Below are 144179 nucleotides of genomic sequence, written 5' to 3' on the forward strand. Positions count from 1 at the left end.
GATAATAGATGGCAACAAAACTCAACATCAAATTTCAAGGCCATTCAAATAGTGCAAGATGGCTTCATTTGGATGAAACATGGCCGAAACAACGATAATAGATGGAAACAAAACTCAACATCAAATTTCAAGGCCATTCAAATAGTGCAAGATGGCTTCATTTGGATGAAACATGGCCATAACAACGAAAATAGATGGCAACAAAATTCAACATCAAATTTCAAGGTCATTGAATTAGTGCAAAATGGCTTCATTTGGATGAAACATGGCCGTAACAACGATAATAGATGGCAACAAAACTCAACATCAAATTTCAAGGCCATTCAAATAGTGCAAGATGGCTTCATTTGGATGAAACATGGCCGTAACAACGATAATAGATGGCAAAAAAACTCAACATCAAATTTGAAGGCCATTCAAATAGTGCAAGATGGCTTCATTTGGATGAAACATGGCTGTAACAACGATAATAGATGGCAACAAAACTCAACATCAAATTTCAAGGTCATTGAAATAGTGCAATATGGCTTCATTCGGATGAAACATGGCTGTAACAACGATAATAGATGGCAACAAAACTCAACATCAAATTTCAAGGCCATTGAAATAGTGCAAGATGGCTTCATTTGGATGAAACATGGCCGTAACAACGATAATAGATGGCAACAGAACTCAACATCAAATTTCAAGGCCATTCAAATAGTGCAAGATGGCTTCATTTGGATGAAACATGGCCGTAACAACGATAATAGATGGCAACAAAACTCAACATCAAATTTCAAGGCCATTGAAATAGTGCAAGATGGCTTCATTTGGATGAAACATGGCCAAAACAACGATAATAGATGGCAACAAAACTCAACATCAAATTTCAAGGCCATTCAAATAGTGCAAGATGGCTTCATTTGGATGAAACATGGCCGTAACAACGATAATAGATGGCAACAAAATTCAACATCAAATTTCAAGGTCATTGAATTAGTGCAAAATGGCTTCATTTGGATGAAACATGGCCGTAACAACGATAATAGATGGCAACAGAACTCAACATCAAATTTCAAGGCCATTCAAATAGTGCAAGATGGCTTCATTTGGATAAAAATGGCCGTAACAACGATAATAGATGGCAAAAAAACTCAACATCAAATTTGAAGGCCATTCCAATAGTGCAAGATGGCTTCATTTGGATGAAACATGGCTGTAACAACGATAATAGATGGCAACAAAACTCAACATCAAATTTCAAGGCCATTGAAATAGTGCAAGATGGCTTCATTTGGATGAAACATGGCCATAACAACGATAATAGATGGCAACAAAACTCAACATCAAATTTCAAGGTCATTCAACTAGTGCAAGATGGCTTCATTTGGATGAAACATGGCCGTAACAACGATAATAGATGGCAACAAAACTCAACATCAAATTTCAAGGCCATTCCAATAGTGCAAGATGGCTTCATTTGGATGAAACATGGCCGTAACAACGATAATAGATGGCAACAAAACTCAACATCAAATTTCAAGGCCATTCAAATAGTGCAAGATGGCTTCATTTGGATGAAACATGGCCGTAACAACGATAATAGATGGCAACAAAACTCAACATCAAATTTCAAGGTCATTCAACTAGTGCAAGATGGCTTCATTTGGATGAAACATGGCCGTAACAACGATAATAGATGGCAACAAAACTCAACATCAAATTTCAAGGTCATTCAACTAGTGCAAGATGGCTTCATTTGGATGAAACATGGCCGTAACAACGATAATAGATGGCAACAAAACTCAACATCAACTTTCAAGGTCATTCAAATAGTGCAAGATGGCTTCATTTGGATGAAACATGGCCGTAACAACGATAATAGATGGCAACAAAACTCAACATCAAATTTCAAGGTCATTGAAATAGTGCAATATGGCTTCATTCGGATGAAACATGGCCGTAACAACGATAATAGATGGCAACAAAACTCAACATCAAATTTCAAGGCCATTGAAATAGTGCAAGATGGCTTCATTTGGATGAAACATGGCCGTAACAACGATAATAGATGGCAACAAAACTCAACATCAAATTTCAAGGCCATTCAAATAGTGCAAGATGGCTTCATTTGGATGAAACATGGCCGTAACAACGATAATAGATGGCAACAAAACTCAACATCAAATTTCAAGGCCATTCAAATAGTGCAAGATGGCTTCATTTGGATGAAACATGGCCATAACAACGATAATAGATGGCAACAAAACTCAACATCAAATTTCAAGGTCATTCAACTAGTGCAAGATGGCTTCATTTGGATGAAACATGGCCGTAACAACGATAATAGATGGCAACAAAACTCAACATCAAATTTCAAGGCCATTCCAATAGTGCAAGATGGCTTCATTTGGATGAAACATGGCCGTAACAACGATAATAGATGGCAACAAAACTCAACATCAAATTTCAAGGCCATTCAAATAGTGCAATATGGCTTCATTTGGATGAAACATGGCCGAAACAACGATAATAGATGGCAACAAAACTCAACATCAAATTTCAAGGCCATTCAAATAGTGCAAGATGGCTTCATTTGGATGAAATATGGCCATAACAACGATAATAGATGGCAACAAAACTCAACATCAAATTTCAAGGCCATTCAAATAGTGCAAGATGGCTTCATTTGGATGAAACATGGCCGAAACAACGATAATAGATGGCAACAAAACTCAACATCAAATTTCAAGGCCATTGAAATAGTGCAAGATGGCTTCATTTGGATGAAACATGGCCGTAACAACGATAATAGATGGCAACAAAATTCAACATCAAATTTCAAGGTCATTGAATTAGTGTAAAATGGCTTCATTTGGATGAAACATGGCCGTAACAACGATAATAGATGGCAACAGAACTCAACATCAAATTTCAAGGCCATTTAAATAGTGCAAGATGGCTTCATTTGGATGAAAATGGCCGTAACAACGATAATAGATGGCAACAAAATTCAACATCAAATTTGAAGGCCATTCCAATAGTGCAAGATGGCTTCATTTGGATGAAACATGGCTGTAACAACGATAATAGATGTCAACAAAACTCAACATCAAATTTCAAGGTCATTGAAATAGTGCAATATGGCTTCATTCGGATGAAACATGGCCGTAACAACGATAATAGATGGCAACAAAACTCAACATCAAATTTCAAGGCCATTCAAATAGTGCAAGATGGCTTCATTTGGATGAAACATGGCCGTAACAACGATAATAGATGGCAACAAAACTCAACATCAAATTTCAAGGCCATTCAAATAGTGCAAGATGGCTTCATTTGGATGAAACATGGCCGTAACAACGATAATAGATGGCAACAAAACTCAACATCAAATTTCAAGGCCATTCAAATAGTGCAAGATGGCTTCATTTGGATGAAACATGGCCATAACAACGATAATAGATGGCAACAAAACTCAACATCAAATTTCAAGGTCATTCAAATAGTGCAAGATGGCTTCATTTGGATGAAACATGGCCGTAACAACGATAATAGATGGCAACAAAACTCAACATCAAATTTCAAGGCCATTCCAATAGTGCAAGATGGCTTCATTTGGATGAAACATGGCCGTAACAACGATAATAGATGGCAACAAAACTCAACATCAAATTTCAAGGCCATTCAAATAGTGCAATATGGCTTCATTTGGATGAAACATGGCCGAAACAACGATAATAGATGGAAACAAAACTCAACATCAAATTTCAAGGCCATTCAAATAGTGCAAGATGGCTTCATTTGGATGAAACATGGCCATAACAACGATAATAGATGGCAACAAAATTCAACATCAAATTTCAAGGTCATTGAATTAGTGCAAAATGGCTTCATTTGGATGAAACATGGCCGTAACAACGATAATAGATGGCAACAAAATTCAACATCAAATTTCAAGGCCATTCAAATAGTGCAAGATGGCTTCATTTGGATGAAACATGGCCGAAACAACGATAATAGATGGCAACAAAACTCAAAATCAAATTTCAAGGCCATTCAAATAGTGCAAGATGGCTTCATTTGGATGAAACATGGCCGAAACAACGATAATAGATGGCAACAAAATTCAACATCAAATTTCAAGGCCATTCAAATAGTGCAAGATGGCTTCATTTGGATGAAAAATGTCTGTAAAAACGATAATCGATGGCAACAAAATTTAACATCAAATTTCAAGGCCATTCAAATAGTGCAAGATGGCTTCATTTGGATGAAACATGGCCGTAACAACGATAATAGATGGCAACAAAATTCAACATCAAATTTCAAGGTCATTGAATTAGTGCAAAATGGCTTCATTTGGATGACACATGGCCGTAACAACGATAATAGATGTTAACAAGAGTAAACATCAAATTTCAAGGCCATTCAAATAGTGCAAGATGGCTTCATTTGGATGAAACATGGCCGAAACAACGATAATAGATGGCAACAAAACTCAACATCAAATTTCAAGGCCATTCAAATAGTGCAAGATGGCTTCATTTGGATGAAACATGGCCGTAACAACGATAATAGATGGCAACAAAATTCAACATCAAATTTCAAGGCCATTCAAATAGTGCAAGATGGCTTCATTTGGATGAAACATGGCCGTAACAACGATAATAGATGGCAACAAAACTCAACATCAAATTTCAAGGCCATTCCAATAGTGCAAGATGGCTTCATTTGGATGAAACATGGCCGTAACAACGATAATAGATGGCAACAAAATTCAACATCAAATTTCAAGGTCATTGAATTAGTGCAATATGGCTTCATTTGGATGAAACATGGCCGAAACAACGATAATAGATGGCAACAAAATTCAACATCAAATTTCAAGGCCATTCAAATAGTGCAAGATGGCTTCATTTGGTTGAAACATGGCCGTAACAACGATAATAGATGGCAACAAAATTCAACATCAAATTTCAAGGCCATTGAAATAGTGCAAGATGGCTTCATTTGGATGAAACATGGCCGTAACAACGATAATAGATGGCAACAAAATTCAACATCGAATTTCAAGGCCATTCAAATAGTGCAATATGGCTTCATTTGGATGAAACATGGCCGTAACAACGATAATAGATGGCAAAAAAACTCAAAATCAAATTTCAAGGCCATTCAAATAGTGCAAGATGGCTTCATTTGGATGAAACATGGCCGTAACAACGATAATAGATGGCAACAAAATTCAACATCAAATTTCAAGGCCATTCAAATAGTGCAAGATGGCTTCATTTGGATGAAACATGGCCGTAACAACGATAATAGATGGCAACAAAATTCAACATCAAATTTCAAGGCCATTCAAATAGTGCAAGATGGCTTCATTTGGATGAAACATGGCCGTAACAACGATAATAGATGGCAACAAAACTCAACATCAAATTTCAAGGCCATTCAAATAGAGCAAGATGGCTTCATTTGGATGAAACATGGCCGTAACAACGATAATAGATGGCAACAAAATTCAACATCAAATTTCAAGGTCATTGAATTAGTGCAAAATGGCTTCATTTGGATGAAACATGGCCGTAACAACGATAATAGATGGCAACAGAACTCAACATCAAATTTCAAGGCCATTCAAATAGTGCAAGATGGCTTCATTTGGATGAAAATGGCCGTAACAACGATAATAGATGGCAAAAAAACTCAACATCAAATTTGAAGGCCATTCCAATAGTGCAAGATGGCTTCATTTGGATGAAACATGGCTGTAACAACGATAATAGATGTCAACAAAACTCAACATCAAATTTCAAGGTCATTGAAATAGTGCAATATGGCTTCATTCGGATGAAACATGGCCGTAACAACGATAATAGATGGCAACAAAACTCAACATCAAATTTCAAGGCCATTGAAATAGTGCAAGATGGCTTCATTTGGATGAAACATGGCCGTAACAACGATAATAGATGGCAACAAAACTCAACATCAAATTTCAAGGCCATTCAAATAGTGCAAGATGGCTTCATTTGGATGAAACATGGCCGTAACAACGATAATAGATGGCAACAAAACTCAACATCAAATTTCAAGGCCATTCAAATAGTGCAAGATGGCTTCATTTGGATGAAACATGGCCATAACAACGATAATAGATGGCAACAAAACTCAACATCAAATTTCAAGGTCATTCAAATAGTGCAAGATGGCTTCATTTGGATGAAACATGGCCGTAACAACGATAATAGATGGCAACAAAATTCAACATCAAATTTCAAGGCCATTCCAATAGTGCAAGATGGCTTCATTTGGATGAAACATGGCCGTAACAACGATAATAGATGGCAACAAAACTCAACATCAAATTTCAAGGCCATTCAAATAGTGCAATATGGCTTCATTTGGATGAAACATGGCCGAAACAACGATAATAGATGGAAACAAAACTCAACATCAAATTTCAAGGCCATTCAAATAGTGCAAGATGGCTTCATTTGGATGAAACATGGCCATAACAACGATAATAGATGGCAACAAAATTCAACATCAAATTTCAAGGTCATTGAATTAGTGCAAAATGGCTTCATTTGGATGAAACATGGCCGTAACAACGATAATAGATGGCAACAAAATTCAACATCAAATTTCAAGGCCATTCAAATAGTGCAAGATGGCTTCATTTGGATGAAACATGGCCGAAACAACGATAATAGATGGCAACAAAACTCAACATCAAATTTCAAGGCCATTCAAATAGTGCAAGATGGCTTCATTTGGATGAAACATGGCCGAAACAACGATAATAGATGGCAACAAAATTCAACATCAAATTTCAAGGCCATTCAAATAGTGCAAGATGGCTTCATTTGGATGAAAAATGGCTGTAAAAACGATAATCGATGGCAACAAAATTTAACATCAAATTTCAAGGCCATTCAAATAGTGCAATATGGCTTCATTTGGATGAAACATGGCCGTAACAACGATAATAGATGGCAACAGAACTCAACATCAAATTTCAAGGCCATTGAAATAGTGCAAGATGGCTTCATTTGGATGAAAATGGCCGTAACATCGATAATAGATGGCAACAAAACTCAACATCAAATTTCAAGGCCATTCAAATAGTGCAAGATGGCTTCATTTGGATGAAACATGGCCATAACAACGATAATAGATGGCAACAAAACTCAACATCAAATTTCAAGGTCATTCAAATAGTGCAAGATGGCTTCATTTGGATGAAACATGGCCGTAACAACGATAATAGATGGCAACAAAATTCAACATCAAATTTCAAGGCCATTCCAATAGTGCAAGATGGCTTCATTTGGATGAAACATGGCCGTAACAACGATAATAGATGGCAACAAAACTCAACATCAAATTTCAAGGCCATTCAAATAGTGCAATATGGCTTCATTTGGATGAAACATGGCCGAAACAACGATAATAGATGGAAACAAAACTCAACATCAAATTTCAAGGCCATTCAAATAGTGCAAGATGGCTTCATTTGGATGAAACATGGCCATAACAACGATAATAGATGGCAACAAAATTCAACATCAAATTTCAAGGTCATTGAATTAGTGCAAAATGGCTTCATTTGGATGAAACATGGCCGTAACAACGATAATAGATGGCAACAAAATTCAACATCAAATTTCAAGGCCATTCAAATAGTGCAAGATGGCTTCATTTGGATGAAACATGGCCGTAACAACGATAATAGATGGCAACAAAACTCAACATCAAATTTCAAGGCCATTCAAATAGTGCAAGATGGCTTCATTTGGATGAAACATGGCCGAAACAACGATAATAGATGGCAACAAAATTCAACATCAAATTTCAAGGCCATTCAAATAGTGCAAGATGGCTTCATTTGGATGAAAAATGGCTGTAAAAACGATAATCGATGGCAACAAAATTTAACATCAAATTTCAAGGCCATTCAAATAGTGCAATATGGCTTCATTTGGATGAAACATGGCCGTAACAACGATAATAGATGGCAACAGAACTCAACATCAAATTTCAAGGCCATTGAAATAGTGCAAGATGGCTTCATTTGGATGAAAATGGCCGTAACATCGATAATAGATGGCAACAAAACTCAACATCAAATTTCAAGGCCATTCAAATAGTGCAAGATGGCTTCATTTGGATGAAACATGGCCATAACAACGATAATAGATGGCAACAAAATTCAACATCAAATTTCAAGGCCATTCAAATAGTGCAAGATGGCTTCATTTGGATGAAACATGGCCGTAACAACGATAATAGATGGCAACAAAATTCAACATCAAATTTCAAGGTCATTGAATTAGTGCAAAATGGCTTCATTTGGATGAAACATGGCCGTAACAACGATAATAGATGTTAACAAGAGTAAACATCAAATTTCAAGGCCATTCAAATAGTGCAAGATGGCTTCATTTGGATGAAACATGGCCGAAACAACGATAATAGATGGCAACAAAACTCAACATCAAATTTCAAGGCCATTCAAATAGTGCAAGATGGCTTCATTTGGATGAAACATGGCCGTAACAACGATAATAGATGGCAACAAAACTCAACATCAAATTTCAAGGCCATTCAAATAGTGCAAGATGGCTTCATTTGGATGAAACATGGCCGTAACAACGATAATAGATGGCAACAAAATTCAACATCAAATTTCAAGGCCATTCAAATAGTGCAAGATGGCTTCATTTGGATGAAACATGGCCGTAACAACGATAATAGATGGCAACAAAATTCAACATCAAATTTCAAGGCCATTCAAATAGTGCAAGATGGCTTCATTTGGATGAAACATGGCCGTAACAACGATAATAGATGGCAACAAAATTCAACATCAAATTTCAAGGTCATTGAATTAGTGCAATATGGCTTCATTTGGATGAAACATGGCCGAAACAACGATAATAGATGGCAACAAAATTCAACATCAAATTTCAAGGCCATTCAAATAGTGCAAGATGGCTTCATTTGGTTGAAACATGGCCGTAACAACGATAATAGATGGCAACAAAATTCAACATCAAATTTCAAGGCCATTGAAATAGTGCAAGATGGCTTCATTTGGATGAAACATGGCCGTAACAACGATAATAGATGGCAACAAAATTCAACATCGAATTTCAAGACCATTCAAATAGTGCAATATGGCTTCATTTGGATGAAACATGGCCGTAACAACGATAATAGATGGCAAAAAAACTCAAAATCAAATTTCAAGGCCATTCAAATAGTGCAAGATGGCTTCATTTGGATGAAACATGGCCGTAACAACGATAATAGATGGCAACAAAATTCAACATCAAATTTCAAGGCCATTCAAATAGTGCAAGATGGCTTCATTTGGATGAAACATGGCCGTAACAACGATAATAGATGGCAACAAAATTCAACATCAAATTTCAAGGCCATTCAAATAGTGCAAGATGGCTTCATTTGGATGAAACATGGCCAAAACAACGATAATAGATGGCAACAAAACTCAACATCAAATTTCAAGGCCATTCAAATAGTGCAAGATGGCTTCATTTGGATGAAACATGGCCGTAACAACGATAATAGATGGCAACAAAATTCAACATCAAATTTCAAGGTCATTGAATTAGTGCAAAATGGCTTCATTTGGATGAAACATGGCCGTAACAACGATAATAGATGGCAACAGAACTCAACATCAAATTTCAAGGCCATTCAAATAGTGCAAGATGGCTTCATTTGGATGAAAATGGCCGTAACAACGATAATAGATGGCAAAAAAACTCAACATCAAATTTGAAGGCCATTCCAATAGTGCAAGATGGCTTCATTTGGATGAAACATGGCTGTAACAACGATAATAGATGTCAACAAAACTCAACATCAAATTTCAAGGTCATTGAAATAGTGCAATATGGCTTCATTCGGATGAAACATGGCCGTAACAACGATAATAGATGGCAACAAAACTCAACATCAAATTTCAAGGCCATTGAAATAGTGCAAGATGGCTTCATTTGGATGAAACATGGCCGTAACAACGATAATAGATGGCAACAAAACTCAACATCAAATTTCAAGGCCTTTCAAATAGTGCAAGATGGCTTCATTTGGATGAAACATGGCCGTAACAACGATAATAGATGGCAACAAAACTCAACATCAAATTTCAAGGCCATTCAAATAGTGCAAGATGGCTTCATTTGGATGAAATATGGCCGTAACAACGATAATAGATGGCAACAAAACTCAACATCAAATTTCAAGGTCATTCAACTAGTGCAAGATGGCTTCATTTGGATGAAACATGGCCGTAACAACGATAATAGATGGCAACAAAACTCAACATCAAATTTCAAGGCCATTCCAATAGTGCAAGATGGCTTCATTTGGATGAAACATGGCCGTAACAACGATAATAGATGGCAACAAAACTCAACATCAAATTTCAAGGCCATTCAAATAGTGCAATATGGCTTCATTTGGATGAAACATGGCCGAAACAACGATAATAGATGGAAACAAAACTCAACATCAAATTTCAAGGCCATTCAAATAGTGCAAGATGGCTTCATTTGGATGAAACATGGCCATAACAACGATAATAGATGGCAACAAAATTCAACATCAAATTTCAAGGTCATTGAATTAGTGCAAAATGGCTTCATTTGGATGAAACATGGCCGTAACAACGATAATAGATGGCAACAAAATTCAACATCAAATTTCAAGGCCATTCAAATAGTGCAAGATGGCTTCATTTGGATGAAACATGGCCGAAACAACGATAATAGATGGCAACAAAACTCAACATCAAATTTCAAGGCCATTCAAATAGTGCAAGATGGCTTCATTTGGATGAAACATGGCCGAAACAACGATAATAGATGGCAACAAAATTCAACATCAAATTTCAAGGCCATTCAAATAGTGCAAGATGGCTTCATTTGGATGAAAAATGGCTGTAAAAACGATAATAGATGGCAACAAAATTTAACATCAAATTTCAAGGCAATTCAAATAGTGCAATATGGCTTCATTTGGATGAAACATGGCCGTAACAACGATAATAGATGGCAACAGAACTCAACATCAAATTTCAAGGCCATTGAAATAGTGCAAGATGGCTTCATTTGGATGAAAATGGCCGTAACATCGATAATAGATGGCAACAAAACTCAACATCAAATTTCAAGGCCATTCAAATAGTGCAAGATGGCTTCATTTGGATGAAACATGGCCGTAACAACGATAATAGATGGCAACAAAATTCAACATCAAATTTCAAGGCCATTCAAATAGTGCAAGATGGCTTCATTTGGATGAAACATGGCCGTAACAACGATAATAGATGGCAACAAAATTCAACATCAAATTTCAAGGTCTTTGAATTAGTGCAAAATGGCTTCATTTGGATGAAACATGGCCGTAACAACGATAATAGATGTTAACAAGAGTAAACATCAAATTTCAAGGCCATTCAAATAGTGCAAGATGGCTTCATTTGGATGAAACATGGCCGAAACAACGATAATAGATGGCAACAAAACTCAACATCAAATTTCAAGGCCATTCAAATAGTGCAAGATGGCTTCATTTGGATGAAACATGGCCGTAACAACGATAATAGATGGCAACAAAACTCAACATCAAATTTCAAGGCCATTCCAATAGTGCAAGATGGCTTCATTTGGATGAAACATGGCCGTAACAACGATAATAGATGGCAACAAAATTCAACATCAAATTTCAAGGCCATTCAAATAGTGCAAGATGGCTTCATTTGGATGAAACATGGCCGTAACAACGATAATAGATGGCAACAAAATTCAACATCAAATTTCAAGGCCATTCCAATAGTGCAAGATGGCTTCATTTGGATGAAACATGGCCGTAACAACGATAATAGATGGCAACAAAATTCAACATCAAATTTCAAGGTCATTGAATTAGTGCAATATGGCTTCATTTGGATGAAACATGGCCGAAACAACGATAATAGATGGCAACAAAATTCAACATCAAATTTCAAGGCCATTCAAATAGTGCAAGATGGCTTCATTTGGTTGAAACATGGCCGTAACAACGATAATAGATGGCAACAAAATTCAACATCAAATTTCAAGGCCATTCAAATAGTGCAAGATGGCTTCATTTGGATGAAACATGGCCAAAACAACGATAATAGATGGCAACAAAATTCAACATCAAATTTCAAGGCCATTCAAATAGTGCAAGATGGCTTCATTTGGATGAAACATGGCCAAAACAACGATAATAGATGGCAACAAAACTCAACATCAAATTTCAAGGCCATTCAAATAGTGCAAGATGGCTTCATTTGGTTGAAACATGGCCGTAACAACGATAATAGATGGCAACAAAATTCAACATCAAATTTCAAGGCCATTCAAATAGTGCAAGATGGCTTCATTTGGATGAAACATGGCCGTAACAACGATAATAGATCGCAACAAAATTCAACATCAAATTTCAAGGCCATTCAAATAGTGCAAGATGGCTTCATTTGGATGAAACATGGCCGTAACAACGATAATAGATGGCAACAAAATTCAACATCAAATTTCAAGGCCATTCAAATAGTGCAAGATGGCTTCATTTGGTTGAAACATGGCCGTAACAACGATAATAGATGGCAACAAAATTCAACATCAAATTTCAAGGCCATTCAAATAGTGCAAGATGGCTTCATTTGGATGAAACATGGCCGTAACAACGATAATAGATCGCGACAAAATTCAACATCAAATTTCAAGGCCATTCAAATAGTGCAAGATGGCTTCATTTGGATGAAACATGGCCGTAACAACGATAATAGATGGCAACAAAATTCAACATCAAATTTCAAGGTCATTCAAATAGTGCAAGATGGCTTCATTTGGATGAAACATGGCCGTAACAACGATAATAGATGGCAACAAAATTCAACATCGAATTTCAAGGCCATTCAAATAGTGCAAGATGGCTTCATTTGGATGAAACATGGCCGTAACAACGATAATAGATGGCAACAAAATTCAACATCAAATTTCAAGGCCATTGAATTAGTGCAAAATGGCTTCATTTGGATGAAACATGGCCGTAACAACGATAATAGATGGCAACAAAATTCATCATCAAATTTCAAGGCCATTCAAATAGTGCAATATGGCTTCATTTGGATGAAACATGGCCGTAACAACGATAATAGATGGCAACACAATTCAACATCGAATTTCAAGGCCATTAAAATAGTGCAATATGGCTTCATTTGGATGAAACATGGCTGTAACAACGATAATAGATGGCAACAAAATTCAACATCAAATTTCAAGGCCATTCAAATAGTGCAAAATGGCTTCATTTGGATGAAACATGGCCGTAACAACGATAATAGATGGCAACAAAATTCAACATCAAATTTCAAGGCCATTCAAATAGTGCAAGGTGGCTTCATTTCGATGAAACATGGCCGTAACAACGATAATAGATGGCAACAAAACTCAACATCAAATTTCAAGGCCATTCAAATAGTGCAAGATGGCTTCATTTGGATGAAACATGGCCGTAACAACGATAATAGATGGCAACAAAATTCAACATCAAATTTCAAGGCCATTCAAATAGTGCAATATGGCTTCATTTGGATGAAACATGGCCGTAACAACGATAATAGATGGCAACAAAACTCAACATCAAATTTCAAGGCCATTCAAATAGTGCAAGATGGCTTCATTTGGATGAAACATGGCCGTAACAACGATAATAGATGGCAACAAAATTCAACATCAAATTTCAAGGCCATTCAAATAGTGCAAGATGGCTTCATTTGGATGAAAATGGCCGTAACATCGATAATAGATGGCAACAAAACTCAACATCGAATTTCAAGGCCATTCAAATAGTGCAAGATGGCTTCATTTGGATGAAATATGGCCGTAACAACGATAATAGATGGCAACAAAACTCAACATCAAATTTCAAGGCCATTCAAATAGTGCAAGATGGCTTCATTTGGATGAAACATGGCTGTAACAACGATAATAGATGGCAACAAAATTCAACATCAAATTTCAAGGCCATTGAAATAGTGCAAGATGGCTTCATTTGGATGAAAATGGCCGTAACATCGATAATAGATGGCAACAAAACTCAACATCGAATTTCAAGGCCATTCAAATAGTGCAAGATGGCTTCATTTGGATGAAAATGGCCGTAACAACGATAATAGATGGCAACAAAACTCAACATCAAATTTCAAGGCCATTCAAATAGTGCAAGATGGCTTCATTTGGATGAAACATGGCCGTAACAACGATAATAGATGGCAACAAAACTCAACATCAAATTTCAAGGTCATTCAAATAGTGCAAGATGGCTTCATTTGGATGAAACATGGCCGTAACAACGATAATAGATGGCAACAAAACTCAACATCAAATTTCAAGGCCATTCAAATAGTGCAAGATGGCTTCATTTGGATGAAACATGGCCGTAACAACGATAATAGATGGCAAAAAAACTCAACATCAAATTTGAAGGCCATTCAAATAGTGCAATATGGCTTCATTTGGATGAAACATGGCCGTAACAACGATAATAGATGGCAAAAAAACTCAACATCAAATTTGAAGGCCATTCCAATAGTGCAAGATGGCTTCATTTGGATGAAACATGGCTGTAACAACGATAATAGATGTCAACAAAACTCAACATCAAATTTCTAGGTCATTGAAATAGTGCAAGATGGCTTCATTCGGATGAAACATGGCCGTAACAACGATAATAGATGGCAACAAAACTCAACATCAAATTTCAAGGCCATTCAAATAGTGCAAGATGGCTTCATTTGGATGAAACATGGCCGTAACAACGATAATAGATGGCAACAAAACTCAACATCAAATTTCAAGGTCATTCAAATAGTGCAAGATGGCTTCATTTGGATGAAACATGGCCGTAACAACGATAATAGATGGCAACAAAATTCAACATCAAATTTCAAGGCCATTCAAATAGTGCAAGATGGCTTCATTTGGATGAAACATGACTGTAAAAACGATAATAGATGGCAACAAAATTTAACATCAAATTTCAAGGCCATTCAAATAGTGCAATATGGCTTCATTTGGATGAAACATGGCCGTAACAACGATAATAGATGGCAACAAAACTCAACATCAAATTTCAAGGCCATTGAAATAGTGCAAGATGGCTTCATTTGGATGAAAATGGCCGTAACATCGATTATAGATGGCAACAAAACTCAACATCAAATTTCAAGGCCATTCAAATAGTGCAAGATGGCTTCATTTGGATGAAACATGTCCGTAACAACGATAATAGATGGCAACAAAACTCAACATCAAATTTCAAGGCCATTCAAATAGTGCAAGATGGCTTCATTTGGATGAAACATGGCCGTAACAACGATAATAGATGGCAACAAAACTCAACATCAAATTTCAAGGTCATTCAACTAGTGCAAGATGGCTTCATTTGGATGAAACATGGCTGTAAAAACGATAATCGATGGCAACAAAATTTAACATCAAATTTCAAGGCCATTCAAATAGTGCAATATGGCTTCATTTGGATGAAACATGGCCGTAACAACGATAATAGATGGCAACAGAACTCAACATCAAATTTCAAGGCCATTGAAATAGTGCAAGATGGCTTCATTTGGATGAAAATGGCCGTAACATCGATAATAGATGGCAACAAAACTCAACATCAAATTTCAAGGCCATTCAAATAGTGCAAGATGGCTTCATTTGGATGAAACATGGCCATAACAACGATAATAGATGGCAACAAAATTCAACATCAAATTTCAAGGCCATTCAAATAGTGCAAGATGGCTTCATTTGGATGAAACATGGCCGTAACAACGATAATAGATGGCAACAAAATTCAACATCAAATTTCAAGGTCATTGAATTAGTGCAAAATGGCTTCATTTGGATGAAACATGGCCGTAACAACGATAATAGATGGCAACAAAATTCAACATCAAATTTCAAGGCCATTCAAATAGTGCAAGATGGCTTCATTTGGATGAAACATGGCCGAAACAACGATAATAGATGGCAACAAAACTCAACATCAAATTTCAAGGCCATTCAAATAGTGCAAGATGGCTTCATTTGGATGAAACATGGCCGTAACAACGATAATAGATGGCAACAAAACTCAACATCAAATTTCAAGGCCATTCAAATAGTGCAAGATGGCTTCATTTGGATGAAACATGGCCGTAACAACGATAATAGATGGCAACAAAATTCAACATCAAATTTCAAGGTCATTGAATTAGTGCAAGATGGCTTCATTTGGATGAAACATGGCCGTAACAACGATAATAGATGGCAACAAAATTCAACATCAAATTTCAAGGCCATTCAAATAGTGCAAGATGGCTTCATTTGGATGAAACATGGCCGTAACAACGATAATAGATGGCAACAAAATTCAACATCAAATTTCAAGGTCATTGAATTAGTGCAAGATGGCTTCATTTGGATGAAACATGGCCGAAACAACGATAATAGATGGCAAAAAAATTCAACATCAAATTTCAAGGCCATTCAAATAGTGCAAGATGGCTTCATTTGGTTGAAACATGGCCGTAACAACGATAATAGATGGCAACAAAATTCAACATCAAATTTCAAGGCCATTCAAATAGTGCAATATGGCTTCATTTGGATGAAACATGGCCGTAACAAAGATAATAGATGGCAACAAAATTCAACATCGAATTTCAAGGCCATTCAAATAGTGCAATATGGCTTCATTTGGATGAAACATGGCCGTAACAACGATAATAGATGGCAAAAAAACTCAAAATCAAATTTCAAGGCCATCCAAATAGTGCAAGATGGCTTCATTTGGATGAAACATGGCCGTAACAACGATAATAGATGGCAACAAAATTCAACATCAAATTTCAAGGCCATTCAAATAGTGCAAGATGGCTTCATTTGGATGAAACATGGCCGTAACAACGATAATAGATGGCAACAAAATTCAACATCAAATTTCAAGGCCATTCAAATAGTGCAAGATGGCTTCATTTGGATGAAACATGGCCAAAACAACGATAATAGATGGCAACAAAACTCAACATCAAATTTCAAGGCCATTCAAATAGTGCAAGATGGCTTCATTTGGATGAAACATGGCCGTAACAACGATAATAGATGGCAACAAAATTCAACATCAAATTTCAAGGCCATTCAAATAGTTCAAGATGGCTTCATTTGGATGAAACATGGCCGTAACAACGATAATAGATGGCAACAAAACTCAACATCAAATTTCAAGGCCATTCAAATAGTGCAAGATGGCTTCATTTGGATGAAACATGGCCGTAACAACGATAATAGATGGCAACAAAACTCAACATCAAATTTCAAGGTCATTCAAATAGTGCAAGATGGCTTCATTTGGATGAAACATGGCCGTAACAACGATAATAGATGGCAACAAAATTCAACATCGAATTTCAAGGCCATTCAAATAGTGCAATATGGCTTCATTTGGATGAAACATGGCCGTAACAACGATAATAGATGGCAACAAAATTCAACATCAAATTTCAAGGTCATTGAATTAGCGCAAAATGGCTTCATTTGGATGAAACATGGCCGTAACAACGATAATAGATGGCAACAAAATTCATCATCAAATTTCAAGGCCATTCAAATAGTGCAATATGGCTTCATTTGGATGAAACATGGCCGTAACAACGATAATAGATGTCAACAAAACTCAACATCGAATTTCAAGGCCATTCAAATAGTGCAATATGGCTTCATTTGGATGAAACATGGCTGTAACAACGATAATAGATGGCAACAAAATTCAACATCAAATTTCAAGGCCATTCAAATAGTGCAAAATGGCTTCATTTGGATAAAACATGGCCGTAACAACGATAATAGATGGCAACAAAATTCAACATCAAATTTCAAGGCCATTCAAATAGTGCAAGGTGGCTTCATTTCGATGAAACATGGCCGTAACAACGATAATAGATGGCAACAAAACTCAACATCAAATTTCAAGGCCATTCAAATAGTGCAAGATGGCTTCATTTGGATGAAACATGGCCGTAACAACGATAATAGATGGCAACAAAATTCAACATCAAATTTCAAGGCCATTCAAATAGTGCAATATGGCTTCATTTGGATGAAACATGGCCGTAACAACGATAATAGATGGCAACAAAACTCAACATCAAATTTCAAGGCCATTCAAATAGTGCAATATGGCTTCATTTGGATGAAACATGGCCGTAACAACGATAATAGATGGCAACAAAATTTAACATCAAATTTCAAGGCCATTCAAATAGTGCAAGATGGCTTCATTTGGATGAAACATGGCCGTAACAACGATAATAGATGGCAACAAAACTCAACATCAAATTTCAAGGCCATTCAAATAGTGCAAGATGGCTTCATTTGGATGAAACATGGCCGTAACAACGATAATAGATGGCAACAAAATTCAACATCAAATTTCAAGGCCATTCAAATAGTGCAAGATGGCTTCATTTCGATGAAACATGGCCGTAACAACGATAATAGATGGCAACAAAACTCAACATCAAATTTCAAGGCCATTCAAATAGTGCAAGATGGCTTCATTTGGATGAAACATGGCCGTAACAACGGTAATAGATGGCAACAAAATTCAACATCAAATTTCAAGGTCATTGAATTAGTGCAAAATGGCTTCATTTGGATGAAACATGGCCGTAACAACGATAATAGATGGCAACAAAATTCAACATCAAATTTCAAGGCCATTCAAATAGTGCAAGATGGCTTCATTTGGATGAAACATGGCCGTAACAACGATAATAGATGGCAACAAAACTCAACATCAAATTTCAAGGTCTTTGAATTAGTGCAAAATGGCTTCATTTGGATGAAACATGGCCGTAACAACGATAATAGATGGCAACAAAATTCAACATCAAATTTCAAGGCCATTCAAATAGTGCAAGATGGCTTCATTTGGATGAAACATGGCCGAAACAACGATAATAGATGGCAACAAAACTCAACATCAATTTCAAGGCCATTCCAATAGTGCAAGATGGCTTCATTTGGATGAAACATGGCTGTAACAACGATAATAGATGGCAACAAAATTCAACATCAAATTTCAAGGCCATTCAAATAGTGCAAGATGGCTTCATTTGGATGAAACATGGCCGTAACAACGATAATAGATGGCAACAAAATTCAACATCAAATTTCAAGGCCATTCAAATAGTGCAAGACGGCTTCATTTGGATGAAACATGGCCGTAACAACGATAATAGATGGCAACAAAATTCAACATCAAATTTCAAAGCCATTCAAATAGTGCAAGATGGCTTCATTTGGATGAAACATGGCCGTAACAACGATAATAGATGGCAACAAAATTCAACATCAAATTTCAAGGTCTTTGAATTGGTACAAAATGGCTTCATTTGGATGAAACATGGCCGTAACAACGATAATAGATGGCAACAAAATTCAACATCAAATTTCAAGGCCATTCAAATAGTGCAAGATGGCTTTATTTGGATGAAACATGGCCGTAACAACGATAATAGATGGCAACAAAACTCAACATCAATTTCAAGGCCATTCCAATAGTGCAAGATGGCTTCATTTGGATGAAACATGGCAGTAACAACGATAATAGATGGCAACAAAATTCAACATCAAATTTCAAGGCCATTCAAATAGTGCAAGATGGCTTCATTTGGATGAAACATGGCCGTAACAACGATAATAGATGGCAACAAAATTCAACATCAAATTTCAAGGCCATTCAAATAGTGCAAGATGGCTTCATTTGGATGAAACATGGCCGTAACAACGATAATAGATGGCAACAAAATTCAACATCAAATTTCAAGGTCATTGAATTAGTGCAAAATGGCTTCATTTGGATGAAACATGGCCGTAACAACGATAATAGATGGCAACAAAACTCAACATCAAATTTCAAGGCCATTCAAATAGTGCAAGATGGCTTCATTTGGATGAAACATGGCCGTAACAACGATAATAGATGGCAACAAAATTCAACATCAAATTTCAAGGCCATTCAAATAGTGCAAGATGGCTTCATTTGGATGAAACATGGCCGAAACAACGATAATAGATGGCAACAAAACTCAACATCAAATTTCAAGGCCATTGAAATAGTGCAAGATGGCTTCATTTGGATGAAACATGGCCGTAACATCGATAATAGATGGCAACAAAACTCAACATCAAATTTCAAGGCCATTCAAATAGTGCAAGATGGCTTCATTTGGATGAAACATGGCCGTAACAACGATAATAGATGGCAACAAAATTCAACATCAAATTTCAAGGCCATTCAAATAGTGCAAGATGGCTTCATTTGGATGAAACATGGCCGTAACAACGATAATAGATGGCAACAAAATTCAACATCAAATTTCAAGGCCATTCAAATAGTGCAAGATGGCTTCATTTGGATGAAACATGGCCGTAACAACGATAATAGATGGCAACAAAATTCAACATCAAATTTCAAGGTCTTTAAATTAGTGCAAAATGGCTTCATTTGGATGAAACATGGCCGTAACAACGATAATAGATGGCAACAAAATTCAACATCAAATTTCAAGGCCATTCAAATAGTGCAAGATGGCTTCATTTGGATGAAACATGGCCGTAACAACGATAATAGATGGCAACAAAACTCAACATCAAATTTCAAGGCCATTCCAATAGTGCAAGATGGCTTCATTTGGATGAAACATGGCTGTAACAACGATAATAGATGGCAACAAAATTCAACATCAAATTTCAAGGCCATTCAAATAGTGCAAGATGGCTTCATTTAGATGAAACATGGCCGTAACAACGATAATAGATGGCAACAAAATTCAACATCAAATTTCAAGGCCATTCAAATAGTGCAAGATGGCTTCATTTGGATGAAACATGGCCGTAACAACGATAATAGATGGCAACAAAATTCAACATCAAATTTCAAGGTCATTGAATTAGTGCAAAATGGCTTCATTTGGATGAAACATGGCCGTAACAACGATAATAGATGGCAACAAAACTCAACATCAAATTTCAAGGCCATTCAAATAGTGCAAGATGGCTTCATTTGGATGAAACATGGCCGTAACAACGATAATAGATGGCAACAAAACTCAACATCAAATTTCAAGGCCATTCAAATAGTGCAAGATGGCTTCATTTGGATGAAACATGGCCGTAACAACGATAATAGATGGCAACAAAATTCAACATCAAATTTCAAGGCCATTCAAATAGTGCAAGATGGCTTCATTTCGATGAAACATGGCCGTAACAACGATAATAGATGGCAACAACACTCAACATCAAATTTCAAGGCCATTCAAATAGTGCAAGATGGCTTCATTTGGATGAAACATGGCCGTAACAACGGTAATAGATGGCAACAAAATTCAACATCAAATTTCAAGGTTATTGAATTAGTGCAAAATGGCTTCATTTGGATGAAACATGGCCGTAACAACGATAATAGATGGCAACAAAATTCAACATCAAATTTCAAGGCCATTCAAATAGTGCAAGATGGCTTCATTTGGATGAAACATGGCCGTAACAACGATAATAGATGGCAACAAAACTCAACATCAAATTTCAAGGCCATTCAAATAGTGCAAGATGGCTTCATTTCGATGAAACATGGCCGTAACAACGATAATAGATGGCAACAAAACTCAACATCAAATTTCAAGGCCATTCAAATAGTGCAAGATGGCTTCATTTGGATGAAACATGGCCGTAACAACGGTAATAGATGGCAACAAAATTCAACATCAAATTTCAAGGTCATTGAATTAGTGCAAAATGGCTTCATTTGGATGAAACATGGCCGTAACAACGATAATAGATGGCAACAAAATTCAACATCAAATTTCAAGGCCATTCAAATAGTGCAAGATGGCTTCATTTGGATGAAACATGGCCGTAACAACGATAATAGATGGCAACAAAATTCAACATCAAATTTCAAGGTCTTTGAATTAGTGCAAAATGGCTTCATTTGGATGAAACATGGCCGTAACAACGATAATAGATGGCAACAAAATTCAACATCAAATTTCAAGGCCATTCAAATAGTGCAAGATAGCTTCATTTGGATGAAACATGGCCGTAACAACGATAATAGATGGCAACAAAATTTAACATCAAATTTCAAGGCCATTCAAATAGTGCAAGATGGCTTCATTTGGATGAAACATGGCCGTAACAACGATAATAGATGGCAACAAAACTCAACATCAAATTTCAAGGCCATTGAAATAGTGCAAGATGGCTTCATTTGGATGAAAATGGCCGTAACATCGATAATAGATGGCAACAAAACTCAACATCAAATTTCAAGGCCATTCAAATAGTGCAAGATGGCTTCATTTGGATGAAACATGGCCGTAACAACGATAATAGATGGCAACAAAACTCAACATCAAATTTCAAGGCCATTCAAATAGTGCAAGATGGCTTCATTTGGATGAAACATGGCCGTAACAACGGTAATAGATGGCAACAAAATTCAACATCAAATTTCAAGGTCATTGAATTAGTGCAAAATGGCTTCATTTGGATGAAACATGGCCGTAACAACGATAATAGATGGCAACAAAATTCAACATCAAATTTCAAGGCCATTCAAATAGTGCAAGATGGCTTCATTTGGATGAAACATGGCCGTAACAACGATAATAGATGGCAACAAAATTCAACATCAAATTTCAAGGTCTTTGAATTAGTGCAAAATGGCTTCATTTGGATGAAACATGGCCGTAACAACGATAATAGATGGCAACAAAATTCAACATCAAATTTCAAGGCCATTCAAATAGTGCAAGATGGCTTCATTTGGATGAAACATGGCCGTAACAACGATAATAGATGGCAACAAAACTCAACATCAATTTCAAGGCCATTCCAATAGTGCAAGATGGCTTCATTCGGATGAAACATGGCTGTAACAACGATAATAGATGGCAACAAAATTCAACATCAAATTTCAAGGCCATTCAAATAGTGCAAGATGGCTTCATTTGGATGAAACATGGCCGTAACAACGATAATAGATGGCAACAAAATTCAACATCAAATTTCAAGGCCATTCAAATAGTGCAAGATGGCTTCATTTGGATGAAACATGGCCGTAACAACGATAATAGATGGCAACAAAATTCAACATCAAATTTCAAGGTCATTGAATTAGTGCAAAATGGCTTCATTTGGATGAAACATGGCTGTAACAACGATAATAGATGGCAACAAAATTCAACATCAAATTTCAAGGCCATTCAAATAGTGCAAGATGGCTTCATTTGGATGAAACATGGCCGTAACAACGATAATAGATGGCAACAAAACTCAACATCAAATTTCAAGGCCATTCAAATAGTGCAATATGGCTTCATTTGGATGAAACATGGCCGTAACAACGATAATAGATGGCAACAAAATTCAACATCAAATTTCAAGGCCATTCAAATAGTGCAAGATGGCTTCATTTGGATGAAACATGGCCGTAACAACGATAATAGATGGCAACAAAATTCAACATCAAATTTCAAGGTCATTGAAATAGTGCAAAATGGCTTCATTTGGATGAAACATGGCCGTAACATCGATAATAGATGGCAACAAAACTCAACATCAAATTTCAAGGCCATTCAAATAGTGCAAGATGGCTTCATTTGGATGAAACATGGCCGTAACAACGATAATAGATGGCAACAAAATTCAACATCAAATTTCAAGGCCATTCAAATAGTGCAAGATGGCTTCATTTGGATGAAACATGGCCGTAACAACGATAATAGATGTCAACAAAACTCAACATCAAATTTCAAGGTCATTGAAATAATGCAAGATGGCTTCATTCGGATGAAACATGGCCGTAACAACGATAATAGATGGCAAGAAAATTCAACATCAAATTTCAAGGCCATTCAAATAGTGCAAGATGGCTTCATTTGGATGAAACATGGCCGTAACAACGATAATAGATGGCAACAAAACTCAACATCAAATTTCAAGGCCATTCAAATAGTGCAAGATGGCTTCATTTGGATGAAACATGGCCGTAACAACGATAATAGATGGCAACAAAATTCAACATCAAATTTCAAGGCCATTCAAATAGTGCAAGATGGCTTTATTTGGATGAAACATGGCCGTAACAACGATAATAGATGGCAACAAAACTCAACATCAAATTTCAAGGCCATTCCAATAGTGCAAGATGGCTTCATTTGGATGAAACATGGCTGTAACAACGATAATAGATGGCAACAAAATTCAACATCAAATTTCAAGGCCATTCAAATAGTGCAAGATGGCTTCATTTGGATGAAACATGGCCGTAACAACGATAATAGATGGCAACAAAATTCAACATCAAATTTCAAGGCCATTCAAATAGTGCAAGATGGCTTCATTTGGATGAAACATGGCCGAAACAACGATAATAGATGGCAACAAAACTCAACATCAAATTTCAAGGCCATTGAAATAGTGCAAGATGGCTTCATTTGGATGAAACATGGCTGTAACAACGATAATAGATGGTGAAAAAACTCAACATCAAATTTCAAGGCCATTCAAATAGTGCAAGATGGCTTCATTTGGATGAAACATGGCCAAAACAACGATAATAGATGGCAACAAAACTCAGCATCAAATTTCAAGGCAATTGAAATAGTGAAAGATGGCTTCATTTGGATGAAACATGGCCGTAACAACGATAATAGATGGCAACAAAATTCAACATCAAATTTCAAGGCCATTCAAATAGTTCAAGATGGCTTCATTTGGATGAAACATGGCCGTAACAACGATAATAGATGGCAACAAAATTCAACATCAAATTTCAAGGCCATTGAAATAGTGCAAGATGGCTTCATTTGGATGAAACATGGCCGAAACAACGATAATAGATGGCAACAAAACTCAACATCAAATTTCAAGGCCATTCCAATAGTGCAAGATGGCTTCATTTGGATGAAACATGGCCGTAACAACGATAATAGATGGCAACAAAATTCAACATCAAATTTCAAGGCCATTCAAATAGTGCAATATGGCTTCATTTGGATGAAACATGGCCGAAACAACGATAATAGATGGCAACAAAACTCAACATCAAATTTCAAGGCCATTCAAATAGTGCAAGATGGCTTCATTTGGATGAAACATGGCTGTAACAACGATAATAGATGGCAACAAAATTCAACATCAAATTTCAAGGCCATTCAAATAGTGCAATATGGCTTCATTTGGATGAAACATGGCCGTAACAACGATAATAGATGGCAACAAAACTCAACATCAAATTTCAAGGCCATTCAAATAGTGCAAGATGGCTTCATTTGGATGAAACATGGCCGTAACAACGATAATAGATGGCAACAAAATTCAACATCAAATTTCAAGGCCATTCAAATAGTGCAATATGGCTTCATTTGGATGAAACATGGCCGTAACAACGATAATAGATGGCAACAAAACTCAACATCAAATTTCAAGGCCATTCAAATAGTGCAATATGGCTTCATTTGGATGAAACATGGCCGTAACAACGATAATAGATGGCAACAACACTCAACATCAAATTTCAAGGCCATTGAAATAGTGCAAGATGGCTTCATTTGGATGAAACATGGCCGTAACAACGATAATAGATGGCAAAAAAATTCAACATCAAATTTCAAGCCCATTGAAATAGTGCAAGATGGCTTCATTTGGATGAAACATGGCCGAAACAACGATTATAGATGGCAAAAAAACTCAACATCAAATTTCAAGGCCATTCCAATAGTGCAAGATGGCTTCATTTGGATGAAACATGGCTGTAACAACGATAAAAGATGGCAAAAAAACTCAACATCAAATTTCAAGGCCATTCAAATAGTGCAATATGGCTTCATTTGGATGAAACATGGCCGTAACAACGATAATAGATGGCAACAAAACTCAACATCAAATTTCAAGGCCATTCAAATAGTGCAAGATGGCTTCATTTGGATGAAACATGGCCGTAACAACGATAATAGATGGCAACAAAATTTAACATCAAATTTCAAGGCCATTCAAATAGTGCAATATGGCTTCATTTGGATGAAACATGGCCGTAACAACGATAATAGATGGCAACAAAACTCAACATCAAATTTCAAGGCCATTCAAATAGTGCAAGATGGCTTCATTTGGATGAAACATGGCCGTAACAACGATAATAGATGGCAACAAAATTCAACATCAAATTTCAAGGCCATTCAAATAGTGCAAGATGGCTTCATTTGGATGAAACATGGCTGAAACAACGATAATAGATGGCAACAAAACTCAACATCAAATTTCAAGGCCATTCCAATAGTGCAAGATGGCTTCATTTGGATGAAACATGGCTGTAACAACGATAATAGATGGCAACAAAACTCAACATCAAATTTCAAGGCCATTCAAATAGTGCAAGATGGCTTCATTTGGATGAAACATGGCCGTAACAACGATAATAGATGGCAACAAAACTCAACATCAAATTTCAAGGCCATTCAAATAGTGCAAGATGGCTTCATTTGGATGAAACATGGCCGTAACAACGATAATAGATGGCAACAAAATTCAACATCAAATTTCAAGGCCATTCAAATAGTGCAAGATGGCTTCATTTGGATGAAACATGGCCGTAACAACGATAATAGATGGCAACAAAACTCAACATCAAATTTCAAGGCCATTCAAATAGTGCAATATGGCTTCATTTGGATGAAACATGGCCGTAACAACGATAATAGATGGCAACAAAACTCAACATAAAATTTCAAGGGCATTGAAATAGTGCAAGATGGCTTCATTTGGATGAAACATGGCCGTAACAACGATAATAGATGGCAACAAAACTCAACATCAAATTTCAAGGCCATTCAAATAGTGCAAGATGGCTTCATTTGGATGAAACATGGCCGTAACAACGATAATAGATGGCAACAAAACTCAACATCAAATTTCAAGGCCATTCAAATAGTGCAAGATGGCTTCATTTGGATGAAACATGGCCGTAACAACGATAATAGATGGCAACAAAATTCAACATGAAATTTCAAGGCCATTCGAATAGTGCAAGATGGCTTCATTTGGATGAAACATGGCCGTAACAACGATAATAGATGGCAACAAAACTCAACATCAAATTTCAAGGCCATTCAAATAGTGCAAGATGGCTTCATTTGGATGAAACATGGCCGTAACAACGATAATAGATGGCAACAAAATTCAACATCAAATTTCAAGGCCATTCAAATAGTGCAAGATGGCTTCATTTGGATGAAACATGGCCGTAACAACGATAAAAGATAGCAACAAAACTCAACATCAAATTTCAAGGCCATTCAAATAGTGCAAGATGGATTCATTTGGATGAAACATGGCCGTAACAACGATAATAGATGACAACAAAATTCAACATCAAATTTCAAGGCCATTCAAATAGTGCAAGATGGCTTCATTTGGATGAAACATGGCCGTAACAACGATAAAAGATAGCAACAAAACTCAACATCAAATTTCAAGGCCATTCAAATAGTGCAAGATGGATTCATTTGGATGAAACATGGCCGTAACAACGATAATAGATGACAACAAAATTCAACATGAAATTTCAAGGCCATTCGAATAGTGCAAGATGGCTTCATTTGGATGAAACATGGCCGTAACAACGATAATAGATGGCAACAAAACTCAACATCAAATTTCAAGGCCATTCAAATAGTGCAAGATGGCTTCATTTGGATGAAACATGGTCGTAACAACGATAATAGATGGCAACAAAACTCAACATCAAATTTCAAGGCCATTCAAATAGTGCAAGATGGCTTCATTTGGATGAAACATGGCCGTAACAACGATAATAGATGGCAACAAAATTCAACATCAAATTTCAAGGCCATTCAAATAGTGCAAGATGGCTTCATTTGGATGAAACATGGCCGTAACAACGATAAAAGATAGCAACAAAACTCAACATCAAATTTCAAGGCCATTCAAATAGTGCAAGATGGATTCATTTGGATGAAACATGGCCGTAACAACGATAATAGATGACAACAAAATTCAACATCAAATTTCAAGGCCATTCAAATAGTGCAAGATGGCTTCATTTGGATGAAACATGGCCGTAACAACGATAATAGATGGCAACAAAACTCAACATCAAATTTCAAGGCCATTCAAATAGTGCAAGATGGCTTCATTTGGATGAAACATGGCCGTAACAACGATAATAGATGGCAACAAAATTCAACATGAAATTTCAAGGCCATTCGAATAGTGCAAGATGGCTTCATTTGGATGAAACATGGCTGTAAAAACGATAATAGATGGCAACAAAATTCAACATCAAATTTCAAGGCCATTCAAATAGTGCAAGATGGCTTCATTTGGATGAAACATGGCCGTAACAACGATAATAGATGGCAACAAAACTCAACATCAAATTTCAAGGCCATTCAAATAGTACAAGATGGCTTCATTTGGATGAAAAATGGCCGTAACAACGATAATAGATGGCAACAAAATTCAACATCAAATTTCAAGGCCATTCGAATAGTGCAAGATGGCTTTATTTGGATGAAAAATGGCCATAACAACGATAATAGATGGCAACAAAATTCAACATCAAATTTCAAGGCCGTTCAAATAGTGCAAGATGGCTTCATTTGGATGAAACATGGCCAAAACAACGATAATAGATGGCAACAAAACTCAACATCAAATTTCAAGGCCATTCAAATAGTGCAAGATGGCTTCATTTGGATGAAACATGGCCGTAACAACGATAATAGATGGCAACAAAACTCAACATCAAATTTCAAGGCCATTCAAATAGTGCAAGATGGCTTCATTTGGATGAAACATGGCCGTAACAACGATAATAGATGGCAACAAAACTCAACATCAAATTTCAAGGCCATTCAAATAGTGCAAGATGGCTTCATTTGGATGAAACATGGCCGTAACAACGATAATAGATGACAACAAAACTCAACATCAAATTTCAAGGCCATTCAAATAGTGCAAGATGGCTTCATTTGGATGAAACATGGCCGTAACAACGATAATAGATGGCAACAAAACTCAACATCAAATTTCAAGGCCATTCAAATAGTGCAAGATGGCTTCATTTGGATGAAACATGGCCGTAACAACGATAATAGATGGCAACAAAATTCAACATCAAATTTCAAGGCCATTCGAATAGTGCAAGATGGCTTCATTTGGATGAAACATGGCTGTAAAAACGATAATAGATGGCAACAAAATTCAACATCAAATTTCAAGGCCATTCAAATAGTGCAAGATGGCTTCATTTGGATGAAACATGGCCGTAACAACGATAATAGATGGCAACAAAACTCAACATCAAATTTCAAGGCCATTCAAATAGTGCAAGATGGCTTCATTTGGATGAAACATGGCCGTAACAACGATAATAGATGGCAACAAAACTCAACATCAAATTTCAAGGCCATTCAAATAGTACAAGATGGCTTCATTTGGATGAAAAATGGCCGTAACAACGATAATAGATGGCAACAAAATTCAACATCAAATTTCAAGGCCATTCAAATAGTGCAAGATGGCTTCATTTGGATGAAAAATGGCCATAACAACGATAATAGATGGCAACAAAATTCAACATCAAATTTCAAGGCCGTTCAAATAGTGCAAGATGGCTTCATTTGGATGAAACATGGCCAAAACAACGATAATAGATGGCAACAAAACTCAACATCAAATTTCAAGGCCATTCAAATAGTGCAAGATGGCTTCATTTGGATGAAACATGGCCGTAACAACGATAATAGATGGCAACAAAACTCAACATCAAATTTCAAGGCCATTCAAATAGTGCAAGATGGCTTCATTTGGATGAAACATGGCCGAAACAACGATAATAGATGGCAACAAAATTCAACATCAAATTTCAAGGCCATTCAAATAGTGCAAGATGGCTTCATTTGGATGAAACATGGCCAAAACAACGATAATAGATGGCAACAAAACTCAACATCAAATTTCAAGGCCATTGAAATAGTGCAAGATGGCTTCATTTGGATGAAACATGGCCGAAACAACGATAATAGATGGCAACAAAATTCAACATCAAATTTCAAGGCCATTCAAATAGTGCAAGATGGCTTCATTTGGATGAAACATGGCCAAAACAACGATAATAGATGGCAACAAAACTCAACATCAAATTTCAAGGCCATTGAAATAGTGCAAGATGGCTTCATTTGGATGAAACATGGCCGTAACAACGATAATAGATGGCAAAAAAATTCAACATCAAATTTCAAGCCCATTGAAATAGTGCAAGATGGCTTCATTTGGATGAAACATGGCCGAAACAACGATTATAGATGGCAAAAAAACTCAACATCAAATTTCAAGGCCATTCCAATAGTGCAAGATGGCTTCATTTGGATGAAACATGGCTGTAACAACGATAAAAGATGGCAAAAAAACTCAACATCAAATTTCAAGGCCATTCAAATAGTGCAATATGGCTTCATTTGGATGAAACATGGCCGTAACAACGATAATAGATGGCAACAAAACTCAACATCAAATTTCAAGGCCATTCAAATAGTGCAAGATGGCTTCATTTGGATGAAACATGGCCGTAACAACGACAATAGATGGCAACAAAATTTAACATCAAATTTCAAGGCCATTCAAATAGTGCAATATGGCTTCATTTGGATGAAACATGGCCGTAACAACGATAATAGATGGCAACAAAACTCAACATCAAATTTCAAGGCCATTCAAATAGTGCAAGATGGCTTCATTTGGATGAAACATGGCCGTAACAACGATAATAGATGGCAACAAAATTCAACATCAAATTTCAAGGCCATTCAAATAGTGCAAGATGGCTTCATTTGGATGAAACATGGCTGAAACAACGATAATAGATGGCAACAAAACTCAACATCAAATTTCAAGGCCATTCCAATAGTGCAAGATGGCTTCATTTGGATGAAACATGGCCAAAACAACGATAATAGATGGCAACAAAACTCAACATCAAATTTCAAGGCCATTCAAATAGTGCAAGATGGCTTCATTTGGATGAAACATGGCCGTAACAACGATAATAGATGGCAACAAAACTCAACATCAAATTTCAAGGCCATTCAAATAGTGCAAGATGGCTTCATTTGGATGAAACATGGCCGTAACAACGATAATAGATGGCAACAAAATTCAACATCAAATTTCAAGGCCATTCAAATAGTGCAAGATGGCTTCATTTGGATGAAACATGGCCGTAACAACGATAATAGATGGCAACAAAACTCAACATCAAATTTCAAGGCCATTCAAATAGTGCAATATGGCTTCATTTGGATGAAACATGGCCGTAACAACGATAATAGATGGCAACAAAACTCAACATAAAATTTCAAGGGCATTCAAATAGTGCAAGATGGCTTCATTTGGATGAAACATGGCCGTAACAACGATAATAGATGGCAAAAAAACTCAACATCAAATTTCAAGGCCATTCAAATAGTGCAATATGGCTTCATTTGGATGAAACATGGCCGTAACAACGATAATAGATGGCAACAAAACTCAACATCAAATTTCAAGGCCATTCAAATAGTGCAAGATGGCTTCATTTGGATGAAACATGGCCGAAACAACGATAATAGATGGCAACAAAATTCAACATCAAATTTCAAGGCCATTCAAATAGTGCAAGATGGCTTCATTTGGATGAAACATGGTCGTAACAACGATAATAGATGGCAACAAAACTCAACATCAAATTTCAAGGCCATTCAAATAGTGCAAGATGGCTTCATTTGGATGAAACATGGCCGTAACAACGATAATAGATGGCAACAAAATTCAACATCAAATTTCAAGGCCATTCAAATAGTGCAAGATGGCTTCATTTGGATGAAACATGGCCGTAACAACGATAAAAGATAGCAACAAAACTCAACATCAAATTTCAAGGCCATTCAAATAGTGCAAGATGGATTCATTTGGATGAAACATGGCCGTAACAACGATAATAGATGACAACAAAATTCAACATCAAATTTCAAGGCCATTCAAATAGTGCAAGATGGCTTCATTTGGATGAAACATGGCCGTAACAACGATAATAGATGGCAACAAAACTCAACATCAAATTTCAAGGCCATTCAAATAGTGCAAGATGGCTTCATTTGGATGAAACATGGCCGTAACAACGATAATAGATGGCAACAAAATTCAACATGAAATTTCAAGGCCATTCGAATAGTGCAAGATGGCTTCATTTGGATGAAACATGGCTGTAAAAACGATAATAGATGGCAACAAAATTCAACATCAAATTTCAAGGCCATTCAAATAGTGCAATATGGCTTCATTTGGATGAAACATGGCCGTAACAACGATAATAGATGGCAACAAAACTCAACATCAAATTTCAAGGCCATTCAAATAGTGCAAGATGGCTTCATTTGGATGAAACATGGCCGTAACAACGATAATAGATGGCAACAAAACTCAACATCAAATTTCAAGGCCATTCAAATAGTTCAAGATGGCTTTATTTGGATGAAAAATGGCCATAACAACGATAATAGATGGCAACAAAATTCAACATCAAATTTCAAGGCCGTTCAAATAGTGCAAGATGGCTTCATTTGGATGAAACATGGCCAAAACAACGATAATAGATGGCAACAAAACTCAACATCAAATTTCAAGGCCATTCAAATAGTGCAAGATGGCTTCATTTGGATGAAACATGGCCGTAACAACGATAATAGATGGCAACAAAACTCAACATCAAATTTCAAGGCCATTCAAATAGTGCAAGATGGCTTCATTTGGATGAAACATGGCCGTAACAACGATAATAGATGGCAACAAAACTCAACATCAAATTTCAAGGCCATTCAAATAGTGCAAGATGGCTTCATTTGGATGAAACATGGCCGTAACAACGATAATAGATGACAACAAAATTCAACATCAAATTTCAAGGCCATTCAAATAGTGCAAGATGGCTTCATTTGGATGAAACATGGCCGTAACAACGATAATAGATGGCAACAAAACTCAACATCAAATTTCAAGGCCATTCAAATAGTGCAAGATGGCTTCATTTGGATGAAACATGGCCGTAACAACGATAATAGATGGCAACAAAATTCAACATGAAATTTCAAGGCCATTCGAATAGTGCAAGATGGCTTCATTTGGATGAAACATGGCTGTAAAAACGATAATAGATGGCAACAAAATTCAACATCAAATTTCAAGGCCATTCAAATAGTGCAAGATGGCTTCATTTGGATGAAACATGGCCGTAACAACGATAATAGATGGCAACAAAACTCAACATCAAATTTCAAGGCCATTCAAATAGTGCAAGATGGCTTCATTTGGATGAAACATGGCCGTAACAACGATAATAGATGGCAACAAAACTCAACATCAAATTTCAAGGCCATTCAAATAGTACAAGATGGCTTCATTTGGATGAAAAATGGCCGTAACAACGATAATAGATGGCAACAAAATTCAACATCAAATTTCAAGGCCATTCAAATAGTGCAAGATGGCTTCATTTGGATGAAAAATGGCCATAACAACGATAATAGATGGCAACAAAATTCAACATCAAATTTCAAGGCCGTTCAAATAGTGCAAGATGGCTTCATTTGGATGAAACATGGCCAAAACAACGATAATAGATGGCAACAAAACTCAACATCAAATTTCAAGGCCATTCAAATAGTGCAAGATGGCTTCATTTGGATGAAACATGGCCGTAACAACGATAATAGATGGCAACAAAACTCAACATCAAATTTCAAGGCCATTCAAATAGTGCAAGATGGCTTCATTTGGATGAAACATGGCCGAAACAACGATAATAGATGGCAACAAAATTCAACATCAAATTTCAAGGCCATTCAAATAGTGCAAGATGGCTTCATTTGGATGAAACATGGCCAAAACAACGATAATAGATGGCAACAAAACTCAACATCAAATTTCAAGGCCATTGAAATAGTGCAAGATGGCTTCATTTGGATGAAACATGGCCGAAACAACGATAATAGATGGCAACAAAATTCAACATCAAATTTCAAGGCCATTCAAATAGTGCAAGATGGCTTCATTTGGATGAAACATGGCCAAAACAACGATAATAGATGGCAACAAAACTCAACATCAAATTTCAAGGCCATTGAAATAGTGCAAGATGGCTTCATTTGGATGAAACATGGCCGTAACAACGATAATAGATGGCAAAAAAATTCAACATCAAATTTCAAGCCCATTGAAATAGTGCAAGATGGCTTCATTTGGATGAAACATGGCCGAAACAACGATTATAGATGGCAAAAAAACTCAACATCAAATTTCAAGGCCATTCCAATAGTGCAAGATGGCTTCATTTGGATGAAACATGGCTGTAACAACGATAAAAGATGGCAAAAAAACTCAACATCAAATTTCAAGGCCATTCAAATAGTGCAATATGGCTTCATTTGGATGAAACATGGCCGTAACAACGATAATAGATGGCAACAAAACTCAACATCAAATTTCAAGGCCATTCAAATAGTGCAAGATGGCTTCATTTGGATGAAACATGGCCGTAACAACGACAATAGATGGCAACAAAATTTAACATCAAATTTCAAGGCCATTCAAATAGTGCAATATGGCTTCATTTGGATGAAACATGGCCGTAACAACGATAATAGATGGCAACAAAACTCAACATCAAATTTCAAGGCCATTCAAATAGTGCAAGATGGCTTCATTTGGATGAAACATGGCCGTAACAACGATAATAGATGGCAACAAAATTCAACATCAAATTTCAAGGCCATTCAAATAGTGCAAGATGGCTTCATTTGGATGAAACATGGCTGAAACAACGATAATAGATGGCAACAAAACTCAACATCAAATTTCAAGGCCATTCCAATAGTGCAAGATGGCTTCATTTGGATGAAACATGGCCAAAACAACGATAATAGATGGCAACAAAACTCAACATCAAATTTCAAGGCCATTCAAATAGTGCAAGATGGCTTCATTTGGATGAAACATGGCCGTAACAACGATAATAGATGGCAACAAAACTCAACATCAAATTTCAAGGCCATTCAAATAGTGCAAGATGGCTTCATTTGGATGAAACATGGCCGTAACAACGATAATAGATGGCAACAAAATTCAACATCAAATTTCAAGGCCATTCAAATAGTGCAAGATGGCTTCATTTGGATGAAACATGGCCGTAACAACGATAATAGATGGCAACAAAACTCAACATCAAATTTCAAGGCCATTCAAATAGTGCAATATGGCTTCATTTGGATGAAACATGGCCGTAACAACGATAATAGATGGCAACAAAACTCAACATAAAATTTCAAGGGCATTCAAATAGTGCAAGATGGCTTCATTTGGATGAAACATGGCCGTAACAACGATAATAGATGGCAAAAAAACTCAACATCAAATTTCAAGGCCATTCAAATAGTGCAATATGGCTTCATTTGGATGAAACATGGCCGTAACAACGATAATAGATGGCAACAAAACTCAACATCAAATTTCAAGGCCATTCAAATAGTGCAAGATGGCTTCATTTGGATGAAACATGGCCGAAACAACGATAATAGATGGCAACAAAATTCAACATCAAATTTCAAGGCCATTCAAATAGTGCAAGATGGCTTCATTTGGATGAAACATGGTCGTAACAACGATAATAGATGGCAACAAAACTCAACATCAAATTTCAAGGCCATTCAAATAGTGCAAGATGGCTTCATTTGGATGAAACATGGCCGTAACAACGATAATAGATGGCAACAAAATTCAACATCAAATTTCAAGGCCATTCAAATAGTGCAAGATGGCTTCATTTGGATGAAACATGGCCGTAACAACGATAAAAGATAGCAACAAAACTCAACATCAAATTTCAAGGCCATTCAAATAGTGCAAGATGGATTCATTTGGATGAAACATGGCCGTAACAACGATAATAGATGACAACAAAATTCAACATCAAATTTCAAGGCCATTCAAATAGTGCAAGATGGCTTCATTTGGATGAAACATGGCCGTAACAACGATAATAGATGGCAACAAAACTCAACATCAAATTTCAAGGCCATTCAAATAGTGCAAGATGGCTTCATTTGGATGAAACATGGCCGTAACAACGATAATAGATGGCAACAAAATTCAACATGAAATTTCAAGGCCATTCGAATAGTGCAAGATGGCTTCATTTGGATGAAACATGGCTGTAAAAACGATAATAGATGGCAACAAAATTCAACATCAAATTTCAAGGCCATTCAAATAGTGCAATATGGCTTCATTTGGATGAAACATGGCCGTAACAACGATAATAGATGGCAACAAAACTCAACATCAAATTTCAAGGCCATTCAAATAGTGCAAGATGGCTTCATTTGGATGAAACATGGCCGTAACAACGATAATAGATGGCAACAAAACTCAACATCAAATTTCAAGGCCATTCAAATAGTTCAAGATGGCTTTATTTGGATGAAAAATGGCCATAACAACGATAATAGATGGCAACAAAATTCAACATCAAATTTCAAGGCCGTTCAAATAGTGCAAGATGGCTTCATTTGGATGAAACATGGCCAAAACAACGATAATAGATGGCAACAAAACTCAACATCAAATTTCAAGGCCATTCAAATAGTGCAAGATGGCTTCATTTGGATGAAACATGGCCGTAACAACGATAATAGATGGCAACAAAACTCAACATCAAATTTCAAGGCCATTCAAATAGTGCAAGATGGCTTCATTTGGATGAAACATGGCCGTAACAACGATAATAGATGGCAACAAAACTCAACATCAAATTTCAAGGCCATTCAAATAGTGCAAGATGGCTTCATTTGGATGAAACATGGCCGTAACAACGATAATAGATGACAACAAAATTCAACATCAAATTTCAAGGCCATTCAAATAGTGCAAGATGGCTTCATTTGGATGAAACATGGCCGTAACAACGATAATAGATGGCAACAAAACTCAACATCAAATTTCAAGGCCATTCAAATAGTGCAAGATGGCTTCATTTGGATGAAACATGGCCGTAACAACGATAATAGATGGCAACAAAATTCAACATGAAATTTCAAGGCCATTCGAATAGTGCAAGATGGCTTCATTTGGATGAAACATGGCTGTAAAAACGATAATAGATGGCAACAAAATTCAACATCAAATTTCAAGGCCATTCAAATAGTGCAAGATGGCTTCATTTGGATGAAACATGGCCGTAACAACGATAATAGATGGCAACAAAACTCAACATCAAATTTCAAGGCCATTCAAATAGTGCAAGATGGCTTCATTTGGATGAAACATGGCCGTAACAACGATAATAGATGGCAACAAAATTCAACATCAAATTTCAAGGCCATTCAAATAGTACAAGATGGCTTCATTTGGATGAAAAATGGCCGTAACAACGATAATAGATGGCAACAAAATTCAACATCAAATTTCAAGGCCATTCAAATAGTGCAAGATGGCTTCATTTGGATGAAAAATGGCCATAACAACGATAATAGATGGCAACAAAATTCAACATCAAATTTCAAGGCCGTTCAAATAGTGCAAGATGGCTTCATTTGGATGAAACATGGCCAAAACAACGATAATAGATGGCAACAAAACTCAACATCAAATTTCAAGGCCATTCAAATAGTGCAAGACGGCTTCATTTGGATGAAACATGGCCGTAACAACGATAATAGATGGCAACAAAACTCAACATCAAATTTCAAGGCCATTCAAATAGTGCAAGATGGCTTCATTTGGATGAAACATGGCCGAAACAACGATAATAGATGGCAACAAAATTCAACATCAAATTTCAAGGCCATTCAAATAGTGCAAGATGGCTTCATTTGGATGAAACATGGCCAAAACAACGATAATAGATGGCAACAAAATTCAACATCAAATTTCAAGGCCATTCAAATAGTGCAAGATGGCTTCATTTGGATGAAACATGGCCGAAACAACGATAATAGATGGCAACAAAACTCAACATCAAATTTCAAGGCCATTCAAATAGTGCAAGATGGCTTCATTTGGATGAAACATGGCCGTAACAACGATAATAGATGGCAACAAAATTCAACATCAAATTTCAAGGCCATTGAAATAGTGCAAGATGGCTTCATTTGGATGAAACATGGCCGTAACAACGATAATAGATGGCAACAAAATTTAACATCAAATTTCAAGGCCATTGAAATAATGCAAGATGGCTTCATTTGGATGAAACATGGCCGTAACAACGATAATAGATGGCAACAAAATTCAACATCAAATTTCAAGGCCGTTCAAATAGTGCAAGATGGCTTCATTTGGATGAAACATGGCCGTAACAACGATAATAGATGGCAACAAAATTCAACATCAAATTTCAAGGCCATTCAAATAGTGCAAGATGGCTTCATTTGGATGAAACATGGCCGTAACAACGATAATAGATGGCAACAAAATTCAACATCAAATTTCAAGGTCTTTGAATTAAGGCAAAATGGCTTCATTTGGATGAAACATGGCCGAAACAACGATAATAGATGGCAACAAAACTCAACATCAATTTCAAGGCCTTTCCAATAGTGCAAGATTGCTTCATTTGGATGAAACATGGCTGTAACAATGATAATAGATGGCAACAAAACTCAACATCAAATTTCAAGGCCATTCAAATAGTGCAAGATGGCTTCATTTGGATGAAACATGGCCGAAACAACGATAATAGATGGCAACAAAATTCAACATCAAATTTCAAGGCCATTGAAATAGTGCAAGATGGCTTCATTTGGATGAAACATGGCCAAAACAACGATAATAGATGGCAACAAAACTCAACATCAAATTTCAAGGCCATTCAAATAGTGCAAGATGGCTTCATTTGGATGAAACATGGCCGTAACAACGATAATAGATGGCAAAAAAATTCAACATCAAATTTCAAGCCCATTGAAATAGTGCAAGATGGCTTCATTTGGATGAAACATGGCCGAAACAACGATTATAGATGGCAAAAAAACTCAACATCAAATTTCAAGGCCATTCCAATAGTGCAAGATGGCTTCATTTGGATGAAACATGGCTGTAACAACGATAAAAGATGGCAAAAAAACTCAACATCAAATTTCAAGGCCATTCAAATAGTGCAATATGGCTTCATTTGGATGAAACATGGCCGTAACAACGATAATAGATGGCAACAAAACTCAACATCAAATTTCAAGGCCATTCAAATAGTGCAATATGGCTTCATTTGGATGAAACATGGCCGTAACAACGATAATAGATGGCAACAAAACTCAACATCAAATTTCAAGGCCATTCAAATAGTGCAAGATGGCTTCATTTGGATGAAACATGGCCGTAACAACGATAATAGATGGCAACAAAATTCAACATCAAATTTCAAGGCCATTCAAATAGTGCAAGATGGCTTCATTTGGATGAAACATGGCTGAAACAACGATAATAGATGGCAACAAAACTCAACATCAAATTTCAAGGCCATTCCAATAGTGCAAGATGGCTTCATTTGGATGAAACATGGCCAAAACAACGATAATAGATGGCAACAAAACTCAACATCAAATTTCAAGGCCATTCAAATAGTGCAAGATGGCTTCATTTGGATGAAACATGGCCGTAACAACGATAATAGATGGCAACAAAACTCAACATCAAATTTCAAGGCCATTCAAATAGTGCAAGATGGCTTCATTTGGATGAAACATGGCCGTAACAACGATAATAGATGGCAACAAAATTCAACATCAAATTTCAAGGCCATTCAAATAGTGCAAGATGGCTTCATTTGGATGAAACATGGCCGTAACAACGATAATAGATGGCAACAAAACTCAACATCAAATTTCAAGGCCATTCAAATAGTGCAATATGGCTTCATTTGGATGAAACATGGCCGTAACAACGATAATAGATGGCAACAAAACTCAACATAAAATTTCAAGGGCATTCAAATAGTGCAAGATGGCTTCATTTGGATGAAACATGGCCGTAACAACGATAATAGATGGCAAAAAAACTCAACATCAAATTTCAAGGCCATTCAAATAGTGCAATATGGCTTCATTTGGATGAAACATGGCCGTAACAACGATAATAGATGGCAACAAAACTCAACATCAAATTTCAAGGCCATTCAAATAGTGCAAGATGGCTTCATTTGGATGAAACATGGCCGTAACAACGATAATAGATGGCAACAAAACTCAACATCAAATTTCAAGGCCATTCAAATAGTGCAAGATGGCTTCATTTGGATGAAACATGGTCGTAACAACGATAATAGATGGCAACAAAACTCAACATCAAATTTCAAGGCCATTCAAATAGTGCAAGATGGCTTCATTTGGATGAAACATGGCCGTAACAACGATAATAGATGGCAACAAAATTCAACATCAAATTTCAAGGCCATTCAAATAGTGCAAGATGGCTTCATTTGGATGAAACATGGCCGTAACAACGATAAAAGATAGCAACAAAACTCAACATCAAATTTCAAGGCCATTCAAATAGTGCAAGATGGATTCATTTGGATGAAACATGGCCGTAACAACGATAATAGATGACAACAAAATTCAACATCAAATTTCAAGGCCATTCAAATAGTGCAAGATGGCTTCATTTGGATGAAACATGGCCGTAACAACGATAATAGATGGCAACAAAACTCAACATCAAATTTCAAGGCCATTCAAATAGTGCAAGATGGCTTCATTTGGATGAAACATGGCCGTAACAACGATAATAGATGGCAACAAAATTCAACATGAAATTTCAAGGCCATTCGAATAGTGCAAGATGGCTTCATTTGGATGAAACATGGCTGTAAAAACGATAATAGATGGCAACAAAATTCAACATCAAATTTCAAGGCCATTCAAATAGTGCAAGATGGCTTCATTTGGATGAAACATGGCCGTAACAACGATAATAGATGGCAACAAAACTCAACATCAAATTTCAAGGCCATTCAAATAGTGCAAGATGGCTTCATTTGGATGAAACATGGCCGTAACAACGATAATAGATGGCAACAAAACTCAACATCAAATTTCAAGGCCATTCAAATAGTTCAAGATGGCTTTATTTGGATGAAAAATGGCCATAACAACGATAATAGATGGCAACAAAATTCAACATCAAATTTCAAGGCCGTTCAAATAGTGCAAGATGGCTTCATTTGGATGAAACATGGCCAAAACAACGATAATAGATGGCAACAAAACTCAACATCAAATTTCAAGGCCATTCAAATAGTGCAAGATGGCTTCATTTGGATGAAACATGGCCGTAACAACGATAATAGATGGCAACAAAACTCAACATCAAATTTCAAGGCCATTCAAATAGTGCAAGATGGCTTCATTTGGATGAAACATGGCCGTAACAACGATAATAGATGACAACAAAATTCAACATCAAATTTCAAGGCCATTCAAATAGTGCAAGATGGCTTCATTTGGATGAAACATGGCCGTAACAACGATAATAGATGGCAACAAAATTCAACATCAAATTTCAAGGCCATTCAAATAGTGCAAGATGGCTTCATTTGGATGAAACATGGCCGTAACAACGATAATAGATGGCAACAAAATTCAACATGAAATTTCAAGGCCATTCGAATAGTGCAAGATGGCTTCATTTGGATGAAACATGGCTGTAAAAACGATAATAGATGGCAACAAAATTCAACATCAAATTTCAAGGCCATTCAAATAGTGCAAGATGGCTTCATTTGGATGAAACATGGCCGTAACAACGATAATAGATGGCAACAAAACTCAACATCAAATTTCAAGGCCATTCAAATAGTGCAAGATGGCTTCATTTGGATGAAACATGGCCGTAACAACGATAATAGATGGCAACAAAACTCAACATCAAATTTCAAGGCCATTCAAATAGTACAAGATGGCTTCATTTGGATGAAAAATGGCCGTAACAACGATAATAGATGGCAACAAAATTCAACATCAAATTTCAAGGCCATTCAAATAGTGCAAGATGGCTTCATTTGGATGAAAAATGGCCATAACAACGATAATAGATGGCAACAAAATTCAACATCAAATTTCAAGGCCGTTCAAATAGTGCAAGATGGCTTCATTTGGATGAAACATGGCCAAAACAACGATAATAGATGGCAACAAAACTCAACATCAAATTTCAAGGCCATTCAAATAGTGCAAGATGGCTTCATTTGGATGAAACATGGCCGTAACAACGATAATAGATGGCAACAAAACTCAACATCAAATTTCAAGGCCATTCAAATAGTGCAAGATGGCTTCATTTGGATGAAACATGGCCGAAACAACGATAATAGATGGCAACAAAATTCAACATCAAATTTCAAGGCCATTCAAATAGTGCAAGATGGCTTCATTTGGATGAAACATGGCCAAAACAACGATAATAGATGGCAACAAAATTCAACATCAAATTTCAAGGCCATTCAAATAGTGCAAGATGGCTTCATTTGGATGAAACATGGCCGAAACAACGATAATAGATGGCAACAAAACTCAACATCAAATTTCAAGGCCATTCAAATAGTGCAAGATGGCTTCATTTGGATGAAACATGGCCGTAACAACGATAATAGATGGCAACAAAATTCAACATCAAATTTCAAGGCCATTGAAATAGTGCAAGATGGCTTCATTTGGATGAAACATGGCCGTAACAACGATAATAGATGGCAACAAAATTTAACATCAAATTTCAAGGCCATTGAAATAATGCAAGATGGCTTCATTTGGATGAAACATGGCCGTAACAACGATAATAGATGGCAACAAAATTCAACATCAAATTTCAAGGCCGTTCAAATAGTGCAAGATGGCTTCATTTGGATGAAACATGGCCGTAACAACGATAATAGATGGCAACAAAATTCAACATCAAATTTCAAGGCCATTCAAATAGTGCAAGATGGCTTCATTTGGATGAAACATGGCCGTAACAACGATAATAGATGGCAACAAAATTCAACATCAAATTTCAAGGTCTTTGAATTAAGGCAAAATGGCTTCATTTGGATGAAACATGGCCGAAACAACGATAATAGATGGCAACAAAACTCAACATCAATTTCAAGGCCTTTCCAATAGTGCAAGATTGCTTCATTTGGATGAAACATGGCTGTAACAATGATAATAGATGGCAAAAAAATTCAACATCAAATTTCAAGGCCATTCAAATAGTGCAAGATGGCTTCATTTGGATGAAACATGGCCGTAACAACGATAATAGATGGCAACAAAATTCAACATCAAATTTCAAGGCCATTCAAATAGTGCAAGATGGCTTCATTTGGATGAAACATGGCCGTAACAACGATAATAGATGGCAACAAAATTCAACATCAAATTTCAAGGTCATTGAATTAGTGCAAAATGGCTTCATTTGGATGAAACATGGCCGTAACAACGATAATAGATGGCAACAAAATTCAACATCAAATTTCAAGGCCATTCAAATAGTGCAAGATGGCTTCATTTGGATGAAACATGGCCGTAACAACGATAATAGATGGCAACAAAACTCAACATCAAATTTCAAGGCCATTCAAATAGTGCAAGATGGCTTTATTTGGATGAAACATGGCCGTAACAACGATAATAGATGGCAACAAAATTTAACATCAAATTTCAAGGCCATTCAAATAGTGCAAGATGGCTTCATTTGGATGAAACATGGCCATAACAACGATAATAGATGGCAACAAAATTCAACATCAAATTTCAAGGCCGTTCAAATAGTGCAAGATGGCTTCATTTGGATGAATCATGGCCGTAACAACGATAATAGATGGCAACAAAATTCAACATCAAATTTCAAGGCCATTCAAATAGTGCAAGATGGCTTCATTTGGATGAAACATGGCCGTAACAACGATAATAGATGGCAACAAAATTCAACATCAAATTTCAAGGTCTTTGAATTAATGCAAAATGGCTTCATTTGGATGAAACATGGCCGTAACAACGATAATAGATGGCAACAAACTCAACATCAAATTTCAAGGCCATTCAAATAGTGCAAGATGCTTCATTTGGATGAAACATGGCCGTAACAACGATAATAGATGGCAAAAAATTCAACATCAAATTTCAAGGTCATTGAATTAGTGCAAAATGGCTTCATTTGGATGAAACATGGCCGTAACAACGATAATAGATGGCAACAAAATTCAACATCAAATTTCAAGGCCATTCAAATAGTGCAAGATGGCTTCATTTGGATGAAACATGGCCGTAACAACGATAATAGATGGCAACAAAATTCAACATCAAATTTCAAGGTCTTTGAATTAGTGCAAAATGGCTTCATTTGGATGAAACATGGCCGTAACAACGATAATAGATGGCAACAAAATTCAACATCAAATTTCAAGGCCATTCAAATAGTGCAAGATGGCTTCATTTGGATGAAACATGGCCGAAAAAACGATAATAGATGGCAACAAAACTCAACATCAAATTTTAGGCCATTCAAATAGTGCAAGATGGCTTCATTTGGATGAAACATGGCCGTAACAACGATAATAGATGGCAACAAGATTCAACATCAAATTTCAAGGCCATTCAAATAGTGCAAGATGGCTTCATTTGGATGAAACATGGCCAAAACAACGATAATAGATGGCAACAAAACTCAACATCAAATTTCAAGGCCATTGAAATAGTGCAAGATGGCTTCATTTGGATGAAACATGGCTGTAACAACGATAATAGATGGTGAAAAAACTCAACATCAAATTTCAAGGCCATTCAAATAGTGCAAGATGGCTTCATTTGGATGAAACATGGCCAAAACAACGATAATAGATGGCAACAAAACTCAACATCAAATTTCAAGGCAATTGAAATAGTGAAAGATGGCTTCATTTGGATGAAACATGGCCGTAACAACGATAATAGATGGCAACAAAATTCAACATCAAATTTCAAGGCCATTCAAATAGTGCAAGATGGCTTCATTTGGATGAAACATGGCCGTAACAACGATAATAGATGGCAACAAAATTCAACATCAAATTTCAAGGCCATTCAAATAGTGCAAGATGGCTTCATTTGGATGAAACATGGCCGAAACAACGATAATAGATGGCAACAAAACTCAACATCAAATTTCAAGGCCATTCCAATAGTGCAAGATGGCTTCATTTGGATGAAACATGGCCGTAACAACGATAATAGATGGCAACAAAATTCAACATCAAATTTCAAGGCCATTGAAATAGTGCAATATGGCTTCATTTGGATGAAACATGGCCGAAACAACGATAATAGATGGCCACAAAACTCAACATCAAATTTCAAGGCCATTGAAATAGTGCAATATGGCTTCATTTGGATGAATCATGGCCGTAACAACGATAATAGATGGCAAAAAAACTCAACATCAAATTTCAAGGCCATTCAAATAGTGCAATATGGCTTCATTTGGATGAAACATGGCCGTAACAACGATAATAGATGGCAAAAAAACTCAACATCAAATTTCAAGGCCATTCAAATAGTGCAAGATGGCTTCATTTGGATGAAACATGGCCGTAACAACGATAATAGATGGCAACAAAACTCAACATCAAATTTCAAGGCCATTCAAATAGTGCAAGATGGCTTCATTTGGATGAAACATGGCCGTAACAACGATAATAGATGGCAACAAAACTCAACATCAAATTTCAAGGCCATTCAAATAGTGCAAGATGGCTTCATTTGGATGAAACATGGCCGTAACAACGATAATAGATGGCAACAAAATTCAACATCAAATTTCAAGGCCATTCAAATAGTGCAAGATGGCTTCATTTGGATGAAACATGGCCGAAACAACGATAATAGATGGCAACAAAGCTCAACATCAAATTTCAAGGCCATTGAAATAGTGCAAGATGGCTTCATTTGGATGAAACATGGCCGTAACAACGATAATAGATGGCAACAAAATTCAACATCAAATTTCAAGGCCATTCAAATAGTGCAATATGGCTTCATTTGGATGAAACATGGCCGAAACAACGATAATAGATGGCAACAAAACTCAACATCAAATTTCAAGGCCATTGAAATAGTGCAAGATGGCTTCATTTGGATGAAACATGGCTGTAACAACGATAATAGATGGCAACAAAATTCAACATCAAATTTCAAGGCCATTCAAATAGTGCAATATGGCTTCATTTGGATGAAACATGGCCGTAACAACGATAATAGATGGCAACAAAACTCAACATCAAATTTCAAGGCCATTCAAATAGTGCAAGATGGCTTCATTTGGATGAAACATGGCCGTAACAACGATAATAGATGGCAACAAAACTCAACATCAAATTTCAAGGCCATTCCAATAGTGCAAGATGGCTTCATTTGGATGAAACATGGCCGTAACAACGATAATAGATGGCAACAAAACTCAACATCAAATTTCAAGGCCATTCAAATAGTGCAATATGGCTTCATTTGGATAAAACATGGCCGTAACAACGATAATAGATGGCAACAACACTCAACATCAAATTTCAAGGCCATTGAAATAGTGCAAGATGGCTTCATTTGGATGAAACATGGCCGTAACAACGATAATAGATGGCAAAAAAATTCAACATCAAATTTCAAGCCCATTGAAATAGTGCAAGATGGCTTCATTTGGATGAAACATGGCCGAAACAACGATTATAGATGGCAAAAAAACTCAACATCAAATTTCAAGGCCATTCCAATAGTGCAAGATGGCTTCATTTGGATGAAACATGGCTGTAGCAACGATAAAAGATGGCAAAAAACTCAACATCAAATTTCAAGGCCATTCAAATAGTGCAATATGGCTTCATTTGGATGAAACATGGCCGTAACAACGATAATAGATGGCAACAAAACTCAACATCAAATTTCAAGGCCATTCAAATAGTGCAAGATGGCTTCATTTGGATGAAACATGGCCGTAACAACGATAATAGATGGCAACAAAATTTAACATCAAATTTCAAGGCCATTCAAATAGTGCAATATGGCTTCATTTGGATGAAACATGGCCGTAACAACGATAATAGATGGCAACAAAACTCAACATCAAATTTCAAGGCCATTCAAATAGTGCAAGATGGCTTCATTTGGATGAAACATGGCCGTAACAACGATAATAGATGGCAACAAAATTCAACATCAAATTTCAAGGCCATTCAAATAGTGCAAGATGGCTTCATTTGGATGAAACATGGCTGAAACAACGATAATAGATGGCAACAAAACTCAACATCAAATTTCAAGGCCATTCCAATAGTGCAAGATGGCTTCATTTGGATGAAACATGGCTGTAACAACGATAATAGATGGCAAAAAAAACTCAACATCAAATTTCAAGGTCATTCAAATAGTGCAAGATGGCTTCATTTGGATGAAACATGGCCGTAACAACGATAATAGATGGCAACAAAACTCAACATCAAATTTCAAGGCCATTCAAATAGTGCAAGATGGCTTCATTTGGATGAAACATGGCCGTAACAACGATAATAGATGGCAACAAAATTCAACATCAAATTTCAAGGCCATTCAAATAGTGCAAGATGGCTTCATTTGGATGAAACATGGCCGTAACAACGATAATAGATGGCAACAAAACTCAACATCAAATTTCAAGGCCATTCAAATAGTGCAATATGGCTTCATTTGGATGAAACATGGCCGTAACAACGATAATAGATGGCAACAAAACTCAACATAAAATTTCAAGGGCATTGAAATAGTGCAAGATGGCTTCATTTGGATGAAACATGGCCGTAACAACGATAATAGATGGCAAAAAAACTCAACATGAAATTTCAAGGCCATTCAAATAGTGCAATATGGCTTCATTTGGATGAAACATGGCCGTAACAACGATAATAGATGGCAACAAAACTCAACATCAAATTTCAAGGTCATTCAAATAGTGCAAGATGGCTTCATTTGGATGAAACATGGCCGTAACAACGATAATAGATGGCAACAAAATTCAACATCAAATTTCAAGGCCATTCAAATAGTGCAAGATGGCTTCATTTGGATGAAACATGGTCGTAACAACGATAATAGATGGCAACAAAACTCAACATCAAATTTCAAGGCCATTCAAATAGTGCAAGATGGCTTCATTTGGATGAAACATGGCCGTAACAACGATAATAGATGGCAACAAAATTCAACATCAAATTTCAAGGCCATTCAAATAGTGCAAGATGGCTTCATTTGGATGAAACATGGCCGTAACAACGATAAAAGATAGCAACAAAACTCAACATCAAATTTCAAGGCCATTCAAATAGTGCAAGATGCATTCATTTGGATGAAACATGGCCGTAACAACGATAATAGATGACAACAAAATTCAACATCAAATTTCAAGGCCATTCAAATAGTGCAAGATGGCTTCATTTGGATGAAACATGGCCGTAACAACGATAATAGATGGCAACAAAACTCAACATCAAATTTCAAGGCCATTCAAATAGTGCAAGATGGCTTCATTTGGATGAAACATGGCCGTAACAACGATAATAGATGGCAACAAAACTCAACATCAAATTTCAAGGCCATTCAAAAAGTGCAAGATGGCTTCATTTGGATGAAACATGGCCGTAACAACGATATAGATGGCAACAAAACTCAACATCAAATTTCAAGGCCATTCAAATAGTGCAAGATGGCTTCATTTGGATGAAACATGGCCGTAACAACGATAATAGATGGCAACAAAACTCAACATCAAATTTCAAGGCCATTCAAATAGTGCAAGATGGCTTCATTTGGATGAAAAATGGCCGTAACAACGATAATAGATGGCAACAAAATTCAACATCAAATTTCAAGGCCATTCAAATAGTGCAAGATGGCTTCATTTGGATGAAAAATGGCCATAACAACGATAATAGATGGCAACAAAATTCAACATCAAATTTCAAGGCCGTTCAAATAGTGCAAGATGGCTTCATTTGGATGAAACATGGCCAAAACAACGATAATAGATGGCAACAAAACTCAACATCAAATTTCAAGGCCATTCAAATAGTGCAAGATGGCTTCATTTGGATGAAACATGGCCGTAACAACGATAATAGATGGCAACAAAACTCAACATCAAATTTCAAGGCCATTCAAATAGTGCAAGATGGCTTCATTTGGATGAAACATGGCCGAAACAACGATAATAGATGGCAACAAAATTCAACATCAAATTTCAAGGCCATTCAAATAGTGCAAGATGGCTTCATTTGGATGAAACATGGCCAAAACAACGATAATAGATGGCAACAAAATTCAACATCAAATTGCAAGGCCATTCAAATAGTGCAAGATGGCTTCATTTGGATGAAACATGGCCGTAACAACGATAATAGATGGCAACAAAATTTAACATCAAATTTCAAGGCCATTCAAATAGTGCAAGATGGCTTCATTTGGATGAAACATGGCCATAACAACGATAATAGATGGCAACAAAATTCAACATCAAATTTCAAGGCCGTTTAAATAGTGCAAGATGGCTTCATTTGGATGAAACATGGCCGTAACAACGATAATAGATGGCAACAAAATTCAACATCAAATTTCAAGGTCTTTGAATTAATGCAAAATGGCTTCATTTGGATGAAACATGGCCGAAACAACGATAATAGATGGCAACAAAACTCAACATCAATTTCAAGGCCATTCCAATAGTGCAAGATGGCTTCATTTGGATGAAACATGGCTGTAACAATGATAATAGATGGCAACAAAACTCAACATCAAATTTCAAGGCCATTCAAATAGTGCAAGATGGCTTCATTTGGATGAAACATGGCCGTAACAACGATAATAGATGGCAACAAAATTCAACATCAAATTTCAAGGCCATTCAAATAGTGCAAGATGGCTTCATTTGGATGAAACATGGCCGTAACAACGATAATAGATGGCAACAAAATTCAACATCAAATTTCAAGGTCATTGAATTAGTGCAAGATGGCTTCATTTGGATGAAACATGGCCGTAACAACGATAATAGATGGCAACAAAACTCAACATCAAATTTCAAGGCCATTCAAATAGTGCAAGATGGCTTCATTTGGATGAAACATGGCCGTAACAACGATAATAGATGGCAACAAAATTCAACATCAAATTTCAAGGCCATTCAAATAGTGCAAGATGGCTTCATTTGGATGAAACATGGCCGTAACAACGATAATAGATGGCAACAAAACTCAACATCAAATTTCAAGGCCATTCAAATAGTGCAAGATGGCTTCATTTGGATGAAACATGGCCGTAACAACGATAATAGATGGCAACAAAACTCAACATCAAATTTCAAGGCCATTCAAATAGTGCAAGATGGCTTCATTTGGATGAAAAATGGCCGTAACAACGATAATAGATGGCAACAAAATTCAACATCATATTTCAAGGCCATTCAAATAGTGCAAGATGGCTTCATTTGGATGAAAAATGGCCATAACAACGATAATAGATGGCAACAAAATTCAACATCAAATTTCAAGGCCGTTCAAATAGTGCAAGATGGCTTCATTTGGATGAAACATGGCCAAAACAACGATAATAGATGGCAACAAAACTCAACATCAAATTTCAAGGCCATTCAAATAGTGCAAGATGGCTTCATTTGGATGAAACATGGCCGTAACAACGATAATAGATGGCAACAAAACTCAACATCAAATTTCAAGGCCATTCAAATAGTGCAAGATGGCTTCATTTGGATGAAACATGGCCGAAACAACGATAATAGATGGCAACAAAATTCAACATCAAATTTCAAGGCCATTCAAATAGTGCAAGATGGCTTCATTTGGATGAAACATGGCCAAAACAACGATAATAGATGGCAACAAAATTCAACATCAAATTTCAAGGCCATTCAAATAGTGCAAGATGGCTTCATTTGGATGAAACATGGCCGAAACAACGATAATAGATGGCAACAAAACTCAACATCAAATTTCAAGGCCATTCAAATAGTGCAAGATGGCTTCATTTGGATGAAACATGGCCGTAACAACGATAATAGATGGCAACAAAATTCAACATCAAATTTCAAGGCCATTGAAATAGTGCAAGATGGCTTCATTTGGATGAAACATGGCCGTAACAACGATAATAGATGGCAACAAAATTTAACATCAAATTTCAAGGCCATTCAAATAGTGCAAGATGGCTTCATTTGGATGAAACATGGCCATAACAACGATAATAGATGGCAACAAAATTCAACATCAAATTTCAAGGCCGTTCAAATAGTGCAAGATGGCTTCATTTGGATGAAACATGGCCGTAACAACGATAATAGATGGCAACAAAATTCAACATCAAATTTCAAGGTCTTTGAATTAATGCAAAATGGCTTCATTTGGATGAAACATGGCCGAAACAACGATAATAGATGGCAACAAAACTCAACATCAATTTCAAGGCCATTCCAATAGTGCAAGATGGCTTCATTTGGATGAAACATGGCTGTAACAATGATAATAGATGGCAAAAAAATTCAACATCAAATTTCAAGGCCATTCAAATAGTGCAAGATGGCTTCATTTGGATGAAACATGGCCGTAACAACGATAATAGATGGCAACAAAATTCAACATCAAATTTCAAGGCCATTCAAATAGTGCAAGATGGCTTCATTTGGATGAAACATGGCCGTAACAACGATAATAGATGGCAACAAAATTCAACATCAAATTTCAAGGTCATTGAATTAGTGCAAAATGGCTTCATTTGGATGAAACATGGCCGTAACAACGATAATAGATGGCAACAAAATTCAACATCAAATTTCAAGGCCATTCAAATAGTGCAAGATGGCTTCATTTGGATGAAACATGGCCGTAACAACGATAATAGATGGCAACAAAACTCAACATCAAATTTCAAGGCCATTCAAATAGTGCAAGATGGCTTTATTTGGATGAAACATGGCCGTAACAACGATAATAGATGGCAACAAAACTCAACATCAAATTTCAAGGCCATTCAAATAGTGCAAGATGGCTTCATTTGGATGAAACATGGCCATAACAAAGATAATAGATGGCAACACAATTCAACATCAAATTTCAAGGCCGTTCAAATAGTGCAAGATGGCTTCATTTGGATGAAACATGGCCGTAACAACGATAATAGATGGCAACAAAATTCAACATCAAATTTCAAGGCCATTCAAATAGTGCAAGATGGCTTCATTTGGATGAAACATGGCCGTAACAACGATAATAGATGGCAACAAAACTCAACATCAAATTTCAAGGCCATTCAAATAGTGCAATATGGCTTCATTTGGATGAAACATGGCCGTAACAACGATAATAGATGGCAACAAAACTCAACATCAAATTTCAAGGCCATTCAAATAGTGCAAGATGGCTTCATTTGGATGAAACATGGCCGTAACAACAATAATAGATGGCAACAAAATTTAACATCAAATTTCAAGGCCATTCAAATAGTGCAATATGGCTTCATTTGGATGAAACATGGCCGTAACAACGATAATAGATGGCAACAAAACTCAACATCAAATTTCAAGGCCATTCAAATAGTGCAAGATGGCTTCATTTGGATGAAACATGGCCGTAACAACGATAATAGATGGCAACAAAATTCAACATCAAATTTCAAGGCCAATCAAATAGTGCAAGATGGCTTCATTTGGATGAAACATGGTCGTAACAACGATAATAGATGGCAACAAAACTCAACATCAAATTTCAAGGCCATTCAAATAGTGCAAGATGGCTTCATTTGGATGAAACATGGCCGTAACAACGATAATAGATGGCAACAAAATTCAACATCAAATTTCAAGGCCATTCAAATAGTGCAAGATGGCTTCATTTGGATGAAACATGGCCGTAACAACGATAATAGATGGCAACAAAACTCAACATCAAATTTCAAGGCCATTCAAATAGTGCAAGATGGATTCATTTGGATGAAACATGGCCGTAACAACGATAATAGATGGCAACAAAACTCAACATCAAATTTCAAGGCCATTCAAATAGTGCAAGATGGCTTCATTTGGATGAAACATGGCCGTAACAACGATAATAGATGGCAACAAAATTCAACATCAAATTTCAAGGCCATTTAAATAGTGCAAGATGGCTTCATTTGGATGAAACATGGCCGTAACAACGATAATAGATGGCAACAAAATTCAACATCAAATTTCAAGGTCATTGAATTAGTGCAAAATGGCTTCATTTGGATGAAACATGGCCGTAACAACGATAATAGATGGCAACAAAATTTAACATCAAATTTCAAGGCCATTCAAATAGTGCAAGATGGCTTCATTTGGATGAAACATGGCCGTAACAACGATAATAGATGGCAACAAAATTCAACATCAAATTTCAAGGTCTTTGAATTAATGCAAAATGGCTTCATTTGGATGAAACATGTCCGTAACAACGATAATAGATGGCAACAAACTCAACATCAAATTTCAAGGCCATTCAAATAGTGCAAGATGGCTTCATTTGGATGAAACATGGCCGAAACAACGATAATAGATGGCAACAAAACTCAACATCAATTTCAAGGCCATTCAAATAGTGCAAGATGGCTTCATTTGGATGAAACATGGCCGTAACAACGATAATAGATGGCAACAAAATTCAACATCAAATTTCAAGGCCATTCAAATAGTGCAAGATGGCTTCATTTGGATGAAACATGGCCGTAACAACGATAATAGATGGCAACAAAATTCAACATCAAATTTCAAGGTCATTGAATTAGTGCAAAATGGCTTCATTTGGATGAAACATGGCCGTAACAACGATAATAGATGGCAACAAAATTTAACATCAAATTTCAAGGCCATTCAAATAGTGCAAGATGGCTTCATTTGGATGAAACATGGCCATAACAACGATAATAGATGGCAACAAAATTCAACATCAAATTTCAAGGCCGTTCAAATAGTGCAAGATGGCTTCATTTGGATGAAACATGGCCGTAACAACGATAATAGATGGCAACAAAATTCAACATCAAATTTCAAGGCCATTGAAATAGTGCAAGATGGCTTCATTTGGATGAAACATGGCCGTAACAACGATAATAGATGGCAACAAAACTCAACATCAAATTTCAAGGCCATTCCAATAGTGCAAGATGGCTTCATTTGGATGAAACATGGCTGTAACAACGATAATAGATGGCAAAAAAACTCAACATCAAATTTCAAGGCCATTCAAATAGTGCAATATGGCTTCATTTGGATGAAACATGGCCGTAACAACGATAATAGATGGCAACAAAACTCAACATCAAATTTCAAGGCCATTCAAATAGTGCAAGATGGCTTCATTTGGATGAAACATGGCCGTAACAACGATAATAGATGGCAACAAAATTCAACATCAAATTTCAAGGCCATTCAAATAGTGCAAGATGGCTTCATTTGGATGAAACATGGTCGTAACAACGATAATAGATGGCAACAAAACTCAACATCAAATTTCAAGGCCATTCAAATAGTGCAAGATGGCTTCATTTGGATGAAACATGGCCGTAACAACGATAATAGATGGCAACAAAATTCAACATCAAATTTCAAGGCCATTCAAATAGTGCAAGATGGCTTCATTTGGATGAAACATGGCCGTAACAACGATAATAGATGGCAACAAAACTCAACATCAAATTTCAAGGCCATTCAAATAGTGCAAGATAGATTCATTTGGATGAAACATGGCCGTAACAACGATAATAGATGACAACAAAATTCAACATCAAATTTCAAGGCCATTCAAATAGTGCAAGATGGCTTCATTTGGATGAAACATGGCCGTAACAACGATAATAGATGGCAACAAAATTTAACATCACATTTCAAGGCCATTCAAATAGTGCAATATGGCTTCATTTGGATGAAACATGGCCGTAACAACGATAATAGATGGCAACAAAATTCAACATCAAATTTCAAGGCCATTCAAATAGTGCAAGATGGCTTCATTTGGATGAAACATGGCCGTAACAACGATAATAGATGGCAACAAAACTCAACATCAAATTTCAAGGCCATTCAAATAGTGCAAGATGGCTTCATTTGGATGAAACATGGCCGTAACAACGATAATAGATGGCAACAAAACTCAACATCAAATTTCAAGGCCATTCAAATAGTGCAAGATGGCTTCATTTGGATGAAACATGGCCGAAACAACGATAATAGATGGCAACAAAACTCAACATCAAATTTCAAGGCCATTCCAATAGTGCAAGATGGCTTCATTTGGATGAAACATGGCCGTAACAACGATAATAGATGGCAAAAAAACTCAACATCAAATTTCAAGGCCATTCAAATAGTGCAAGATGGCTTCATTTGGATGAAACATGGCCGTAACAACGATAATAGATGGCAACAAAATTCAACATCAAATTTCAAGGCCATTCAAATAGTGCAAGATGGCTTCATTTGGATGAAACATGGCCGTAACAACGATAATAGATGGCAACAAAATTCAAGATCAAATTTCAAGGCCATTCAAATAGTGCAAGATGGCTTTATTTGGATGAAACATGGCCGTAACAACGATAATAGATGGCAACAAAACTCAACATCAAATTTCAAGGCCATTCCAATAGTGCAAGATGGCTTCATTTGGATGAAACATGGCTGTAACAACGATAATAGATGGCAACAAAATTCAACATCAAATTTCAAGGCCATTCAAATAGTGCAAGATGGCTTCATTTGGATGAAACATGGCCGAAACAACGATAATAGATGGCAACAAAACTCAACATCAAATTTCAAGGCCATTGAAATAGTGCAAGATGGCTTCATTTGGATGAAACATGGCTGTAACAACGATAATAGATGGTGAAAAAACTCAACATCAAATTTCAAGGCCATTCAAATAGTGCAATATGGCTTCATTTGGATGAAACATGGCCAAAACAACGATAATAGATGGCAACAAAACTCAACATCAAATTTCAAGGCAATTGAAATAGTGAAAGATGGCTTCATTTGGATGAAACATGGCCGTAACAACGATAATAGATGGCAACTAAATTCAACATCAAATTTCAAGGCCATTCAAATAGTGCAAGATGGCTTCATTTGGATGAAACATGGCCGTAACAACGATAATAGATGGCAACAAAACTCAACATCAAATTTCAAGGCCATTGAAATAGTGCAAGATGGCTTCATTTGGATGAAACATGGCCGAAACAACGATAATAGATGGCAACAAAACTCAACATCAAATTTCAAGGCCATTCCAATAGTGCAAGATGGCTTCATTTGGATGAAACATGGCCGTAACAACGATAATAGATGGCAACAAAATTCAACATCAAATTTCAAGGCCATTCAAATAGTGCAATATGGCTTCATTTGGATGAAACATGGCCGAAACAACGATAATAGATGGCCACAAAACTCAACATCAAATTTCAAGGCCATTCAAATAGTGCAATATGGCTTCATTTGGATGAATCATGGCCGTAACAACGATAATAGATGGCAACAAAATTCAACATCAAATTTCAAGGCCATTCAAATAGTGCAAGATGGCTTCATTTGGATGAAACATGGCCGTAACAACGATAATAGATGGCAACAAAATTCAACATCAAATTTCAAGGCCATTCAAATAGTGCAAGATGGCTTCATTTGGATGAAACATGGCCGTAACAACGATAATAGATGGCAACAAAACTCAACATCAAATTTCAAGGCCATTGAAATAGTGCAAAATGGCTTCATTTGGATGAAACATGGCCGTAACAACGATAATAGATGACAACAAAACTAAAGATCTAATTTCAAGGCCATTCAAATAGTGCAATATGGCTTCATTTGGATGAAACATGGCCGTAACAACGATAATAGATGGCAACAACACTCAACATCAAATTTCAAGGCCATTGAAATAGTGCAAGATGGCTTCATTTGGATGAAACATGGCCGAAACAACGATTATAGATGGCAAAAAAACTCAACATCAAATTTCAAGGCCATTCCAATAGTGCAAGATGGCTTCATTTGGATGAAACATGGCTGTAACAACGATAAAAGATGGCAAAAAAACTCAACATCAAATTTCAAGGCCATTCAAATAGTGCAAGATGGCTTCATTTGGATGAAACATGGCCATAACAACGATAATAGATGGCAACAAAACTCAACATCAAATTTCAAGGCCATTCAAATAGTGCAAGATGGCTTCATTTGGATGAAACATGGCCGTAACAACGATAATAGATGGCAACAAAATTTAACATCAAATTTCAAGGCCATTCAAATAGTGCAATATGGCTTCATTTGGATGAAACATGGCCGTAACAACGATAATAGATGGCAACAAAACTCAACATCAAATTTCAAGGCCATTCAAATAGTGCAATATGGCTTCATTTGGATGAAACATGGCCGTAACAACGATAATAGATGGTGAAAAAACTCAACATCAAATTTCAAGGCCATTCAAATAGTGCAATATGGCTTCATTTGGATGAAACATGGCCAAAACAACGATAATAGATGGCAACAAAACTCAACATCAAATTTCAAGGCAATTGAAATAGTGAAAGATGGCTTCATTTGGATGAAACATGGCCGTAACAACGATAATAGATGGCAACTAAATTCAACATCAAATTTCAAGGCCATTCAAATAGTGCAAGATGGCTTCATTTGGATGAAACATGGCCGTAACAACGATAATAGATGGCAACAAAACTCAACATCAAATTTCAAGGCCATTGAAATAGTGCAAGATGGCTTCATTTGGATGAAACATGGCCGAAACAACGATAATAGATGGCAACAAAACTCAAGATCAAATTTCAAGGCCATTCCAATAGTGCAAGATGGCTTCATTTGGATGAAACATGGCCGTAACAACGATAATAGATGGCAACAAAATTCAACATCAAATTTCAAGGCCATTCAAATAGTGCAATATGGCTTCATTTGGATGAAACATGGCCGAAACAACGATAATAGATGGCCACAAAACTCAACATCAAATTTCAAGGCCATTCAAATAGTTCAATATGGCTTCATTTGGATGAATCATGGCCGTAACAACGATAATAGATGGCAACAAAATTCAACATCAAATTTCAAGGCCATTCAAATAGTGCAAGATGGCTTCATTTGGATGAAACATGGCCGTAACAACGATAATAGATGGCAAAAAAACTCAACATCAAATTTCAAGGCCATTCAAATAGTGCAAGATGGCTTCATTTGGATGAAACATGGCCGTAACAACGATAATAGATGGCAACAAAATTCAACATCAAATTTCAAGGCCATTCAAATAGTGCAAGATGGCTTCATTTGGATGAAACATGGCCGTAACAACGATAATAGATGGCAACAAAACTCAACATCAAATTTCAAGGCCATTGAAATAGTGCAAAATGGCTTCATTTGGATGAAACATGGCCGTAACAACGATAATAGATGACAACAAAACTAAAGATCTAATTTCAAGGCCATTCAAATAGTGCAATATGGCTTCATTTGGATGAAACATGGCCGTAACAACGATAATAGATGGCAACAACACTCAACATCAAATTTCAAGGCCATTGAAATAGTGCAAGATGGCTTCATTTGGATGAAACATGGCCGAAACAACGATTATAGATGGCAAAAAAACTCAACATCAAATTTCAAGGCCATTCCAATAGTGCAAGATGGCTTCATTTGGATGAAACATGGCTGTAACAACGATAAAAGATGGCAAAAAAACTCAACATCAAATTTCAAGGCCATTCAAATAGTGCAAGATGGCTTCATTTGGATGAAACATGGCCATAACAACGATAATAGATGGCAACAAAACTCAACATCAAATTTCAAGGCCATTCAAATAGTGCAAGATGGCTTCATTTGGATGAAACATGGCCGTAACAACGATAATAGATGGCAACAAAATTTAACATCAAATTTCAAGGCCATTCAAATAGTGCAATATGGCTTCATTTGGATGAAACATGGCCGTAACAACGATAATAGATGGCAACAAAACTCAACATCAAATTTCAAGGCCATTCAAATAGTGCAAGATGGCTTCATTTGGATGAAACATGGCCGTAACAACGATAATAGATGGCAACAAAATTCAACATCAAATTTCAAGGCCATTCAAATAGTGCAAGATGGCTTCATTTGGATGAAACATGGCTGAAACAACGATAATAGATGGCAACAAAACTCAACATCAAATTTCAAGGCCATTCCAATAGTGCAAGATGGCTTCATTTGGATGAAACATGGCTGTAACAACGATAATAGATGGCAAAAAAACTCAACATCAAATTTCAAGGCCATTCAAATAGTGCAATATGGCTTCATTTGGATGAAACATGGCTGTAACAACGATAATAGATGGCAACAAAACTCAACATCAAATTTCAAGGCCATTCAAATAGTGCAAGATGGCTTCATTTGGATGAAACATGGCCGTAACAACGATAATAGATGGCAACAAAACTCAACATCAAATTTCAAGGCCATTCAAATAGTGCAAGATGGCTTCATTTGGATGAAACATGGCCGTAACAACGATAATAGATGGCAACAAAACTCAACATCAAATTTCAAGGCCATTCAAATAGTGCAATATGGCTTCATTTGGATGAAACATGGCCGTAACAACGATAATAGATGGCAACAAAACTCAACATCAAATTTCAAGGCCATTGAAATAGTGCAAGATGGCTTCATTTGGATGAAACATGGCCGTAACAACGATAATAGATGGCAACAAAACTCAACATCAAATTTCAAGGCCATTCAAATAGTGCAAGATGGCTTCATTTGGATGAAACATGGCCGTAACAACGATAATAGATGGCAACAAAATTCAACATCAAATTTCAAGGCCATTCAAATAGTGCAAGATGGCTTCATTTGGATGAAACATGGCCGTAACAACGATAATAGATAGCAACAAAACTCAACATCAAATTTCAAGGCCATTGAAATAGTGCAAGATGGATTCATTTGGATGAAACATGGCCGTAACAACGATAATAGATGACAACAAAATTCAACATCAAATTTCAAGGCCATTCAAATAGTGCAAGATGGCTTCATTTGGATGAAACATGGCCGTAACAACGATAATAGATGGCAACAAAACTCAACATCAAATTTCAAGGCCATTCAAATAGTGCAAGATGGCTTCATTTGGATGAAACATGGCCGTAACAACGATAATAGATGGCAACAAAACTCAACATCAAATTTCAAGGCCATTCAAAAAGTGCAATATGGCTTCATTTGGATGAAACATGGCCGTAACAACGATAATAGATGGCAACAACACTCAACATCAAATTTCAAGGCCATTGAAATAGTGCAAGATGGCTTCATTTGGATGAAACATGGCCGTAACAACGATAATAGATGGCAACAAAACTCAACATCAAATTTCAAGGCCATTCAAATAGTGCAAGATGGCTTCATTTGGATGAAACATGGCCGTAACAACGATAATAGATGGCAACAAAACTCAACATCAAATTTCAAGGCCATTCAAATAGTGCAAGATGGCTTCATTTGGATGAAACATGGCCGTAACAACGATAATAGATGGCAACAAAACTCAACATCAAATTTCAAGGCCATTCAAATAGTGCAAGATGGCTTCATTTGGATGAAACATGGCCGTAACAACGATAATAGATGGCAACAAAATTCAACATCAAATTTCAAGGCCATTCAAATAGTGCAAGATGGCTTCATTTGGATGAAACATGGCCGTAACAACGATAATAGATGGCAAAAAAACTCAACATCAAATTTCAAGGCCATTCAAATAGTGCAAGATGGCTTCATTTGGATGAAACATGGCCGTAACAACGATAATAGATGGCAAAAAAACTCAACATCAAATTTCAAGGCCATTCAAATAGTGCAAGATGGCTTCATTTGGATGAAACATGGCCGAAACAACGATAATAGATGGCAACAAAATTCAACATCAAATTTCAAGGCCATTCAAATAGTGCAAGATGGCTTCATTTGGATGAAACATGGCCGTAACAACGATAATAGATGGCAACAAAATTCAACATCAAATTTCAAGGCCATTCAAATAGTGCAAGATGGCTTCATTTGGATGAAACATGGCCGAAACAACGATAATAGATGGCAACGAAACTCAACATCAAATTTCAAGGCCATTCAAATAGTGCAAGATGGCTTCATTTGGATGAAACATGGCCGTAACAACGATAATAGATGGCAACAAAATTCAACATCAAATTTCAAGGCCATTCAAATAGTGCAAGATGGCTTTATTTGGATGAAACATGGCCGTAACAACGATAATAGATGGCAACAAAATTTAACATCAAATTTCAAGGCCATTCAAATAGTGCAAGATGGCTTCATTTGGATGAAACATGGCCATAACAACGATAATAGATGGCAACAAAATTCAACATCAAATTTCAAGGCCGTTCAAATAGTGCAAGATGGCTTCATTTGGATGAAACATGGCCGTAACAACGATAATAGATGGCAACAAAATTCAACATCAAATTTCAAGGCCATTCAAATAGTGCAAGATGGCTTCATTTGGATGAAACATGGCCGTAACAACGATAATAGATGGCAACAAAATTCAACATCAAATTACAAGGTCTTTGAATTAATGCAAAATGGCTTCATTTGGATGAAACATGGCCGTAACAACGATAATAGATGGCAACAAAACTCAACATCAATTTCAAGGCCATTCCAATAGTGCAAGATGGCTTCATTTGGATGAAACATGGCTGTAACAATGATAATAGATGGCAACAAAATTCAACATCAAATTTCAAGGCCATTCAAATAGTGCAAGATGGCTTCATTTGGATGAAACATGGCCGTAACAACGATAATAGATGGCAACAAAATTCAACATCAAATTTCAAGGCCATTCAAATAGTGCAAGATGGCTTCATTTGGATGAAACATGGCCGTAACAACGATAATAGATGGCAACAAAATTCAACATCAAATTTCAAGGTCATTGAAATAGTGCAATATGGCTTCATTTGGATGAAACATGGCCGTAACAACGATAATAGATGGCAACAAAACTCAACATCAAATTTCAAGGCCATTCAAATAGTGCAAGATGGCTTCATTTGGATGAAACGTGGCCGTAACAACGATAATATATGGCAACAAAACTCAACATCAAATTTCAAGGCCATTCAAATAGTGCAAGATGGCTTTATTTGGATGAAACATGGCCGTAACAACGATAATAGATGGCAACAAAATTTAACATCAAATTTCAAGGCCATTCAAATAGTGCAAGATGGCTTCATTTGGATGAAACATGGCCATAACAACGATAATAGATGGCAACAAAATTCAACATCAAATTTCAAGGCCGTTCAAATAGTGCAAGATGGCTTCATTTGGATGAAACATGGCCGTAACAACGATAATAGATGGCAACAAAATTCAACATCAAATTTCAAGGCCATTCAAATAGTGCAAGATGGCTTCATTTGGATGAAACATGGCCGTAACAACGATAATAGATGGCAACAAAACTCAACATCAATTTCAAGGCCATTCCAATAGTGCAAGATGGCTTCATTTGGATGAAACATGGCTGTAACAATGATAATAGATGGCAACAAAATTCAACATCCAATTTCAAGGCCATTCAAATAGTGCAAGATGGCTTCATTTGGATGAAACATGGCCGAAACAACGATAATAGATGGCAACAAAACTCAACATCAATTTCAAGGCCATTCCAATAGTGCAAGATGGCTTCATTTGGATGAAACATGGCTGTAACAACGATAAAAGATGGCAAAAAAACTCAACATCAAATTTCAAGGCCATTCAAATAGTGCAAGATGGCTTCATTTGGATGAAACATGGCCATAACAACGATAATAGATGGCAACAAAACTCAACATCAAATTTCAAGGCCATTCAAATAGTGCAAGATGGCTTCATTTGGATGAAACATGGCCGTAACAACGATAATAGATGGCAACAAAATTTAACATCAAATTTCAAGGCCATTCAAATAGTGCAATATGGCTTCATTTGGATGAAACATGGCCGTAACAACGATAATAGATGGCAACAAAACTCAACATCAAATTTCAAGGCCATTCAAATAGTGCAATATGGCTTCATTTGGATGAAACATGGCCGTAACAACGATAATAGATGGTGAAAAAACTCAACATCAAATTTCAAGGCCATTCAAATAGTGCAATATGGCTTCATTTGGATGAAACATGGCCAAAACAACGATAATAGATGGCAACAAAACTCAACATCAAATTTCAAGGCAATTGAAATAGTGAAAGATGGCTTCATTTGGATGAAACATGGCCGTAACAACGATAATAGATGGCAACTAAATTCAACATCAAATTTCAAGGCCATTCAAATAGTGCAAGATGGCTTCATTTGGATGAAACATGGCCGTAACAACGATAATAGATGGCAACAAAACTCAACATCAAATTTCAAGGCCATTGAAATAGTGCAAGATGGCTTCATTTGGATGAAACATGGCCGAAACAACGATAATAGATGGCAACAAAACTCAACATCAAATTTCAAGGCCATTCCAATAGTGCAAGATGGCTTCATTTGGATGAAACATGGCCGTAACAACGATAATAGATGGCAACAAAATTCAACATCAAATTTCAAGGCCATTCAAATAGTGCAATATGGCTTCATTTGGATGAAACATGGCCGAAACAACGATAATAGATGGCCACAAAACTCAACATCAAATTTCAAGGCCATTCAAATAGTTCAATATGGCTTCATTTGGATGAATCATGGCCGTAACAACGATAATAGATGGCAACAAAATTCAACATCAAATTTCAAGGCCATTCAAATAGTGCAAGATGGCTTCATTTGGATGAAACATGGCCGTAACAACGATAATAGATGGCAAAAAAACTCAACATCAAATTTCAAGGCCATTCAAATAGTGCAAGATGGCTTCATTTGGATGAAACATGGCCGTAACAACGATAATAGATGGCAACAAAATTCAACATCAAATTTCAAGGCCATTCAAATAGTGCAAGATGGCTTCATTTGGATGAAACATGGCCGTAACAACGATAATAGATGGCAACAAAACTCAACATCAAATTTCAAGGCCATTGAAATAGTGCAAAATGGCTTCATTTGGATGAAACATGGCCGTAACAACGATAATAGATGACAACAAAACTAAAGATCTAATTTCAAGGCCATTCAAATAGTGCAATATGGCTTCATTTGGATGAAACATGGCCGTAACAACGATAATAGATGGCAACAACACTCAACATCAAATTTCAAGGCCATTGAAATAGTGCAAGATGGCTTCATTTGGATGAAACATGGCCGAAACAACGATTATAGATGGCAAAAAAACTCAACATCAAATTTCAAGGCCATTCCAATAGTGCAAGATGGCTTCATTTGGATGAAACATGGCTGTAACAACGATAAAAGATGGCAAAAAAACTCAACATCAAATTTCAAGGCCATTCAAATAGTGCAAGATGGCTTCATTTGGATGAAACATGGCCATAACAACGATAATAGATGGCAACAAAACTCAACATCAAATTTCAAGGCCATTCAAATAGTGCAAGATGGCTTCATTTGGATGAAACATGGCCGTAACAACGATAATAGATGGCAACAAAATTTAACATCAAATTTCAAGGCCATTCAAATAGTGCAATATGGCTTCATTTGGATGAAACATGGCCGTAACAACGATAATAGATGGCAACAAAACTCAACATCAAATTTCAAGGCCATTCAAATAGTGCAAGATGGCTTCATTTGGATGAAACATGGCCGTAACAACGATAATAGATGGCAACAAAATTCAACATCAAATTTCAAGGCCATTCAAATAGTGCAAGATGGCTTCATTTGGATGAAACATGGCTGAAACAACGATAATAGATGGCAACAAAACTCAACATCAAATTTCAAGGCCATTCCAATAGTGCAAGATGGCTTCATTTGGATGAAACATGGCTGTAACAACGATAATAGATGGCAAAAAAACTCAACATCAAATTTCAAGGCCATTCAAATAGTGCAATATGGCTTCATTTGGATGAAACATGGCTGTAACAACGATAATAGATGGCAACAAAACTCAACATCAAATTTCAAGGCCATTCAAATAGTGCAAGATGGCTTCATTTGGATGAAACATGGCCGTAACAACGATAATAGATGGCAACAAAACTCAACATCAAATTTCAAGGCCATTCAAATAGTGCAAGATGGCTTCATTTGGATGAAACATGGCCGTAACAACGATAATAGATGGCAACAAAACTCAACATCAAATTTCAAGGCCATTCAAATAGTGCAATATGGCTTCATTTGGATGAAACATGGCCGTAACAACGATAATAGATGGCAACAAAACTCAACATCAAATTTCAAGGCCATTGAAATAGTGCAAGATGGCTTCATTTGGATGAAACATGGCCGTAACAACGATAATAGATGGCAACAAAACTCAACATCAAATTTCAAGGCCATTCAAATAGTGCAAGATGGCTTCATTTGGATGAAACATGGCCGTAACAACGATAATAGATGGCAACAAAATTCAACATCAAATTTCAAGGCCATTCAAATAGTGCAAGATGGCTTCATTTGGATGAAACATGGCCGTAACAACGATAATAGATAGCAACAAAACTCAACATCAAATTTCAAGGCCATTGAAATAGTGCAAGATGGATTCATTTGGATGAAACATGGCCGTAACAACGATAATAGATGACAACAAAATTCAACATCAAATTTCAAGGCCATTCAAATAGTGCAAGATGGCTTCATTTGGATGAAACATGGCCGTAACAACGATAATAGATGGCAACAAAACTCAACATCAAATTTCAAGGCCATTCAAATAGTGCAAGATGGCTTCATTTGGATGAAACATGGCCGTAACAACGATAATAGATGGCAACAAAACTCAACATCAAATTTCAAGGCCATTCAAAAAGTGCAAGATGGCTTCATTTGGATGAAACATGGCCGTAACAACGATAATAGATGGCAACAACACTCAACATCAAATTTCAAGGCCATTCAAATAGTGCAAGATGGCTTCATTTGGATGAAACATGGCCGTAACAACGATAATAGATGGCAACAAAACTCAACATCAAATTTCAAGGCCATTCAAATAGTGCAAGATGGCTTCATTTGGATGAAACATGGCCGTAACAACGATAATAGATGGCAACAAAACTCAACATCAAATTTCAAGGCCATTCAAATAGTGCAAGATGGCTTCATTTGGATGAAACATGGCCGTAACAACGATAATAGATGGCAACAAAACTCAACATCAAATTTCAAGGCCATTCAAATAGTGCAAGATGGCTTCATTTGGATGAAACATGGCCGTAACAACGATAATAGATGGCAACAAAATTCAACATCAAATTTCAAGGCCATTCAAATAGTGCAAGATGGCTTCATTTGGATGAAACATGGCCGTAACAACGATAATAGATGGCAAAAAAACTCAACATCAAATTTCAAGGCCATTCAAATAGTGCAAGATGGCTTCATTTGGATGAAACATGGCCGTAACAACGATAATAGATGGCAAAAAAACTCAACATCAAATTTCAAGGCCATTCAAATAGTGCAAGATGGCTTCATTTGGATGAAACATGGCCGAAACAACGATAATAGATGGCAACAAAATTCAACATCAAATTTCAAGGCCATTCAAATAGTGCAAGATGGCTTCATTTGGATGAAACATGGCCGTAACAACGATAATAGATGGCAACAAAATTCAACATCAAATTTCAAGGCCATTCAAATAGTGCAAGATGGCTTCATTTGGATGAAACATGGCCGAAACAACGATAATAGATGGCAACGAAACTCAACATCAAATTTCAAGGCCATTCAAATAGTGCAAGATGGCTTCATTTGGATGAAACATGGCCGTAACAACGATAATAGATGGCAACAAAATTCAACATCAAATTTCAAGGCCATTCAAATAGTGCAAGATGGCTTTATTTGGATGAAACATGGCCGTAACAACGATAATAGATGGCAACAAAATTTAACATCAAATTTCAAGGCCATTCAAATAGTGCAAGATGGCTTCATTTGGATGAAACATGGCCATAACAACGATAATAGATGGCAACAAAATTCAACATCAAATTTCAAGGCCGTTCAAATAGTGCAAGATGGCTTCATTTGGATGAAACATGGCCGTAACAACGATAATAGATGGCAACAAAATTCAACATCAAATTTCAAGGCCATTCAAATAGTGCAAGATGGCTTCATTTGGATGAAACATGGCCGTAACAACGATAATAGATGGCAACAAAACTCAACATCAAATTACAAGGTCTTTGAATTAATGCAAAATGGCTTCATTTGGATGAAACATGGCCGTAACAACGATAATAGATGGCAACAAAACTCAACATCAATTTCAAGGCCATTCCAATAGTGCAAGATGGCTTCATTTGGATGAAACATGGCTGTAACAATGATAATAGATGGCAACAAAATTCAACATCAAATTTCAAGGCCATTCAAATAGTGCAAGATGGCTTCATTTGGATGAAACATGGCCGTAACAACGATAATAGATGGCAACAAAATTCAACATCAAATTTCAAGGCCATTCAAATAGTGCAAGATGGCTTCATTTGGATGAAACATGGCCGTAACAACGATAATAGATGGCAACAAAATTCAACATCAAATTTCAAGGTCATTGAAATAGTGCAATATGGCTTCATTTGGATGAAACATGGCCGTAACAACGATAATAGATGGCAACAAAACTCAACATCAAATTTCAAGGCCATTCAAATAGTGCAAGATGGCTTCATTTGGATGAAACGTGGCCGTAACAACGATAATATATGGCAACAAAACTCAACATCAAATTTCAAGGCCATTCAAATAGTGCAAGATGGCTTTATTTGGATGAAACATGGCCGTAACAACGATAATAGATGGCAACAAAATTTAACATCAAATTTCAAGGCCATTCAAATAGTGCAAGATGGCTTCATTTGGATGAAACATGGCCATAACAACGATAATAGATGGCAACAAAATTCAACATCAAATTTCAAGGCCGTTCAAATAGTGCAAGATGGCTTCATTTGGATGAAACATGGCCGTAACAACGATAATAGATGGCAACAAAATTCAACATCAAATTTCAAGGCCATTCAAATAGTGCAAGATGGCTTCATTTGGATGAAACATGGCCGTAACAACGATAATAGATGGCAACAAAACTCAACATCAATTTCAAGGCCATTCCAATAGTGCAAGATGGCTTCATTTGGATGAAACATGGCTGTAACAATGATAATAGATGGCAACAAAATTCAACATCCAATTTCAAGGCCATTCAAATAGTGCAAGATGGCTTCATTTGGATGAAACATGGCCGAAACAACGATAATAGATGGCAACAAAACTCAACATCAATTTCAAGGCCATTCCAATAGTGCAAGATGGCTTCATTTGGATGAAACATGGCTGTAACAACGATAAAAGATGGCAAAAAAACTCAACATCAAATTTCAAGGCCATTCAAATAGTGCAAGATGGCTTCATTTGGATGAAACATGGCCATAACAACGATAATAGATGGCAACAAAACTCAACATCAAATTTCAAGGCCATTCAAATAGTGCAAGATGGCTTCATTTGGATGAAACATGGCCGTAACAACGATAATAGATGGCAACAAAATTTAACATCAAATTTCAAGGCCATTCAAATAGTGCAATATGGCTTCATTTGGATGAAACATGGCCGTAACAACGATAATAGATGGCAACAAAACTCAACATCAAATTTCAAGGCCATTCAAATAGTGCAAGATGGCTTCATTTGGATGAAACATGGCCGTAACAACGATAATAGATGGCAACAAAATTCAACATCAAATTTCAAGGCCATTCAAATAGTGCAAGATGGCTTCATTTGGATGAAACATGGCTGAAACAACGATAATAGATGGCAACAAAACTCAACATCAAATTTCAAGGCCATTCCAATAGTGCAAGATGGCTTCATTTGGATGAAACATGGCTGTAACAACGATAATAGATGGCAACAAAACTCAACATCAAATTTCAAGGCCATTCAAATAGTGCAATATGGCTTCATTTGGATGAAACATGGCTGTAACAACGATAATAGATGGCAACAAAACTCAACATCAAATTTCAAGGCCATTCAAATAGTGCAAGATGGCTTCATTTGGATGAAACATGGCCGTAACAACGATAATAGATGGCAACAAAACTCAACATCAAATTTCAAGGCCATTCAAATAGTGCAAGATGGCTTCATTTGGATGAAACATGGCCGTAACAACGATAATAGATGGCAGCAAAACTCAACATCAAATTTCAAGGCCATTCAAATAGTGCAATATGGCTTCATTTGGATGAAACATGGCCGTAACAACGATAATAGATGGCAACAAAACTCAACATCAAATTTCAAGGCCATTGAAATAGTGCAAGATGGCTTCATTTGGATGAAACATGGCCGTAACAACGATAATAGATGGCAACAAAACTCAACATCAAATTTCAAGGCCATTCAAATAGTGCAAGATGGCTTCATTTGGATGAAACATGGCCGTAACAACGATAATAGATGGCAACAAAATTCAACATCAAATTTCAAGGCCATTCAAATAGTGCAAGATGGCTTCATTTGGATGAAACATGGCCGTAACAACGATAATAGATAGCAACAAAACTCAACATCAAATTTCAAGGCCATTGAAATAGTGCAAGATGGATTCATTTGGATGAAACATGGCCGTAACAACGATAATAGATGACAACAAAATTCAACATCAAATTTCAAGGCCATTCAAATAGTGCAAGATGGCTTCATTTGGATGAAACATGGCCGTAACAACGATAATAGATGGCAACAAAACTCAACATCAAATTTCAAGGCCATTCAAATAGTGCAAGATGGCTTCATTTGGATGAAACATGGCCGTAACAACGATAATAGATGGCAAAAAAACTCAACATCAAATTTCAAGGCCATTCAAAAAGTGCAAGATGGCTTCATTTGGATGAAACATGGCCGTAACAACGATAATAGATGGCAACAACACTCAACATCAAATTTCAAGGCCATTCAAATAGTGCAAGATGGCTTCATTTGGATGAAACATGGCCGTAACAACGATAATAGATGGCAACAAAACTCAACATCAAATTTCAAGGCCATTCAAATAGTGCAAGATGGCTTCATTTGGATGAAACATGGCCGTAACAACGATAATAGATGGCAACAAAACTCAACATCAAATTTCAAGGCCATTCAAATAGTGCAAGATGGCTTCATTTGGATGAAACATGGCCGTAACAACGATAATAGATGGCAACAAAACTCAACATCAAATTTCAAGGCCATTCAAATAGTGCAAGATGGCTTCATTTGGATGAAACATGGCCGTAACAACGATAATAGATGGCAACAAAATTCAACATCAAATTTCAAGGCCATTCAAATAGTGCAAGATGGCTTCATTTGGATGAAACATGGCCGTAACAACGATAATAGATGGCAAAAAAACTCAACATCAAATTTCAAGGCCATTCAAATAGTGCAAGATGGCTTCATTTGGATGAAACATGGCCGTAACAACGATAATAGATGGCAAAAAAACTCAACATCAAATTTCAAGGCCATTCAAATAGTGCAAGATGGCTTCATTTGGATGAAACATGGCCGAAACAACGATAATAGATGGCAACAAAATTCAACATCAAATTTCAAGGCCATTCAAATAGTGCAAGATGGCTTCATTTGGATGAAACATGGCCGTAACAACGATAATAGATGGCAACAAAATTCAACATCAAATTTCAAGGCCATTCAAATAGTGCAAGATGGCTTCATTTGGATGAAACATGGCCGAAACAACGATAATAGATGGCAACAAAACTCAACATCAAATTTCAAGGCCATTCAAATAGTGCAAGATGGCTTCATTTGGATGAAACATGGCCGTAACAACGATAATAGATGGCAACAAAATTCAACATCAAATTTCAAGGCCATTCAAATAGTGCAAGATGGCTTTATTTGGATGAAACATGGCCGTAACAACGATAATAGATGGCAACAAAATTTAACATCAAATTTCAAGGCCATTCAAATAGTGCAAGATGGCTTCATTTGGATGAAACATGGCCATAACAACGATAATAGATGGCAACAAAATTCAACATCAAATTTCAAGGCCATTCAAATAGTGCAAGATGGCTTCATTTGGATGAAACATGGCCGTAACAACGATAATAGATGGCAACAAAATTCAACATCAAATTACAAGGTCTTTGAATTAATGCAAAATGGCTTCATTTGGATGAAACATGGCCGTAACAACGATAATAGATGGCAACAAAACTCAACATCAATTTCAAGGCCATTCCAATAGTGCAAGATGGCTTCATTTGGATGAAACATGGCTGTAACAATGATAATAGATGGCAACAAAATTCAACATCAAATTTCAAGGCCATTCAAATAGTGCAAGATGGCTTCATTTGGATGAAACATGGCCGTAACAACGATAATAGATGGCAACAAAATTCAACATCAAATTTCAAGGCCATTCAAATAGTGCAAGATGGCTTCATTTGGATGAAACATGGCCGTAACAACGATAATAGATGGCAACAAAATTCAACATCAAATTTCAAGGTCATTGAAATAGTGCAATATGGCTTCATTTGGATGAAACATGGCCGTAACAACGATAATAGATGGCAACAAAACTCAACATCAAATTTCAAGGCCATTCAAATAGTGCAAGATGGCTTCATTTGGATGAAACGTGGCCGTAACAACGATAATATATGGCAACAAAACTCAACATCAAATTTCAAGGCCATTCAAATAGTGCAAGATGGCTTTATTTGGATGAAACATGGCCGTAACAACGATAATAGATGGCAACAAAATTTAACATCAAATTTCAAGGCCATTCAAATAGTGCAAGATGGCTTCATTTGGATGAAACATGGCCATAACAACGATAATAGATGGCAACAAAATTCAACATCAAATTTCAAGGCCGTTCAAATAGTGCAAGATGGCTTCATTTGGATGAAACATGGCCGTAACAACGATAATAGATGGCAACAAAATTCAACATCAAATTTCAAGGCCATTCAAATAGTGCAAGATGGCTTCATTTGGATGAAACATGGCCGTAACAACGATAATAGATGGCAACAAAACTCAACATCAATTTCAAGGCCATTCCAATAGTGCAAGATGGCTTCATTTGGATGAAACATGGCTGTAACAATGATAATAGATGGCAACAAAATTCAACATCAAATTTCAAGGCCATTCAAATAGTGCAAGATGGCTTCATTTGGATGAAACATGGCCGTAACAACGATAATAGATGGCAACAAAATTCAACATCAAATTTCAAGGCCATTCAAATAGTGCAAGATGGCTTCATTTGGATGAAACATGGCCGTAACAACGATAATAGATGGCAACAAAAATCAACATCAAATTTCAAGGTCATTGAATTAGTGCAAAATGGCTTCATTTGGATGAAACATGGCCATAACAACGATAATAGATGGCAACAAAATTCAACATCAAATTTCAAGGCCATTCAAATAGTGCAAGATGGCTTCATTTGGATGAAACATGGCCGTAACAACGATAATATATGGCAACAAAACTCAACATCAAATTTCAAGGCCATTCAAATAGTGCAAGATGGCTTTATTTGGATGAAACATGGCCGTAACAACGATAATAGATGGCAACAAAATTAAACATCAAATTTCAAGGCCATTCAAATAGTGCAAGATGGCTTCATTTGGATGAAACATGGCCATAACAACGATTTTAGATGGCAACAAAATTCAACATCAAATTTCAAGGCCGTTCAAATAGTGCAAAATGGCTTCATTTGGATGAAACATGGCCGTAACAACGATAATAGATGGCAACAAAATTCAACATCAAATTTCAAGGCCATTCAAATAGTGCAAGATGGCTTCATTTGGATGAAACATGGTCGTAACAACGATCATAGATGGCAACAAAATTCAACATCAAATTTCAAGGCCATTCAAATAGTGCAAGATGGCTTCATTTGGATGACACATGGCCGTAACAACGATAATAGATGGCAACAAAATTCAACATCAAATTTCAAGGTCATTGAATTAGTGCAAAATGGCTTCATTTGGATGAAACATGGCCGTAACAACGATAATAGATGGCAACAAAATTTAACATCAAATTTCAAGGCCATTCAAATAGTGCAAGATGGCTTCATTTGGATGAAACATGGCCATAACAACGATAATAGATGGCAACAAAATTCAACATCAAATTTCAAGGCCATTCAAATAGTGCAAGATGGCTTCATTTGGATGAAACATGGCCGTAACAACGATAATAGATGGCAACAAAATTCAACATCAAATTTCAAGGCCATTCAAATAGTGCAAGATGGCTTCATTTGGATGAAACATGGCTGTAACAACGATAATAGATGGCAACAAAACTCAACATCAAATTTCAAGGCCATTCCAATAGTGCAAGATGGCTTCATTTGGATGAAACATGGCTGTAACAACGATAATAGATGGCAACAAAACTCAACATCAAATTTCAAGGCCATTCAAATAGTGCAAGATGGCTTCATTTGGATGAAACATGGCCGTAACAACGATAATAGATGGCAACAAAACTCAACATCAAATTTCAAGGCCATTCAAATAGTGCAAGATGGCTTCATTTGGATGAAACATGGCCGTAACAACGATAATAGATGGCAACAAAATTTAACATCAAATTTCAAGGCCATTCAAATAGTGCAATATGGCTTCATTTGGATGAAACATGGCCGTAACAACGATAATAGATGGCAACAAAACTCAACATCAAATTTCAAGGCCATTCAAATAGTGCAAGATGGCTTCATTTGGATGAAACATGGCCGTAACAACGATAATAGATGGCAACAAAATTCAACATCAAATTTCAAGGCCATTCAAATAGTGCAAGATGGCTTCATTTGGATGAAACATGGTCGTAACAACGATAATAGATGGCAACAAAACTCAACATCAAATTTCAAGGCCATTCAAATAGTGCAAGATGGCTTCATTTGGATGAAACATGGCCGTAACAACGATAATAGATGGCAACAAAATTCAACATCAAATTTCAAGGCCATTCAAATAGTGCAAGATGGCTTCATTTGGATGAAACATGGCCGTAACAACGATAATAGATGGCAACAAAACTCAACATCAAATTTCAAGGCCATTCAAATAGTGCAAGATGGATTCATTTGGATGAAACATGGCCGTAACAACGATAATAGATGACAACAAAATTCAACATCAAATTTCAAGGCCATTCAAATAGTGCAAGATGGCTTCATTTGGATGAAACATGGCCGTAACAACGATAATAGATGGCAACAAAACTCAACATCAAATTTCAAGGCCATTCAAATAGTGCAAGATGGCTTCATTTGGATGAAACATGGCCGTAACAACGATAATAGATGGCAACAAAACTCAACATCAAATTTCAAGGCCATTCAAAAAGTGCAAGATGGCTTCATTTGGATGAAACATGGCCGAAACAACGATAATAGATGGCAACAAAACCCAACATCAAATTTCAAGGCCATTCAAATAGTGCAAGATGGCTTCATTTGGATGAAACATGGCCGTAACAACGATAATAGATGGCAACAAAACTCAACATCAAATTTCAAGGCCATTCAAATAGTGCAAGATGGCTTCATTTGGATGAAACATGGCCGTAACAACGATAATAGATGGCAACAAAACTCAACATCAAATTTCAAAGCCATTCAAATAGTGCAAGATGGCTTCATTTGGATGAAACATGGCCAAAACAACGATAATAGATGGCAACAAAACTCAACATCAAATTTCAAGGCCATTCAAATAGTGCAAGATGGCTTCATTTGGATGAAACATGGCCGTAACAACGATCATAGATGGCAACAAAATTCAACATCAAATTTCAAGGCCATTCAAATAGTGCAAGATGGCTTCATTTGGATGAAACATGGCCATAACAACGATAATAGATGGCAACAAAATTCAACATCAAATTTCAAGGCCGTTCAAATAGTGCAAGATGGCTTCATATGGATGAAACATGGCCGTAACAACGATAATAGATGGCAACAAAACTCAACATCAAATTTCAAGGCCATTCAAATAGTGCAAGATGGCTTCATTTGGATGAAACATGGCCGTAACAACGATAATAGATGGCAACAAAACTCAACATCAAATTTCAAGGCCATTCAAATAGTGCAAGATGGCTTCATTTGGATGAAACATGGCCGAAACAACGATAATAGATGGCAACAAAATTCAACATCAAATTTCAAGGCCATTCAAATAGTGCAAGATGGCTTCATTTGGATGAAACATGGCCAAAACAACGATAATAGATGGCAACAAAATTCAACATCAAATTTCAAGGTCTTTGAATAAATGCAAAATGGCTTCATTTGGATGAAACATGGCCGTAACAACGATAATAGATGGCAACAAAACTCAACATCAAATTTCAAGGCCATTCAAATAGTGCAAGATGGCTTCATTTGGATGAAACATGGCCGTAACAACGATAATAGATGGCAACAAAACTCAACATCAATTTCAAGGCCATTCCAATACTGCAAGATGGCTTCATTTGGATGAAACATGGCTGTAACAATGATAATAGATGGCAACAAAATTCAACATCAAATTTCAAGGCCATTCAAATAGTGCAAGATGGCTTCATTTGGATGAAACATGGCCGTAACAACGATAATAGATGGCAACAAAATTCAACATCAAATTTCAAGGCCATTCAAATAGTGCAAGATGGCTTCATTTGGATGAAACATGGCCGTAACAACGATAATAGATGGCAACAAAATTCAACATCAAATTTCAAGGCCATTCAAATAGTGCAAGATGGCTTCATTTGGATGAAACATGGCCGTAACAACGATAATAGATGGCAACAAAATTCAACATCATATTTCAAGGCCATTCAAATAGTGCAAGATGGCTTCATTTGGATGAAACATGGTTGTAACAACGATAATAGATGGCAACAAAACTCAACATCAAATTTCAAGGCCATTCCAATAGTGCAAGATGGCTTCATTTGGATGAAACATGGCTGTAACAACGATAATAGATGGCAAAAAACTCAACATCAAATTTCAAGGCCATTCAAATAGTGCAATATGGCTTCATTTGGATGAAACATGGCCGTAACAACGATAATAGATGGCAACAAAACTCAACATCAAATTTCAAGGCCATTGAAATAGTGCAAGATGGCTTCATTTGGATGAAACATGGCCGTAACAACGATAATAGATGGCAACAAAATTTAACATCAAATTTCAAGGCCATTCAAATAGTGCAATATGGCTTCATTTGGATGAAACATGGCCGTAACAACGATAATAGATGGCAACAAAACTCAACATCAAATTTCAAGGCCATTCAAATAGTGCAAGATGGCTTCATTTGGATGAAACATGGCCGTAACAACGATAATAGATGGCAACAAAATTCAACATCAAATTTCAAGGCCATTCAAATAGTGCAAGATGGCTTCATTTGGATGAAACATGGTCGTAACAAAGATAATAGATGGCAACAAAACTCAACATCAAATTTCAAGGCCATTCAAATAGTGCAAGATGGCTTCATTTGGATGAAACATGGCCGTAACAACGATAATAGATGGCAACAAAATTCAACATCAAATTTCAAGGCCATTCAAATAGTGCAAGATGGCTTCATTTGGATGAAACATGGCCGTAACAACGATAATAGATGGCAACAAAACTCAACATCAAATTTCAAGGCCATTCAAATAGTGCAAGATGGATTCATTTGGATGAAACATGGCCGTAACAACGATAATAGATGACAACAAAATTCAACATCAAATTTCAAGGCCATTCAAATAGTGCAAGATGGCTTCATTTGGATGAAACATGGCCGTAACAACGATAATAGATGGCAACAAAACTCAACATCAAATTTCAAAGCCATTCAAATAGTGCAAGATGGCTTCATTTGGATGAAACATGGCCGTAACAACGATAATAGATGGCAACAAAACTCAACATCAAATTTCAAGGCCATTCAAAAAGTGCAAGATGGCTTCATTTGGATGAAACATGGCCGAAACAACGATAATAGATGGCAACAAAACTCAACATCAAATTTCAAGGCCATTCAAATAGTGCAAGATGGCTTCATTTGGATGAAACATGGCCGTAACAACGATAATAGATGGCAACAAAACTCAACATCAAATTTCAAGGCCATTCAAATAGTGCAAGATGGCTTCATTTGGATGAAACATGGCCGTAACAACGATAATAGATGGCAACAAAACTCAACATCAAATTTCAAGGCCATTCAAATAGTGCAAGATGGCTTCATTTGGATGAAACATGGCCGTAACAACGATAATAGATGGCAACAAAACTCAACATCAAATTTCAAGGCCATTCAAATAGTGCAAGATGGCTTCATTTGGATGAAACATGGCCGTAACAACGATAATAGATGGCAACAAAATTCAACATCAAATTTCAAGGCCATTCCAATAGTGCAAGATGGCTTCATTTGGATGAAACATGGCCATAACAACGATAATAGATGGCAACAAAATTCAACATCAAATTTCAAGGCCGTTCAAATAGTGCAAGATGGCTTCATTTGGATGAAACATGGCCGTAACAACGATAATAGATGGCAACAAAACTCAACATCAAATTTCAAGGCCATTCCAATAGTGCAAGATGGCTTCATTTGGATGAAACATGGCCGTAACAACGATAATAGATGGCAACAAAACTCAACATCAAATTTCAAGGCCATTCAAATAGTGCAAGATGGCTTCATTTGGATGAAACATGGCCGTAACAACGATAATAGATGGCAACAAAACTCAACATCAAATTTCAAGGCCATTCAAATAGTGCAAGATGGCTTCATTTGGATGAAACATGGCCGTAACAACGATAATAGATGGCAACAAAACTCAACATCAAATTTCAAGGCCATTCAAATAGTGCAAGATGGCTTCATTTGGATGAAACATGGCCGTAACAACGATAATAGATGGCAACAAAATTCAACATCAAATTTCAAGGCCATTCAAATAGTGCAAGATGGCTTCATTTGGATGAAACATGGCCATAACAACGATAATAGATGGCAACAAAACTCAACATCAAATTTCAAGGCCGTTCAAATAGTGCAAGATGGCTTCATTTGGATGAAACATGGCCGTAACAACGATAATAGATGGCAACAAAACTCAACATCAAATTTCAAGGCCATTCAAATAGTGCAAGATGGCTTCATTTGGATGAAACATGGCCGTAACAACGATAATAGATGGCAACAAAACTCAACATCAAATTTCAAGGCCATTCAAATAGTGCAAGATGGCTTCATTTGGATGAAACATGGCCGAAACAACGATAATAGATGGCAACAAAATTCAACATCAAATTTCAAGGCCATTCAAATAGTGCAAGATGGCTTCATTTGGATGAAACATGGCCGTAACAACGATAATAGATGGCAACAAAACTCAACATCAAATTTCAAGGCCATTCAAATAGTGCAAGATGGCTTCATTTGGATGAAACATGGCCGTAACAACGATAATAGATGGCAACAAAACTCAACATCAAATTTCAGGGCCATTCAAATAGTGCAAGATGGCTTTATTTGGATGAAACATGGCCGTAACAACGATAATAGATGGCAACAAAATTTAACATCAAATTTCAAGGCCATTCAAATAGTGCAAGATGGCTTCATTTGGATGAAACATGGCCATAACAACGATAATAGATGGCAACAAAATTCAACATCAAATTTCAAGGCCGTTCAAATAGTGCAAGATGGCTTCATTTGGATGAAACGTGGCCGTAACAACGATAATAGATGGCAACAAAACTCAACATCAAATTTCAAGGCCATTCAAATAGTGCAAAATGGCTTCATTTGGATGAAACATGGCCGTAACAACGATAATAGATGGCAACAAAATTCAACATCAAATTTCAAGGCCATTCAAATAGTGCAAGATGGCTTCATTTGGATGAAACGTGGCCGTAACAACGATAATAGATGGCAACAAAACTCAACATCAAATTTCAAGGCCATTCCAATAATGCAAGATGGCTTCATTTGGATGAAACATGGCTGTAACAACGATAATAGATGGCAACAAAACTCAACATCAAATTTCAAGGCCATTCAAATAGTGCAAAATGGCTTCATTTGGATGAAACATGGCCGTAACAACGATAATAGATGGCAACAAAATTCAACATCAAATTTCAAGGCCATTCAAATAGTGCAAGATGGCTTCATTTGGATGAAACGTGGCCGTAACAACGATAATAGATGGCAACAAAACTCAACATCAAATTTCAAGGCCATTCCAATAATGCAAGATGGCTTCATTTGGATGAAACATGGCTGTAACAACGATAATAGATGGCAACAAAACTCAACATCAAATTTCAAGGCCATTCAAATAGTGCAATATGGCTTCATTTGGATGAAACATGGCCGTAACAACGATAATAGATGGCAACAAAATTCAACATCAAATTTCAAGGCCATTCAAATAGTGCAAGATGGCTTCATTTGGATGAAAAATGGCCGTAACAACGATAATAGATGGCAACAAAACTCAACATCAAATTTCAAGGCCATTCAAATAGTGCAAAATGGCTTCATTTGGATGAAACATGGCCGTAACAACGATAATAGATGGCAACAAAATTCAACATCAAATTTCAAGGCCATTCAAATAGTGCAAGATGGCTTCATTTGGATGAAACATGGCCGTAACAACGATAATAGATGGCAACAAAACTCAACAACAAATTTCAAGGCCATTCCAATAGTGCAAGATGGCTTCATTTGGATGAAACATATCTGTAACAACGATAATAGATGGCAACAAAATTCAACATCAAATTTCAAGGCCATTCAAATAGTGCAAGATGGCTTCATTTGGATGAAACATGGCCGTAACAACGATAATAGATGGCAACAAAATTCAACATCAAATTTCAAGGCCATTCAAATAGTGCAAGATGGCTTCATTTGGATGAAACATGGCCGAAACAACGATAATAGATGGCAACAAAACTCAACATCAAATTTCAAGGCCATTCAAATAGTGCAAGATGGCTTCATTTGGATGAAACATGGCTGTAACAACGATAATAGATGGCAAAAAAACTCAACATCAAATTTCAAGGCCATTGAAATAGTGCAATATGGCTTCATTTGGATGAAACATGGCCGTAACAACGATAATAGATGGCAACAAAACTCAACATCAAATTTCAAGGCCATTCAAATAGTGCAAGATGGCTTCATTTGGATGAAACATGCCCGTAACAACGATAATGGATGGCAACAAAATTCAACATCAAATTTCAAGGCAATTGAAATAGTGCAAGATGGCTTCATTTGGATGAAACATGGCCGAAACAACGATAATAGATGGCAACAAAACTCAACATCAAATTTCAAGGCCATTCCAATAGTGCAAGATGGCTTCATTTGGATGAAACATGGCCGTAACAACGATAATAGATGGCAACAAAACTCAACATCAAATTTCAAGGCCATTCAAATAGTGCAAGATGGCTTCATTTGGATGAAACATGGCCGAAACAACGATAATAGATGGTGTAGCAAATTTACTGCTAACAGTAGGTCACATCTAACTTAGCATTGCCAAAAGCCAGGTAAAAAGACGTTAAACACCAGAAGCGTAAACGTTCTCGTGTTTTACCCCAGAACATAAATAAGGAAAACGCGCCACAGATAAGCAATTAAACTTCCGTAAAACTCAGGCATAAACAGGAAAACGTTCGCTACATCCACAATGCACGGATAGTTGATAAAACACAGGCACGCTAGGTATAATTTAAGAAACACCTGTAAAAACCCAAACCCGGAAAACCAAATGAAAGCTTACATTTGACAAACATCTGGTTGCCAAATGTGTCACAACTTTCACACCATCTTTCTAATAAATAAAGCTCGAATTGATGGCGAAGTCAGTTCACCTTCCATAGACACGTAGATCACTCGTGTTCTGGTGCATCTCACCAATTTGCAGATTCCGCCGAAGGCTCTGCTCATATTTGATAATCATTTTTGGTTATCAGCTGTTCAGTCGGTTGACCGATCAGCATTACCCTCATCGAAATAAAGTGCACGTTTGCACTAGTTCCACCCAACTTCTCCCACGGTGTCCGATTCCGCCTCGGTCATCAACTCGACGCGCAAGGTCGATCCAGTCCGCGATTCCGCCGACGTAAGCAAGTGCTTCTTTTCGGACTTAGCGTAAGTGTGAACAGGTTGACGTAACCGATACGCGACAAATGTGTTTACGTTTTGGTGTCGCGTTCCGTACGTTCCCCTTCCTCGTCCCACACCCTTTCACTGTGCTCCGCGCATTGACTCACCGAAACGGTTTGAGAAGCGCGGACGAACCTACCACAATGGCAACAAAATTCAACATCAAATTTCAAGGCCATTCAAATAGTGCAAGATGGCTTCATTTGGATCAAACATGGCCGAAACAACGATAATAGATGGCAACAAAACTCAACATCAAATTTCAAGGCCATTGAAATAGTGCAAGATGGCTTCATTTGGATGAAACATGGCTGTAACAACGATAATAGATGGCAAAAAAAATCAACATCAAATTTCAAGGCCATTCAAATAGTGCAATATGGCTTCATTTGGATGAAACATGGCCGTAACAACGATAATAGATGGCAACAAAACTCAACATCAAATTTCAAGGCCATTCAAATAGTGCAAGATGGCTTCATTTGGATGAAACATGGCCGTAACAACGATAATAGATGGCAACAAAATTCAACATCAAATTTCAAGGCCATTCAAATAGTGCAATATGGCTTCATTTGGATGAAACATGGCCGAAACAACGATAATAGATGGCAACAAAACTCAACATCAAATTTCAAGGCCATTCAAATAGTGCAAGATGGCTTCATTTGGATGAAACATGGCCGAAACAACGATAATAGATGGCAAAAAACTCAACATCAAATTTCAAGGCCATTCAAATAGTGCAAGATGGCTTCATTTGGATGAAACATGGCTGTAACAACGATAATAGATGGCAACAAAACTCAACATCAAATTTCAAGGCCATTCAAATAGTGCAAGATGGCTTCATTTGGATGAAACATGGCCGTAACAACGATAATAGATGGCAACAAAACTCAACATCAAATTTCAAGGCAATTGAAATAGTGCAAGATGGCTTCATTTGGATGAAACATGGCCGTAACAACGATAATAGATGGCAACAAAATTTAACATCAAATTTCAAGGCCATTCAAATTGTGCAATATGGCTTCATTTGGATGAAACATGGCCGTAACAACGATAATAGATGGCAACAAAACTCAACATCAAATTTCAAGGCCATTCAAATAGTGCAAGATGGCTTCATTTGGATGAAACATGGCCGTAACAACGATAATAGATGGCAACAAAATTCAACATCAAATTTCAAGGCCATTCAAATAGTGCAAGATGGCTTCATTTGGATGAAACATGGCCGTAACAACGATAATAGATGGCAACAAAACTCAACATCAAATTTCAAGGCCATTCAAATAGTGCAAGATGGCTTCATTTGGATGAAACATGGCCGAAACAACGATAATAGATGGCAACAAAACTCAACATCAAGTTTCAAGGCCATTGAAATAGTGCAATATGGCTTCATTTGGATGAAACATGGCTGTAACAACGATAATAGATGGCAAAAAAAATCAACATCAAATTTCAAGGCCATTCAAATAGTGCAATATGGCTTCATTTGGATGAAACATGGCCGTAACAACGATAATAGATGGCAACAAAATTCAACATCAAATTTCAAGGCCATTCAAATAGTGCAAGATGGCTTCATTTGGATGAAACATGGCCGTAACAACGATAATAGATGGCAACAAAACTCAACATCAAATTTCAAGGCCATTCAAATAGTGCAAGATGGCTTCATTTGGATGAAACATGGCCGTAACAACGATAATAGATGGCAACAAAACTCAACATCAAATTTCAAGGCCATTCAAATAGTGCAAGATGGCTTCATTTGGATGAAACATGGCCGTAACAACGATAATAGATGGCAACAAAACTCAACATCAAATTTCAAGGCCATTCAAATAGTGCAAGATGGCTTCATTTGGATGAAACATGGCCGAAACAACGATAATAGATGGCAACAAAATTCAACATCAAATTTCAAGGCCATTCAAATAGTGCAAGATGGCTTCATTTGGATGAAACATGGCCGTAACAACGATAATAGATGGCAACAAAACTCAACATCAAATTTCAAGGCCATTCAAATAGTGCAAGATGGCTTCATTTGGATGAAACATGGCCGTAACAACGATAATAGATGGCAACAAAACTCAACATCAAATTTCAGGGCCATTCAAATAGTGCAAGATGGCTTTATTTGGATGAAACATGGCCGTAACAACGATAATAGATGGCAACAAAAATTAACATCAAATTTCAAGGCCATTCAAATAGTGCAAGATGGCTTCATTTGGATGAAACATGGCCATAACAACGATAATAGATGGCAACAAAATTCAACATCAAATTTCAAGGCCGTTCAAATAGTGCAAGATGGCTTCATTTGGATGAAACGTGGCCGTAACAACGATAATAGATGGCAACAAAACTCAACATCAAATTTCAAGGCCATTCAAATAGTGCAAAATGGCTTCATTTGGATGAAACATGGCCGTAACAACGATAATAGATGGCAACAAAATTCAACATCAAATTTCAAGGCCATTCAAATAGTGCAAGATGGCTTCATTTGGATGAAACGTGGCCGTAACAACGATAATAGATGGCAACAAAACTCAACATCAAATTTCAAGGCCATTCCAATAATGCAAGATGGCTTCATTTGGATGAAACATGGCTGTAACAACGATAATAGATGGCAACAAAACTCAACATCAAATTTCAAGGCCATTCAAATAGTGCAAAATGGCTTCATTTGGATGAAACATGGCCGTAACAACGATAATAGATGGCAACAAAATTCAACATCAAATTTCAAGGCCATTCAAATAGTGCAAGATGGCTTCATTTGGATGAAACGTGGCCGTAACAACGATAATAGATGGCAACAAAACTCAACATCAAATTTCAAGGCCATTCCAATAATGCAAGATGGCTTCATTTGGATGAAACATGGCTGTAACAACGATAATAGATGGCAACAAAACTCAACATCAAATTTCAAGGCCATTCAAATAGTGCAATATGGCTTCATTTGGATGAAACATGGCCGTAACAACGATAATAGATGGCAACAAAATTCAACATCAAATTTCAAGGCCATTCAAATAGTGCAAGATGGCTTCATTTGGATGAAAAATGGCCGTAACAACGATAATAGATGGCAACAAAACTCAACATCAAATTTCAAGGCCATTCAAATAGTGCAAAATGGCTTCATTTGGATGAAACATGGCCGTAACAACGATAATAGATGGCAACAAAATTCAACATCAAATTTCAAGGCCATTCAAATAGTGCAAGATGGCTTCATTTGGATGAAACATGGCCGTAACAACGATAATAGATGGCAACAAAACTCAACAACAAATTTCAAGGCCATTCCAATAGTGCAAGATGGCTTCATTTGGATGAAACATATCTGTAACAACGATAATAGATGGCAACAAAATTCAACATCAAATTTCAAGGCCATTCAAATAGTGCAAGATGGCTTCATTTGGATGAAACATGGCCGTAACAACGATAATAGATGGCAACAAAATTCAACATCAAATTTCAAGGCCATTCAAATAGTGCAAGATGGCTTCATTTGGATGAAACATGGCCGAAACAACGATAATAGATGGCAACAAAACTCAACATCAAATTTCAAGGCCATTCAAATAGTGCAAGATGGCTTCATTTGGATGAAACATGGCTGTAACAACGATAATAGATGGCAAAAAAACTCAACATCAAATTTCAAGGCCATTGAAATAGTGCAATATGGCTTCATTTGGATGAAACATGGCCGTAACAACGATAATAGATGGCAACAAAACTCAACATCAAATTTCAAGGCCATTCAAATAGTGCAAGATGGCTTCATTTGGATGAAACATGCCCGTAACAACGATAATGGATGGCAACAAAATTCAACATCAAATTTCAAGGCAATTGAAATAGTGCAAGATGGCTTCATTTGGATGAAACATGGCCGAAACAACGATAATAGATGGCAACAAAACTCAACATCAAATTTCAAGGCCATTCCAATAGTGCAAGATGGCTTCATTTGGATGAAACATGGCCGTAACAACGATAATAGATGGCAACAAAACTCAACATCAAATTTCAAGGCCATTCAAATAGTGCAAGATGGCTTCATTTGGATGAAACATGGCCGAAACAACGATAATAGATGGTGTAGCAAATTTACTGCTAACAGTAGGTCACATCTAACTTAGCATTGCCAAAAGCCAGGTAAAAAGACGTTAAACACCAGAAGCGTAAACGTTCTCGTGTTTTACCCCAGAACATAAATAAGGAAAACGCGCCACAGATAAGCAATTAAACTTCCGTAAAACTCAGGCATAAACAGGAAAACGTTCGCTACATCCACAATGCACGGATAGTTGATAAAACACAGGCACGCTAGGTATAATTTAAGAAACACCTGTAAAAACCCAAACCCGGAAAACCAAATGAAAGCTTACATTTGACAAACATCTGGTTGCCAAATGTGTCACAACTTTCACACCATCTTTCTAATAAATAAAGCTCGAATTGATGGCGAAGTCAGTTCACCTTCCATAGACACGTAGATCACTCGTGTTCTGGTGCATCTCACCAATTTGCAGATTCCGCCGAAGGCTCTGCTCATATTTGATAATCATTTTTGGTTATCAGCTGTTCAGTCGGTTGACCGATCAGCATTACCCTCATCGAAATAAAGTGCACGTTTGCACTAGTTCCACCCAACTTCTCCCACGGTGTCCGATTCCGCCTCGGTCATCAACTCGACGCGCAAGGTCGATCCAGTCCGCGATTCCGCCGACGTAAGCAAGTGCTTCTTTTCGGACTTAGCGTAAGTGTGAACAGGTTGACGTAACCGATACGCGACAAATGTGTTTACGTTTTGGTGTCGCGTTCCGTACGTTCCCCTTCCTCGTCCCACACCCTTTCACTGTGCTCCGCGCATTGACTCACCGAAACGGTTTGAGAAGCGCGGACGAACCTACCACAATGGCAACAAAATTCAACATCAAATTTCAAGGCCATTCAAATAGTGCAAGATGGCTTCATTTGGATCAAACATGGCCGAAACAACGATAATAGATGGCAACAAAACTCAACATCAAATTTCAAGGCCATTGAAATAGTGCAAGATGGCTTCATTTGGATGAAACATGGCTGTAACAACGATAATAGATGGCAAAAAAAATCAACATCAAATTTCAAGGCCATTCAAATAGTGCAATATGGCTTCATTTGGATGAAACATGGCCGTAACAACGATAATAGATGGCAACAAAACTCAACATAAAATTTCAAGGCCATTCAAATAGTGCAAGATGGCTTCATTTGGATGAAACATGGCCGTAACAACGATAATAGATGGCAACAAAATTCAACATCAAATTTCAAGGCCATTCAAATAGTGCAATATGGCTTCATTTGGATGAAACATGGCCGAAACAACGATAATAGATGGCAACAAAACTCAACATCAAATTTCAAGGCCATTCAAATAGTGCAAGATGGCTTCATTTGGATGAAACATGGCCGAAACAACGATAATAGATGGCAAAAAACTCAACATCAAATTTCAAGGCCATTCAAATAGTGCAAGATGGCTTCATTTGGATGAAACATGGCTGTAACAACGATAATAGATGGCAACAAAACTCAACATCAAATTTCAAGGCCATTCAAATAGTGCAAGATGGCTTCATTTGGATGAAACATGGCCGTAACAACGATAATAGATGGCAACAAAACTCAACATCAAATTTCAAGGCAATTGAAATAGTGCAAGATGGCTTCATTTGGATGAAACATGGCCGTAACAACGATAATAGATGGCAACAAAATTTAACATCAAATTTCAAGGCCATTCAAATTGTGCAATATGGCTTCATTTGGATGAAACATGGCCGTAACAACGATAATAGATGGCAACAAAACTCAACATCAAATTTCAAGGCCATTCAAATAGTGCAAGATGGCTTCATTTGGATGAAACATGGCCGTAACAACGATAATAGATGGCAACAAAATTCAACATCAAATTTCAAGGCCATTCAAATAGTGCAAGATGGCTTCATTTGGATGAAACATGGCCGTAACAACGATAATAGATGGCAACAAAACTCAACATCAAATTTCAAGGCCATTCAAATAGTGCAAGATGGCTTCATTTGGATGAAACATGGCCGAAACAACGATAATAGATGGCAACAAAACTCAACATCAAGTTTCAAGGCCATTCAAAGAGTGCAATATGGCTTCATTTGGATGAAACATGGCTGTAACAACGATAATAGATGGCAAAAAAAATCAACATCAAATTTCAAGGCCATTCAAATAGTGCAATATGGCTTCATTTGGATGAAACATGGCCGTAACAACGATAATAGATGGCAACAAAATTCAACATCAAATTTCAAGGCCATTCAAATAGTGCAAGATGGCTTCATTTGGATGAAACATGGCCGTAACAACGATAATAGATGGCAACAAAATTTAACATCAAATTTCAAGGCCATTCAAATAGTGCAATATGGCTTCATTTGGATGAAACATGGCCGTAACAACGATAATAGATGGCAACAAAACTCAACATCAAATTTCAAGGCCATTCAAATAGTGCAAGATGGCTTCATTTGGATGAAACATGGCCGTAACAACGATAATAGATGGCAACAAAATTCAACATCAAATTTCAAGGCCATTGAAATAGTGCAAGATGGCTTCATTTGGATGAAACATGGCAGTAACAACGATAATAGATGGCAACAAAATTCAACATCAAATTTCAAGGCCATTGAAATAGTGCAAGATGGCTTCATTTGGATGAAACATGGCCGTAACAACGATAATAGATGGCAACAAAATTCAACATCAAATTTCAAGGTCTTTGAATTAGTGCAAAATGGCTTCATTTGGATGAAACATGGCCGTAACAACGATAATAGATGGCAACAAAACTCAACATCAAATTTCAAGGCCATTCAAATAGTGCAAGATGGCTTCATTTGGATGAAACATGGCCGAAACAACGATAATAGATGGCAACAAAACTCAACATCAATTTCAAGACCATTCCAATAGTGCAAGATGGCTTCATTTGGATGAAACATGGCTGTAACAACGATAATAGATGGCAACAAAATTCAACATCAAATTTCAAGGCCATTCAAATAGTGCAAGATGGCTTCATTTGGATGAAACATGGCCGTAACAACGATAATAGATGGCAACAAAATTCAACATCAAATTTCAAGGCCATTCAAATAGTGCAAGATGGCTTCATTTGGATGAAACATGGCCGTAACAACGATAATAGATGGCAACAAAATTCAACATCAAATATCAAGGTCATTGAATTAGTGCAAAATGGCTTCATTTGGATAAAACATGGCCGTAACAACGATAATAGATGGCAACAAAATTCAACATCAAATTTCAAGGCCATTCAAATAGTGCAAGATGGCTTCATTTGGATGAAACATGGCCGAAACAACGATAATAGATGGCAACAAAACTCAACATCAAATTTCAAGGCCATTGAAATAGTGCAAGATGGCTTCATTTGGATGAAACATGGCCGAAACAACGATAATAGATGGCAACAAAACTCAACATCAAATTTCAAGGCCATTCCAATAGTGCAAGATGGCTTCATTTGGATGAAACATGGCCGTAACAACGATAATAGATGGCAACAAAACTCAACATAAAATTTCAAGGCCATTCAAATAGTGCAAGATGGCTTCATTTGGATGAAACATGGCCGAAACAACGATAATAGATGGCAACAAAATTCAACATCAAATTTCAAGGCCATTCAAAGAGTGCAAGATGGCTTCATTTGGATGAAACATGGCCGTAACAACGATAATAGATGGCAACAAAACTCAACATCAAATTTCAAGGCCATTCAAATAGTGCAATATGGCTTCATTTGGATGAAACATGGCCGTAACAACGATAATAGATGGCAACAAAATTCAACATCAAATTTCAAGGCCATTCAAATAGTGCAAGATGGCTTCATTTGGATGAAACATGGCCGTAACAACGATAATAGATGGCAACAAAACTCAACATCAAGTTTCAAGGCCATTGAAATAGTGCAAGATGGCTTCATTTGGATGAAACATGGCTGTAACAACGATAATAGATGGCAACAAAACTCAACATCAAATTTCAAGGCCATTCAAATAGTGCAATATGGCTTCATTTGGATGAAACATGGCCGTAACAACGATAATAGATGGCAACAAAACTCAACATCAAATTTCAAGGCCATTCAAATAGTGCAAGATGGCTTCATTTGGATGAAACATGGCCGTAACAACTATAATAGATGGCAACAAAATTCAACATCAAATTTCAAGGCCATTCAAATAGTGCAAGATGGCTTCATTTGGATGAAACATGGCCGTAACAACGATAATAGATGGCAACAAAACTCAACATCAAATTTCAAGGCCATTCAAATAGTACAAGATGGCTTCATTTGGATGAAACATGGCCGAAACAACGATAATAGATGGCAACAAAATTCAACATCAAATTTCAAGGCCATTCCATTAGGGCAAGATGGCTTCATTTGGATGAAACATGGCTGTAACAACGATAATAGATGGCAACAAAACTCAACATCAAATTTCAAGGCCATTCAAATAGTGCAAGATGGCTTCATTTGGATGAAACATGGCCGTAACAACGATAATAGATGGCAACAAAACTCAACATCAAATTTCAAGGCCATTCAAATAGTGCAATATGGCTTCATTTGGATGAAACATGGCCGTAACAACGATAATAGATGGCAACAAAACTCAACATCAAATTTCAAGGCCATTCAAATAGTACAAGATGGCTTCATTTGGATGAAACATGGCCGAAACAACGATAATAGATGGCAAAAAAACTCAACATCAAATTTCAAGGCCATTCAAATAGTACAAGATGGCTTCATTTGGATGAAACATGGCCGTAACAACGATAATAGATGGCAACAAAACTCAACATCAAATTTCAAGGCCATTCCATTAGGGCAAGATGGCTTCATTTGGATGAAACATGGCTGTAACAACGATAATAGATGGCAACAAAACTCAACATCAAATTTCAAGGCCATTCAAATAGTGCAATATGGCTTCATTTGGATGAAACATGGCCGTAACAACGATAATAGATGGCAACAAAACTCAACATCAAATTTCAAGGCCATTCAAATAGTGCAAGATGGCTTCATTTGGATGAAACATGGCCGTAACAACGATAATAGATGGCAACAAAATTCAACATCAAATTTCAAGGCCATTCAAATAGTGCAATATGGCTTCATTTGGATGAAACATGGCCGTAACAACGATAATAGATGGCAACAAAATTCAACATCAAATTTCAAGGCCATTCAAATAGTACAAAATGGCTTCGTTTGGATGAAACATGGCCGAAACAACGATAATAGATGACAAAAAAACTCAACATCAAATTTCAAGGCCATTCCATTAGGGCAAGATGGCTTCATTTGGATGAAACATGGCTGTAACAACGATAATAGATGGCAAAAAAACTCAACATCAAATTTCAAGGCCATTGAAATAGTGCAATATGGCTTCATTTGGATGAAACATGGCCGTAACAACGATAATAGATGGCAACAAAACTCAACATCAAATTTCAAGGCCATTCAAATAGTGCAAGATGGCTTCATTTGGATGAAACATGGCCGTAACAACGATAATAGATGGCAACAAAATTTAACATCAAATTTCAAGGCCATTCAAATAGTGCAATATGGCTTCATTTGGATGAAACATGGCCGTAACAACGATAATAGATGGCAACAAAACTCAACATCAAATTTCAAGGCCATTCAAATAGTGCAAGATGACTTCATTTGGATGAAACATGGCCGTAACAGCGATAATAGATGGCAACAAAATTCAACATCAAATTTCAAGGCCATTCATATAGTGCAAGATGGCTTCATTTGGATGAAACATGGCCATAACAACGATAATAGATGGCAACAAAACTCAACATCAAATTTCAAGGCCATTGAAATAGTGCAAGATGGCTTCATTTGGATGAAACATGGCTGTAACAACGATAATAGATGGCAACAAAACTCAACATCAAATTTCAAGGCCATTCAAATAGTGCAATATGGCTTCATTTGGATGAAACATGGCCGTTACAACGATAATAGATGGCAACAAAACTCAACATCAAATTTCAAGGCAATTGAAATAGTGCAAGATGGCTTCATTTGGATGAAACATGGCCGTAACAACGATAATAGATGGCAACAAAATTTAACATCAAATTTCAAGGCCATTCAAATAGTGCAATATGGCTTCATTTGGATGAAACATGGCCGTAACAACGATAATAGATGGCAAAAAAACTCAACATCAAATTTCAAGGCCATTCAAATAGTGCAAGATGGCTTCATTTGGATGAAACATGGCCGAAACAACGATAATAGATGGCAACAAAACTCAACATCAAATTTCAAGGCCATTCAAATAGTGCAAGATGGCTTCATTTGGATGAAACATGGCTGTAACAACGATAATAGATGGCAAAAAAACTCAACATCAAATTTCAAGGCAATTGAAATAGTGCAAGATGGCTTCATTTGGATGAAACATGGCCGAAACAACGATAATAGATGGCAACAAAACTCAACATCAAATTTCAAGGCCATTCAAATAGTGCAAGATGGCTTCATTTGGATGAAACATGGCCGTAACAACGATAATAGATGGCAAAAAAACTCAACATCAAATTTCAAGGCAATTGAAATAGTGCAAGATGGCTTCATTTGGATGAAACATGGCCGAAACAACGATAATAGATGGCAACAAAACTCAACATCAAATTTCAAGGCCATTCCAATAGTGCAAGATGGCTTCATTTGGATGAAACATGGCTGTAACAACGATAATAGATGGCAAAAAAACTCAACATCAAATTTCAAGGCCATTCAAATAGTGCAAGATGGCTTCATTTGGATGAAACATGGCTGTAACAATGATAATAGATGGCAACAAAATTCAACATCAAATTTCAAGGCCATTCAAATAGTGCAATATGGCTTCATTTGGATGAAACATGGCCGTAACAACGATAATAGATGGCAACAAAATTCAACATCAAATTTCAAGGCCATTCAAATAGTGCAAGATGGCTTCATTTGGATGAAACATGGCCGAAACAACGATAATAGATGGCAACAAAACTCAACATCAAATTTCAAGGCCATTGAAATAGTGCAAGATGGCTTCATTTGGATGAAACATGGCCGAAACAACGATAATAGATGGCAACAAAACTCAACATCAAATTTCAAGGCCATTCCAATAGTGCAAGATGGCTTCATTTGGATGAAACATGGCCGTAAAAACGATAATAGATGGCAACAAAACTCAACATAAAATTTCAAGGCCATTCAAATAGTGCAAGATGGCTTCATTTGGATGAAACATGGCCGAAACAACGATAATAGATGGCAACAAAATTCAACATCAAATTTCAAGGCCATTCAAAGAGTGCAAGATGGCTTCATTTGGATGAAACATGGCCGAAACAACGATAATAGATGGCAACAAAACTCAACATCAAATTTCAAGGCCATTCAAATAGTGCAAGATGGCTTCATTTGGATGAAACATGGCCGTAACAACGATAATAGATGGCAACAAAATTCAACATCAAATTTCAAGGCCATTCAAATAGTGCAAGATGGCTTCATTTGGATGAAACATGGCCGTAACAACGATAATAGATGGCAACAAAACTCAACATCAAGTTTCAAGGCCATTGAAATAGTGCAAGATGGCTTCATTTGGATGAAACATGGCTGTAACAACGATAATAGATGGCAACAAAACTCAACATCAAATTTCAAGGCCATTCAAATAGTGCAATATGGCTTCATTTGGATGAAACATGGCCGTAACAACGATAATAGATGGCAACAAAACTCAACATCAAATTTCAAGGCCATTCAAATAGTGCAAGATGGCTTCATTTGGATGAAACATGGCCGTAACAACGATAATAGATGGCAACAAAATTCAACATCAAATTTCAAGGCCATTCAAATAGTGCAAGATGGCTTCATTTGGATGAAACATGGCCGTAACAACGATAATAGATGGCAACAAAACTCAACATCAAATTTCAAGGCCATTCAAATAGTACAAGATGGCTTCATTTGGATGAAACATGGCCGAAACAACGATAATAGATGGCAACAAAATTCAACATCAAATTTCAAGGCCATTCCATTAGGGCAAGATGGCTTCATTTGGATGAAACATGGCTGTAACAACGATAATAGATGGCAACAAAACTCAACATCAAATTTCAAGGCCATTCAAATAGTGCAAGATGGCTTCATTTGGATGAAACATGGCCGTAACAACGATAATAGATGGCAACAAAACTCAACATCAAATTTCAAGGCCATTCAAATAGTGCAATATGGCTTCATTTGGATGAAACATGGCCGTAACAACGATAATAGATGGCAACAAAACTCAACATCAAATTTCAAGGCCATTCAAATAGTACAAGATGGCTTCATTTGGATGAAACATGGCCGAAACAACGATAATAGATGGCAAAAAAACTCAACATCAAATTTCAAGGCCATTCAAATAGTACAAGATGGCTTCATTTGGATGAAACATGGCCGTAACAACGATAATAGATGGCAAAAAAACTCAACATCAAATTTCAAGGCCATTCCATTAGGGCAAGATGGCTTCATTTGGATGAAACATGGCTGTAACAACGATAATAGATGGCAACAAAACTCAACATCAAATTTCAAGGCCATTCAAATAGTGCAATATGGCTTCATTTGGATGAAACATGGCCGTAACAACGATAATAGATGGCAACAAAACTCAACATCAAATTTCAAGGCCATTCAAATAGTGCAAGATGGCTTCATTTGGATGAAACATGGCCGTAACAACGATAATAGATGGCAACAAAATTCAACATCAAATTTCAAGGCCATTCAAATAGTGCAATATGGCTTCATTTGGATGAAACATGGCCGTAACAACGATAATAGATGGCAACAAAACTCAACATCAAATTTCAAGGCCATTCAAATAGTACAAGATGGCTTCGTTTGGATGAAACATGGCCGAAACAACGATAATAGATGACAAAAAAACTCAACATCAAATTTCAAGGCCATTCCATTAGGGCAAGATGGCTTCATTTGGATGAAACATGGCTGTAACAACGATAATAGATGGCAACAAAACTCAACATCAAATTTCAAGGCCATTGAAATAGTGCAATATGGCTTCATTTGGATGAAACATGGCCGTAACAACGATAATAGATGGCAACAAAACTCAACATCAAATTTCAAGGCCATTCAAATAGTGCAAGATGGCTTCATTTGGATGAAACATAGCCGTAACAACGATAATAGATGGCAACAAAATTTAACATCAAATTTCAAGGCCATTCAAATAGTGCAATATGGCTTCATTTGGATGAAACATGGCCGTAACAACGATAATAGATGGCAACAAAACTCAACATCAAATTTCAAGGCCATTCAAATAGTGCAAGATGACTTCATTTGGATGAAACATGGCCGTAACAGCGATAATAGATGGCAACAAAATTCAACATCAAATTTCAAGGCCATTCATATAGTGCAAGATGGCTTCATTTGGATGAAACATGGCCATAACAACGATAATAGATGGCAACAAAACTCAACATCAAATTTCAAGGCCATTGAAATAGTGCAAGATGGCTTCATTTGGATGAAACATGGCTGTAACAACGATAATAGATGGCAACAAAACTCAACATCAAATTTCAAGGCCATTGAAATAGTGCAATATGGCTTCATTTGGATGAAACATGGCCGTTACAACGATAATAGATGGCAACAAAACTCAACATCAAATTTCAAGGCAATTGAAATAGTGCAAGATGGCTTCATTTGGATGAAACATGGCCGTAAAAACGATAATAGATGGCAACAAAATTTAACATCAAATTTCAAGGCCATTCAAATAGTGCAATATGGCTTCATTTGGATGAAACATGGCCGTAACAACGATAATAGATGGCAACAAAACTCAACATCAAATTTCAAGGCCATTCAAATAGTGCAAGATGGCTTCATTTGGATGAAACATGGCCGAAACAACGATAATAGATGGCAACAAAACTCAACATCAAATTTCAAGGCCATTCAAATAGTGCAAGATGGCTTCATTTGGATGAAACATGGCCGTAACAACGATAATAGATGGCAACAAAATTCAACATCAAATTTCAAGGCCATTCAAATAGTGCAATATGGCTTTATTTGGATGAAACATGGCCGTAACAACGATAATAGATGGCAACAAAATTCAACATCAAATTTCAAGGCCATTGAAATAGTGCAAGATGGCTTCATTTGGATGAAACATGGCCGTAACAACGATAATAGATGGCAACAAAATTCAACATCAAATTTCAAGGCCATTCAAATAGTGCAAGATGGCTTCATTTGGATGAAACATGGCCGTAACAACGATAATAGATGGCAACAAAATTCAACATCAAATTTCAAGGCCATTCAAATAGTGCAAAATGGCTTCATTTGGATGAAACATGGCCGTAACAACGATAATAGATGGCAACAAAACTCAACATCAAATTTCAAGGCCATTCAAATAGTGCAAGATGGCTTCATTTGGATGAAACATGGCCGTAACAACGATAATAGATGGCAACAAAACTCAACATCAAATTTCAAGGCCATTCCAATAGTGCAAGATGGCTTCATTTGGATGAAACATGGCCGTAACAACGATAATAGATGGCAACAAAATTCAACATCAAATTTCAAGGCCATTGAAATAGTGCAATATGGCTTCATTTGGATGAAACATGGCCGTAACAACGATAATAGATGGCAACAAAACTCAACATCAAATTTCAAGGCCATTCAAATAGTGCAATATGGCTTCATTTGGATGAAACATGGCCGTAACAACGATAATAGATGGCAAAAAAAACTCATTATCAAATTTCAAGGCCATTCAAATAGTGCAAGATGGCTTCATTTGGATGAAACATGGCCGTAACAACGATAATAGATGGCAAAAAAAACTCATTATCACATTTCAAGGCCATTCAAATAGTGCAATATGGCTTTATTTGGATGAAACATGGCCGTAACAACGATAATAGATGGCAACAAAACTCAACATCAAATTTCAAGGCCATTCCAATAGTGCACTATGGCTTCATTTGGATGAAACATGGCCGTAACAACGATAATAGATGGCAACAAAACTCAACATCAAATTTCAAGGCCATTCAAATAGTGCAAGATGGCTTCATTTGGATGAAACATGGCCGTAACAACGATAATAGATGGCAAAAAAATTCAACATCAAATTTCAAGGCCATTCAAATAGTACAAGATGGCTTCATTTGGATGAAACATGGCCGTAACAACGATAATAGATGGCAACAAAACTCAACATCAAATTTCAAGGCCATTCAAATAGTACAAGATGGCTTCATTTGGATGAAACATGGCCGAAACAACGATAATAGATGGCAACAAAACTCAACATCAAATTTCAAGGCCATTCAAAAAGTGCAATATGGCTTCATTTGAATGAAACATGGCCGTAACAACGATAATAGATGGCAACTAAACTCAACATCAAGTTTCAAGGCCATTGAAATAGTGCAAGATGGCTTCATTTGGATGAAACATGGCTGTAACAACGATAATAGATGGCAAAAAAATTCAACATCAAATTTCAAGGCCATTCAAATAGTGCAATATGGCTTCATTTGGATGAAACATGGCCGTAACAACGATAATAGATGGCAACAAAACTCAACATCAAATTTCAAGGCCATTCAAATAGTGCAAGATGGCTTCATTTGGATGAAACATGGCCGTAACAACGATAATAGATGGCAACAAAATTCAACATCAAATTTCAAGGCCATTCAAATAGTGCAAGATGGCTTCATTTGGATGAAACATGGCCGTAACAACGATAATAGATGGCAACAAAACTCAACATCAAATTTCAAGGCCATTCAAATAGTGCAAGATGGCTTCATTTGGATGAAACATGGCCGTAACAACGATAATAGATGGCAAAAAAATTCAACATCAAATTTCAAGGTCATTGAAATAGTGCAAGATGGCTTCATTTGGATGAAACATGGCCGTAACAACGATAATAGATGGCAACAAAATTCAACATCAAATTTCAAGGCCATTCAAATAGTGCAAGATGGCTTCATTTGGATGAAACATGGCCGTAACAACGATAATAGATAGCAACAAAACTCAACATCAAGTTTCAAGGCCATTGAAATAGTGCAAGATGGCTTCATTTGGATGAAACATGGCTGTAACAACGATAATAGATGGCAACAAAACTCAACATCAAATTTCAAGGCCATTCAAATAGTGCAAGATGGCTTCATTTGGATGAAACATGGCCGTAACAACGATAATAGATGGCAACAAAATTCAACATCAAATTTCAAGGCCATTCAAATAGTGCAAGATGGCTTCATTTGGATGAAACATGGCCGTAACAACGATAATAGATGGCAACAAAACTCAACATCAAATTTAAAGGCCATTCAAATAGTGCAAGATGGCTTCATTTGGATGAAACATGGCCGTAACAACGATAATAGATGGCAACAAAATTCAACATCAAATTTCAAGGCCATTCAAATAGTGCAAGATGGCTTCATTTGGATGAAACATGGCCGTAACAACGATAATAGATGGCAACAAAATTCAACATCAAATTTCAAGGCCATTCAAATAGTGCAAGATGGCTTCATTTGGATGAAACATGGCCGTAACAACGATAATAGATGGCAACAAAACTCAACATCAAGTTTCAAGGCCATTGAAATAGTGCAAGATGGCTTCATTTGGATGAAACATGGCTGTAACAACGATAACAGATGGCAACAAAACTCAACATCAAATTTCAAGGCCATTCAAATAGTGCAATATGGCTTCATTTGGATGAAACATGGCCGTAACAACGATAATAGATGGCTACAAAACTCAACATCAAATTTCAAGGCCATTCAAATAGTGCAAGATGGCTTCATTTGGATGAAACATGGCCGTAACAACGATAATAGATGGCAACAAAATTCAACATCAAATTTCAAGGCCATTCAAATAGTGCAATATGGCTTCATTTGGATGAAACATGGCCGTAACAACGATAATAGATGGCAACAAAACTCAACATCAAATTTCAAGGCCATTCAAATAGTGCAAGATGGCTTCATTTGGATGAAACATGGCCGAAACAACGATAATAGATGGCAACAAAACTCAACATCAAATTTCAAGGCCATTCCAATAGTGCAAGATGGCTTCATTTGGATGAAACATGGCCGTAACAACGATAATAGATGGCAACAAAACTCAACATAAAATTTCAAGGCCATTCAAATAGTGCAAGATGGCTTCATTTGGATGAAACATGGCCGAAACAACGATAATAGATGGCAACAAAATTCAACATCAAATTTCAAGGCCATTCAAAGAGTGCAAGATGGCTTCATTTGGATGAAACATGGCCGAAACAACGATAATAGATGGCAACAAAACTCAACATCAAATTTCAAGGCCATTCAAATAGTGCAAGATGGCTTCATTTGGATGAAACATGGCCGTAACAACGATAATAGATGGCAACAAAATTCAACATCAAATTTCAAGGCCATTCAAATAGTGCAAGATGGCTTCATTTGGATGAAACATGGCCGTAACAACGATAATAGATGGCAACAAAACTCAACATCAAGTTTCAAGGCCATTGAAATAGTGCAAGATGGCTTCATTTGGATGAAACATGGCTGTAACAACGATAATAGATGGCAACAAAACTCAACATCAAATTTCAAGGCCATTCAAATAGTGCAATATGGCTTCATTTGGATGAAACATGGCCGTAACAACGATAATAGATGGCAACAAAACTCAACATCAAATTTCAAGGCCATTCAAATAGTGCAAGATGGCTTCATTTGGATGAAACATGGCCGTAACAACGATAATAGATGGCAACAAAATTCAACATCAAATTTCAAGGCCATTCAAATAGTGCAAGATGGCTTCATTTGGATGAAACATGGCCGTAACAACGATAATAGATGGCAACAAAACTCAACATCAAATTTCAAGGCCATTCAAATAGTACAAGATGGCTTCATTTGGATGAAACATGGCCGAAACAACGATAATAGATGGCAACAAAATTCAACATCAAATTTCAAGGCCATTCCATTAGGGCAAGATGGCTTCATTTGGATGAAACATGGCTGTAACAACGATAATAGATGGCAACAAAACTCAACATCAAATTTCAAGGCCATTCAAATAGTGCAAGATGGCTTCATTTGGATGAAACATGGCCGTAACAACGATAATAGATGGCAACAAAACTCAACATCAAATTTCAAGGCCATTCAAATAGTGCAATATGGCTTCATTTGGATGAAACATGGCCGTAACAACGATAATAGATGGCAACAAAACTCAACATCAAATTTCAAGGCCATTCAAATAGTACAAGATGGCTTCATTTGGATGAAACATGGCCGAAACAACGATAATAGATGGCAAAAAAACTCAACATCAAATTTCAAGGCCATTCAAATAGTACAAGATGGCTTCATTTGGATGAAACATGGCCGTAACAACGATAATAGATGGCAAAAAAACTCAACATCAAATTTCAAGGCCATTCCATTAGGGCAAGATGGCTTCATTTGGATGAAACATGGCTGTAACAACGATAATAGATGGCAACAAAACTCAACATCAAATTTCAAGGCCATTCAAATAGTGCAATATGGCTTCATTTGGATGAAACATGGCCGTAACAACGATAATAGATGGCAACAAAACTCAACATCAAATTTCAAGGCCATTCAAATAGTGCAAGATGGCTTCATTTGGATGAAACATGGCCGTAACAACGATAATAGATGGCAACAAAATTCAACATCAAATTTCAAGGCCATTCAAATAGTGCAATATGGCTTCATTTGGATGAAACATGGCCGTAACAACGATAATAGATGGCAACAAAACTCAACATCAAATTTCAAGGCCATTCAAATAGTACAAGATGGCTTCGTTTGGATGAAACATGGCCGAAACAACGATAATAGATGACAAAAAAACTCAACATCAAATTTCAAGGCCATTCCATTAGGGCAAGATGGCTTCATTTGGATGAAACATGGCTGTAACAACGATAATAGATGGCAACAAAACTCAACATCAAATTTCAAGGCCATTGAAATAGTGCAATATGGCTTCATTTGGATGAAACATGGCCGTAACAACGATAATAGATGGCAACAAAACTCAACATCAAATTTCAAGGCCATTCAAATAGTGCAAGATGGCTTCATTTGGATGAAACATAGCCGTAACAACGATAATAGATGGCAACAAAATTTAACATCAAATTTCAAGGCCATTCAAATAGTGCAATATGGCTTCATTTGGATGAAACATGGCCGTAACAACGATAATAGATGGCAACAAAACTCAACATCAAATTTCAAGGCCATTCAAATAGTGCAAGATGACTTCATTTGGATGAAACATGGCCGTAACAGCGATAATAGATGGCAACAAAATTCAACATCAAATTTCAAGGCCATTCATATAGTGCAAGATGGCTTCATTTGGATGAAACATGGCCATAACAACGATAATAGATGGCAACAAAACTCAACATCAAATTTCAAGGCCATTGAAATAGTGCAAGATGGCTTCATTTGGATGAAACATGGCTGTAACAACGATAATAGATGGCAACAAAACTCAACATCAAATTTCAAGGCCATTGAAATAGTGCAATATGGCTTCATTTGGATGAAACATGGCCGTTACAACGATAATAGATGGCAACAAAACTCAACATCAAATTTCAAGGCAATTGAAATAGTGCAAGATGGCTTCATTTGGATGAAACATGGCCGTAAAAACGATAATAGATGGCAACAAAATTTAACATCAAATTTCAAGGCCATTCAAATAGTGCAATATGGCTTCATTTGGATGAAACATGGCCGTAACAACGATAATAGATGGCAACAAAACTCAACATCAAATTTCAAGGCCATTCAAATAGTGCAAGATGGCTTCATTTGGATGAAACATGGCCGAAACAACGATAATAGATGGCAACAAAACTCAACATCAAATTTCAAGGCCATTCAAATAGTGCAAGATGGCTTCATTTGGATGAAACATGGCTGTAACAACGATAATAGATGGCAACAAAATTCAACATCAAATTTCAAGGCCATTCAAATAGTGCAATATGGCTTTATTTGGATGAAACATGGCCGTAACAACGATAATAGATGGCAACAAAATTCAACATCAAATTTCAAGGCCATTGAAATAGTGCAAGATGGCTTCATTTGGATGAAACATGGCCGTAACAACGATAATAGATGGCAACAAAATTCAACATCAAATTTCAAGGCCATTCAAATAGTGCAAGATGGCTTCATTTGGATGAAACATGGCCGTAACAACGATAATAGATGGCAACAAAATTCAACATCAAATTTCAAGGTCATTGAATTAGTGCAAAATGGCTTCATTTGGATGAAACATGGCCGTAACAACGATAATAGATGGCAACAAAACTCAACATCAAATTTCAAGGCCATTCAAATAGTGCAAGATGGCTTCATTTGGATGAAACATGGCCGTAACAACGATAATAGATGGCAACAAAACTCAACATCAAATTTCAAGGCCATTCCAATAGTGCAAGATGGCTTCATTTGGATGAAACATGGCCGTAACAACGATAATAGATGGCAACAAAATTCAACATCAAATTTCAAGGCCATTGAAATAGTGCAATATGGCTTCATTTGGATGAAACATGGCCGTAACAACGATAATAGATGGCAACAAAACTCAACATCAAATTTCAAGGCCATTCAAATAGTGCAATATGGCTTCATTTGGATGAAACATGGCCGTAACAACGATAATAGATGGCAAAAAAAACTCATTATCAAATTTCAAGGCCATTCAAATAGTGCAAGATGGCTTCATTTGGATGAAACATGGCCGTAACAACGATAATAGATGGCAAAAAAAACTCATTATCACATTTCAAGGCCATTCAAATAGTGCAATATGGCTTTATTTGGATGAAACATGGCCGTAACAACGATAATAGATGGCAACAAAACTCAACATCAAATTTCAAGGCCATTCCAATAGTGCACTATGGCTTCATTTGGATGAAACATGGCCGTAACAACGATAATAGATGGCAACAAAACTCAACATCAAATTTCAAGGCCATTCAAATAGTGCAAGATGGCTTCATTTGGATGAAACATGGCCGTAACAACGATAATAGATGGCAAAAAAATTCAACATCAAATTTCAAGGCCATTCAAATAGTACAAGATGGCTTCATTTGGATGAAACATGGCCGTAACAACGATAATAGATGGCAACAAAACTCAACATCAAATTTCAAGGCCATTCAAATAGTACAAGATGGCTTCATTTGGATGAAACATGGCCGAAACAACGATAATAGATGGCAACAAAACTCAACATCAAATTTCAAGGCCATTCAAATAGTGCAATATGGCTTCATTTGAATGAAACATGGCCGTAACAACGATAATAGATGGCAACTAAACTCAACATCAAGTTTCAAGGCCATTGAAATAGTGCAAGATGGCTTCATTTGGATGAAACATGGCTGTAACAACGATAATAGATGGCAAAAAAATTCAACATCAAATTTCAAGGCCATTCAAATAGTGCAATATGGCTTCATTTGGATGAAACATGGCCGTAACAACGATAATAGATGGCAACAAAACTCAACATCAAATTTCAAGGCCATTCAAATAGTGCAAGATGGCTTCATTTGGATGAAACATGGCCGTAACAACGATAATAGATGGCAACAAAATTCAACATCAAATTTCAAGGCCATTCAAATAGTGCAAGATGGCTTCATTTGGATGAAACATGGCCGTAACAACGATAATAGATGGCAACAAAACTCAACATCAAATTTCAAGGCCATTCAAATAGTGCAAGATGGCTTCATTTGGATGAAACATGGCCGTAACAACGATAATAGATGGCAAAAAAATTCAACATCAAATTTCAAGGTCATTGAAATAGTGCAAGATGGCTTCATTTGGATGAAACATGGCCGTAACAACGATAATAGATGGCAACAAAATTCAACATCAAATTTCAAGGCCATTCAAATAGTGCAAGATGGCTTCATTTGGATGAAACATGGCCGTAACAACGATAATAGATAGCAACAAAACTCAACATCAAGTTTCAAGGCCATTGAAATAGTGCAAGATGGCTTCATTTGGATGAAACATGGCTGTAACAACGATAATAGATGGCAACAAAACTCAACATCAAATTTCAAGGCCATTCAAATAGTGCAAGATGGCTTCATTTGGATGAAACATGGCCGTAACAACGATAATAGATGGCAACAAAATTCAACATCAAATTTCAAGGCCATTCAAATAGTGCAAGATGGCTTCATTTGGATGAAACATGGCCGTAACGACGATAATAGATGGCAACAAAACTCAACATCTAATTTAAAGGCCATTCAAATAGTGCAAGATGGCTTCATTTGGATGAAACATGGCCGTAACAACGATAATAGATGGCAACAAAATTCAACATCAAATTTCAAGGCCATTCAAATAGTGCAAGATGGCTTCATTTGGATGAAACATGGCCGTAACAACGATAATAGATGGCAACAAAATTCAACATCAAATTTCAAGGCCATTCAAATAGTGCAATATGGCTTCATTTGGATAAAACATGGCCGTAACAACGATAATAGATGGCAACAAAACTCAACATCAAGTTTCAAGGCCATTGAAATAGTGCAAGATGGCTTCATTTGGATGAAACATGGCTGTAACAACGATAACAGATGGCAACAAAACTCAACATCAAATTTCAAGGCCATTCAAATAGTGCAATATGGCTTCATTTGGATGAAACATGGCCGTAACAACGATAATAGATGGCTACAAAACTCAACATCAAATTTCAAGGCCATTCAAATAGTGCAAGATGGCTTCATTTGGATGAAACATGGCCGTAACAACGATAATAGATGGCAACAAAATTCAACATCAAATTTCAAGGCCATTCAAATAGTGCAATATGGCTTCATTTGGATGAAACATGGCCGTAACAACGATAATAGATGGCAACAAAACTCAACATCAAATTTCAAGGCCATTCAAATAGTGCAAGATGGCTTCATTTGGATGAAACATGGCCGAAACAACGATAATAGATGGCAACAAAATTCAACATCAAATTTCAAGGCCATTCCATTAGGGCAAGATGGCTTCATTTGGATGAAACATGGCTGTAACAACGATAATAGATGGCAACAAAACTCAACATCAAATTTCAAGGCCATTCAAATAGTGCAAGATGGCTTCATTTGGATGAAACATGGCCGTAACAACGATAATAGATGGCAAAAAAATTCAACATCAAATTTCAAGGCCATTCAAATAGTGCAATATGGCTTCATTTGGATGAAACATGGCCGTAACAACGATAATAGATGGCAACAAAACTCAACATCAAATTTCAAGGCCATTCAAATAGTGCAAGATGGCTTCATTTGGATGCAACATGGCCGAAACAACGATAATAGATGGCAAAAAAAACTCAACATCAAATTTCAAGGCCATTCAAATAGTACAAGATGGCTTCATTTGGATGAAACATGGCCGAAACAACGATAATAGATGGCAAAAAACTCAACATCAAATTTCAAGGCCATTCCATTAGGGCAAGATGGCTTCATTTGGATGAAACATGGCTGTAACAACGATAATAGATGGCAACAAAACTCAACATCAAATTTCAAGGCCATTCAAATAGTGCAATATGGCTTCATTTGGATGAAACATGGCCGTAACAACGATAATAGATGGCAACAAAACTCAACATCAAATTTCAAGGCCATTCAAATAGTACAAGATGGCTTCGTTTGGATGAAACATGGCCGAAACAACGATAATAGATGACAAAAAAACTCAACATCAAATTTCAAGGCCATTCCATTAGGGCAAGATGGCTTCATTTGGATGAAACATGGCTGTAACAACGATAATAGATGGCAAAAAAACTCAACATCAAATTTCAAGGCCATTGAAATAGTGCAAGATGGCTTCATTTGGATGAAACATGGCCGTAACAACGATAATAGATGGCAACAAAACTCAACATCAAATTTCAAGGCCATTGAAATAGTGCAAGATGGCTTCATTTGGATGAAACATGGCCGTAACAACGATAATAGATGGCAACAAAACTCAACATCAAATTTCAAGGCCATTCAAATAGTGCAAGATGGCTTCATTTGGATGAAACATGGCCGTAACAACGATAATAGATGGCAACAAAATTCAACATCAAATTTCAAGGCCATTCAAATAGTGCAAGATGGCTTCATTTGGATGAAACATGGCCGTAACAACGATAATAGATGGCAACAAAACTCAACATCAAGTTTCAAGGCCATTGAAATAGTGCAAGATGGCTTCATTTGGATGAAACATGGCTGTAACAACGATAATAGATGGCAACAAAACTCAACATCAAATTTCAAGGCCATTCAAATAGTGCAATATGGCTTCATTTGGATGAAACATGGCCGTAACAACGATAATAGATGGCAACAAAATTCAACATCAAATTTCAAGGCCATTCAAATAGTGCAAGATGGCTTCATTTGGATGAAACATGGCCGTAACAACGATAATAGATGGCAACAAAACTCAACATCAAATTTCAAGGCCATTCAAATAGTGCAAGATGGCTTCATTTGGATGAAACATGGCCGTAACAACGATAATAGATGGCAACAAAACTCAACATCAAATTTCAAGGCCATTCAAATAGTGCAATATGGCTTCATTTGGATGAAACATGGCCGTAACAACGATAATAGGTGGCAACAAAATTTAACATCAAATTTCAAGGCCATTCAAATAGTGCAAGATGGCTTCATTTGGATGAAACATGGCTGTAACAACGATAATAGATGGCAACAAAACTCAACATCAAATTTCAAGGCCATTGAAATAGTGTAAGATGGCTTCATTTGGATGAAACATGGCCGTAACAACGATAATAGATGGCAACAAAATTCAACATCAAATTTCAAGGCCATTGAAATAGTGCAAGATGGCTTCATTTGGATGAAACATGGCCATAACAACGATAATAGATGGCAACAAAACTCAACATCAAATTTCAAGGCCATTCAAATAGTGCAATATGGCTTCATTTGGATGAAACATGGCCGTAACAACGATAATAGATGGCAACAAAACTCAACATCAAATTTCAAGGCCATTCAAATAGTGCAAGATGGCTTCATTTGGATGAAACATGGCCGTAACAACGATAATAGATGGCAACAAAATTTAACATCAAATTTCAAGGCCATTCAAATAGTGCAATATGGCTTCATTTGGATGAAACATGGCCGTAACAACGATAATAGATGGCAACAAAATTTAACATCAAATTTCAAGGCCATTCAAATAGTGCAATATGGCTTCATTTGGATGAAACATGGCCGAAACAACGATAATAGATGGCAACAAAACTCAACATCAAATTTCAAGGCCATTGAAATAGTGCAAGATGGCTTCATTTGGATGAAACATGGCCGTAACAACGATAATAGATGGCAACAAAATTCAACATCAAATTTCAAGGCCACTCATATAGTGCAATATGGCTTCATTTGGATGAAACATGGCCATAACAACGATAATAGATGGCAACAAAACTCAACATCAAATTTCAAGGCCATTGAAATAGTGCAAGATGGCTTCATTTGGATGAAACATGGCTGTAACAACGATAATAGATGGCAACAAAACTCAACATCAAATTTCAAGGCCATTCAAATAGTGCAATATGGCTTCATTTGGATGAAACATGGCTGTAACAACGATAATAGATGGCAACAAAACTCAACATCAAATTTCAAGGCCATTGAAATAGTGCAATATGGCTTCATTTGGATGAAACATGGCCGTAACAACGATAATAGATGGCAACAAAACTCAACATCAAATTTCAAGGCCATTCAAATAGTGCAAGATGGCTTCACTTGGATGAAACATGGCCGTAACAACGATAATAGATGGCAACAAAATTCAACATCAAATTTCAAGGCCATTCATATAGTGCAAGATGGCTTCATTTGGATGAAACATGGCCATAACAACGATAATAGATGGCAACAAAACTCAACATCAAATTTCGAGGCCATTGAAATAGTGCAAGATGGCTTCATTTGGATGAAACATGGCTGTAACAACGATAATAGATGGCAACAAAACTCAACATCAAATTTCAAGGCCATTCCAATAGTGCAATATGGCTTCATTTGGATGAAACATGGCCGTAACAACGATAATAGATGGCAACAAAACTCAACATCAAATTTCAAGGCCATTGAAATAGTGCAAGATGGCTTCATTTGGATGAAACATGGCCGTAACAACGATAATAGATGGCAACAAAATTTAACATCAAATTTCAAGGCCATTCAAATAGTTCAATATGGCTTCATTTGGATGAAACATGGCCGTAACAACGATAATAGATGGCAACAAAATTCAACATCAAATTTCAAGGCCATTCATATAGTGCAAGATGGCTTCATTTGGATGAAACATGGCCATAACAACGATAATAGATGGCAACAAAACTCAACATCAAATTTCAAGGCCATTGAAATAGTGCAAGATGGCTTCATTTGGATGAAACATGGCTGTAACAACGATAATAGATGGCAACAAAACTCAACATCAAATTTCAAGGCCATTCAAATAGTGCAAGATGGTTTCATTTGGATGAAACATGGCCGTAACAACGATAATAGATGGCAACAAAACTCAACATCAAATTTCAAGGCCATTGAAATAGTGCAAGATGGCTTCATTTGGATGAAACATGGCCATAACAACGATTATAGATGGCAACAAAACTCAACATCAAATTTCAAGGCCATTCCAATAGTGCAAGATGGCTTCATTTGGATGAAACATGGCCATAACAACGATAATAGATGGCAACAAAACTCAACATCAAATTTCAAGGCCATTGAAATAGTGCAAGATGGCTTCATTTGGATGAAACATGGCTGTAACAACGATAATAGATGGCAACAAAACTCAACATCAAATTTCAAGGCCATTGAAATAGTGCAATATGGCTTCATTTGGATGAAACATGGCCGTAACAACGATAATAGATGGCAACAAAATTTAACATCAAATTTCAAGGCCATTCAAATAGTGCAATATGGCTTCATTTGGATGAAACATGGCCGTAACAACGATAATAGATGGCAACAAAATTTAACATCAAATTTCAAGGCCATTCAAATAGTACAAGATGGCTTCATTTGGATGAAACATGGCCAAAACAACGATAATAGATGGCAACAAAATTCAAAATCAAATTTAAAGGCCATTCAAATAGTGCAATATGGCTTCATTTGGACGAAACATGAACGTAACAACGATAATAGATGGCAACAAAATTCAACATTAAATTTCAAGGCCATTCAAATAGTGCAAGATGGCTTCATTTGGATAAAACATGGCCGTAACAACGATAATAGATGGCAACAAAATTCAACATCAAATTTCAAGGACATTCAAATAGTGCAAGATGGCTTCATTTGGATTAAACATGGCCGTAACAACGATAATAGATGGCAACAACACTCAACATCAAATTTCAAGGCCATTCAAATAGTGCAAGATGGCTTCATTTGGATGAAACATGGCCGTAACAAGGATAATAGATGGCAAAAAAACTCAACATCAAATTTCAAGGCCATTCAAATAGTGCAAGATGGCTTCATTTGGATAAAACATGGCCGTAACAACGATAATAGATGGCAACAAAATTCAACATTAAATTTCAAGGCCATTGAAATAGTGCATGATGCCTTTATTTGGATGTAACATGGCCGTAACAACGATATTTTTTTTTCTTTTGCACAACAACCACTGTCGGTCAAGGGCCTGCCAAGTACCCACTAGTGAAGTGTGCTTGGCTTTCAGTGACTTATTGTTACCATAGCAGGATAGTCAGTCCTTCGTATGGGAGCACGGTCTATTCGGGGCTTGAACCCATGACGGGCATGTTGTTAAGTATGTTAACAACGATAATAGATGGCAACAAAATTCAACATCAAATTTCAAGGCCATTGAATTAGTGCAAAATGGCTTCATTTGGATGTAACATGGCCGTAACAACGATAATAGATGGCAACAAAATTCAACATCAAATTTCAAGGTCATTCAAATAGTGCAAAATGGCTTCATTTGGATGAAACATGGCCGTAACAACGATAATAGATGGCAACAACACTCAACATCAAATTTCAAGGCCATTCAAATAGTGCAAGATGGCTTCATTTGGATGAAACATGGCCGTAACAAGGATAATAGATGGCAAAAAAACTCAACATCAAATTTCAAGGCCATTGAAATAGTGCAAGATGGCTTCATTTGGATAAAACATGGCCGTAACAACGATAATAGATGGCAACAAAATTCAACATCAAATTTCAAGGCCATTCAAATAGTGCAAGATGGCTTCATTTGGACGAAACATGAACGTAACAACGATAATAGATGGCAACAAAATTCAACATTAAATTTCAAGGCCATTGAAATAGTGCATGATGCCTTTATTTGGATGTAACATGGCCGTAACAACGATATTTTTTTTTCTTTTGCACAACAACCACTGTCGGTCAAGGGCCTGCCAAGTACCCACTAGTGAAGTGTGCTTGGCTTTCAGTGACTTATTGTTACCATAGCAGGATAGTCAGTCCTTCGTATGGGAGCACGGTCTATTCGGGGCTTGAACCCATGACGGGCATGTTGTTAAGTATGTTAACAACGATAATAGATGGCAACAAAATTCAACATCAAATTTCAAGGCCATTGAATTAGTGCAAAATGGCTTCATTTGGATGTAACATGGCCGTAACAACGATAATAGATGGCAACAAAATTCAACATCAAATTTCAAGGTCATTCAAATAGTGCAAAATGGCTTCATTTGGATGAAACATGGCCGTAACAACGATAATAGATGGCAACAAAATTCAACATCAAATTTCAAGGCCATTCAAATAGTGCAAGATGCCTTTATTTGGATGAAACATGGCCGTAACAACGATAATTTTTTTTTCTTTGGCACAACAACCACTGTCGGTCAAGGGCCTGCCAAGTACCCACTAGTGAAGTGAGCTTGGCTTTCAGTGACTTATTGTTACCATAGCAGGATAGTCTGTCCTACGTATGGGAGCACGGTCTATTCGGGGCTTGAACCCATGACGGGCATGTTGTTAAGTACGTTAACAACGATAATAGATGGCAACAAAATTCAACATCAAATTTCAAGGCCATTCAAATAGTGCAAGATGGCTTCATTTGGATGAAACATGGCCGTAACAACGATAATAGATGGCAACAAACTCAACATCAAATTTCAAGGCCATTGAAATAGTGCAAAATGGCTTCATTTGGATAAAACATGGCCGTAACAACGATAATAGATGGCAACAAAATTCAACATCAAATTTCAAGGCCATTGAAAAAGTGCAAGATGGTTTCATTTGGATGAAACATGGCCGTAACAACGATAATAGATGGCAACAAAATTCAACATCAAATTTCAAGGCCAATGAATTAGTGCAAGATGCCTTTATTTGGATGTAACATGGCCGTAACAACGATAATTTTTTTTTTCTTTGGCACAACAACCACTGTCGGTCAAGGGCCTGCCAAGTACCCACTAGTGAAGTGAGCTTGGCTTTCAGTGACTTATTGTTACCATAGCAGGATAGTCAGTCCGACGTATGGGAGCACGGTCTATTTAGGGCTTGAACCCATGACGGGCATGTTGTTAAGTACGTTAACAACGATAATAGATGGCAAAAAAACTCAACATCAAATTTCAAGGCCATTCAAATAGTGCAAGATGACTTCATTTGGATGAAACATGGCCGTAACAACGATAATAGATGGCAACAAAATTCAACATCAAATTTCAAGGCCATTCAAATAGTGCAAGATGGCTTCATTTGGATGAAACATGGCCGTAACAACGACAAAATTCAACATCAAATTTCAAGGCCAATGAATTAGTGCAAGATGCCTTTATTTGGATGTAACATGGCCGTAACAACGATAATTTTTTTTTCTTTGGCACAACAACCACTGTCGGTCAAGGGCCTGCCAAGTACCCACTAGTGAAGTGAGCTTGGCTTTCAGTGACTTATTGTTACCATAGCAGGATAGTCAGTCCTTCGTATGGGAGCACGGTCTATTCGGGGCTTGAACCCATGACGGGCATATTGTTAAGTACGTTAACAACGATATTAGATGGCAACAAAATTCAACATCAAATTTCAAGGCCATTGAATTAGTGCAAAATGGCTTCATTTGGATGTAACATGGCCGTAACAACGATAATAGATGGCAACTAAATTCAACATCAAATTTCAAGGTCATTTAAATAGTGCAAAATGGCTTCATTTGGATGAAACATGGCCGTAACAACGATAATAGATGGCAACAAAATTCAACATCAAATTTCAAGACCATTCAAATAGTGCAAGATGCCTTTATTTGGATGAAACATGGCCGTAACAACGATAATAGATGGCAACAAACTCAACATCAAATTTCAAGGCCATTGAAATAGTGCTAAATGGCTTCATTTGGATAAAACATGGCCGTAACAACGATAATAGATGGCAACAAAATTCAACATCAAATTTCAAGGCCATTGAAATAGTGCAAGATGGTTTCATTTGGATGAAACATGGCCGTAACAACGATAATAGATGGCAACAAAATTCAACATCAAATTTCAAGGCCAATGAATTAGTGCAAGATGCCTTTATTTGGATGTAACATGGCCGTAACAACGATAATTTTTTTTTTCTTTGGCACAACAACCACTGTCGGTCAAGGGCCTGCCAAGTACCCACTAGTGAAGTGAGCTTGGCTTTCAGTGACTTATTGTTACCATAGCAGGATAGTCAGTCATCAAGGCCAATGAATTAGTGCAAGATGCCTTTATTTGGATGTAACATGGCCGTAACAACGATAATTTTTTTTTTCTTTGGCACAACAACCACTGTCGGTCAAGGGCCTGCCAAGTACCCACTAGTGAAGTGAGCTTGGCTTTCAGTGACTTATTGTTACCATAGCAGGATAGTCAGTCATCAAGGCCAATGAATTAGTGCAAGATGCCTTTATTTGGATGTAACATGGCCGTAACAACGATAATTTTTTTTTTCTTTGGCACAACAACCACTGTAGGTCAAGGGCCTGCCAAGTACCCACTAGTGAAGTGAGCTTGGCTTTCAGTGACTTATTGTAACCATAGCAGAATAGTCAGTCCTACGTATGGGAGCACGGTATATTTGGGGCTTGCACACATGACGGGCATGTTGTTAAGTACGTTAACAACAATAATAGATGGCAACAAAATTCAACATCAAATTTCAAGGCCATTCAAATAGTGCAAGATGCCTTTATTTGGATGTAACATGGCCGTAACAACGATAATAGATGGCAACAAACTCAACAACAAATTTCAAGGTCATTGAAACCGTGCTAGATGCCTTTATTTGGATGAAACATGGCCGTAACAACGATGATAGATGGCAACAAAATTCAACATTAAATTTCAAGGCCATTCAAATAGTGCAAGATGGCTTCATTTGGATGAAACATGCCCGTAACAACGATAGTAGATGGTAAAAAAACTAAATATCAAATTTCAAGGCCATTCAAATAGTGCAAGATGGCTTCATTTGGATGAAACATGGCCGTAAAAACGATAATAGATGGCAACAAAATTCAACATCAAATTTAAAGGGCATTCAAATAGTGCAAGATGGCTTCATTTGGATGAAACATGGCCGTAACAACGATAATAGATGGCAACAAGATTCAACATCAAATTTCAAGGCCAATGAATTAGTGCAAGATGCCTTCATTTAGATGTAACATGGCCGTAACAACGATAATTTTTTTTTCTTTGGCACAACAACCACTGTCGGTCAAGGGCCTGCCAAGTACCCACTAGTGAAGTGAGCTTGGCTTTCAGTGACTTATTGTTACCATAGCAGGATAGTCAGTCCTACGTATGGGAGCACGGTCTATTCGGGGCTTGAACCCATGACGGGCATGTTGTTAAGTACGTTAACAACGATAATAGATGGCAACAAAATTCAACATCAAATTTCAAGGCCATTCAAATAGTGCAAGATGGCTTCATTTGGATGAAACATGGCCGTAACAACGATAATAGATAGCAACAAACTCAACATCAAATTTCAAGGCCATTGAAATAGTGCAAAATGGCTTCATTTGGATAAAACATGGCCGTAACAACGATAATAGATGGCAACAAAATTCAACATCAAATTACAAGACCATTCAAATAGTGCAAGATGCCTTTTTTTGGATAAAACATAGCCGTAACAACGATAATAGATGGCAACAAAATTCAACATCAAATTTCAAGGCCATTCAAATAGTGCAAGATGGCTTCATTTGGATGAAACATGGCCGTAACAACGATAATAGATGGCAAAAAAACTCATCATCAAATTTCAAGGACATTCAAATAGTGCATATGGCTTCATTTGGATGAAACATGGCCGTAACAACGATAATAGATGGCAACAAAATTCAACATCAAATTTCAAGGCCATTCGAATAAAGCAAGATGGCTTCATTTGGATGAAACATGGCCGTAACAACGATAATAGATGGCAACAAAATTCAACATCAAATTTCAAGGCCAATGAATTAGTGCAAGATGCCTTTATTTGGATGAAACATGGCCGTAACAACGATAATAGATGGCAACAAAACTCAACATCAAATTTCAAGGCCATTCAAATAGTGCAAGATGGCTTCATTTGGATGAAACATGGCCGAAACAAAGAAAATAGATGGCAACAAAATTCAACATCAAATTTCAAGGCCATTCAAATAAAGCAAGATGGCTTCATTTGGATGAAACATGGCCATAACAACGGTAATAGATGGCAACAAAATTCAACATCAAATTTCAAGGCCATTGAATTAGTGCAAGATGCCTTTATTTGAATGAAACATGGCCGTAACAACGATAATAGATGGCAACAAAATTCAACATCAAATTTCGAGGCCATTCAAATAAAGCAAGATGGCTTCATTTGGATGAAACATGGCCGTAACAACGATAATAGATGGCAAAAAAACTCATCACCAAATTTCAAGGACATTCAAATAGTGCATATGTTTTCATTTGGATGAAACATGGGCGTAACAACGATAATAGATGGCAAAAAAACTCATCATCAAATTTCAAGGACATTCAAATAGTGCATATGGCTTCATTTGGATGAAACATGGCCGTAACAACGATAATAGATGGCAAAAAAACTCATCACCAAATTTCAAAGACATTCAAATAGTGCATATGGCTTCATTTGGATGAAACATGGCCGTAACAACGATAATAGATGGCAACAAAACTCAACATCAGCTTTCAAGGCCATTCAAATAGTGCAAGATGGCTTCATTTGGATGAAACATGGCCGTAACAACGATAATAGATGGCAACAAAATTCAACATCAAATTTCAAGGCCAATAAATTAGTGCAAGATGCCTTCATTTGGATGTAACATGGCCGTAACAACGATAATTTTTTTTTTCTTTGGCACAACAACCACTGTCGGTCAAGGGCCTGCCAAGTACCCACTAGTGAAGTGAGCTTGGCTTTCAGTGACTTATTGTTACCATAGCAGGATAGTCAGTCCTACGTATGGGAGCACGGTCTATTCGGGGCTTGAACCCATGACGGGCATGTTGTTAAGTACGTTAACAACGATAATAGATGGCAACAAAATTCAACATCAAATTTCAAGGCCATTCAAATAGTGCAAGATGGCTTCATTTGGATGAAACATGGCCGTAACAACGATAATAGATGGCAACAAAACTCAACATCAAATTTCAAGGCCATTCCATTAGGGCAAGATGGCTTCATTTGGATGAAACATGGCCAAAACAACGATAATAGATGGCAACAAAATTCAACATCAAATTTCAAGGCCATTGAATTAGTGCAAGATGGCTTCATTTGGATGAAACATGGCCGTAACAAGGATAATAGATGGCAAAAAAACTCAACATCAAATTTCAAGGCCATTCAAATAGTGCAATATGGCTTCATTTGGATAAAACATGGCCGTAACAACGATAATAGATGGCAACAAATTCAACATCAAATTTCAAGGCCAATGAATTAGTGCAAGATGCCTTTATTTGGATGTAACATGGCCGTAACAACGATAATTTTTTTTTTCTTTGGCACAACAACCACTGTCGGTCAAGGGCCTGCCAAGTACCCACTAGTGAAGTGAGCTTGGCTTTCAGTGACTTATTGTTACCATAGCAGGATAGTCAGTCATCAAGGCCAATGAATTAGTGCAAGATGCCTTTATTTGGATGTAACATGGCCGTAACAACGATAATTTTTTTTTTCTTTGGCACAACAACCACTGTCGGTCAAGGGCCTGCCAAGTACCCACTAGTGAAGTGAGCTTGGCTTTCAGTGACTTATTGTTACCATAGCAGGATAGTCAGTCATCAAGGCCAATGAATTAGTGCAAGATGCCTTTATTTGGATGTAACATGGCCGTAACAACGATAATTTTTTTTTTTCTTTGGCACAACAACCACTGTAGGTCAAGGGCCTGCCAAGTACCCACTAGTGAAGTGAGCTTGGCTTTCAGTGACTTATTGTAACCATAGCAGAATAGTCAGTCCTACGTATGGGAGCACGGTATATTTGGGGCTTGAACACATGACGGGCATGTTGTTAAGTACGTTAACAACAATAATAGATGGCAACAAAATTCAACATCAAATTTCAAGGCCATTCAAATAGTGCAAGATGCCTTTATTTGGATGAAACATGGCGTTAACAACGATAAAAGATGGCAACAAACTCAACAACAAATTTCAAGGTCATTGAAACCGTGCTAGATGCCTTTATTTGGATGAAACATGGCCGTAACAACGATGATAGATGGCAACAAAATTCAACATTAAATTTCAAGGCCATTCAAATAGTGCAAGATGGCTTCATTTGGATGAAACATGCCCGTAACAACGATAGTAGATGGTAAAAAAACTAAATATCAAATTTCAAGGCCATTCAAATAGTGCAAGATGGCTTCATTTGGATGAAACATGGCCGTAAAAACGATAATAGATGGCAACAAAATTCAACATCAAATTTAAAGGCCATTCAAATAGTGCAATATGGCTTCATTTGGATGAAACATGGCCGTAACAACGATAATAGATGGCAACAAGATTCAACATCAAATTTCAAGGCCAATGAATTAGTGCAAGATGCCTTCATTTAGATGTAACATGGCCGTAACAACGATAATTTTTTTTTCTTTGGCACAACAACCACTGTCGGTCAAGGGCCTGCCAAGTACCCACTAGTGAAGTGAGCTTGGCTTTCAGTGACTTATTGTTACCATAGCAGGATAGTCAGTCCTACGTATGGGAGCACGGTCTATTCGGGGCTTGAACCCATGACGGGCATGTTGTTAAGTACGTTAACAACGATAATAGATGGCAACAAAATTCAACATCAAATTTCAAGGCCATTCAAATAGTGCAAGATGGCTTCATTTGGATGAAACATGGCCGTAACAACGATAATAGATAGCAACAAACTCAACATCAAATTTCAAGGCCATTGAAATAGTGCAAAATGGCTTCATTTGGATAAAACATGGCCGTAACAACGATAATAGATGGCAACAAAATTCAACATCAAATTACAAGACCATTCAAATAGTGCAAGATGCCTTTATTTGGATAAAACATAGCCGTAACAACGATAATAGATGGCAACAAAATTCAACATCAAATTTCAAGGCCATTCAAATAGTGCAAGATGGCTTCATTTGGATGAAACATGGCCGTAACAACGATAATAGATGGCAAAAAAACTCATCATCAAATTTCAAGGACATTCAAATAGTGCATATGGCTTCATTTGGATGAAACATGGCCGTAACAACGATAATAGATGGCAACAAAATTCAACATCAAATTTCAAGGCCATTCGAATAAAGCAAGATGGCTTCATTTGGATGAAACATGGCCGTAACAACGATAATAGATGGCAACAAAATTCAACATCAAATTTCAAGGCCAATGAATTAGTGCAAGATGCCTTTATTTGGATGAAACATGGCCGTAACAACGATAATAGATGGCAACAAAACTCAACATCAAATTTCAAGGCCATTCAAATAGTGCAAGATGGCTTCATTTGGATGAAACATGGCCGAAACAAAGAAAATAGATGGCAACAAAATTCAACATCAAATTTCAAGGCCATTCAAATAAAGCAAGATGGCTTCATTTGGATGAAACATGGCCATAACAACGGTAATAGATGGCAACAAAATTCAACATCAAATTTCAAGGCCATTGAATTAGTGCAAGATGCCTTTATTTGAATGAAACATGGCCGTAACAACGATAATAGATGGCAACAAAATTCAACATCAAATTTCGAGGCCATTCAAATAAAGCAAGATGGCTTCATTTGGATGAAACATGGCCGTAACAACGATAATAGATGGCAAAAAAACTCATCACCAAATTTCAAGGCCATTCAAATAGTGCATATGTTTTCATTTGGATGAAACATGGGCGTAACAACGATAATAGATGGCAAAAAAACTCATCATCAAATTTCAAGGACATTCAAATAGTGCATATGGCTTCATTTGGATGAAACATGGCCGTAACAACGATAATAGATGGCAAAAAAACTCATCACCAAATTTCAAAGACATTCAAATAGTGCATATGGCTTCATTTGGATGAAACATGGCCGTAACAACGATAATAGATGGCAACAAAACTCAACATCAACTTTCAAGGCCATTCAAATAGTGCAAAATGGCTTCATTTGGATGAAACATGGCCGTAACAACGATAATAGATGGCAACAAAATTCAACATCAAATATCAAGGCCAATAAATTAGTGCAAGATGCCTTCATTTGGATGTAACATGGCCGTAACAACGATAATTTTTTTTTTTCTTTGGCACAACAACCACTGTCGGTCAAGGGCCTGCCAAGTACCCACTAGTGAAGTGAGCTTGGCTTTCAGTGACTTATTGTTACCATAGCAGGATAGTCAGTCCTACGTATGGGAGCACGGTCTATTCGGGGCTTGAACCCATGACGGGCATGTTGTTAAGTACGTTAACAACGATAATAGATGGCAACAAAATTCAACATCAAATTTCAAGGCCATTCAAATAGTGCAAGATGGCTTCATTTGGATGAAACATGGCCGTAACAACGATAATAGATGGCAACAAAACTCAACATCAAATTTCAAGGCCATTCCATTAGGGCAAGATGGCTTCATTTGGATGAAACATGGCCAAAACAACGATAATAGATGGCAACAAAATTCAACATCAAATTTCAAGGCCATTCAAATAGTGCAAGATGCCTTTATTTGGATGAAACATAGCCGTAACAACGATAATAGATGGCAACAAAATTCAACATCAAATTTCAAGGCCATTGAATTAGTGCAAGATGGCTTCATTTGGATGAAACATGGCCGTAACAAGGATAATAGATGGCAAAAAAACTCAACATCAAATTTCAAGGCCATTCAAATAGTGCAATATGGCTTCATTTGGATGAAACATGGCCGTAACAACGATAATAGATGGCAACAAATTCAACATCAAATTTCAAGGCCATTCAAATAGTGCAAGATGGCTTCATTTGGACGAAACATGAACGTAACAACGATAATAGATGGCAACAAAATTCAACATTAAATTTCAAGGCCATTCAAATAGTGCAAGATGGTTTCATTTGGATGAAACATGGCCGTAACAACGATAATAGATGGCAACAAAATTCAACATTCAATTTCAAGGCCATTCAAATAGTGCAAGATGGCTTCATTTGGATGAAACATGGCCAAAACAACGATAATAGATGGCAACAAAATTCAACATCAAATTTCAAGGCCATTCAAATAGTGCAAGATGGCTTCATTTGGACGAAACATGGCCGTAACAACGATAATAGATGGCAACAAAATTCAACATTAAATTTCAAGGCCATTGAATTAGTGCAAGATGGCTTCATTTGGATGAAACATGGCCGTAACAACGATAATAGATGGCAACAAATTCAACATCAAATTTCAAGGCCATTCAAATAGTGCAAGATGGCTTCATTTGGACGAAACATGAACGTAACAACGATAATAGATGGCAACAAAATTCAACATTAAATTTCAAGGCCATTCAAATAGTGCAAGATGGTTTCATTTGGATGAAACATGGCCGTAACAACGATAATAGATGGCAACAAAATTCAACATTAAATTTCAAGGCCATTCAAATAGTGCAAGATGGTTTCATTTGGATGAAACATGGCCGTAACAACGATAATAGATGGCAACAAAATTCAACATTCAATTTCAAGGCCATTCAAATAGTGCAAGATGGCTTCATTTGGATGAAACATGGCCGTAACAACGATAATAGATGGCAACAAAACTCAACATCAAATTTCAAGGCCATTCCATTAGGGCAAGATGGCTTCATTTGGATGAAACATGGCCAAAACAACGATAATAGATGGCAACAAAATTCAACATCAAATTTCAAGGCCATTCAAATAGTGCAAGATGCCTTTATTTGGATGAAACATAGCCGTAACAACGATAATAGATGGCAACAAAATTCAACATCAAATTTCAAGGCCATTGAATTAGTGCAAGATGGCTTCATTTGGATGAAACATGGCCGTAACAACGATAATAGATGGCAACAAATTCAACATCAAATTTCAAGGCCATTCAAATAGTGCAAGATGGCTTCATTTGGACGAAACATGAACGTAACAACGATAATAGATGGCAACAAAATTCAACATTAAATTTCAAGGCCATTCAAATAGTGCAAGATGGTTTCATTTGGATGAAACATGGCCGTAACAACGATAATAGATGGCAACAAAATTCAACATTAAATTTCAAGGCCATTCAAATAGTGCAAGATGGTTTCATTTGGATGAAACATGGCCGTAACAACGATAATAGATGGCAACAAAATTCAACATTCAATTTCAAGGCCATTCAAATAGTGCAAGATGGCTTCATTTGGATGAAACATGGCCAAAACAACGATAATAGATGGCAACAAAATTCAACATCAAATTTCAAGGCCATTCAAATAGTGCAAGATGCCTTTATTTGGATGTAACATGGCCGTAACAACGATATTTTTTTTTTCTTTTGCACAACAACCACTGTCGGTCAAGGGCCTGCCAAGTACCCACTAGTGAAGTGAGCTTGGCTTTCAGTGACTTATTGTTACCATAGCAGGATAGTCAGTCCTACGTATGGGAGCACGGTCTATTCGGGGCTTGAACCCATGACGGGCATGTTGTTAAGTACGTTAACAACGATAATAGATGGCAACAAAATTCAACATCAAATTTCAAGGCCATTCAAATAGTGCAAGATGGCTTAATTTGGATAAAACATGGCCAAAACAACGATAATAGATGGCAACAAAATTCAACATCAAATTTCAAGGACATTCAAATAGTGCAATATGGCTTCATTTGGATGAAACATGGCCGTAACAACGATAATAGATGGCAACAACACTCAACATCAAATTTCAAGGCCATTCAAATAGTGCAAGATGGCTTCATTTGGATGAAACATGGCCGTAACAAGGATAATAGATGGCAAAAAAAACTCAACATCAAATTTCAAGGCCATTCAAATAGTGCAAGATGGCTTCATTTGGATAAAACATGGCCGTAACAACGATAATAGATGGCAACAAAATTCAACATTAAATTTCAAGGCCATTGAAATAGTGCAAGATGCCTTTATTTGGATGTAACATGGCCGTAACAACGATATTTTTTTTTCTTTTGCACAACAACCACTGTCGGTCAAGGGCCTGCCAAGTACCCACTAGTGAAGTGAGCTTGGCTTTCAGTGACTTATTGTTACCATAACAGGATAGTCAGTCCTACGTATGGGAGCACGGTCTATTCGGGGCTTGAACCCATGACGGGCATGTTGTTAAGTACGTTAACAACGATAATAGATGGCAACAAAATTCAACATCAAATTTCAAGGCCATTCAAATAGTTCAAGATGGCTTCATTTGGATGAAACATGGCCGTAACAACGATAATAGATGGCAACAAAATTCAACATCAAATTTCAAGCCCAATGAATTAGTGCAAGATGCCTTTATTTGGATGTAACATGGCCGTAACAACGATAATAGATGGCAACAAAACTCAACATCAAATTTCAAGGCCATTCAAATAGTGCAAGATGGCTTCATTTGGATGAAACATGGCCGTAACAACGATAATAGATGGCAACAAAATTGAACATCAAATTTCAAGGACATTCAAATAGTGCAAGATGGCTTCATTTGGATGAAACATGGCCGTAACAACGATAATAGATGGCAAAAAAACTCAACATCAAATTTCAAGGCCATTCAAATAGTGCAAGATGGTTTCATTTGGATGAAACATGGCCGTAACAACGATAATAGATGGCAACAAAATTCAACATTCAATTTCAAGGCCATTCAAATAGTGCAAGATGGCTTCATTTGGATGAAACATGGCCGAAACAAAGAAAATAGATGGCAACAAAATTCAACATCAAATTTCAAGGCTATTCAAATAGTGCAAGATGGCTTAATTTGGATAAAACATGGCCAAAACAACGATAATAGATGGCAACAAAATTCAACATCAAATTTCAAGGCCATTGAATTAGTGCAAGATGCCTTTATTTGAATGAAACATGGCCGTAACAACGTTAATAGATGGCAACAAAATTCAACAACAAATTTCTAGGCCATTCAAATAAAGCAAGATGGCTTCATTTGGATGAAACATGGCCGTAACAACGATAATAGATGGCAAAAAAACTCATCACCAAATTTCAAGGCCATTGAATTAGTGCAAGATGGCTTCATTTGGATGAAACATGGCCGTAACAAGGATAATAGATGGCAAAAAAACTCAACATCAAATTTCAAGGCCATTCAAATAGTGCAATATGGCTTCATTTGGATGAAACATGGCCGTAACAACGATAATAGATGGCAACAAAATTCAACATCAAATTTCAAGGCCATTCAAATAGTGCAAGATGGCTTCATTTGGATGAAACATGGCCGTAACAACGATAATAGATGGCAACAAAATTCAACATCAAATTTCAAGGCCAATGAATTAGTGCAAGATGCCTTTATTGGGATGTAACATGGCCGTAACAACGATAATAGATGGCAACAAAATTCAACATCAAATTTCAAGGCCATTCAAATAGTGCAAGATGGCTTCATTTGGATGAAACATGGCCGTAACAACGATAATAGATGGCAACAAAATTCAACATCAAATTTCAAGGCCAATGAATTAGTGCAAGATGCCTTTATTTGGATGTAACATGGCCGTAACAACGATAATAGATTGCCAAAAAACTCAACATCAAATTTCAAGGCCATTCAAATAGTGCAAGATGGCTTCATTTGGATGAAACATGGCCGTAACAACGGTAATAGATGGCAACAAAATTCAACATCAAATTTCAAGGACATTCAAATAGTGCAAGATGGCTTCATTTGGATGAAACGTGGCCGTAACAACGGTAATAGATGGCAACAAAATTCAACATTCAATTTCAAGGCCATTCAAATAGTGCAAGATGGTTTCATTTGGATGAAACATGGCCGTAACAACGATAATAGATGGCAACAAAATTCAACATTAAATTTCAAGGCCATTCAAATAGTGCAAGATGGCTTCATTTGGATGAAACATGGCCGTAACAACGATAATAGATGGCAAAAAAACTCAACATCAAATTTCAAGGCCATTGAAATAGTGCAAGATGGCTTTATTTGGATGAAACATGGCCGTAACAACGGTAATAGATGGCAACAAAATTCAACATCAAATTTCAAGGCCATTCAAATAATGCAAGATGGCTTCTTTTGGATGAAACATGGCCGTAACAACGATAATAGATGGCAAAAAAACTCATCACCAAATTTCAAGGACATTCAAATAGTGCATATGTTTTCATTTGGATGAAACATGGGCGTAACAACGATAATAGATGGCAAAAAAACTCATCATCAAATTTCAAGGACATTCAAATAGTGCATATGGCTTCATTTGGATGAAACATGGCCGTAACAACGATAATAGATGGCAAAAAAACTCATCACCAAATTTCAAGGACATTCAAATAGTGCAAATGGCTTCATTTGGATGAAACATGGCCGTAACAACGATAATAGATGGCAACAAAACTCAACATCAAATTTCAAGGCCATTGAAATAGTGCAATATGGCTTCATTTGGATGAAACATGGCCGTAACAACGATAATAGATGGAAAAAAAACTCAACATCAAATTTCAAGGCCATTCAAATAGTGCAATATGGCTTCATTTGGATAAAACATGGCCGTAAAACGATAATAGATGGCAACAAAATTCAACATCAAATTTCAAGGCCATTCAAATAATGCAAGATGGCTTCATTTGGATGAAACATGGCCGTAACAACGATAATAGATGGCAACAAGATTCAACATCAAATTTCAAGGCTAATAAATTAGTGCAAGATGCCTTCATTTGGATGTAACATGGCCGTAACAACGATGATTTTGTTTTCTTTGGCACAACAACCACTGTCGGTCAAGGGCCTGCCAAGTACCCACTAGTGAAGTGAGCTTGGCTTTCAGTGACTTATTGTTACCATAGCAGGATAGTCAGTCCTACGTATGGGAGCACGGTCTATTCGGGGCTTGAACCCATGACGGGCATGTTGTTAAGTACGTTAACAACGATAATAGATGGCAACAAAATTCAACATCAAATTTCAAGTCCATTCAAATAGTGCAAGATGGCTTCATTTGGATGAAACATGGCCGTAACAACGATAATAGATGGCAACAAACTCAACATCAAATTTCAAGGCCATTGAAATAGTGCAAAATCGCTTCATTTGGATAAAACATGGCCAAAACAACGATAATAGATGGCAACAAAATTCAACATCAAAATTCAAGGCCATTCAAATAGTGCAAGATGCCTTTATTTGGATGAAACATAGCCGTAACAACGATAATAGATGGCAACAAAATTCAACATCAAATTTCAAGGCCATTCAAATAGTGCAAGATGGCTTCATTTGGATGAAACATGGCCGTAACAACGATAATAGATGGCAAAAAAACTCAACATCAAATTTCAAGGCCATTGAATTAGTACAAGATGGCTTCATTTGGATGAAACATGGCCGTAACAACGATAATAGATGGCAACAAAATTCAACATCAAATTTCAAAGCCATTCAAATAGTGCAAGATGGCTTCATTGGGATGAAACATGGCCGTAACAACGATAATAGATGGCAACAAAATTCAACATCAAATTTCAAGGCCATTGAATTAGTGCAAGATGGCTTCATTTGGATGAAACATGGCCGTAACAAGGATAATAGATGGCAAAAAAACTCAACATCAAATTTCAAGGCCATTCAAATAGTGCAATATGGCTTCATTTGGATAAAACATGGCCGTAACAACGATAATAGATGGCAACAAAATTCAACATCAAATTTCAAGGACATTCAAATAGTGCAAGATGCTTTTATTTGGATGAAACATAGCCGTAACAACGATAATAGATGGCAACAAAATTCAACATCAAATTTCAAGGCCATTCAAATAGTGCAATATGGCTTCATTTGGATAAAACATAGCCGTAACAACGATAATAGATGGCAAAAAAACTCAACATCAAATTTCAAGGCCATTGAATTAGTGCAAGATGCCTTTATTTGGATGTAACATGGCCGTAACAACGATAATAGATGGCAAAAAAACTCAACATCAAATTTCAAGGCCATTGAAATAGTGCAAGATGGCTTCATTTGGATGAAACATGGCCGTAACAACGATAATAGATGGCAACAAAATTCAACATCAAATTTCAAGGACATTCAAATAGTGCGAGATGGCTTCATTTGGATGAAACATGGCCAAAACAACGATAATAGATGGCAACAAAATTCAACATCAAATTTCAAGGCCATTCAAATAGTGCAAGATGGCTTCATTTGGATAAAACATGGCCGTAACAACGATAATAGATGGCAACAAAATTCAACATTAAATTTCAAGGCCATTGAAATAGAGCAAGATGCCTTTATTTGGATGAAACATGGCCGTAACAACGATTTTTTTTTTCTTTTGCACAACAACCACTGTCGGTCAAGGGCCTGCCAAGTACCCACTAGTGAAGTGAGCTTGGCTTTCAGTGACTTATTGTTACCATAGCAGGATAGTCAGTCCTACGTATGGGAGCACCGTCTATTCGGGGCTTGAACCCATGACGGGCATGTTGTTAAGTACGTTAACAACGATAATAGATGGCAACAAAATTCAACATCAAATTTCAAGGCCATTCAAATAGTGCAAGATGGCTTAATTTGGATAAAACATGGCCAAAACAACGATAATAGATGGCAACAAAATTCAACATCAAATTTCAAGGACATTCAAATAGTGCAATATGGCTTCATTTGGATGAAACATGGCCGTAACAACGATAATAGATGGCAACAACACTCAACATCAAATTTCAAGGCCATTCAAATAGTGCAAGATGGCTTCATTTGGATGAAACATGGCCGTAACAAGGATAATAGATGGCAAAAAAACACAACATCAAATTTCTAGGCCATTCAAATAGTGCAAGATGGTTTCATTTGGATGAAACATGGCCGTAACAACGATAATAGATGGCAACAAAATTCAACATTCAATTTCAAGGCCATTCAAATAGTGCAAGATGGCTTCATTTGGATGAAACATGGCCGTAACAACGATAATAGATGGCAACAAAACTCAACATCAAATTTCAAGGCCATTCAAATAGTGCAAGATGGCTTCATTTGGATGAAACATGGCCGTAACAACGATAATAGATGGCAACAAAATTCAACATCAAATTTCAAGGCCATTGAATTAGTGCAAGATGCCTTTATTTGAATGAAACATGGCCGTAACAACGATAATAGATGGCAACAAAATTCAACATCAAATTTCGAGGCCATTCAAATTAAGCAAGATGGCTTCATTTGGATGAAACATGGCCGTAACAACGATAATAGATGGCAAAAAAACTCATCACCAAATTTCAAGGACATTCAAATAGTGCATATGGCTTCATTTGGATGAAACATGGCCGTAACAACGATAATAGATGGCAAAAAAACTCAACATCAAATTTCAAGGCCATTCAAATAGTGCAAGATGGCTTCATTTGGATGAAACATGGCCGTAACAACGATAATAGATGGCAACAAAATTCAACATCAAATTTCAAGGCTATTCAAATAGTGCAAGATGGCTTCATTTGGATGAAACATGGCCGTAACAACGATAATAGATGGCAACAAAACTCAACATCAAATTTCAAGCCCAATGAATTAGTGCAAGATGCCTTTATTTGGATGTAACATGGCCGTAACAACGATAATAGATGGCAACAAAACTCAACATCAAATTTCAAGGCCATTCAAATAGTGCAAGATGGCTTCATTTGGATGAAACATGGCCGTAACAACGATAATAGATGGCAACAAAATTGAACATCAAATTTCAAGGACATTCAAATAGTGCAAGATGGCTTCATTTGGATGAAACATGGCCGTAACAACGATAATAGATGGCAAAAAAACTCAACATCAAATTTCAAGGCCATTCAAATAGTGCAAGATGGTTTCATTTGGATGAAACATGGCCGTAACAACGATATTTTTTTTTCTTTTGCACAACAACCACTGTCGGTCAAGGGCCTGCCAAGTACCCACTAGTGAAGTGAGCTTGGCTTTCAGTGACTTATTGTTACCATAACAGGATAGTCAGTCCTACGTATGGGAGCACGGTCTATTCGGGGCTTGAACCCATGACGGGCATGTTGTTAAGTACGTTAACAACGATAATAGATGGCAACAAAATTCAACATCAAATTTCAAGGCCATTCAAATAGTTCAAGATGGCTTCATTTGGATGAAACATGGCCGTAACAACGATAATAGATGGCAACAAAATTCAACATCAAATTTCAAGCCCAATGAATTAGTGCAAGATGCCTTTATTTGGATGTAACATGGCCGTAACAACGATAATAGATGGCAACAAAACTCAACATCAAATTTCAAGGCCATTCAAATAGTGCAAGATGGCTTCATTTGGATGAAACATGGCCGTAACAACGATAATAGATGGCAACAAAATTGAACATCAAATTTCAAGGACATTCAAATAGTGCAAGATGGCTTCATTTGGATGAAACATGGCCGTAACAACGATAATAGATGGCAAAAAAACTCAACATCAAATTTCAAGGCCATTCAAATAGTGCAAGATGGTTTCATTTGGATGAAACATGGCCGTAACAACGATAATAGATGGCAACAAAATTCAACATTCAATTTCAAGGCCATTCAAATAGTGCAAGATGGCTTCATTTGGATGAAACATGGCCGAAACAAAGAAAATAGATGGCAACAAAATTCAACATCAAATTTCAAGGCTATTCAAATAGTGCAAGATGGCTTAATTTGGATAAAACATGGCCAAAACAACGATAATAGATGGCAACAAAATTCAACATCAAATTTCAAGGCCATTGAATTAGTGCAAGATGCCTTTATTTGAATGAAACATGGCCGTAACAACGTTAATAGATGGCAACAAAATTCAACAACAAATTTCTAGGCCATTCAAATAAAGCAAGATGGCTTCATTTGGATGAAACATGGCCGTAACAACGATAATAGATGGCAAAAAACTCATCACCAAATTTCAAGGACATTCAAATAGTGCATATGGCTTCATTTGGATGAAACATGGCCGTAACAACGATAATAGATGGCAAAAAAACTCAACATCAAATTTCAAGGCCATTCAAATAGTGGAATATGGCTTCATTTGGATGAAACATGGCCGTAACAACGATAATAGATGGCAACAAAATTCAACATCAAATTTCAAGGCCATTCAAATAGTGCAAGATGGCTTCATTTGGATGAAACATGGCCGTAACAACGATAATAGATGGCAACAAAATTCAACATCAAATTTCAAGGCCAATGAATTAGTGCAAGATGCCTTTATTGGGATGTAACATGGCCGTAACAACGATAATAGATGGCAACAAAATTCAACATCAAATTTCAAGGCCATTCAAATAGTGCAAGATGGCTTCATTTGGATGAAACATGGCCGTAACAACGATAATAGATGGCAACAAAATTCAACATCAAATTTCAAGGCCAATGAATTAGTGCAAGATGCCTTTATTTGGATGTAACATGGCCGTAACAACGATAATAGATTGCCAAAAAACTCAACATCAAATTTCAAGGCCATTCAAATAGTGCAAGATGGCTTCATTTGGATGAAACATGGCCGTAACAACGGTAATAGATGGCAACAAAATTCAACATCAAATTTCAAGGACATTCAAATAGTGCAAGATGGCTTCATTTGGATGAAACGTGGCCGTAACAACGGTAATAGATGGCAAAAAAACTCAACATCAAATTTCAAGGCCATTTAAATAGTGCAAGATGGTTTCATTTGGATGAAACATGGCCGTAACAACGATAATAGATGGCAACAAAATTCAACATTAAATTTCAAGGCCATTCAAATAGTGCAAGATGGCTTCATTTGGATGAAACATGGCCGTAACAACGATAATAGATGGCAACAAAACTCAACATCAAATTTCAAGGCCATTGAAATAGTGCAAGATGGCTTTATTTGGATGAAACATGGCCGTAACAACGGTAATAGATGGCAACAAAATTCAACATCAAATTTCAAGGCCATTCAAATAATGCAAGATGGCTTCTTTTGGATGAAACATGGCCGTAACAACGATAATAGATGGCAAAAAAACTCATCACCAAATTTCAAGGACATTCAAATAGTGCATATGTTTTCATTTGGATGAAACATGGGCGTAACAACGATAATAGATGGCAAAAAAACTCATCATCAAATTTCAAGGACATTCAAATAGTGCATATGGCTTCATTTGGATGAAACATGGCCGTAACAACGATAATAGATGGCAAAAAAACTCATCACCAAATTTCAAGGACATTCAAATAGTGCAAATGGCTTCATTTGGATGAAACATGGCCGTAACAACGATAATAGATGGCAACAAAACTCAACATCAAATTTCAAGGCCATTGAAATAGTGCAATATGGCTTCATTTGGATGAAACATGGCCGTAACAACGATAATAGATGGAAAAAAAACTCAACATCAAATTTCAAGGCCATTCAAATAGTGCAATATGGCTTCATTTGGATAAAACATGGCCGTAAAACGATAATAGATGGCAACAAAATTCAACATCAAATTTCAAGGCCATTCAAATAGTGCAAGATGGCTTCATTTGGATGAAACATGGCCGTAACAACGATAATAGATGGCAACAAGATTCAACATCAAATTTCAAGGCCAATAAATTAGTGCAAGATGCCTTCATTTGGATGTAACATGGCCGTAACAACGATAATTTTGTTTTCTTTGGCACAACAACCACTGTCGGTCAAGGGCCTGCCAAGTACCCACTAGTGAAGTGAGCTTGGCTTTCAGTGACTTATTGTTACCATAGCAGGATAGTCAGTCCTACGTATGGGAGCACGGTCTATTCGGGGCTTGAACCCATGACGGGCATGTTGTTAAGTACGTTAACAACGATAATAGATGGCAACAAAATTCAACATCAAATTTCAAGTCCATTCAAATAGTGCAAGATGGCTTCATTTGGATGAAACATGGCCGTAACAACGATAATAGATGGCAACAAACTCAACATCAAATTTCAAGGCCATTGAAATAGTGCAAAATCGCTTCATTTGGATGAAACATGGCCAAAACAACGATAATAGATGGCAACAAAATTCAACATCAAAATTCAAGGCCATTCAAATAGTGCAAGATGCCTTTATTTGGATGAAACATAGCCGTAACAACGATAATAGATGGCAACAAAATTCAACATCAAATTTCAAGGCCATTCAAATAGTGCAAGATGGCTTCATTTGGATGAAACATGGCCGTAACAACGATAATAGATGGCAAAAAAACTCAACATCAAATTTCAAGGCCATTGAATTAGTACAAGATGGCTTCATTTGGATGAAACATGGCCGTAACAACGATAATAGATGGCAACAAAATTCAACATCAAATTTCAAAGCCATTCAAATAGTGCAAGATGGCTTCATTGGGATGAAACATGGCCGTAACAACGATAATAGATGGCAACAAAATTCAACATCAAATTTCAAGGCCATTGAATTAGTGCAAGATGGCTTCATTTGGATGAAACATGGCCGTAACAAGGATAATAGATGGCAAAAAAACTCAACATCAAATTTCAAGGCCATTCAAATAGTGCAATATGGCTTCATTTGGATGAAACATGGCCGTAACAACGATAATAGATGGCAACAAAATTCAACATCAAATTTCAAGGACATTCAAATAGTGCAAGATGCTTTTATTTGGATGAAACATAGCCGTAACAACGATAATAGATGGCAACAAAATTCAACATCAAATTTCAAGGCCATTCAAATAGTGCAATATGGCTTCATTTGGATAAAACATAGCCGTAACAACGATAATAGATGGCAAAAAAACTCAACATCAAATTTCAAGGCCATTGAATTAGTGCAAGATGCCTTTATTTGGATGTAACATGGCCGTAACAACGATAATAGATGGCAAAAAAACTCAACATCAAATTTCAAGGCCATTGAAATAGTGCAAGATGGCTTCATTTGGATGAAACATGGCCGTAACAACGATAATAGATGGCAACAAAATTCAACATCAAATTTCAAGGACATTCAAATAGTGCGAGATGGCTTCATTTGGATGAAACATGGCCAAAACAACGATAATAGATGGCAACAAAATTCAACATCAAATTTCAAGGCCATTCAAATAGTGCAAGATGGCTTCATTTGGATAAAACATGGCCGTAACAACGATAATAGATGGCAACAAAATTCAACATTAAATTTCAAGGCCATTGAAATAGTGCAAGATGCCTTTATTTGGATGTAACATGGCCGTAACAACGATTTTTTTTTTTCTTTTGCACAACAACCACTGTCGGTCAAGGGCCTGCCAAGTACCCACTAGTGAAGTGAGCTTGGCTTTCAGTGACTTATTGTTACCATAGCAGGATAGTCAGTCCTACGTATGGGAGCACCGTCTATTCGGGGCTTGAACCCATGACGGGCATGTTGTTAAGTACGTTAACAACGATAATAGATGGCAACAAAATTCAACATCAAATTTCAAGGCCATTCAAATAGTGCAAGATGGCTTAATTTGGATAAAACATGGCCAAAACAACGATAATAGATGGCAACAAAATTCAACATCAAATTTCAAGGACATTCAAATAGTGCAATATGGCTTCATTTGGATGAAACATGGCCGTAACAACGATAATAGATGGCAACAACACCAAACATCAAATTTCAAGGCCATTCAAATAGTGCAAGATGGCTTCATTTGGATGAAACATGGCCGTAACAAGGATAATAGATGGCAAAAAAACACAACATCAAATTTCTAGGCCATTCAAATAGTGCAAGATGGTTTCATTTGGATGAAACATGGCCGTAACAACGATAATAGATGGCAACAAAATTCAACATTCAATTTCAAGGCCATTCAAATAGTGCAAGATGGCTTCATTTGGATGAAACATGGCCGTAACAACGATAATAGATGGCAACAAAACTCAACATCAAATTTCAAGGCCATTCAAATAGTGCAAGATGGCTTCATTTGGATGAAACATGGCCGTAACAACGATAATAGATGGCAACAAAATTCAACATCAAATTTCAAGGCCATTGAATTAGTGCAAGATGCCTTTATTTGAATGAAACATGGCCGTAACAACGATAATAGATGGCAACAAAATTCAACATCAAATTTCGAGGCCATTCAAATTAAGCAAGATGGCTTCATTTGGATGAAACATGGCCGTAACAACGATAATAGATGGCAAAAAAACTCAACAACAAATTTCAAGGACATTCAAATAGTGCATATGGCTTCATTTGGATGAAACATGGCCGTAACAACGATAATAGATGGCAAAAAAACTCAACATCAAATTTCAAGGCCATTCAAATAGTGCAAGATGGCTTCATTTGGATGAAACATGGCCGTAACAACGATAATAGATGGCAACAAAATTCAACATCAAATTTCAAGGCTATTCAAATAGTGCAAGATGGCTTCATTTGGATGAAACATGGCCGTAACAACGATAATAGATGGCAACAAAACTCAACATCAAATTTCAAGGCCATTCAAATAGTGCAAGATGGCTTCATTTGGATGTAACATGGCCGTAACAACGATTTTTTTTTTCTTTTGCACAACAACCACTGTCGGTCAAGGGCCTGCCAAGTACCCACTAGTGAAGTGAGCTTGGCTTTCAGTGACTTATTGTTACCATAACAGGATAGTCAGTCCTACGTATGGGAGCACGGTCTATTCGGGGCTTGAACCCATGACGGGCATGTTGTTAAGTACGTTAACAACGATAATAGATGGCAACAAAATTCAACATCAAATTTCAAGGCCATTCAAATAGTTCAAGATGGCTTCATTTGGATGAAACATGGCCGTAACAACGATAATAGATGGCAACAAAATTCAACATCAAATTTCAAGCCCAATGAATTAGTGCAAGATGCCTTTATTTGGATGTAACATGGCCGTAACAACGATAATAGATGGCAACAAAACTCAACATCAAATTTCAAGGCCATTCAAATAGTGCAAGATGGCTTCATTTGGATGAAACATGGCCGTAACAACGAAAATAGATGGCAACAAAATTCAACATCAAATTTCAAGGACATTCAAATAGTGCAAGATGGCTTCATTTGGATGAAACATGGCCGTAACAACGATAATAGATGGCAAAAAAACTCAACATCAAATTTCAAGGCCATTCAAATAGTGCAAGATGGTTTCATTTGGATGAAACATGGCCGTAACAACGATAATAGATGGCAACAAAATTCAACATTCGATTTCAAGGCCATTCAAATAGTGCAAGATGGCTTCATTTGGATGAAACATGGCCGAAACAAAGAAAATAGATGGCAACAAAATTCAACATCAAATTTCAAGGCCATTCAAATAGTGCAAGATGGCTTCATTTGGATGAAACATGGCCGTAACAACGATAATAGATGGCAACAAAATTCAACATCAAATTTCAAGGCCATTGAATTAGTGCAAGATGCCTTTATTTGAATGAAACATGGCCGTAACAACGATAATAGATGGCAACAAAATTCAACATCAAATTTCGAGGCCATTCAAATTAAGCAAGATGGCTTCATTTGGATGAAACATGGCCGTAACAACGATAATAGATGGCAAAAAAACTCATCACCAAATTTCAAGGACATTCAAATAGTGCATATGGCTTCATTTGGATGAAACATGGCCGTAACAACGATAATAGATGGCAAAAAAACTCAACATCAAATTTCAAGGCCATTCAAATAGTGCAAGATGGCTTCATTTGGATGAAACATGGCCGTAACAACGATAATAGATGGCAACAAAATTCAACATCAAATTTCAAGGCCATTCAAATAGTGCAAGATGGCTTCATTTGGATGAAACATGGCCGTAACAACGATAATAGATGGCAACAAAATTCAACATCAAATTTCAAGGCCAATGAATTAGTGCAAGATGCCTTTATTTGGATGTAACATGGCCGTAACAACGATAATAGATGGCAAAAAAACTCAACATCAAATTTCAAGGCCATTCAAATAGTGCAAGATGGCTTCATTTGGATGAAACATGGCCGTAACAACGATAATAGATGGCAACAAAATTCAACATCAAATTTCAAGGCCAATGAATTAGTGCAAGATGCCTTTATTTGGATGTAACATGGCCGTAACAACGATAATAGATGGAAAAAAAACTCAACATCAAATTTCAAGGCCATTCAAATAGTGCAAGATGGCTTCATTTGGATGAAACATGGCCGTAACAACGGTAATAGATGGCAACAAAATTCAACATCAAATTTCAAGGACATTCAAATAGTGCAAGATGGCTTCATTTGGATGAAACATGGCCGTAACAACGGTAATAGATGGCAAAAAAACTCAAAATCAAATTTCAAGGCCATTTAAATAGTGCAAGATGGTTTCATTTGGATGAAACATGGCCGCAACAACGATAATAGATGGCAACAAAATTCAACATTAAATTTCAAGGCCATTCAAATAGTGCAAGATGGCTTCATTTGGATGAAACATGGCCGTAACAACGATAATAGATGGCAAAAAAACTCAACATCAAATTTCAAGGCCATTCAAATAGTGCAAGATGGCTTTATTTGGATGAAACATGGCCGTAACAACGGTAATAGATGGCAACAAAATTCAACATCAAATTTCAAGGCCATTGAAATAGTGCAAGATGGCTTCATTTGGATGAAACATGGCCGTAACAACGATAATGGCCATGCGTGCCACGATAAGGATGTGTGTATGCTCCGATAGAAACTCACTGCTGGAGCGAAGTGCGCGCCCGACCGCACCACGCGATGACACAAATTAGGGAAGAAACAAAGAAAAAACAACCAAAGCAACCTTCGCCGTTACTGTGCGCACAGGTAGAAGAAGGCAGAGCGCGAGAGCGAGAGAGGTGTAGTGTTTTTTCTCTGTCTCTGGCTCTGTGTAGTGGTGGACTGTACGCGAAAAACATTGGTGTCGCTTCAATGACATACGGCGCACGCACACTACCGGACCACGGCTTATTGCGACGAGTTTTGTGGTGCGCAGCGCGTAGGCGCACAGGTAATACGCAGGGCCGAATACACACAGAGCGATGCGACAGCTACCAATACGCAGGGCGCTGCTGCCGTGTCCTTTTTTTCTTCTTGCAGTCGTCGCTGTTTCTATGCACACACAGCCATACGCAGCGATTATTTGAACACAGACGCAAACAAACAGTGGCTCGTTTGGTCCGTCCATATCGCGCCGTCGTTGCGCAAAGTGCGTATGCGTGACCAAGTGCGTTGTGTTGGTGTTGGTCGGGGAAGACCGCGCAAACTGCGTTTTCCTTTTACGGGGTATGCTGCTTCTCTTCTCTACGCTTGCTGGGACAGGGTTTGTTGTAAAAGTAATTGCATTTTTAGCACACAGAAATTCAAGCACGCGCAACAGAGCCGTGCCATGCGTTTCCAGTTTACGCGCACGAGACGAGCTAAGCTAACCCCGCGCCAAGCACACACTCAGCTTATTTAATTTTCGTGCACTTTCCATCAACCTGTTGCACTGTCCCAAAACCGTCCACCATCTCCACCCCCATCGACTTTTACACACACACACACACATACACTGACTTCAAAACCACTTGCGAAACGTTTTAGGTGGAGGGACGCACACACGGCTGGGTTAAACCGCTCATTTCACTTCCTTCACGCCAGGGTCACATACACGCACGCACGCACACACCCAACGGAAACGAACCGACGTGTCACGTCGGGTGGCTGGGAACGTTACAATGCGGGAGGGGAGGGGGGAATACCACATTCGCAACGATACCCACCCACAACCCTTCTCACAACTCACTCCGTACACGTATACGACCATACGGGCGACCATACTTTGCCTGTCCCTGCCCCACACTCTCCCCGCACAACCGTAGATTCGGTAATTTCTGGTTGCAACCTACGCGATCGATCGATTTCTTTTTCTACTTCGACGATACCTTCGTATTGCGTGTACGGGGAAGTGCGTACCTTCGCTCAGTGGTTTGAGGTTCGTCGTTTGACAGATGGAAAACACAGTGAAGGACCAAGGTGGATTTAAAAATATCAGGTGGTGGACTCTAGTGCATTTTGACAATTCGTCACTAGACGTAAGGTCCCCAGGATTCAAACTTTGTTTACATTAATTAAATTTGTTCATATAATTTATCTACCCCATTTTTTCGAATAAATATTCTTTAAAAATATATTTTGGACTTTGTGAGTATTTCTTATTCAACATTGAAACATACATTATAGTGTGTTATTTTGTGTTATTCTGTGAATTTATTCTAGAATTCTTTGTGTTTTCGACATTTTTGATGATAAAAATTAAGAAATCATTTTTTTTTTCAATTTTTACCTTAATTCCTCATTATCTACGAGCCGCATGGACAATTTACTTGAGATTAGAACTCATGCTAGCATGATTTTAAATTTCGTGCATAAACAAATCATCAAATCTTTTGTTAATATATTACGTTTTTTCGATAAAATCAATAGACACGCTAAAATGCACATAATAACAAAGAAATCTGTTATATTTGCTAAGCTTTGTGTGCGGAAACCAACGGTCAACGGTTCTAACATGACGTAAAGTCCCTCAACTATGGCGACCCCCCCAAAGGCCCTAATCCACTACCTGATATTTTTAAATCCACCTTGGTGCACCTCCATATGATTATATGGGTTTGTTCGAGTCGGTTGTCGTGTTCGAGTGGTGCCAGAGCGCAGTCTAAGGCGGCGCTCTGGGACCAATCGAACGAGACAAACAAACACGACTCTGTTCGATAGGTGCTCTGTCAGCTGTTCGATGTCTTATAGACCTGTCATAATGCACTGCAATACGCCTTTCTTTTCGTCTCGAAAATGAAGCATTTTCATAGTTTAAATGAATATCCACCTACAGGGGGAACATTCAACTCATAATTTACTAGTTATTCACATGTATAATAACATAGAAATCATTCAAATTTAATATTGAAAAATGTAAACAAACGTCCATGCCAAAACACATACAGTGCATACACATGGATTATGTACACACTACAGTTTAATACGTTTCAATCCTTTATATTTGATGTTATAATTGATTGTAAAGAATTAACATAATTATTGATAGCTATTTTAAATATTTTGCACGCAATTTTAAGAAGAAAAAGAGACAAACTACGTAAACAAACTTAAAAATGTCCCGAATTGAATTCTATCTACTGTAGCTGTGAAGCGTTTGACAGCCAAGGTACTCACAGCACAGGTGGGTATCGAACATCACAGACAGAATCAACTGACATGTTCGACTCGACGTTTGTCTTGTTTGTTTGTTTGTGTCTGACAGTGCACCTCCATATGATTATTTGGGTTTGTTCGTGTCGGATGTCGTGTTCGATTGCTGCTAGAGCGCCGCCTAAGGCGGCGCTCTAGCAGCAATCGAACACGACATCCGACACGAACAAACCCATATAATCATGCACTGTCAGACACAAACAAACAAACAAGAAAAACGTCGAGTCGAACATGTCAGTGGATTCTGTCTGTGATGTTCGATACCCACCTGTGCTGTGAGTACCTTGGCTGTCAAACGCTTCACAGCTACAGTAGATCGAATTCAATTCGGGACATTTTTAAGTTTGTTTACGTAGTTTGTCTCTTTTTCTTCTTAAAATTGCGTGCAAAATATTTAAAATAGCTATCAATAATTATTGTTAAACTTTTCAATCAATTATAACATCAAATATAAAGGATTGAAACGTATTAAACTATTGTGTGTACATAATCCATGTGTATGCACTGTATGTGTTTTGGCATGGACGTTTGTTTACATTTTTCAATATTAAATTTGAATGATTTCTATGTTATTATAGATGTGAATAACTAGTAAATTATGAGTTGAATCTTCCCCCTGTAGGTGTATATTCATTTAAACTATGAAAATGCTTCATTTTCGAGACGAAAAGAAAGGCGTATTGCAGTGCATCATGACAGGTCTATAAGACATCGAACAGCTGACAGAGCACCTATCGAACAGAGTCGTGTTTGTTTGTCTCGTTCGATTGGTCCCAGAGCGCCGCCTTAGACTGCGCTCTGGCACCACTCGAACACGACAACCGACTCGAACAAACCCATATAATCATATGGAGGTGCACCAAGGTGGATTTAAAAATATCAGGTAGTGGACTCTAGTGCATTTTGACAATTCGTCACTTGACGTAAGGTCCCCAGGATTCAAACTTTGTTTACATTAATTAAATTTGTTCATATAATTTATCTACCCCATTTTTTCGAATAAATATTCTTTAAAAATATATTTTGAACTATGTGAGTATTTCTTATTCAACATTGAACCATACATTATAGTGTGTTATTTTGTGTTATTCTGTGAATTTATTCTAGAATTCTTTGTGTTTTCGACATTTTTGATGATAAAAATTAAGAAATCATTTTTTTTTTCAATTTTTACCTTAATTCCTCATTATCTACGAGCCGCATGGACAATTTACTTGAGATTAGAACTCATGCTAGCATGATTTTAAATTTCGTGCATAAACAAATCATCAAATCTTTTGTTAATATATTACGTTTTTTCGATAAAATCAATAGACACACTAAAATGCACATAATAACAAAGAAATCTGTTATATTTGCTAAGCTTTGTGTGCGGAAACCAATGGTCAACGGTTCTAAAATGACGTAAAGTCCCTCAACTATGGCGACCCCCCCAAAGGCCCTAATCCACCACCTGATATTTTTAATCCACCTTGGAGGTGCACTGTCAGACACAAACAAACAAACAAGACAAACATGTCAAATCCCATACATTTTTCATGTTCGATGTCGTGTTCGATTGGTGCTAGAGCGCCGGGTAAGCGGTGGCCACATGAAGCAACGATATAGCACACAAACAAAAAGAGAAAATAAACAATCAAAATTCACATGAAAGAGATCAAACAAAGGGAATACGGAGCAAAACAGCCTATTTATGAAAAAATAAATTATTTTTTTCCGTCTGTGAATTCTCCCCACTGTCAAACAGTGTGGCCAGATTATTTTGGCGGTTTTTGGTAGGCGCATCAAAATTTTATCGGTAGTTTTCGGTAGGTTAAAACTCGAAACTTAACTGAGTTAAAAGAAGTGAAAGCGAAAGAAGTGTTCAACGAGGGGTGGGGGGGGGGGGGGGTTTGGTTGCGCTAATGCGCAAAATGAAAGTTCCATCTCACGAGAATATGCATCCTTTATCTAGGAGATGGATTAGATTTGGTTCAGCGGTCACACAAATAAAGTTCTTTTTGAAGTGTCGCTCTGAAAATTTTACTAGGAATTCTAAGCCAAAGAAGGACTAGATGCTAATTTTTTTTCCCCAGTTCTTTTTCTCGGGGCTCCACGCGACCGCTTAGGGCCGCAGCAGTTTGATTAATTTGATTGTTTTGATTGTTTGGCTGAGTGTTATAGTTCAATGATTAAAAAAAATGAGATTTTTTCCTTCAAACTCTACACTTTCCCTAGACATCGGTATTTCTGGTCACTTTGCCCACATGTTAACCGTCCAAATAGACATAGAGCGACAACGTCGCGCGCGACGAAAAATAGCTCAAAATTTCACTCGGTGTAGATCAAAGTAGCTCATTTGACTTTGTCAACCAACTTGTTTTTTATTTGAAAACAGACAAAAATGGGTTAAAATGTGTTCAAATCTATTTTTTGCGTTTGGCATTAATCTGTCTTTTGAAAAAACTAGATAATTCGATTATTTAGGATGAAGCAAAATTGTCGCGCGTGACGAGTAGCTCTGTTTTCAAAATTGAGCTACTATTTTCGCGCGCGAAGTCGTCGCACGCGACGTTGTCACTGTATGTCTATTTGGACGGTAAGGCGGCCACCGTCGTAAAACCGTCGCAAAACGTCAAAACCGACGTCACAAGTACTTAAAAACGACGTCGCCAGCGAGGGAAAATCGCAACGATTTGGAGGCGCTTGCGACGGTCTTTTTTGACGTTTTGCCACGGTTTTTGACCTTTCGAGCGAGCTTTTGCCCTGCGGGCCAGAGTGGCCAGACTATGTTTTCAGATTTCGGCAGGAGCACTGTTGAGACTGCACTGACGCGACAATTTAAATTTGATCAATTATTTTAACGATAATTTTTTTAAAACTTTAACCACTGACAGCGAGATTCAATTTCAAATTTAAATGATTTTCTTTGACGAGCAATTCTCGGAATCCACACAACTGACATTACCTACTTATTATGAACATTAAATTTTAACGGATAAAATTTTGAATTCCCAACGCATGTTACACTTTTCAAGTGCCAGGTTTCAAACGTGCATCAGCGCGATGAGTAACAAATGAGCATAGCATAGCAAAAGACTGAAAAAATACCACCACTATTGGTACTAGCACCACTATAGGTACGTTTACCCTATATGAATACTTGGTTCAGGAGGTGGATTTTCATTATTAATCGTATTATTTTTCAGTCCATGACAGTTTCCTGAATTCCCTACTAATGTTAAATGCAAATTACAGAAATTTGCCACTCTTTCCTCTAAGTCATTTAATGGCTTTTGGGCGAATGGCCCACCTCCAGTAGCATTAAGGGATTTTTTATTGTCCCGCAGCTTCCTTTTCACCGCACATTTATAATCAAACCAAACCTGAAATATAAAACAATAAATTGTAATACAGTGGAGCGCCGTTTATCCGGGTTTCTGGGGACTTGACTTCGCCCGGATAAGCGAATAACACGGATAATGAGTCAAATGATATATTTTATCACCAATTCATGGTGATTTTTTGGAATTTTTTCTTATTTTTAATAAAAATAACCCAGTTTTTATTAACTTCATGTTTTTCAAAAGAGAATTTTTAAAATTTGCCATGAATTACAGTGTTTTTTGTTATGACAATGTGCTCTTATAACCGCTTTTTCAAATATCCTCCTCATAACCCAATGTCACTTTTGTATTGAACTATCATTTCTCAACAGCACGGATAAACGGAAAGCCGGATGAAAGGTACCCGGATAAACGGCGCTCCCTTGTATATTAATTTGCCAGGTGCATCCCATGCCTTGCCATACAACATGCCATCAACGGCATGTTGGCGACGATAGAAAAAAAATATTAATGGCAGTAGTGCCCAATAAAAGCGTCTCGAGAGAGTGACAGAAAAGAGAACAATGGTATCACATATTAATACCAACATAAGCACGCGTATATATTACAATAAGAAATATAAAAACGTACCCGCTTCCAGGTCGCACTGGCGGGTTATTGGCGGTCCCAGAGCATTTAGGTTGGACTCCACTTTAGTCCAGAAGCTTTTTTGGTCTCCCTTAAATAGCCCTCGTGCTATTTCGGGTACCTCTTCTAGCAGCGTAACCAACTGCTGGTATTGTACTCTAGTAGTACGTGCTTCACCAGTTGTCCTATATAACATAAAAAAAATCGGTGTGTTATTCACATTATTTTCACTGCATAATATCATTTCGATTTTTTTTTTTGTACTTACATTTTGCGTAATTTGTTCCAGATATTGATAACAATGCACAATTTATCAACTCACTTTCCGTCACTTCGACCTAACGGCAAAACGTTTGATAAAAACCGGTCTTCTTTTGAGTCAGGTAATGCAAACGCCCGTCAAACTGCTTCGTTAAGTTTGGTATGTCAAACGAGAAGCAATTGAACTGTCAAACTCGCATCATAATACCAACACAGAGTTTTTGAGACTTTTCTCACGCAATCGAGTCAGATAATCGGCACTATAATTTAACTGGATAACAGGACTTCGCGAACTAATTTCGGAGGCTTTACTATGAAAGGTAAAGATATTTAAAACAAATTGAATTCTCCGATGCCCCTGCAATCCACGGGGCAGAAAAAGAGAGACGAATTTTAAACCAAAGTGAAGACCAAAGACGTTAATGAAGCTGATACCGGCACTGAGCAAACTTAGGTTCAGATTATGAAAATGGTCCAGAATCCATATTGGAACTGATACTGAGTCCATACCGCTTCTGAAACTGATTCCCAATCCTTAATAGTTCTAGCCATCGTACCAAACATAACTCGTATCGAACCTGGAATTTGTACCACCCCTATACAATTGCTGGAACTAATTCAGAAATCATTTCTACCCTGGTACTGATCCTCAAACCTCTCCTGTAGTTGATCTTGAACCGATATGCCATGGAAATGAGTCTGAATCCGTACCGTTCCTGGAATGGGTCGAGATACTGCTCCCTTTTTTACTGTGGTTATAATATTGTACCTTAATGTACCTCTATCATGGAACAGATCCTTGATCTGTCCCAGTTTTCGATCCAATACAGTACCTACTCCGATCCAGTGACTGATTCCGCCACCATTACTGCTTAAATTACCTGTTTCCGTGTAATCATTCCCGGCAGCTGTTTTTTGAAATATAAATAAGACGTAGAAATTCACCGTAAAATTGAGCCATTGAAGCAATCTATAAATAACAAAACTATTGTGTGTAAAGATTTCTTCCGCCGATCAATTTTTCGCAACGGTCAATTTGTGTTTAAGAGCCGTGTTGCCAGCCATACCGCACAATGTTATGTATAAACCTTCGCCGCTCAAGGAACGGTCAGAACCTCGCCACATGCGATTTTGCCGCATGCGGCAAGAAATGAGTTTTCTCAATTTTCTAGCTTTTCAAGGTATTATTATGATATTTAGTTATTTCTTTATAAAGATAATCATTATTGTATATGATTTTAGACATCTAAAATAAAATCGCATGCGGCGATGCGGCAATATCAAATGATTTTGATTTTGCCGCATCGCCGCATGCGGCAAATTCGCATGTGATGTAATTAACGTTAAATCCCATACAAAAGCTTGCGGCAAAATCGCATGCGGCGAAGTTCTGACCGTTCCCTCAAACCGATCATGCGCGTTAGGCGGCGCTCTGGGACCAATCGAACGAGACAAACAAACACGACTCTGTTCGATAGGTGCTCTGTCAGCTGTTCGATGTCTTATAGACCTGTCATAATGCACTGCAATACGCCTTTCTTTTCGTCTCGAAAATGAAGCATTTTCATAGTTTAAATGAATATCCACCTACAGGGGGAACATTCAA

The sequence above is a fragment of the Anopheles coluzzii genome, chromosome 2, assembly GCF_943734685.1.
Source record: "Anopheles coluzzii chromosome 2, AcolN3, whole genome shotgun sequence".
Taxonomy (NCBI): domain Eukaryota; kingdom Metazoa; phylum Arthropoda; class Insecta; order Diptera; family Culicidae; genus Anopheles; species Anopheles coluzzii.